We start from the raw sequence: 144,179 nt of genomic DNA, 5'->3' as shown, positions 1-144,179 counted from the left end.
ATTAATAAGTAAATTAATAAGTAAATGAATTGGTTTATAGAATACTGTTGCACTTATAGATTTAAATGTAGAAGAGACCAATCAGGTAATAGCCAGGGGTGGTCACAGAGTTCAGAGGTCAGTGTCTGCCATTTTATTTTGATATACAAGTTTGTTGTGTCAGCAGGGTAATTGGAGCTGTTAAAAAATATTCTGATGCTTTTTCATTTAAGGAAGAATTTAAGCACACAATGGTATGATTTTGAAAATGTTTATCTGAAATTGTGTACTTTAATGTGTGTTTTCCAGCTTTGCTATTGAGCAAGCAAAAGTTTAATGTGATAGATAGAAATTTGGTTCTGATGACATTAGCTTTCATATTTTCATCTAAAATCATTATAAAAATCCACGTTTCAATCCTTGCAATTCTTGATTGGAACATTCTTTTCCTTTTAAAGTGTGAAGATGCCCCTCTCCATGATGTCCTGCATCCACTGCAAGCATCCAGGGTTTCAAAAGGCTCCCATCACTAGGCTTCAGCTATGGCATTTGCTACTGGCTTTGTCATTTCTGCCTTTCATCGCAAACCCATCTCAAGGCCTGCAGATCATCTCACGACCAGTTTCACCAACATATGCAGCGGTGGGAGACAAGGTCACCTTTCACTGTCACTTCACCATTACTCCTGAAGACTTGGGAACAATTGACATTGAATGGAGCATCAAGCCTGCAGACATCAGCGCGGAGGAGACCGTGTTTATTTGGTATGCCGATCGCATCTATAACCATTTTGAAAGATTTAAAGGAAGAGTTAACTTTGTTTCTCCAGATCCTGCAAGTGGCAATGCATCAATAACCATCTATGACTTGAAGCTTACTGACTCTGACACGTACCAGTGCAAGGTTAGAAAACTTCCCTTATTTGATAGCATCATCACTCGCCTGCATGTATTGGAGAGGCCAAACAAACCTATGTGCTTCCCTGAAGGTGTGGTTGAAGTGGGTCGGAACGTGGTGCTTAAATGTCGGTCTACACAAGGTAGTCCTCCAATGTGGTACACATGGGACATAGAAAGCAAAGGGAAGATGATCCCCTACAGTGGCATGGTAGATCCTGAGAGTGGTGACCTGGCTTTGAAACTAATCAGAGAAGAAATATCATCTGTCTTTGTCTGTACCGCTCGTAACTTTGTGGGTTCGGAAACATGCACCTTTACACTGGAAGTCGATACAACAGATGTTACTGTTGCAGTTTCGGCAGCCGTCACAGTCACTGTGAGCAGTATCATCATCATCGCGGCCATTGTTTTCCTCTTTTGCAGGAGAAAGGATGTTCAGTATCCTGGAAATGACATTTTAATGGATACACCGCCTCCTACGAGACAGCAGCCTGAAACCAAATTGACTGTATAGAACATGCCATGCAGTCCAAAGACAAGCAGCCTCATTATTTTGTTTTGATTTCTAAAGACATTTTTTAAGACCATTTCAGGTGACCAGGACATGTTAAATGTGAAGGAACTGTGGAATCTGATTTTTTTGTTCAGCAAATTTAAGTTTTTTCTAAAGATATTTAGATGGATTTCTTTGTCATTGCTTGTTGACAAGACTTTAGTTTGTTTTTCTTTGAATTTATTTTGAGGTTAGGCTGTGTCACAGATACTAAGGTCACACTATTGTTATGGTAAATGGTAAATGGACTTGTTCTTGTATTGCGCTTTTTGACTTAGCCACCAGTTCTAACACGTTCACTCAGATTTACACACCTGTGGAAGTGCCCCAGGATTAGGTGTCTTACCCAAGAACACCATGACATGTGAAATATGTAAAGGTATGAACAAAAGAGTTATTTTTCTGTTAGAGAATAAAGTACCAGCATAAAGCACAAAATGAGTCTTTTCATTGAATATTCAATTATCAGTGGGAACATAAAAGCTTGTTTTCCTTAAAAGCTACAGCACCACTAATGTGAGACAATCAATAACTAGAAAAGCACTCGAGAGTGCAGATCTCCATCAAGGTAGCTTAGTCCCCTGTGGTCTCATTTCAAACAATTAGCCTCATCTCCCAATGGCAGAAAATCTTTCAAAAATTCCCTGGTGGAGAGAGAGGGAGAGGGAGGGAGGGGGAGAGAGAGAGAGAGAGAGAGAGGGAGGGAGGGAGGGAGGGAGAGAGAGAGGGAGGGAGGGAGAGGGAGAGGGAGAGGGGGGAGAGAGAGAGAGAGAGAGGGAGGGGGGGAGGGAGAGAGAGAGAGAGAGAGAGGGGGGGGGAGGGAGGGGGGGAGGGAGGGAGAGAGAGGGAGGGAGGAAGAGAGAGAGAGGGAGGGTTAGGGTCACATGCACATAGATTAAAAGTTGGACTTCCTGTGTCTAAAGGAAGTGGTTAGGTCAACAGCAGCAGAAGCCTCGGCTGCATGATGAGGAAGGGTTAGCTCTGCTGTTAAACGATCTTTCTTTGGTAAAAAGTGAGTAATATTGTTAGTGTCTGCCTTTTTTCTCTTTCTAACATCACAATGTCATGTTGATCAGTGTTTTTATGCGCTTTTAAGCTTTTCAAAATCACTTTTTAGTTCATGTTTTGTGTAAAAGACAAAACAATGTGATGTAGATGTAAATGTGGAATATGTTTGGATTTCATGACACCTTCATTCGTGTGTGTGTACCAGGTAAAGATTACCATAAAATATATATTATTTGGATTCCTCTGCAACCATTCTGACAAAGCTCTGTAGAGAGAAGGTGTATCTTTGTATTTACGTGGAGGAATGAGATATTCACTTAAAAAGAATGAAGAGAGGTGCTGAAGGGTGGCCAATCTTTCTCTTTGCAGCCACCATGGAGGGGCTGAAAATGAATTCTGATGGTGATGTTGTTCTGATTGGGGTGAGACTGGGACTGTTTTGTCTTTCAGGTGTCTTTTCTTCACTCCAAGACCCCCAGCATGCTAAAGCCATGGACCTCAAGAAGCATGAATGCGAGGGAGCTTTGTGACAGTGATGATCTGGCCACAGCTTTGGTGCTGGACCCTCTGCTGGATTTCAGCACCAATAAAATGAACGCCATCGCATCACCAGAAATCCAGGGTTGGGATTCTCTCAAAGAGACTCTCCTGAAGTTTCAGTCTACACACAATCACAATGGCACATTTGATACACTGATGGCAGTTGACAAACCAGCTGGTGACTATTTTAGGTCCTTGGGAAGCCATCAGCAGGAACTGCTGAGGCAACATGTCTGGTACTACCTCAGTGCCATTCTGTTGGACAGCGGTGTAAAGATAGAGCCCTGCAACAGATACTCTTCTGAAACCAACAGTGCAAAGGTAATCTCAACAAGGCACTGGTTTCCAGGACAGTGTGTCGACGTCCTGATAGGCCGTGTAGCAACGTTAAGTCCTGCTGACAGTGGCGTGCTAAAGGTTGGGGTCAACGACTTCAGCGTCATGTACTCCTCACACAAACAGTGCGATCAGCTCATGCTCGGACCTGCACGATTTGTCAACCACGACTGCGATCCAAACGCCAAGTACATCGCTGGCAAATCCTTTGCTCGTGTTGAAGTGATAAGGCCTATCTCACCTGGCGAGGAGATCACATGTTACTATGGTCCCACCTTTTTCGGGGAGGGGAATAAAATGTGTGAATGCTACACCTGTGAGAGGAATGGAGGGGGTCACTTTAAGCACAGAGAAAGGCAGCTTCCCTCTGAAACAACAAAGGAGACTGTGAGCCAAAAGTATCACATGAGAACTCGGCAAAATAGGTCGTCAGTGCAAAAGGATGAAGATCCAGTCAAGGAGGCCAAGAGAGCCAAGAGGACAGCAATAGACAAAGAGCTGCAGGAAATGCCGACGTCCAACCCCGATGCACCCATGTTGTCAGAGCTGAGTATGAGTGATATCGCTGAATATGGTAATACCCTAAAAAAGGGCACTAACGTAAGGCTCACATAATCAGAGGCCTGTACTATGAAGTGGGATTAACATACCCGGGATATCTCTCCATTCTCAAGGTTGATTTACCACGCTCACATAAAAGGGGTGGAGTTTGGATCTTTGATGGGCAGGCCATTATCAGAGAGCTGATTGGAGGTGGTGCTTTTATACTCGCCAATCTCTTATCCAGAAAGTAGCCTGTTTATCTGTTCAGTGTAAGTTGCTATGGTGATTTAAAGCTTAGAGGAAGTGTCGTAGGACGGAAACCCCAGGGTTAAGCCTGAATTTACCTCGATGAGAGAAAATGCAGCTTTGTAGTACAGGCCTCTGATCCACCTGTGTTTGGAAATACTGTGTTTCCTTTTAGTAATGTGGAACTTTGGCATTTCCTTTTTTGAGCAGTATATGTCTCGGAAGATAGGAGAAGAAACAAGGCGGTGAATAGAAGGAGCAAGCCCAGATCTGGACCAGGTCAGACAGCGGAAGGGGGAAGAACAGTAGCCAGAACCCAGGATAGGCGGGAAGAAGGATAGATATCCTTAAATCTAAAGGTAAATAAAAAGGGTTAGGGAGAGGATTTTACAAGGAAAAGCAAGTGTTTAATTGATCAACTATTGGAATTACAAATGAAAACAGCAGGAAAGCTTGAGGAAATTTTATCTGAAATTGAATAGAATGTTTTCCAGCTTGCTAATGTTTGTTTGTTTGTTCATTTAAAATTCACAATGGACATGATTTTAATGTAAAAGTAATTAAACCTCATTTAATTTTCAAATTCAGTCAAAGATGTCACCTTCCAAAATTTCATCTATAGAATAGAACAGCCATTTTGTCTATTTAAAAAAACTCACAATGGTATGATTTTGAAAATGTTTATCTGAAATTGTGCACTTTAATGTGTGTTTTCCAGCTTTGCTAATGTTTGTTTGTTTGTTCATTTAGATCATATTTGCTTATTTAGAATGAACAAGCAAAAGTTTAATGTAATAAGTAATTAAAACCTCATTTAATTCAAATTCAGTCAAAGATGTACTCACCTTCCAAAATTTCATCTATAGAAAAGAACAGCCATTTTGTCTAGATAACTTCCTTTGTAAACAGGAAGTGTTGGGAAGAAGGTAGTTGAGCAGCACATGGTGAGTACAGTCCAGCTCTCCAAATTTATCATGTTTTCTTGACCAAAACTAGTTGAAACTTGATCGTTTTTGCTGTAAAGTAGCCTGTAACATCCTAATGTCATACATAAATCGCCCATGAACTTATTTTGATGGCACTTCCGTCAGAACCGGAAATAGAATGGGATAGATGTAAATGTGGAAGCTAAAAGTTGTCATTCCAATTTTTCACGTATTATTATGTTTTTTTTTTGTCCAAAACGTGTTGAAACTTGATTGTGTTTGCTGTAAAGTAGCCTGTAACATCCTAATGTCATACATAAATCGCCCATGAACTTATTTTGATGGCACTTCCGTCAGAACCGGAAATAGAATGGGATAGATGTAAATGTGGAAGCTAAAAGTTTTCATTCTGATGTTGGTTTCACTTATGAATGAAATAAATGAATCCCATAGCTTTGCTATGAGGAGGAGAGTGGCTTGTGTCGTTGCCCCGAGCCCCTAACAAGTAGCTAAAAACAAACCAAATTTTGTCATAAAGCAGTGATGCTGGTCTGTGCTCCTCCTAATGCTCCCAATCAAATCCATAATGTTGACATTTTACCTTTCCTCTCTAAAAAGCAAGTAAAAAACATTCCTAATTAAAGTTTAATCGATGATGCACTTACCTTCTGGAACTCAATTTTCTAAAGTGATGCTGGGTCGCACCTGCGCATCCTGAACCCTAAAATACATAAAAGAATGTCAATTACACTTGCTTTTCTTCAGTTTGCAAGTTGTTAAATCTTGCATTCAGACAATTTTTATTGTTTCATTTTTCCCTCATTTTCCCTCTATTCAAACATTGACAACACTTGTCTCTCTTAAACTTCTATGACAGGTATTATGTTTTCCCAGTCGCCCCAAATGGTAAGTCAATTTTAAAAAAGGCAGTTTGCATTATGTGACATCAATGATGCAGAACCTCAGTTTGATTTGTTACTTTTCAATTGTCCACAGGGGGATAAATTGTGTGGAATTTGCTTTAGGAACTATGTCAACCTAAAGCAACACCTCCTCGTGTCCCACAACATTCCAAACATGACTGAGTTTCGACTTCTCTTAAAATATGGAAATGGACGGTGAGACTGAGAATTTTTCTGTCATAGATATGCTGATGTGTTTTTGATTGTTTTTTAAATTTCCTGCAACAGAATCACTTCAAAACTGGATTGTCCTATTTGCGACAAAAGAAGCTTCATCCGCCTGGACAAACACCTTATCACCAATCACTCAGTGTCTTCTTTTGAGGTTAGTTTATTCAGTTGCTTTTAATTTTGCAAGATCTGCTGTAATTTTTTTTACCTGACCATTAATTAAATGGAGTGAAGCCTGCAAGCTAGTTCAGGCAGACGACACAAGCTGCACAGAGACACATAGGCCACATGTCCCACTCTTCATAGCTTCATAACTCTTCATTGATGCATGTTTTTTTGCCCCCACCGCCCCGTAGCATACACCTGCAGGCTCCAGGGATTGGTTCAGTATGTTTAGCTCATCACTCCTCAATGTCTCCATGTAGGGGAGAGTGGGGTGACGTGCCAGTTTTTACTCAAAGTGATTTTAAAGTGAGGCCATGACACTAATGCCTCCAACTTAAGTCTGTACACATATTTCAGGATGTGATGCATCCCTGGGAACAACAACTTTGGATCTGAAATAAACTGTTTAAGAAATATAGCTTTCAGAAAAAAAAGAAAGTTGTCTCATGGCACAACTTGCCTCAAAAGTGGTAAGTTGTGCCTTTGGGGAGAATACGCTGGGGTAAATTGTGCCAGTGATTATTGAAGATAATTAAAGTAAAACAGAACATTTTAATCTCATAAACTGTAATGCTATATAAAAGCAAGACAAATTCAATACAAAATTACTCATTTAAGTTTTATTTAGATTTCATCACCCTGTTAAACTGATGGAATAAGTCATATTTTCTAGTTTTTGGGGAAACACAAAAATCTTAAATACACAATATGTTATATTTGTGAATCATTTAATAAAGTGATATTGGCCACTTCTGAACATCTCATTGTGGCTTAGGCCAGTTAAAAACTGAATAAACTGCTCTTTAATAACATAGTGCAAACTCAAAACTGAAATCAGTGTTAGCTAAATTAAACAAACAGCAGGTTAATCAAACACTGATGAGGCCCATCTCCTCACTCCTCCAGCTGGTCTTGGCCTTTCTTTACTGGGTTCTAGGTGTGTAGGTCTCAGTGTGTGGATTTGTTAGGGTGGGTGTGTCAGTGTGTGAGGGTCTGGGTGAGAAGGTGTGTGGGTTAGGGTCTAGGCCTGTTGGTCTGGGATTTGTGTTTCTGGGTGTGTGGGTCTGGAGTTGTGGGTATTTGGGTCTGGTTGTGTGGGGGTCAGGGTTTGGATGTATTTTTGGGTCAGGGTTTATGAGTGTGCCACTGGCACAACTTAACCCAGGCCCTTTGGCACAAATCACCCCAGCCCCATTATTTTTGAAAAACTAGCATGATCCTGCAGTTTAGAGCTAATACCATGCTAACTTTATAGACTCATTGTGTAGCCTAATAAAGCACTAGAACATGTGTGAAATGTTTTCAAACTTATCTTTAATTGTTCAGACACAACAATCAAAAAACCTTAATCATATAAATTTTAGTCTGAAAGGCAAAAATCAGTTTTTTGAGCTAAAATGTGCTTACCTCTCATGCCATGTGTCTCCCTTTTATACAGGATGAGTAAAATGGATGGCTCTTCAAAAATATGTGGTCACATGACCAAATTCTTCTATGGTTTTCTAGAAACAAGGGGTGGCACTACTTCCCCTTTGGCACAAATCCCCCCACTCTCCCCTAAAGTTATCTGCTGGGAGGGATGAGACTGGAGCCTGGGTGCCAAACAGGAAATATGCATTTGCTGCTACAATAAACATTTCAAACACAGTTGTCTGACAGAACTTCATCTTTTTTTGTTATCAGGAGCGAGAGGAGGTGATGAAACAGGCCAAAAGAGCTGCTGTGGTCAAACAGCTGAGTGAACTGAGGTCCCTAAACCCCCCTGTGCCAATGGCATCAACACTGGACATTGACAATGTATATTCACTTGCTTTTAATTCTACAAGATCTGTTGTAAAAAAAATCCCCTTATAATAATAATATTAATAATAATAATAATATTAATAATAATAATAATAATAATAATAATAATAATATCTTGAATTTATTTAGCACCTTTCAAGAAACCCAAGGACGCTTTACAGGAACTCATAGACATGGACAAACTATGTGAGGGTAGGATGAGTGTAAGGGCTGGTTTAGTGAAGACTGTAGGCTGTGGTGAACAGGTGGTGCTTGAGACGTTTTTTGAAAATGTCCAGAGATGGAGCGCTATGAATGTCTGCAGGAAGAGTGTTCCAGAGGGTGGGGGCTGCAGCACTGAAGGCTCTGTCTCCATAGGTTCGGAGTTTGGTTTTGGGCATGGAAAGTAGGCCGGTGTCTGAAGATGGAAGGTTGCGGGATGGTGTGTATGGATGGAGGAGATCAGAAAGGTACTGGGGAGCCAGAGCATGGAGAGATTTGTATGTTAGGAGGAGGACTTTGTAGTTGATATGGGACTTGATAGGGAGCCAGTGGAGGTGGATGAGGGTTGGAGTGATGTGTTGCCAGGGTCTAGTGCGGGTGAGAACTCTAGCTGCAGAGTTTTGGACGTACTGAAGCCTGTCCAGGGTTTTGCTGGGAACTCCAGACAGGACTCCATTACAGTAGTCTAGGTAGGAGGTTATGAAAGCATGAATGAGTGTTTCAGCCACAGAATCAGGGAGTGATGGTCGGAGTCTGGAGATGTTCTTGAGATGATAGAAAGCAGATTTGGTGACAGACTTTATGTGGGACTGGAAGGAGAGGGTGGAGTCCAGGATGACGCCCAGGTTTCAGACCTCGGAGGACGGACAGATGGAGGTCCCGTCCACATCGAGCATGAGATCTCCAACCTTCTGCAGCAGCGCTTTGGGGGCCACCACCATGAGCTCTGTTTTATTGCTGTTGAGTTTGAGTTGGTTAGAGGTCATCCAGGCTTTGATGTCGTGGAGGCAGTTTACCAGGGAGTGGGGAGGGAGCTGAGTGGATGGTTTGGTGCTGAGATAGAGTTGGGTGTCATCTGCATAAGAGTGGAAGCTGAGACCATGTTTGTGAATAATCTGTCCAAGGGGAAGCATGTAGATGGTGAAAAGGAGAGGTCCAAGAACAGAGCCTTGAGGCACGCCCTGGTTAACTGGGGCGGGGGATGAGTGAGAGGTGCAGGGAAGGTTGGAGATCGGTCGATAGTTGGAGAGGTCCTCCGGGTCTGACCCGGGCTTCTTGATGATGGGGGTTACTGAGGCAGTTTTGAAGGATGATGGGACAATTCCAGATGATAATGAGGTATTGATGATGTCTACCATGATGGGACACAGAACAGACAGAGATGCTTTCACCAGTGGTGTGGGCATGGGGTCGAGGGAGCAGGTGGATGCCTTGGCCTTCTTGACCCATTCGGTCACTTGGAGAGTGTCCACGGGTGTGAAGCAGGAAAGACGGCAGTGAGGCGGAGGAGCGGTGTCCTGGTGTTAAGTGAAATCCTGAGGTGGAGGTCCAGATGAAAGTTGCTGCTGGATGGAGGCAAATTTATCCTGGAAAAACTGCAGGTGCCTAGTGCAGCGGTTGAAATCAGCTGGGGGATGAAGGTTGTCAATGGGGCGGAGAAGGCGATTTATTGTGGAGAAGAGCATCCGGGGATGGTTTTGCTGGTCACTGATGAGGGATGAGTAGTAGCTGGACTTTGCTCTGGAGAGAGCTTCTTTGTAGGAGCTCACATGCTCTTTATAGGCCTCCAGATGGACGGTGAGGCCAGATTTTTTAGAAAGTCTCTCCAGCTGTTGGCCAGAAGCTTTCATGGAGCGGAGTTCAGCAGTGTACCAGGGGGCTGGGTGGGTAAAGGAGACTGAGTGAGTCTTCAGAGGGGCGAGAGAATCCAGGCTGAGGGATAGTGCTTTATTGTAGTGACTCACCAGGGTATCAACTGTGGTTATAGGGTGTGTAGTGGTCAGGTTGGTAGCTAACATGTTCGTGAGGGCTGGGATGCTTATTGACTTTAGACTTATGAAGTTACCTGACCATTGATTGACTACATTTTTATGTGACCAGGAGAGAGAGAGGGTGAGGAAGGAGGCCAGACCAGCAGCTGCAGTGAAACTGCAGCAGAAAAAGAGGTCCTCAACCCCCCCTGTGCCCATGACAGGTGATGATGACCCTCCTGCTGAGAGAGATGGTACTTTATAGTGATTATAGTGAAAGTTGGAACTTTTTTGTAGCAACATGCCAGAGACTTGGGACCAAAGCCACTTGACTGAGCATGAGTCAAATAGTATACACAGCAAATTTGGGGGTCCAAGACACTTGTGATCATGATCAATTCCATATTCCAATTTCAGTGTCAAAAGTTGGAACTTTTTGTAGCAACATGCTAGACACTTGGGACAAAGCCCATTTGACTCAGAATGACTCAAACAGTATACACAGCAAATTTGGGGGCCCTAGGCACTTGGGGAAATGGTCAGCTCCATATTCCAATCTCAGAGTCAAAAGTTGGAACTTTCTGTAGCAACATGCTAGAGACATAGGACCAAAATCAATGAACTTAGCATGACTCAGATAGAATTCACAGCAAATTTGGGGGCCGTAGGCACATGGAAAGATGGTTAATTCCAACTTTCAAATTGTGAGTCAAAAGGTTTTTTTTGTTTGTTTTTGTTTTTTTGATAAAAACTTGAGTGGTTCTTTGAGCTAGAGATCTCAAATTTTGACATGTGGTACCCACATTTGTCTGTTATAAATGACATGCACTTGGACTTCTACTACACCATCACAGATTATGTAAATCAATGTCAAATACAAGGAGGTATGTTGTTACAGCCCACTCTTGTAGCAGGTTGAGTAATAACACTTTTAGGATGGATGCAACAATTAAATTATTATGGTTAGAGAAGATCCACTCTGATAAATGTATGGAAGCACTTTAATGGATAAGAAAGAAGGAACCATAAGCTTGTAAGTCTACAACAATAATAATAACCGCAGATACACTCAGAGTGGTGTTTCAGCACCATGGGCAGGGACAGCAGCAGATACACTCAGAGTGGTGTTTCAGCACCATGGACAGGGACAGCAGCAGATGCACTCAGAGTGGTGTTTCAGCACCATGGACAGCAGCAGCAGATACACTCAGAGTGGTGTTTCAGCACCATGGACAGCAGCAGCAGATACACTCAGAGTGGTGTTTCAGCACCATGGACAGCAGCAGCAGATACACTCAGATGAATTTTTTTACTTTTTTTACCTGAAAAATCGCTTTTTTGGCTGCAGAATAGACAGTATCAATTCAGAGACATGAGGCTTTACCAGTGAGCTCAATTTGTGAGTGGGCATGGACTGCATTGATGACATTACTACAGCTCATTTCTGATTGGTCAAACTGAGAGTGTTACAACTATCCCTTTGTTACAACCATCCCCGGTGTCCCCTATCTGACCCCTAATTTCTCCCTGGGGTGCTGGACAGCCAGCAGCCATCAAGCTGACCTTGTGACTGAGTTTCACAAGGTCAGAGTGAGGGATAAAGTGTGAACTGAATTTTCCCAAAAGAGATCAAAAATAAATAATGATAAAAGATGCAATGATTTAGACTTAAATATGGAAACACTGGGTTTTACGTTGTAATTTCCATCTTTCCTTACAGACAACGGTCCCTCTTTTGAGCACCCTCACCTGGAGCAACAAGGACTAGAGCCCATCTTCACCTCCACCCCCAACTTTTCTGCTGGAACTTACCAGCAGTCTTCCATCTCTGCAACCTCAACAGATCCAGTTCCAGTGTTCCCAGACAGTCCCTCGCCCGTCCTCCCGGGTCACTTGAGTGCCTCTCCTGAGCACAGTCCTTCTCCCCTTCTTCCCGCAGCCAAAGACCTTTCTGCCCATGTGAGTCAGCTCCATTCATACAGCCTTCAAAGCCAAGTGGAGAGCTCTCCCCCTCTCCTTTTCCCCTGCACATCTTATGTAACAACAGCTGCTGAACCTCATCAAGCCAGCCTTCCAGGGTACTCGTGCCCATGCCAATGCAAGCAATTTGAACAGAGATTGAAGTCCCTGGAAGCAAAAATGGACAAGTTTTTGGAACGGCAGACATCGTCATCGAAGAAAATAACACCATCACCACATCTGTCTGCACAAAAGGGGGAATGGGTTCGGAAGACAGGAAAGTCACCCAAGAACAAACCTTTATTTGGTACGTTTTTCTTTCCCTTTTGACTAAAAGTTGGGGAGAGAGAAGAAAGACAGTTAAGCTAGTTCCCCCTATTTGTTCTGGATAGTAGAACTAATGTTTTACCTCTTTTTTCAGAAAAAGTTCTCCAAGACTTCCACAGCTTTCGCCTGGGTGCAAGAACGGGGCGTAAGGATAGGGAGAATGCAAAGCAGGCCATGAGCCATGGGTTCCGCTTTTGCCTTTACATGGCCTCTGGCCAACCAGCATCCATGACCAGTGACCTCAGGTTCCTTGGGGATGTAAACAGGTTGCGTGTGTAAGTAATCTTTCAGTCATTTTAGAGACTTGACACAGAATAAATATCAGACTTGTCAATAACAAATGACTTCCATATTTTTCTCTATGGCTTTCAATTGTCTGTAAACTGTGATGTTTTGAAATAGATGGAAATTTGGATGTTGCAATATGAAATGTAGTTTATGGTGATGACTAGGAGGTAAGATCAAGTAACGTGTAACTTTCACAGCTGGCCAGCCTACCTGACAAAGAAGGGATATTCCCCCACCACAGTGAAGAACATGCTCCATAATGTAGCGAGCTTTTTCAACCATGTTGAAAATTGCTTCATGTCGCAAAGCCGGCTGAAGCACAAGGACCTGGTGGCTATGAGGTACGAGCTCAAGAGTTTACAGTCTGATGTCCAACGACAGGTTGTCGTCCACCGACAGAAGGTGTTAAAGAAAAAGTCAGGTAGATGTTGTCACTGCCTTTCAGTCTCATATTCTGTTCTCTATTATTTTTACATTTTTGTGAGCTTTATTTATTTTGTGGTTTTTCGAAACTGGGGCTCACAATATTTATCTTGGTGCCTCTCACACTGTTTTAACAGATGATCAGCTCGACGCAGGACAGGCAAAGGAATTTATGAAGGCTGCCAGGAAAAAAATTCCTAAACTGTTAAGTAAGTAGCCTTACTTATTCTGTGTGTGTCAAACACCAAATTTGGGGGTCCTAGACACTTGTGAACATGTTCAATTCCATATTCCAATTTCAGTGTCAAAAGTTGGAACATTTTGTAGCAACATGCTAGACACTTGGGACCAAGCCCATTTGACTCAGAATGACTCAAACAGTATACACAGCAAATTTGGGGGCCCTAGGCACTTGGGGAAATGGCCAGTTCCAACTTCTAAATTCTCAGTAAAAGTTGGAACTTTTTGTAGCAACATGCCAGACACTTGGGACCAAGCCCATCACATTGTATTCCTCCTTGAGTAGCGTTCATTCTTACGGGTAGGGTTTGCTGTGTTTTCAAAAATATGTCTACTATGTTTTCTAGGATCTTTGTCCCAAACCCTCTGCCACTGATCATGCCCTGCTAACTGGCTACATCCTGTGCTACCTGGCGATACTAACAGGGCACAGGTCAGTGGTGTTCATCAACATGACAAAGGAAAACGTCTCCAACTCCGAGAGCTGGGACCATGGAACAAAGTTTCAAGTTCTGGTTAGTATTTTTTTCTTTTTTTCATTACATAGCCTTACCCTATGCTCATATTCTGATTTTTAAAACCCCAAATATTACCCCAGGTTACTCCTTTTCTATTCAGAATATTTGATATCAGGATCAGCTTTATTGGCCAGGTATGTTTACACATACAATACAATACAATAAATACAGATAATACAGAATGGTGTTTGGATATCAACAGTAAAGCGAGGGGTTAAAATTCATGCACAGTTTGTTGGTGCTTGTGGCCATTAAGAGTTCAGCAGAGTAACATCCCAGGGGAAAAAGCTGGATCTGTGTCTGTTGGTTTTGGCATACAGCGCTCTGTAACGCCGGCCTGAGGGGAGGAGCCTGAACAGTTCATATGCTGGGTGTGAGGGGTCTGCAGAGATGTTTCTTTCCCGTTTCCTGGCCCTAGACCTGAATACATCCTGGATGATGGGCAGGTCTGCCCTCATGATTTTCTCTGCAGTCCGTTGCAGTCTGTCTCTGTCCAGTTTAGAGGCAGACCCAAACCAGACAGTGATGGAGGTGCAGAGAACAGACTGAATGATGGCAGTGTAGAAGGTCACCAGCAGCTCCTGGGGGAGGTTGAACTTCCTGAGCTGTCGCAGGAAGAACAACTTCTGCTGGGCCTTTCTCCTGTTGGAGTCTATGTGAGGTGGTCTTTAGGAAGAACAGCCTCAGCTGGACCTTTCTCCTGATGGAGTCTATGTGAGGGGGTCTTCAGGAAGAACAGCCTCAGTTGGGACTTTCTCCTGATGGAGTCTATGTTGGAGGTCCACTTCAGGTCCTGGGAGATGGTGGTTCCTAGGGACCTGAAGTTGTCCACAGTGGACAGAGTGGTGTCGAGGATGGTGAGGGGGGTTGATGTGGGGGGTGGTCTCCGAAAGTCCACAGTCATCTCCACAGTCTTCAGCAGGTTCAGCTCCAGGTGGTTCTGACTGCACCAGAGAACCAGCTGATCCACCTCCTCTCTGTAAGCTGACTCATCACCGTCTCAGATGAGATGGATGACTGTGGTGTCATCAGCAAAGTTCAAGAGTTTCAGAGACGGGTCCCCTGAGATGCAGTCATTGGTATAGATGGAGAAGAGCAATGGAGAGAGGACACACCCCTGGGGGGTGCCAGAGCTGGAGGTCCGAGTGCTGGATGTGACGCGGCCCAGCTTCTGCCGCCTGTCTGTCAGAAAGCTGGTGATCCACTGACAGGTGGAGGCTGGGACAGCTTGTTGTGGAGTAGTTCTGGAGTGATGGTGTAGAAAGCTGAAAGGTCAAGGACATGCAGTTACAAAACTTGGGTCTATGTCATGTCAACTATTCTTTATTAACCAAATAAGGAAAATGTGTCAGAACCATTTTAAAATATTTCCTACAAAATAAATCATAACAAAAAAATATCATAGAAAGAAATATTACTTTTCTTTAAGTCACAAGGCTTCAAGATATTCTGCACAATTGATACCTGACTTATCTGAGGAAAACTGATTATTTGGGGGTTTTTTTTGTTTGTTTTTTGTTTTGTTTTTTTTTTTTACCAAGGTGGATGAACACAAAACAGTGAAAACTTTTGGCCAAGCGGCACTGAGCCTCGATGAGGAGGAGTTTCAGTGGCTCCAGGACCTGGCTAAAAGGAAATGCGGAGAATATCAGCTCAACCCTCTTGTGTTCCATGGAGAACAGGGGAAACCCCTGAGAAATGCATGTTCATTCCTCCAATCAGCTTGGAGTGATGCTGGCATGGCGGGGAACATCACCTTCACTAAGATCAGGAGCAGCGTATCAACTCAGGTAAGAAACAAAGTTAAGTTGGAATCTGCTTGTAGGACAGGATTTTCAGCTTGTAACCTGCTCATTAATTTGAATTCTTAAAATTAGAATAAATAATGTGGATTCTAACATGTCCAATATCAGGCTATAGACTTGGGACAGAGGACTTTTAAATAAGAATGACTCAAACAGTATACACAGCAAATTTGGGGGCCATAGGCACATGGGAACATGCTCAATTCCATATTCCAATTTCAGTGTCAAAAGTTGGAACTTTTTGTAGCAACATGCTAGACACTTGGGACCAAGCCCATTTGACTCAGAATGACTCAAACAGTATACACAGCAAATTTGGGGGCCCTAGGCACTTGGGGAAATGGTCAGCTCCATATTCCAATTTCAGAGTCCAAATTTGGAACTTTTTGTGGCAACGTGCTAGGGGTTTGGGACCACGAACATTTAACATGACTCTAATTCTATACACACCATGTTCTGGGTTGAGAAAATGGTTAATTTCAACTCCTGTAGAAGAAATTAATTATTTTTTTGTTCGACTTTCAGGCCAACCGATACCTTTCAGAGAAAGAAAGGAGGCAGCTGGCCAAATCTATGTGCCACGATCCGAACACAGCAGATAGGTTTTATGTCGCTCTTCCTGACAAGGAGACAGGTCACCAGACCAGGAAGCTGAGACTTAAGGCCTTGGAGAAGGCTTCTTCACACCCCCCTCAGTATGATACTGAGACACCGTCCACCAGCTCTGATGAAGAGGAACCCCCGTATGATGATGAGGTTTCAAGCCCTCCTTGGTGTCCTCTTCAGAGGAGTTGGATGACAAAAATTCAGACTGGGTCAGCCACAGAAGGAAACTGTCCTTCTCACCGAAGAAGGAATGTGAACCATGCGTAGTGACGCTTGACAGATTAAGACCCAAAATTGCAGAGTATTATCTGTACAAGCAAAGATCTGGTACAAAGCAAGCTTTATCCGTCCATCCTGAAGCACCCAGGGCCGAAGAGGGGCAGGAGACCCCTGCAGAGCAGGCTCAAGAAAACATGCCTGAACCCACGCTTGCCACTGTGCTCACACCTGACCTCATTCTCGACACTCCAGACATGAGGCAGGACATAACAGAATTTGTTCCCGACACCCTGCTAGAGGAGATGGCTGACATCCCAGTGGAGGACAAACTGAGCTTAGTCCTGACCCCATAACTGTGTTTGAAGTCAGAATTCTGAGATCAAAGTTTGAATCCTGACTTTTTTCTCAGAATTTTGAAAAATAATTTAGGAAGAGGTTTTTGTTTTTGCTTCCAGAAAAAAGTCAGAAAATCTGATTTTTTTTTTCACGAAAAAAAAGAAAAAAAGAAAAAAAAAATTGGTACCAAAAGTCATGGAAAAATTTTGAAGGATACTTTCCTCCTGATTTTTTTTTTTTTTTTTTGGATCAAAACCCTCAAATTACATCTTGTTTTTTTAGGGTTTTTTTTTATTATTATTATATTGGAAATTTGGGCAGGGAATTTCTTTCTTTTTCCTGATTTGTATTAAATGCAAAAGGCTTATTTAGTTTGATCATGTGTCCTGTGTTTATTTTTACAGAGCAGATGCCAAAACCCTGGCTGAGGAGAGCCAGAGGTGTGTTCAAGGACCACCAATCGACACAGAAAAGTCTGTGTGTGTGAAAATGTGTTTGAGTTGTTAATCAGGTTTTATGTGTTTATTAAGATTTGTTAGCATTTTGTTTGAAAATGATTTCCCCATGTGTTTTTTAGGTGATACATTTGTTTAATTATTGACCAATTTTACTTTAAATTTTATTTGAGTTATGTTTTTTCTATTTTATGTTGGGGTAAATCTCATTTTTGTTCAATACTCACAACTGTGAAATAAGGATTTAAAAAGTGAAAACAAAGGGCCTAAGTTTTTTTGTGCTTTTTCACACAATTCTGATATTTTCTTGGCATGATGACCTTTTCATGATTCTTAAAATCATAATTCTGATTTGACAGTTTTGATATTAAAACACTTTCAACATTCAAAAGAACATGTAATCATTTGTTTTAAAGTAATTTCCTCATTCAATGATCACCTTAACGGCTTAGTCCCGTTCGGAATGACTCGGGGCTGGAGCCAATCCCAGCTGTCATCAGGTTAAGGGCAGGGTACAGCCTGGACTAGCAAGTAATAAGTTGAAGGGCTGACAAATACATACACACAACCATTCACACTCACACACAAACCAGTTGTCAATTTTGAGATAAGTAATTTATTTGGAACTTTTGGAATTGAATTTGAAAATATCTTTTCCACTCACACTGACAATGTGATTCTCACATATGCGATAGAGCTCCTCGAGAGCTTCGCGGAGCAGTTGGTTTCATCTCTCTCGGCCCTTGCGTTCCTGAGTTACGACCCAAAATCCCTAGAGGTGAAGGCCCAAACGGGGCCTTTCCAGCAACAGTCCCTTTTTGGCTCCTATTTCTTTTGTGCAGCACCTACAGACATGCAACCACCTCTAGGTCAAAGCCTATAACCCCAACAATCATGGGTAATTTTGGGGAGAATTTTGAAGCACAGCAAGTGCCTAAAAATGGAGGTCAAAATGTCAATCCCTATGAATAGACAGGAATTTGGAATCCTATGTGCTAAATAGGAATGTGGAATTTTGGAATTGACCTCATAACTCCTCAACCAATCAAGCTAGAAATTTCAGAAGGGTGCCGTTGTGCTCGGCACAACAAGGGCTACCACCTTCTTAGGATGCGTGCAAATTCGACCATCAGGAAGAGGGCTTAAAGGTCAAAGAGCGCCACCTGGTGGAGCTGACCATGTATGCTGGGCGTATGTCATAGCCCTTCAGCACAGCTTTCGAAGGTGGGGGTTCGTGTCCCTGGGTGCTTGCGTTTACCAGTTACGGGCCCTCAAAATCATGACATTTTCACATTGTGGCGCCCCCTGGCTCCTCACAGAAACACTGCAGGGCCTGGGTTCGGGCACGGCTGCGATCTGCTGATCCAGACCTTTCCGCTGACGCCCTGGTGGAAGCTCTGGGGCCTCAAATAGCAAAATATCGAGTTGGGCAGTTTCAACAGCTCAGGCCCTTAGAGTGTATGAGTCCACATGTCCTTTGGGCCTTGAACCTTCCTGCTGGCACATCTGAAAACACAGGCTAGAGAGCTGATTCTCACATATGCGATAGAGCTCCTCGAGAGCTTCGGAGCAGTTGGTTTCATCTCTCTCGGCCCTTGCTCCTGAGTTACGACCCAAAATCCCTAGAGGTGAAGGCCCAAACGGGGCCTTTCCAGCAACAGTCCCTTTTTGGCTCCTATTTCTTTTGTGCAGCACCTACAGACATGCAACCACCTCTAGGTCAAAGCCTATAACCCCAACAATCATGGGTAATTTTGGGGAGAATTTTGAAGCACAGCAAGTGCCTAAAAATGGAGGTCAAAATGTCAATCCCTATGAATAGACAGGAATTTGGAATCCTATGTGCTAAATAGGAATGTGGAATTTTGGAATTGACCTCATAACTCCTCAACCAATCAAGCTAGAAATTTCAGAAGGGTGCCGTTGTGCTCGGCACAACAAGGGCTACCACCTTCTTAGGATGCGTGCAAATTCGACCATCAGGAAGAGGGCTTAAAGGTCAAAGAGCGCCACCTGGTGGAGCTGACCATGTATGCTGGGCGTATGTCATAGCCCTTCAGCACAGCTTTCGAAGGTGGGGGGTTCGTGTCCCTGGGTGCTTGCGTTTACCAGTTACGGGCCCTCAAAATCATGACATTTTCACATTGTGGCGCCCCCTGGCTCCTCACAGAAACACTGCAGGGCCTGGGTTCGGGCACGGCTGCGATCTGCTGATCCAGACCTTTCCGCTGACGCCCTGGTGGAAGCTCTGGGGCCTCAAATAGGCAAAATATCAAGTTGGGCAGTTTCAACAGCTCAGGCCTTTAGAGTGTATGAGTCCACATGTCCTTTGGGCCTTGAACCTTCCCTGCTGGCACATCTGAAAAACACAGGCTAGAGAGCTGATTCTCACATATGCGATAGAGCTCCTCGAGAGCGGAGCAGTTGGTTTCATCTCTCTCGGCCCTTGCGTCCTGAGTACGACCCAAAATCCCTAGAGGTGAAGGCCCAAACGGGCCTTTCCAGCAACAGTCCCTTTTTGGCTCCTATTTCTTTTGTGCAGCACCTACAGACATGCAACCACCTCTAGGTCAAAGCCTATAACCCCAACAATCATGGGTAATTTTGGGGAGAATTTTGAAGCACAGCAAGTGCCTAAAAATGGAGGTCAAAATGTCAATCCCTATGAATAGACAGGAATTTGGAATCCTATGTGCTAAATAGGAATGTGGAATTTTGGAATTGACCTCATAACTCCTCAACCAATCAAGCTAGAAATTTCAGAAGGGTGCCGTTGTGCTCGGCACAACAAGGGCTACCACCTTCTTAGGATGCGTGCAAATTCGACCATCAGGAAGAGGGCTTAAAGGTCAAAGAGCGCCACCTGGTGGAGCTGACCATGTATGCTGGGCGTATGTCATAGCCCTTCAGCACAGCTTTCGAAGGTGGGGTTCGTGTCCCTGGGTGCTTGCGTTTACCAGTTACGGGCCCTCAAAATCATGACATTTTCACATTGTGGCGCCCCTGGCTCCTCACAGAAACACTGCAGGGCCTGGGTTCGGGCACGGCTGCGATCTGCTGATCCAGACCTTTCCGCTGACGCCCTGGTGGAAGCTCTGGGGCCTCAAATAGCAAAATATCGAGTTGGGCAGTTTCAACAGCTCAGGCCCTTGGAGTGTATGAGTCCACATGTCCTTTGGGCCTTGAAACCTTCCCTGCTGGCACATCTGAAAAACACAGGCTAGAGAGCTGATTCTCACATATGCGATAGAGCTCCTCGAGAGCTTCGCGGAGCAGTTGGTTTCATCTCTCTCGGCCCTTGCGTTCCTGAGTTACGACCCAAAATCCGTAGAGGTGAAGGCCCAAACGGGCCTTTCCAGCAACAGTCCCTTTTGGCTCCTATTTCTTTTGTGCAGCACCTACAGACATGCAACCACCTCTAGGTCAAAGCCTATAACCCCAACAATCATGGGTAATTTTGGGGAGAATTTTGAAGCACAGCAAGTGCCTAAAAATGGAGGTCAAAATGTCAATCCCTATGAATAGACAGGAATTTGGAATCCTATGTGCTAAATAGGAATGTGGAATTTTGGAATTGACCTCATAACTCCTCAACCAATCAAGCTAGAAATTTCAGAAGGGTGCCGTTGTGCTCGGCACAACAAGGGCTACCACCTTCTTAGGATGCGTGCAAATTCGACCATCAGGAAGAGGGCTTAAAGGTCAAAGAGCGCCACCTGGTGGAGCTGACCATGTATGCTGGGCGTATGTCATAGCCCTTCAGCACAGCTTTCCGAAGGTGGGGGGTTCGTGTCCCTGGGTGCTTGCGTTTACCAGTTACGGGCCCTCAAAATCATGACATTTTCACATTGTGGCGCCCCCTGGCTCCTCACAGAAACACTGCAGGGCCTGGGTTCGGGCACGGCTGCGATCTGCTGATCCAGACCTTCCGCTGACGCCCTGGTGGAAGCTCTGGGGCCTCAAATAGCAAAATATCGAGTTGGGCAGTTTCAACAGCTCAGGCCCTTAGAGTGTATAAGTCCACATGTCCTTTGGGCCTTGAAACCTTCCCTGCTGGCACATCTGAAAAACACAGGCTAGAGAGCTGATTCTCACATATGCGATAGAGCTCCTCGAGAGCTTCGTGGAGCAGTTGGTTTCATCTCTCTCGGCCCTTGCGTTCCTGAGTTACGACCCAAAATCCCTAGAGGTGAAGGCCCAAACGGGGCCTTTCCAGCAACACTCCCTTTTTGGCTCCGATTTCTTTTGTGCAGCACCGACAGACATGCAACCACCTCTAGGTCAAAGCCTATACCCCCACCAATCCTGGGTAATTTTGGGAGAATTTTGAAGCACAGCAAGTGCCTAAAAATGGAGGTCAAAATGTCAATCCCTATGAATAGACAGGAATTTGGAATCCTATGTGCTAAATAGGAATGTGGAATTTTGGAATTGACCTCATAACTCCTCAACCAATCAAGCTAGAAATTTCAGAAGGGTGCCGTTGTGCTCGGCACAACAAGGGCTACCACCTTCTTAGGATGCGTGCAAATTCGACCATCAGGAAGAGGGCTTAAAGGTCAAAGAGCGCCACCTGGTGGAGCTGACCATGTATGCTGGGCGTATGTCATAGCCCTTCAGCACAGCTTTCGAAGGTGGGGTTCGTGTCCCTGGGTGCTTGCGTTTACCAGTTCACGGGCCCTCAAAATCATGACATTTTCACATTGTGGCGCCCCTGGCTCCTCACAGAAACACTGCAGGGCCTGGGTTCGGGCACGGCTGCGATCTGCTGATCCAGACCTTTCCGCTGACGCCCTGGTGGAAGCTCTGGGGCCTCAAATAGCAAAATATCGAGTTGGGCAGTTTCAACAGCTCAGGCCCTTAGAGTGTATGAGTCCACATGTCCTTTGGGCCTTGAACCTTCCCTGCTGGCACATCTGAAAAGCACAGGCTAGAGAGCTGATTCTCACATATGCGATAGAGCTCCTCGAGAGCTTAGGAGCAGTTGGTTTCATCTCTCTCGGCCCTTGCGTTCCTGAGTTACGACCCAAAATCCCTAGAGGTGAAGGCCCAAACGGGCCTTTCCAGCAACAGTCCCTTTTGGCTCCTATTTCTTTTGTGCAGCACCTACAGACATGCAACCACCTCTAGGTCAAAGCCTATAACCCCAACAATCATGGGTAATTTTGGGGAGAATTTTGAAGCACAGCAAGTGCCTAAAAATGGAGGTCAAAATGTCAATCCCTATGAATAGACAGGAATTTGGAATCCTATGTGCTAAATAGGAATGTGGAATTTTGGAATTGACCTCATAACTCCTCAACCAATCAAGCTAGAAATTTCAGAAGGGTGCCGTTGTGCTCGGCACAACAAGGGCTACCACCTTCTTAGGATGCGTGCAAATTCGACCATCAGGAAGAGGGCTTAAAGGTCAAAGAGCGCCACCTGGTGGAGCTGACCATGTATGCTGGGCGTATGTCATAGCCCTTCAGCACAGCTTTCGAAGGTGGGGGTTCGTGTCCCTGGGTGCTTGCGTTTACCAGTTACGGGCCCTCAAAATCATGACATTTTCACATTGTGGCGCCCCCTGGCTCCTCACAGAAACACTGCAGGGCCTGGGTTCGGGCACGGCTGCGATCTGCTGATCCAGACCTTTCCGCTGACGCCCTGGTGGAAGCTCTGGGGCCTCAAATAGCAAAATATCGAAGTTGGGCAGTTTCAACAGCTCAGGCCTTAGAGTGTATGAGTCCACATGTCCTTTGGGCCTTGAAACCTTCCCTGCTGGCACATCTGAAAAACACAGGCTAGAGAGCTGATTCTCACATATGCGATAGAGCTCCTCGAGAGCTTCATGGAGCAGTTGGTTTCATCTCTCTCGGCCCTCATGCGTTCCTGAGTTACGACCCAAAATCCCTAGAGGTGAAGGCCCAAACGGGGCCTTTCCAGCAACAGTCCCTTTTGGCTCCTAATTCATTTGTGCACCACCTACAGACATGCAACCACCTCTAGGTCAAAGCCTATAACCCCAACAATCATGGGTAATTTTGGGAGAGAATTTTGAAGCACAGCAAGTGCCTAAAAATGGAGGTCAAAATGTCAATCCCTATGAATAGACAGGAATTTGGAATCCTATGTGCTAAATAGGAATGTGGAATTTTGGAATTGACCTCATAACTCCTCAACCAATCAAGCTAGAAATTTCAGAAGGGTGCCGTTGTGCTCGGCACAACAAGGGCTACCACCTTCTTAGGATGCGTGCAAATTCGACCATCAGGAAGAGGGCTTAAAGGTCAAAGAGCGCCACCTGGTGGAGCTGACCATGTATGCTGGGCGTATGTCATAGCCCTTCAGCACAGCTTTCCGAAGGTGGGGGGTTCGTGTCCCTGGGTGCTTGCGTTTACCAGTTACGGGCCCTCAAAATCATGACATTTTCACATTGTGGCGCCCCCTGGCTCCTCACAGAAACACTGCAGGGCCTGGGTTCGGGCACGGCTGCGATCTGCTGATCCAGACCTTTCCGCTGACGCCCTGGTGGAAGCTCTGGGGCCTCAAATAGCAAAATATCGAGTTGGGCAGTTTCAACAGCTCAGGCCCTTAGAGTGTACAAGTCCCCATGTCCTTTGGGCCTTGAAACCTTCCCTGCTGGCACATCTGAAAAACACAGGCTAGAGAGCTGATTCTCACATATGCGATAGAGCTCCTCGAGAGCTTCGCGGAGCAGTTGGTTTCATCTCTCTCGGCCCTTGCGTTCCTGAGTTACGACCCAAAATCCCTAGAGGTGAAGGCCCAAACGGGGCCTTTCCAGCAACAGTCCCTTTTTGGCTCCTATTTCTTTTGTGCAGCACCTACAGACATGCAACCACCTCTAGGTCAAAGCCTATAACCCCAACAATCATGGGTAATTTTGGGGAGAATTTTGAAGCACAGCAAGTGCCTAAAAATGGAGGTCAAAATGTCAATCCCTATGAATAGACAGGAATTTGGAATCCTATGTGCTAAATAGGAATGTGGAATTTTGGAATTGACCTCATAACTCCTCAACCAATCAAGCTAGAAATTTCAGAAGGGTGCCGTTGTGCTCGGCACAACAAGGGCTACCACCTTCTTAGGATGCGTGCAAATTCGACCATCAGGAAGAGGGCTTAAAGGTCAAAGAGCGCCACCTGGTGGAGCTGACCATGTATGCTGGGCGTATGTCATAGCCCTTCAGCACAGCTTTCCGAAGGTGGGGGGTTCGTGTCCCTGGGTGCTTGCGTTTACCAGTTACGGGCCCTCAAAATCATGACATTTTCACATTGTGGCGCCCCCTGGCTCCTCACAGAAACACTGCAGGGCCTGGGTTCGGGCACGGCTGCGATCTGCTGATCCAGACCTTTCCGCTGACGCCTGGTGGAAGCTCTGGGGCCTCAAATAGCAAAATATCGAGTTGGGCAGTTTCAACAGCTCAGGCCCTTAGAGTGTATGAGTCCACATGTCCTTTGGGCCTTGAACCTTCCCTGCTGGCACATCTGAAAAACACAGGCTAGAGAGCTGATTCTCACATATGCGATAGAGCTCCTCGAGAGCTTCGTGGAGCAGTTGGTTTCATCTCTCTCGGCCCTTGCGTTCCTGAGTTACGACCCAAAATCCCTAGAGGTGAAGGCCCAAACGGGGCCTTTCCAGCAACAGTCCCTTTTTGGCTCCTATTTCTTTTGTGCAGCACCTACAGACATGCAACCACCTCTAGGTCAAAGCCTATAACCCCAACAATCATGGGTAATTTTGGGGAGAATTTTGAAGCACAGCAAGTGCCTAAAAATGGAGGTCAAAATGTCAATCCCTATGAATAGACAGGAATTTGGAATCCTATGTGCTAAATAGGAATGTGGAATTTTGGAATTGACCTCATAACTCCTCAACCAATCAAGCTAGAAATTTCAGAAGGGTGCCGTTGTGCTCGGCACAACAAGGGCTACCACCTTCTTAGGATGCGTGCAAATTCGACCATCAGGAAGAGGGCTTAAAGGTCAAAGAGCGCCACCTGGTGGAGCTGACCATGTATGCTGGGCGTATGTCATAGCCCTTCAGCACAGCTTTCGAAGGTGGGGGGTTCGTGTCCCTGGGTGCTTGCGTTTACCAGTTACGGGCCCTCAAAATCATGACATTTTCACATTGTGGCGCCCCCTGGCTCCTCACAGAAACACTGCAGGGCCTGGGTTCGGGCACGGCTGCGATCTGCTGATCCAGACCTTTCCGCTGACGCCCTGGTGGAAGCTCTGGGGCCTCAAATAGGCAAAATATCAAGTTGGGCAGTTTCAACAGCTCAGGCCTTTAGAGTGTATGAGTCCACATGTCCTTTGGGCCTTGAACCTTCCCTGCTGGCACATCTGAAAAACACAGGCTAGAGAGCTGATTCTCACATATGCGATAGAGCTCCTCGAGAGCTTGGAGCAGTTGGTTTCATCTCTCTCGGCCCTGCGTTCCTGAGTTACGACCCAAAATCCCTAGAGGTGAAGGCCCAAACGGGGCCTTTCCAGCAACAGTCCCTTTTTGGCTCCTATTTCTTTTGTGCAGCACCTACAGACATGCAACCACCTCTAGGTCAAAGCCTATAACCCCAACAATCATGGGTAATTTTGGGGAGAATTTTGAAGCACAGCAAGTGCCTAAAAATGGAGGTCAAAATGTCAATCCCTATGAATAGACAGGAATTTGGAATCCTATGTGCTAAATAGGAATGTGGAATTTTGGAATTGACCTCATAACTCCTCAACCAATCAAGCTAGAAATTTCAGAAGGGTGCCGTTGTGCTCGGCACAACAAGGGCTACCACCTTCTTAGGATGCGTGCAAATTCGACCATCAGGAAAGAGGGCTTAAAGGTCAAAGAGCGCCACCTGGTGGAGCTGACCATGTATGCTGGGCGTATGTCATAGCCCTTCAGCACACCTTTCCGAAGGTGTGGGGATCGTGTCCCTGGGTGCTTTCGTTTACCAGATACGGGCCCTCAAAATCATCACATTTTCACCTTCTGGCGCCCCCTGGCTCCTCACAGAAACACAGCAGGGCCTGGGTTCGGTCACGGCTGCGATCTGCTGATCCACACCTTTACGCTGACGCCCTGTAGGAAGCTCTGGGGCCTCAAATATCAAAATATCTAGTTTGGCAGTTTCAACAGCTCAGGCCCTTGGAGTGTATGAGTCCACATGTCCTTTGGGCCTTGAAACCTTCCCTGCTGGCACATCTGAAAAACACAGGCTAGAGAGCTGATTCTCACATATGCGATAGAGCTCCTCGAGAGCTTCGCGGAGCAGTTGGTTTCATCTCTCTCGGCCCTTGCGTTCCTGAGTTACGACCCAAAATCCCTAGAGGTGAAGGCCCAAACGGGGCCTTTCCAGCAACAGTCCCTTTTTGGCTCCTATTTCTTTTGTGCAGCACCTACAGACATGCAACCACCTCTAGGTCAAAGCCTATAACCCCAACAATCATGGGTAATTTTGGGGAGAATTTTGAAGCACAGCAAGTGCCTAAAAATGGAGGTCAAAATGTCAATCCCTATGAATAGACAGGAATTTGGAATCCTATGTGCTAAATAGGAATGTGGAATTTTGGAATTGACCTCATAACTCCTCAACCAATCAAGCTAGAAATTTCAGAAGGGTGCCGTTGTGCTCGGCACAACAAGGGCTACCACCTTCTTAGGATGCGTGCAAATTCGACCATCAGGAAGAGGGCTTAAAGGTCAAAGAGCGCCACCTGGTGGAGCTGACCATGTATGCTGGGCGTATGTCATAGCCCTTCAGCACAGCTTTCGAAGGTGGGGTTCGTGTCCCTGGGTGCTTGCGTTTACCAGTTACGGGCCCTCAAAATCATGACATTTTCACATTGTGGCGCCCCCTGGCTCCTCACAGAAACACTGCAGGGCCTGGGTTCGGGCACGGCTGCGATCTGCTGATCCAGACCTTTCCGCTGACGCCCTGGTGGAAGCTCTGGGGCCTCAAATAGCAAAATATCGAGTTGGGCAGTTTCAACAGCTCAGGCCCTTAGAGTGTATAAGTCCACATGTCCTTTGGGCCTTGAAACCTTCCCTGCTGGCACATCTGAAAAACACAGGCTAGAGAGCTGATTCTCACATATGCGATAGAGCTCCTCGAGAGCTTCGCGGAGCAGTTGGTTTCATCTCTCTCGGCCCTTGCGTTCCTGAGTTACGACCCAAAATCCCTAGAGGTGAAGGCCCAAACGGGGCCTTTCCAGCAACAGTCCCTTTTTGGCTCCTATTTCTTTTGTGCAGCACCTACAGACATGCAACCACCTCTAGGTCAAAGCCTATAACCCCAACAATCATGGGTAATTTTGGGGAGAATTTTGAAGCACAGCAAGTGCCTAAAAATGGAGGTCAAAATGTCAATCCCTATGAATAGACAGGAATTTGGAATCCTATGTGCTAAATAGGAATGTGGAATTTTGGAATTGACCTCATAACTCCTCAACCAATCAAGCTAGAAATTTCAGAAGGGTGCCGTTGTGCTCGGCACAACAAGGGCTACCACCTTCTTAGGATGCGTGCAAATTCGACCATCAGGAAGAGGGCTTAAAGGTCAAAGAGCGCCACCTGGTGGAGCTGACCATGTATGCTGGGCGTATGTCATAGCCCTTCAGCACAGCTTTCCGAAGGTGGGGGGTTCGTGTCCCTGGGTGCTTGCGTTTACCAGTTACGGGCCCTCAAAATCATGACATTTTCACATTGTGGCGCCCCCTGGCTCCTCACAGAAACACTGCAGGGCCTGGGTTCGGGCACGGCTGCGATCTGCTGATCCAGACCTTTCCGCTGACGCCTGGTGGAAGCTCTGGGGCCTCAAATAGCAAAATATCGAGTTGGGCAGTTTCAACAGCTCAGGCCCTTAGAGTGTATGAGTCCACATGTCCTTTGGGCCTTGAACCTTCCCTGCTGGCACATCTGAAAAGCACAGGCTAGAGAGCTGATTCTCACATATGCGATAGAGCTCCTCGAGAGCTTCGCGGAGCAGTTGGTTTCATCTCTCTCGGCCCTTGCGTTCCTGAGTTACGACCCAAAATCCCTAGAGGTGAAGGCCCAAACGGGGCCTTTCCAGCAACAGTCCCTTTTTGGCTCCTATTTCTTTTGTGCAGCACCTACAGACATGCAACCACCTCTAGGTCAAAGCCTATAACCCCAACAATCATGGGTAATTTTGGGGAGAATTTTGAAGCACAGCAAGTGCCTAAAAATGGAGGTCAAAATGTCAATCCCTATGAATAGACAGGAATTTGGAATCCTATGTGCTAAATAGGAATGTGGAATTTTGGAATTGACCTCATAACTCCTCAACCAATCAAGCTAGAAATTTCAGAAGGGTGCCGTTGTGCTCGGCACAACAAGGGCTACCACCTTCTTAGGATGCGTGCAAATTCGACCATCAGGAAGAGGGCTTAAAGGTCAAAGAGCGCCACCTGGTGGAGCTGACCATGTATGCTGGGCGTATGTCATAGCCCTTCAGCACAGCTTTCCGAAGGTGGGGGGTTCGTGTCCCTGGGTGCTTGCGTTTACCAGTTACGGGCCCTCAAAATCATGACATTTTCACATTGTGGCGCCCCCTGGCTCCTCACAGAAACACTGCAGGGCCTGGGTTCGGGCACGGCTGCGATCTGCTGATCCAGACCTTTCAGCTGAAGACCTGGTGGAAGCTCTGGGGCCTCAAATAGGCAAAATATCAAGTTGGGCAGTTTCAACAGCTCAGGCCTTTAGAGTGTATGAGTCCACATGTCCTTTGGGCCTTGAAACCTTCCCTGCTGGCACATCTGAAAAACACAGGCTAGAGAGCTGATTCTCACATATGCGATAGAGCTCCTCGAGAGCTTCAGGAGCAGTTGGTTTCATCTCTCTCGGCCCTTGCGTTCCTGAGTTACGACCCAAAATCCCTAGAGGTGAAGGCCCAAACGGGGCCTTTCCAGCAACAGTCCCTTTTTGGCTCCTATTTCTTTTGTGCAGCACCTACAGACATGCAACCACCTCTAGGTCAAAGCCTATAACCCCAACAATCATGGGTAATTTTGGGGAGAATTTTGAAGCACAGCAAGTGCCTAAAAATGGAGGTCAAAATGTCAATCCCTATGAATAGACAGGAATTTGGAATCCTATGTGCTAAATAGGAATGTGGAATTTTGGAATTGACCTCATAACTCCTCAACCAATCAAGCTAGAAATTTCAGAAGGGTGCCGTTGTGCTCGGCACAACAAGGGCTACCACCTTCTTAGGATGCGTGCAAATTCGACCATCAGGAAGAGGGCTTAAAGGTCAAAGAGCGCCACCTGGTGGAGCTGACCATGTATGCTGGGCGTATGTCATAGCCCTTCAGCACAGCTTTCGAAGGTGGGGGTTCGTGTCCCTGGGTGCTTGCGTTTACCAGTTACGGGCCCTCAAAATCATGACATTTTCACATTGTGGCGCCCCTGGCTCCTCACAGAAACACTGCAGGGCCTGGGTTCGCACGGCTGCGATCTGCTGATCCAGACCTTCCGCTGACGCCCTGGTGGAAGCTCTGGGGCCTCAAATAGCAAAATATCGAGTTGGGCAGTTTCAACAGCTCAGGCCCTTAGAGTGTACAAGTCCACATGTCCTTTGGGCCTTGAAACCTTCCTGCTGGCACATCTGAAAAACACAGGCTAGAGAGCTGGTTCTCACATAGTCGATAGAGCTCCTCGAGAGCTTCGAGGAGCAGTTGGTTTCATCTCTCTCGGCCCTTGCGTTCCTGAGTTACGACCCAAAATCCCTAGAGGTGAAGGCCCAAACGGGGCCTTTCCAGCAACAGTCCCTTTTTGGCTCCTATTTCTTTTGTGCAGCACCTACAGACATGCAACCACCTCTAGGTCAAAGCCTATAACCCCAACAATCATGGGTAATTTTGGGGAGAATTTTGAAGCACAGCAAGTGCCTAAAAATGGAGGTCAAAATGTCAATCCCTATGAATAGACAGGAATTTGGAATCCTATGTGCTAAATAGGAATGTGGAATTTTGGAATTGACCTCATAACTCCTCAACCAATCAAGCTAGAAATTTCAGAAGGGTGCCGTTGTGCTCGGCACAACAAGGGCTACCACCTTCTTAGGATGCGTGCAAATTCGACCATCAGGAAGAGGGCTTAAAGGTCAAAGAGCGCCACCTGGTGGAGCTGACCATGTATGCTGGGCGTATGTCATAGCCCTTCAGCACAGCTTTCCGAAGGTGGGGGGTTCGTGTCCCTGGGTGCTTGCGTTTACCAGTTACGGGCCCTCAAAATCATGACATTTTCACATTGTGGCGCCCCCTGGCTCCTCACAGAAACACTGCAGGGCCTGGGTTCGGGCACGGCTGCGATCTGCTGATCCAGACCTTTCCGATGATGTGTCTAATTTGGCCGTAGGACAAGAAATTCAAATCTTGACTCTTCTCCATCTCAAATGCCAACATTGTCCTTAACCCTTTGAGACAGTGAGGGCTTTGCCATGCACTTGCTTTCATTAGACATGGGGTTTTTTATTTGCATTCTTGTAGTACTCTTCCAGCCCGATCCAGAGCAGTTGTCCCCATCGTCCCAGGTGCTTCTGTTGCCTAGTTACGGGTCATTTTTCGTTGAAAAAGTTGATCATTTGAGGGGTCAGAACTCAGTCCCGAAGCAACGTAGGGGATCTGTTCAGAAATGTCTGTGCACAGTTTCAGACAGGCTTTCACGTGGCCTGGACCATCTGGGTATAACAGAACATCGTGTCAAAAATGTGGGCGCAGCAGGCTGAAACCCTACTGGTCTGATAGAGGGGGCCAAGACGAGCGTGAAAAGGTCTCCGGTAGCTCCCTGTGTGCCTCGGTGACCGAGCTACAGAGGTTCAAAAGTCAGAAAAATGACATCTTTGATTGGTCAGAACTCGGTCCCGGAGCGACCTAGGGGACCTGTTCAGACATATCTGTGCACAGTTCCAGACAGGCTTTTACGTGGCCTGGGCCATCTGGGTATAACAGAACATTGTGTCAAAAATGTGGCCACAGCCAGCTGAAACCCTACTGGTCTGATAGAGGGAGCCAAGACGAGCGTGAAAAGGTCTCCGGTAGCTCGCTGTGTACCTTGGTGGCCGAGTTACAGAGGTTCAAAAGTGACCAAAATGACACTTTTGACGGGTCCTGACTTGGTAGCTGAGCAACTCCGGAAATCCATTGAGATATATATGTGCACTGTTTTACACAGGCTATTGCCTGACGTGGGTGCCTTTGCTCTGCCAGCACATTTCGGCACAAAAGTTACAGCAGGTGGCTAGAACCTTGACCAGCCCTTAGAGGGGGCCGAGCCGAGCGCGACGATCTGCTTGCTGGCTCTCTGCATTGCCCGGTTCCCAAGTTATGCCTGGGCAAAGGTTCAGCTTAGTAATGCCAACGTGGCTCACGCCCCACTACAGGGGGCTAAAGACTTACTATGACAGGGGTGCCCACACAATTCCACAGTCAAAATGGCTCAGGGGCCACTCACTGACATATGACGGGCAATAACCCATCAAAGGAATCATTTTGGGGTCATAAAACCACTCAGCAGTAGCTAAGGGCAAAGATAGGGCAGCACCCTAACCCATATTAAAGTTGGAATTTGGAAGTGGAAATTTGTGTTTTTCGACAGGCGGCAGCGCCCCCGGTGGTCATTGTTTGAATTTCATCTTAAAGTTGGAATTATGGAAGAGGAAGTTGCCGTTTTGGAAGAGGAAGTTGGAAATTTCCAAATTCCAACATTTCAAATTTGTATCTATCCCATTCATTTTGGCGACTGAAATCTGGAACCTGGAATCTCAATTCATTTTCAATGGGCTGTCCCTAACCCTAACCCTAACCCTAACCCTAACCCTAACCCTAACCCTAACCCTAACCCTAACCCTAACCCTAACCCTAACCCTAACTTACTTCAAAGTAGGGTCCAATCCACTCCAAATGCTCTGAAACGTGCTCCTAAACATCTTCTGCAGGTACCTTTTTGCCTCAAACACTTTGGCATTTTTTCACAATCCCACACATTCGGTCCTTATGGGACGCCTCTTCAGGCCCGCAACTCTGCTTCCCTGTGTCCTACCCTCACAATACGCATATCTACGGAAAGCTCGCAGCCTGCTCCATTCGGGGCAAAAACCCCCAAGTGGCTGGGACCTGTCGTTGCACAGATAAAGCCTTTGCAACATGCTAATAACACCTACCTTTCAACTTCTCCTAGTCTGGCTCTCATTGGACTTTGCACACCATCCTTGACTATGACGCGTGTCGGAGGCTGCTCTATGTCAATCCCTTGGTCCCGTCTCCATACGCCCTTCCGATGTCTAAGTAGCTTTCCACAGGGTCTACAGATACCAGACTTTACACACATCATCTCCACCCAAAACTCAACAGAAATGGCAACTTTCCACTCATTTGCTCTAGATTTGGACAAACTGCAGCCAAATCAAAATTCGGAAAAGCCCTTTTTAAAGGCCCGCCCCTCGGAGACTACTGGTCCCATCCGTACCGGACTGATGCCTATCTGCTCGTCTCCTGGTCCCCTACCGCATATCCCGAGCTCACGTTCCTAGCTCTTGTACAAACAGTTTTGCTCCGCACCCACCAGCCAAAACAAATCCTCTTAGCTTCTATGACCCTACCCCCATTTGTCAGCTGCATTTTGGATAAACCTAACTTTGCTTCTAAAAGAGATAGACACTTACTTTTTTCACATCCTTCATCAGAGGCCCCAGGCCATCTACTGTCTGAATTCTGGGGCCTCTACACTCAAAGGGGGACAAATGGGGACAAAAAAGACACTCGCTTTCAAACTCCATCCCTTTTTTTGGAATCATTTCAAAGTGCTTGGGCCTACAGTGCTCAAATTCCGATATGTTCGTCCTGGAATCATGTACAATCGTGCTACATTTTTTCACACTCCTACCACCTTGCTGACTCGAAAAGGTCACGCAGAAGAGGCCTAAAATGCATGCCTAAATGCACAACTTTTCATAGGAAGGTCCCACAAACTCAATCTTGGTACCATTGGAAATCTCCTGGCCACAAATGGGGGGGTAGACACCAATGCCCTCTTCATGCCCCGCTCCCATCCAAAGTTAGCCCAATTTCAAGTCCCCATTCATTTCAGATGGGGAATTTAAAAAGTCCACAACTTTTCACAGGAACATCCTACAGACTCAATCTTGGTACCATTGGAAAGCCAGTGCCCATATTTGGGGGGGTAGACACCAATGCCCTCTTCATGCCCCGCTCCTATCAAAAGTTACGGCCAATTTCAATTCCCCATTCATTTCAGATGGGGAATTTAAAAAGTCCATAACTTTTCATAGGAACGCTTTACAGACTTGAGCTTGGTACCAGTGGAAAGCCAGTGCCCATATTTGGGGGGGTAGACACCAATGCCCTCTTCATGCCCCGCTCCTATCAAAAGTTATTCAACAAAAACTTTGGCAGAAATTCTCTTTCCAGCACTTCCGGAGGTCACAGGTCATTGAGAGTGCTACTGTTGGAAAGGTCGTACCCCTTAATGTGTGGGTACAGCCTAATGCCCTGTTGATGCCCCGCTCTGTTGGAGGGTTATTGACCAAAATAAACTTGCCCCAGGTGGTTTTCATCCTGTATCCCTAACCCTAACCCTAACCCCTGACATTTTTAACTTATTCCACCAGATTCAACCATTTACTCATTGTAGGACCATGCACAAATTTCTTGTATTTTTGCCCGTTATATTATGGAGAGTTTTGTGTAAGCTTAAAAGTGGTACCAATTCTGAGAATCATTGAATGTTTGGTAGTTTTGAGCAAGTCTGAAGTTGACAAAGTGGTTTATGAAATAAAAAGTAGAAAAAAAATATTAATATATGCTGATTAAATGGCAGTTTTCTTTAACATGTACATTTTTGCCTGAAAGGTGACCAGAGGGTGCCCCATTTGTTAAAGCTGGCACTACAAGAAAAATACAAGCGTAATGAAATTAATAATCTTGCTAATCTTTGACCCATCCAAGACTCTCATCAGCACCAAAGCCCCATCTTTCCACTATTAATTTTATGGAAAATTATTAACTTTTTGTGTTTTTTTTTTTTTTTTTTGTGGTGAAAAATAAAATATTTAAATTTATCTCACTGGCATTTAAAGGGTTAAAATCTTGAAAATGATTGAATGTTTGGTAGTTTTGAACAGGTCTAAAGTTGTTTAAGAGATTTATGAAAAAAAAGTAGAAAAAAATATTGATGTGTGTTGATTTAATGGCATTTTTTTTGTACGTGTACATTTTTGACTTGAAGGTGTCCAGAGGGTAGAAAATTCACTGAGAGAGTATGAATGATATTAAACAGTAAAACATGTTGGATTTCTAAATTTTAACTTGAAAGACAATTTCCTGTAAAAATTCATGCCACAAGCTGTAAAGCTGACAAAATGATCACAAACTTTTAAAAAAAAGTTGAAAAAAATGGCCAAAAACGCCCAAGGAGGACACAAGGGTTAAATAGGTGAGAAGGTGCAAAAATTGGGGAAAAAGTGGAAAAAAATGCAAATAGCAAAAAGGAGGACAAAAAGGCAAAAACTGGTGAAAAGGAGCAAAGAAGGCTCAAACTTGCCCTGGGAAAGTTGTAAAAATAGATTAAAAGTGGCGAAAAAAGGGGAAAATAATTTAAATAAGAACAATGGAAATAAACAAAAAAGTAAAGGTTGACAATTCAAGCCAGTTGTACAAGAGTGGGAAAGAAATTGATTAATGTGACTTGCAATGGATCATTTTTAAGGGTCAAATTTTCCTTTATAAGGTTTTCTGGGGGAAAAATATTTAAAATAAGATATAAAACAGCCACAAATCATCACAAGAGAGCCATTGCTAAGGACCACTGCCCTTTCACTGTCTGACACCTTGTGGAGGCAGAAAACTAGTTAAAAATGTTTTATATTCCTCAACACTGCTCAGGTCAAGATGCCTTCTAAGGGGCTGTGTTCCTCTGAAATATCACTATTATGTTGTTTTCTTCTGCTCCACTGAGGAGGTCTTGTTTTCTGTGAACAGTTCATGTCACCCTGCCCTCCTCATCAGTGAGCAGATAACCACTCTGCACGATTACAAAGGTGCTCTCTGAATGTAACTTTCAGCCCATGAAGACAGCCTCCAGGGGAAACCATCACAGAGTGAGTGATGCTGATCGATAACTCTATCACCCTGAAATGAGCTCCTGTCGTCACTCAGCACAGGAAAACACTGAAAGCCATTCTTAATGTGCCTTAATGCATCATGGTGCATTCATTGATCAGTACAGAGAGAGAGATGAGCCACAGAGAGCAGCTCTGGAGTCAGCTATCCATCGATTTGAGGATTTGTGTCAGAGCATCAGTGCAGGACAACAAGATTTCATTTATAGAGTATTGATTCAAATATTGAGACCTATGCCCATTTGAAACATGGATGATGTCACTGAAAGTACTTTTACTGACAAGGAGAAAGCATGTGGGCAATCAGAGCTTTTATTGTCAACAGCAGTACCAAAATGGACATGACAGAACCTTCAAACCTGCAGCTGTTTCCCAGCAACCTCATAACTGTATAACCAGTAAAGGAATTCTTCCAACAAGAGTAACAGAATATGTAAAAAGACATTTTTTTTTTGTTTGTTTTTTTGTTTTGTTTTTTTTCAATTATAGTAGGTCTAACAGGTGGTGGTCAGTGGAGCTTAAATGAAGGCCAGTGGTGTGGTCTTGTGTTATACTCATATTAACAGAAATCATGATTAAACACTAATAAATAATTCATGAAGGGTATTTTGAAGAACATCTGTTTTGTAGAGCTATTTTATTTGGATTATAACAATGGAGACTTTTAAACTATGTATTGCTTTCTGTCTTTCAGGGCCTTTGCTTGTCTTAGATACAACAACAGAGGTCTCTCAATAAAAAAGGTAGGAAAACTGTGCTAGAGCTTTTCTATTACAGTTCCAAGAAAAAGTATGCAAACCCTTTGGGATTTCTTGGATTTCTGCATCAATTGGTCATCAGATGTGTTCTGATCTTCATCTAAGTCACAACAATAGACAAACACAGTCTGCTTAAACTAATACTGCACAAAAAAATGATATGTTTCTATGGAACAAAACATCTAAACATTCACAGTGCAGGGTGGAAAAAGTATGTGAACCCCTAGGCTAATGACTTCTCCAAGAGCTAATTGGAGCCAGGAGTCAGCCAACCTGGAGTCCAATCAATGTGATGAGATTGGATGTGTTGGTTAAAGCTGCCCTGCCCTATAAAAAACACACACCAGTTTTGAATTTGCTGTTCTGCCTGATGTGAACCGTGCCTGGCACTAAAGAGCTCTCAGAAGACCTACGATCAAGAATTTTTGACTTGCATGAAGCTGGAAAGGGTTACAAAAGTATCTCTAAAGCCTTGATGTTCATGTGTCCACGGTAAGACAGACTGTCTACAAATGGAGAAGGTTCAGCACTGTTGCTACTCTCCCTAGGCGTGGTCGTCCTGTAAAGATGGCTGCAAGAGCACAGCGCAGAATGCTCAATGAGGTGAAGGAGACTCCTAGATTGTCAGCTAAAGACTTACAGAAGTCTCTGGCACATGCCAACATTTGTGTTGACAAATCTACAATAAGTAAAACATTAAACAAGAATGGAGTTCATGGGAGGACACCACGGAGGAAGCCACTGCTGTCCAAAAAACACATTGCTGCACATTTGAAGTTTACAAAAGAGCACCTGGATGTTCCACAGCACTACTGGCAACATATTCTGTCCATAGATGAAACCAAAACTGAGTTGTCTGGAAGGAACACACAACGCTATGTGTGGAGAAAAAAAGGCACAGCACACCAACATCAAAACCTCATCCCAACTTTGAAATATGGTGGAGGGGCCATCATGGTTTGGGGCTGCTTTGCTGCCTCAGGGCCTGGACGGATTGCTGCCATTGACAGAAAAATGAATTGTAACTACAGGAAACGTTTGGTTGAGGTTATTGCTGCCACAGGAGGGTCAACCAGTCATTAGCCTAGGGGTTCACATACTTTTCCACCCTGCACTGTGAATGTTTACATGTTTTGTTCAATAAAAACATGGAAACATCTCATTTTTTGTGCAGTATTAGTTTAAGCAGACTGTGTTTGTCTATTGTTGCGACTTAGATGAAGATCGGAACACATTTGATGACCAATTGATGCAGAAATCCAAGAAATCCCAAAGGGTTCACATACATTTTCTTGCAACTGTAGAAACACAGCAAAGTGGGTATCATTGATACAGTTTACTGGTACAAGCCCCTGAGATTTATCTTAAACCTGTGGTCCCCAAACAGTGGCCCATGTGCCCGGTCCAGCCCGCCTCAACAGAATATCTGGACCACATGACCCTTGTCAGAATTAAACACAAAATAAAACTGGTCAGATTTATACGAATAGTGGAATGTTGCGATTATGATGAAGTTTAGCTGATGGCACCTTCTGCACCTTGGCCTTTAGTATGATTTTACTATTTTTTTTTTTTTTTTTTGCTCGACATTAATGCATGGTTTGAGAATTCTGAATTACTCTGCTAACTCTACCTATTATAATTACTGTTAAAAATCATGGGAATCAAAGCTACAAAACACTATTTTTGTTAGTGGGGCACACGGAATATTTGCAGATATTGATAGTCCAAACTCAATTTGACCCTTTCAGAATACAAATTCTTGGGGAATAGTTGACATTTGAGCCTCTAAATCCAGGCTGTTCAATTGGAGGCCCTGGGGCCAGACCAGACCCTTGAGGTCATTTTAGTGGCCCTTCAAGTAGACCACTAACACTTAAAAAATGGCCCACACATTTTTTTAAACAAAGTGCATTTGGTATTTTTGTGTAATGAGTTGATACATTACTTCCCTGATTTATTTGTCCCAGGATTCCCACCTCATGCTGTTGAAGGGTATCCCTAGTCATAGAAATCTTCTCAATCCTGCCTAGAACATGTGCTGCTCTCCTCCACTGTGTCTCACACATTTCAACACCTGTGTCCATGTTCTTGCTTGGCATGTAAGCCATACAACATTTCTCTTTCTACTCAAAACAAAAAGACAAGAAGCAGAAGCAGAGAGCACACTACAAGAGATGGAAGTATGCTTTTACATGTGTTTGTGCAGAAGCTGTGCTCACTCTGGAATAAGTCCACATTGGTGTGCAAAAAATATGATTTCAGAAGTTATATCAAAACAAATGGTGCTAACTTAATGCATTTTTCACCTAGTGTTAGTGATTGCTGTGAGAAGATTTTGGGGCCCTTCTGTTATGAACAAAGATACCGCATCATTTTACATGCTTGTACAGAATGAAAAAGTACTAAATTTGCATCATTAGCAGTGGCATTGATTTTAGACAAAAGAACAAGCCATTTATACATGCAGAGGACACAAAAAACCTAAAACACTTTGACTTCTTAAAAATGACCATGCATATGTTATGCAATATTTCTCTGACCCTTCTTTGGGGTCTTTCTTAAGAACTGGCCTTCATTTAAAACTAATTGAACAGCCCTGATTGAGTGAGTTATATAAAACGAGAACCTAAATAGGAGCTCTGTCATCTATGCTAAAGTTCAAGGCACTTGAAAAGAATGGACTTTATGTTTTATTCCACAAGCAACAACCTCCAGTGTTGAAAAATGGGCCATATGCCTAAGTCTGAAAAAAATGCAGTTCTTTGAGTGTCTACTTGAAGCTGTCCGTCATGGATGTGTTGAAAAAAGTCAAAACCAGGACCCAAATGCACATAAAACTTGCAGAATTTAATTAACAAAAACCTGTTCTTTAACAGAACTTACTTTTACAAAAAATAAAACAAGTAGCTAAGGTCTCAGAAAACACTAGGACTAGGACTAGGTAGCAACGCAGACATCAAACAATGAACTGCACCACAGACAGGGAGAAACACAGAACCTAAATACACAGGGAGTGATTAGACACCGGGAAACAGGTGAGGACAATGAGACTCAGGTGAAACTAGTGAGGGTAATCAAGGTGGAGGGAAACTCAGGCAGGAAGAAAACTGGAATTACACACAAGGGAAAGCAACTACAAAATAAAACAGAAAACTTGACAGAACACAAGAACATTAGACAAGGGGGAAGATATCTAAACATTAGTGACACCTGAGGCCTGTACTACAAAGCTGGCTTAACAAGTCCGGGATATCTCTCCGTTAGCTGGATTGACTTATCAAGACATTCGCAATCTGGATCAGCTGTACAACGAAGCTGGTTATCAACTCCATAATTGCAGCCAGGGTTTTCCAATCTGGATCAGTGCGTGCTCACATAAAAGGGGTGGGGTTTGGAGCGTCTGACCAATCACAAACATAGAGAAAGCCTGCAGAGCAGCGTACTTCTCAATGGAGGAACAGACAATCATTCTTCAAAAATACAAGGAATTTAAATCAATAATCCAGACCAGAAGCAACACTGTCGTCGCAGCAAAAGCCAGGAAGGAATGCTGGCAGAAAACTGCCGGCTCTGTTAATACGTAAGTCCGTCAGATTATACAATATAAATTCATCGGACAATATAAATGGACAACACTCTGATCACTCAGTTTCACTTTATTACGGCACAGATTTTTCGGGCAGAGCTTCCTCAGCCAATTCCTCAGCTTGATTAGTACCACAAAATACAGTTTATGAACATGATTAAAATACTAAATGTTCTGTTGTCATACCCTGCTCATGTTTCTGTGACAGTGCAGACTACATGAAGATCCGGGAGTCATGAACGGACCCTGGCCACTGAGCCACAAGGCTGGTGACCATCATTAGATGGTCACATGTCATATGCAGAAGCATGTGGGGTTCACAATAGTCAATGTGCACTTGAAAAGACTTCAATAAAGTTCAACTGTGACAACAGTGTTGTGTGGGCCTCTTTGTATGTGTGGACTGTTTATGATTTAAAATGATTATGATATAAATTATGGAAATTGAGACCAGACATACTGATAATGAACTAACTGAATGTGAAATGTTAGTGCACTGCAAATGTTTCTGTATTATGTGAACTATCTGAATGTTGAGGCTGTGAAAGTTTTTATTAAAAAAATTACTACGAGCAATATGTTTGCAAGAGCCACAATCTAAGTGGTGAAAAGTGGCAATTAGAATAACTTAAAGGTGGCAAAAATCAGTAAAAGGGTGGGAAAAATGGGCAAAAAGTGGCAACAATGTGTGAAAAGTGACTAAAGTGGGAAAAAGGCAGTAAAAAGATGGGATAATGAGTAAAAAGTGCCAAATATGTGACAAAAATGGGTGAAAAGGGCCAAAAAATGAGACAAAGGTGACAAAAATGATCAAAAACTAGCAAAAACATATAAAATATTTAACAAAGGAAAACACCAGAGAAACTCAAGAACAAGACAAATCAAAACTCTGCAGCTAGAGTTCTCACCTGCACTAGACCCTGGCAACACATCACCCCGACCCTCATCCACCTCCACTGGCTCCCTATCAAGTCCAGTATCAACTACAAAGTCCTCCTCCTCACATACAAATCTCTCCATGCTCTGGCTCCCCAGTACCTTTCTGATCTCCTCCATCCATACACACCATCCCGCAACCTTCCATCTTCAGACACCGGCCTACTTTCCATGCCCAAAACCAAACTCCGAACCTATGGAGACAGAGCCTTCAGTGCTGCAGCCCCCACCCTCTGGAACACTCTTCCTGCAGACATTCGTAGCGCTCCATCTCTGGACATTTTCAAAAAACATCTCCAGCACCACCTGTTCACCACAGCCTACAGTCTTCACTAAACCATCCCTTACACTCATCCTACCCTCACATAGTTTGTCCATGTCTATGTGTTCCTGTAAAGCGTCCTTGGGTTTCTTGAAAGGCGCTATATAAATTCAAGATATTATTATTATTATTAAAACCTGAAACATGACACTGTCTTGAAATCACGCAACCCATGTTCAAATGTCCATGTTTACACTTTAAATACAGAGTTTACAGGCTATTTAAAAAGTGTTTGACCACAATAGCTCATGGTTTTATGTGCACACACTGTACAGGGAATGAATATTCCCTGACTATTGTAATTCACTTTATTTTTGCATTAATCAGTCACTTATACACCGCTTACAACTTGTCCAAAATGCCGCTGCAGAACTCTTCTGTAGATGTAAAAACATAGACCACATCACACCCTAGCACCCCTACACTAGTTATGAGTCCAGTCTACAATCCCATACAAAATCCTTCTGGTTGTGTTCAAAGCCCTTCATGGCCTCGCTCGGAGCTACCTCACTGAACTGTTAACACCTTACAGTACAGCTAGGCCCCTCAGCTCATCAGATCAAGGACTATCAACCATCACACTGAAAACTTTCTCAGTAGCCACTCCAACACTGTGGAACAACCTACCATCACAGATACCATCAGCTGATTCTGTGGACTCCTCTAGTAATTTAGTACAAACTCTGTGTAGAAAGCGCTCTATAAATAAAGTTGACCTGGACCTCAACCTTTTAACTCATAATCAGGCTGGTAGTTTGGCTGATACGACTACATGCCTGTATGTTGTAGCTGTTTGTCAGGAGGCTTAAGGCCTGCCATCATTTCTACCTCTTTGTTCTCTGGTGATGGAAAGTATGTCCATGATGACATTTTTAATGTTGAGACTAGGGCTGCAGTAATAGATTCTTTTTGTAGTCCAGTACTCTATCGGTTCTTCTGACTATTAATCGAGTACTCTAATAAGAAATATTGCATTTTCACTTTGGCTTTTTCAAGAGAAGTAGCACTAGACAAATAAGAAAGAAGCTGGGTCCCTTAAATGAACTACTTCCATCTAAAAAATTGGTATTAACTCATTAGGTGCCACTGACGTATATATACGTCAAAGAGTTTTTTTGGCGGCTTGCACAAGGGGGCTTCTGGGATACGTAGTCAGAACACTACAGTCGGAAGTGACGGTAGATCAAACATCAGAGGTGGAGACCCTGGGGTCAAAGACCAGAGCGATCGTTCTGGAGGTAATCTGAGCTCAAAGTTCTAACTTAGACGCTGGAAGAAACTTTAAACTTTTGCCCGAGATATCACTTACTCACTGAAACCGACACTGAACTTAACAACAGCGAATCCAGGATCGGCTCTTTTATTGATCTGCCTCGGCAAGCCAAGAGGCTAAAGAATGCTGCGAGGTCTCCCCTGTGCGTCGGAGAAATAAGGCAGCCTCTCGCCAGCTGGCTTTTTCAAGGCTTTACATCATCTTTCTGATGCCCACGGAGTAGCTTCACATGGTGCACAGCTCAGAAAACTCCTCATGTTTCTCACACTGGCGTCCTGAAAAACCCTTCCTTTAACCTCCATCTGAAACGCTTTGTTTTTGCTGCTGTCTCTTTAACACCCCCTGCTCCATGGACCTGCTTTCCTCCGATTGGCTGGTTTTCCAGAGGCTGGCCGGCAGCAGGACTCAATGTTTCATGCCCGCCCCCTCTAATGTGGCTAATGTTGTTATGCTAGTAGTTGAAAACTTTGAATGAACCGGTCCGACTGAGTGAAATATGGCGAATTTTGATATACGTCCGTACGTGTTAGACCCGGAGTCTGATCCTGATAGTTTGGAGAGAGAGGGGGGAGAAAACCAGCAGCAGCGACGGATAGAGCAGGACGGATCTGTTTGGTAAGTGTTTAATTACTGTGTTACTAAATGGCTAAATGGCTAAAAGGCCTTGTGGGGGCGGTCTGTTCCGCTTTGCCGGCAGCACGGACGAACCACGAACCAGTCAGTAGATAATATTGCTATGATCTCATAGGTTTACTCCCTGTTTGCTGCATTGAAATCTCATCTTGGGAGAATCTCGGAGAGATTTTCAACGAACTGTTTTCATCAGTTTACATGCTAATTCCAAGATTTCTGCAACATAGGTTTATCTTGTGTTTTGAAAATTTGCATATGTTGAGTATGGACACCCAACATTGTGACTTTATATTTATGTTTTAAAAATCGGAAAAGTATAAAACCCCCTCTTTAACTGGTATTGATTCATTATCAATACAAGTCTTACCAAATTATTCAGGATGCTGAAACTTTTTGACAAATACGCTGGAATCAAAACGTCAGTGTGCTGAATTTCAGATAATTTACAATTCAATGTATAATGTGCGCACAAACACAGAGAGAGAGAGAGAGAGAGAGAGAGAGAGACAGGGAAGCACCAAAGCAGGACTTGAATCGTGAAGCCTGATGGTGTTCTGTAAAACTGTCAGGTCAGAGGAGTTTATGAAATTCCCTGAAGTCTGCAGGCACAAACTGAGCGCTGCGAGACGTGCAGGCAGCAGGTAAACTCAGAGAACTGTGTAGGTTTACAGGTGTAGGCATAGTGCCGTATCTGCCATGAAGCTGCAGCCGGTGGATGCATAAAAACACAGGACAAGTAGCCTACCTGTAAACATCACTGCATCAGCTTCTCTTCCCTCGTGATTTTCACGCCTTGTATCATGTATGGTACGTTATAGTAACAGTGAAAACAAGGGCATAGTGCCACATAAATAGCTGTCCATATGAAACACAGCACACCATGCAACACACAGCACAATACAGCATGGGCGTATATGGATATATGACTGATTTAAGCTAAGTCTCGAGGCAGATAATTTGCCTCAAGGAATTTTTTAAATCGATTACCTGGATAATCCGAGGAATTGTTTCAGCCCTAGTTGAGAAAAAGCAGCAACCTCCGGTCCTGAAAAATGAAGCCAATGCGGAAGTGCAAAAAACTGCTATACCGTGAGTGTCCACTTGAGGCTGGCTGCAGGAAAACCGGAAGTTTTTTGTGTGTCGAAACAGCCGGTTTTGACACACATAAACTGGTTTACAGCCTGGTTCAAAACACCAAACATGTCTCATTAGCTAGTGTCTTTTTGTGCTCCCACTGTACGGGGGGTGAATTTTTTTGTACCACGATTGTTTGGATTATATTTAGGATAAACCTCACTTTACGCTGACTGGCGCGTCTCATTTGATTGACATATAGCTCGGCAGGCAGAGGCTCCGTTCCTGTCAACCAGAATGCTAGCTAGCAGGCTGACAGGAAGTCGCGCTTAGTGGGCGGGCCGTTAGGTTGATGTAAAGTTCAGTTGAGACCGCGATTTCAATATGGATGCCTCCAGGAATGGGCTTCAAAAGCCGTTTGAGTCTGCCCATTGTAAGCAGACGACTGACGTCACACGGGGTTTGTCCAATTCTTTCTTCAGTCTATGGTTGAGACCAACAGGGATGGGCTTTAAATGACGACTGCAGTAACCAAAGGAAGGGCTAAAATGCAAGGCATTACATTCACTCACATCACTCTAATCAAGCAGTGTTAATTTCATCAACTAAAACTAGACTAAAACTAAAAAGAATAGAAATGACTAAAACATGACTTAAACTAAAATGCATTCAATTTAAAGACTCAAACTAAGACTAAAATTAAAAATAGCTGCCAAAATTAACACTATAATCAAGAAGCTTTTTGAGGACTTTTTGAGTGGTTTTTAAAATCAGTAATTTCACTTTTATTTAAATATATTTTGGGGGAGGTATTGTACTTTTCCATAACTGGATTACAAGAATCAAAGTCAAAACAAGGACATCCACCAGTAATAATGGACAGCAGCACACAGAGAACGAATGTTATATTCAAAAACAGCGGTTATATTTCACCTGATGTTACAGGTGTGACTACCTAAACAACCTGGTTGGAGATTAATTTTCTCTCAAAGTTATGCACAAAAAGGAATGACCATATTTTACTAAACAAGCCCCTCAGGCTTCAAAAGTAGCTACTTAATACCCTGTACACTGAGTAAATTGTAAAAGATTCACTTTTTTCTTTCACTTTAGTCGCGTGACTACTCTTCTGCTTTAATTTGAACTGAATTAACTGTACTTTTACTGAAGTACAACGTCTTGCGCACTTTCCTTCTCTGCCAAATGGGTGACCTCATTTGGACTCCATCACATACTTTTGCAGTGTTTGTGTAAAATGATCACCATCCACATCTAGCCTTAAGCCCAAAACACATCAGCACTGGGCCGGCACATCGTGCCATTTGATGCAGCTTAATTGCCATCCCAAACACACAACAACAGCAGCAACAAGTCAAAGGTCAAACTCCCTACCAGCCACTGCATGGCCAGGTGCTTGATACCAGAGCCAAAACCCCCATTTGGGGATCGCCTCTCCACCTCACCAAGAAGGTGACAAAAGGATAGGAGCAGTGGTACGGCCTCCTGCTTATTCTACACCTTGAACAAAAGATGGTGCAAAATTTCTTTTTCAGTGCTCTCAAACAGAGCTGCTACTATGGCAGCTGAGATGGACAAAACAGTTGTTTCCTCTTGGAACCACTCCACCAACTGCAACTGGCAGTGTCAGGAATGGTGCGATGGTCTAAAATGCCGTGGTGCATCCAGGTGTCTGGCATCTCTGGTGTGGGTTTGTTCATAGAAAAATGCTGAGTGTGACTGTGTTCGTTGCACGTTGGATGGTGCAGGTATCATTTGGCTTTAGTCTCTTGTGTGCACGAATCTTAACCATGCTGACTAAACTTAAAAAGAATTTAAAGTAGAACTACTTCTAGTGGTTGTATCCCTCTGAGAGTAATCCGTCTGTGTAGTAACATTTTGTTAATAGTAATGGCTGACCATCAGGCCTGATGACTTTGACCTGTGGCCTTCAAAATCCAATCAGTTCATTCCTTAGTCAAGCAGATGTTTAGGCAAAATTTGCTTGGAATCCCACAGTGTGTCTTTGAAATATCATGCTCACAAGGCTCACTTGAGCTCCATGGCATCAACATTTAACCTCAGAGATGTTACAGTTCCTCCTTGAGTCATGGAAGCATTGTGCAAAGTTTGAAGACAATCTCTCAAAGCGTTCTTGAGATATTGTGTTCAAAAGAATGGCCAGGAAAGCCAGGGATGCAAGAGGCCAAATGACCTTGACCTTTGACCCTCGATATTCAAATCAGTTCTTCCATGTGTAATTGTTGATGCTTAAAAACCAGCAAAGTGTTCTTGAAATAACATATTCATAAGAATGATGCTTGCCTTGGCTAAGACTGCATAAAAAGTGGTGATTTATTGTGATTTAGCTTAGAGCTAACATAAGCTAAAAACAAAAAGCTAACATGAGATTGGGCTAGCTTGAAAAGAGGAAGTACACACGGAAGTCTGAGCGGAGTGAGACGTCTGAAACCCATCCATGCTTTATGTTTAAGTAAGACTTAATTTCCTGACAGAGTGAGAGGTCTGTGTTCTTCCCTCCTCTTTGACAGCAGCTTTGGGGCGGAGTGACGGAGGGAGGAGGAGGAGAAAAAGAAGAGGAGGGGTGCGGACTGTTACCGGACAAGCAGAAGACGGAGGCTTGAATTTTTCCTCCTCGGCTGGGCGGTGGGAGGAGGTGGTGGACGGTGTTTAAGGAGGATAAACTGTGATTGAAGCCGCAGGGGGTGGGGGGGAACTCGGTCTGCCGCTGCTGCTCCAACCCCAGACAGTATCAACATGGAGCTGGAGAACATCGTAGCCAACACGGTGCTGCTGAAAGCTCGGGAAGGTAAGGATGGAGATGGCGGTTTGACAGCTCCTCTCTCCGGTTTACAGCACTGGGATGCCCCGTACAGGGCTGATATAAAGTGGCACTAGACTTCCCATCACATCTTTCCATGATGCTTGTCAATACGTACATTAGAAACGCGCCATTCTCGCTGTTTGATAGAACGACCTGCCGAACTCCATCAACAACTTTGACAATTTAAACTTTTCTGGTGATCTGTTGATTTGTACGCGTGCGTTAGCCTGTTTAAAGACTTTTAGAAATACTTTGGAAAACTGTGGCTTCTTCGGCTTGGAAAAGTTTACTGTAAATCCCTGTATGTCAGTGGTATTCCTCCTTCCTTGTTGACGTTGGCCACGATAAACTGTCAACAACGGCAGTAACGGCTAGCGAACTTATCACGTAGGCTAGCTGAAACAGGACGGAGATGCAGAGCTAGCCAGCTTTAATGTAATATTTAAAGAAGTGAATCACTCCTGATGGATGCCGAATTATTGAGAGAATGCCAGCAAATTCTAAACAAGTGACAGTATTGTTGTGCAGAGTGTTTTTAGAAGGCAGATTACAAAAATCGGCCAAATACACAGATTTTCAAAGGAGGTTTCGCATGGCTTCATGGGACGTGAAGTAGAGGGGTCCGGAAGGGGTTGAAACTGTGAAATAGGTCTGCAGCGACACATCGGGTTTCCCTTGCTGATGTTGCAGCATCGTCCTTTGCGAAACAGGATGTTGAGGCACAGCTGCTGTGCTGTACTGGGGCTTGTACATTGTGCACTGTATTGCAGTTGTTGTTTTGTTAAGAGGGCTTCCTGCTGAGATGGGACGGCTTTTATTTGCCATGAAGTGTGGACTCTGGGAGTTTTGTTTTGATACCTGTGGGCCCTTCAGATCTTGTTAAGTCACTCCAGGTTTATAGGTCAGCTAAATGTCAAAACTGCAAATGCTGCAGAGCAAATGTTACAGCTTTCAAACACAGGCACAGGATGCCCTGTGTGGAACATATCACTCTTTCAATATAGATAATGAACAATCAGACATCTGGAGGTCAATAATGGACTTAAATGACACCAGAAGTGCCATTGACTCTGAATATTCCCACTATGGTTTCTTTTAGATTTATCCAAGGCCTTAGACAATGAGTGTGTTTACATGAACAGGGTTCTTTTAAGTATCTTGTGTATTTTGGCATGTAAACGTCATACACCGATTTCAGACACTACGGAAAGCCTTCATTCAGATTTCTAGAAACCTACAGGTGCATTTAAAAAGAGAATATCATGACAAAGTTAAATCTTTCCTGTGATTTAAATCAAGTCATTAAATTTACATTTATTCTAGATCTATCTAATACAAAGTGAAATATTTCGAGAATTGTTCGTTGAAATGTTGACAGTGATGGCTGACAGTTCACACTCATCAAAAATTCACTATCTCAAGAATATCTCAAAGCTTCTGCCCCAAAATTGATTTATAATACAGAAATGCTGAGTTTCTGGGAAATTATGCTCATTTATCTCCCAGTGCTTGGTCTGACCTCCATTCTCATAAGTTCCTTCAACATGGACCCTAAACCATCCCTGTCTGTGGAGACTGGAAACACTGGACTTCAAGACCTGAAGAATTCTGGACCTCTTTGACCTTCATCCAGACTCTGGGACCTGGATTTCCAAATAAAATGAAAAATATAGTTTCATCCGAGAGCAGGACTTTGGACCACTGAGCAACAATCCAGTTCTTGTTTTCCTTAGTCTACATGAGGCTCTGATGCTGCCTGTAGTTCAGGATTGACTCCACACTAGGAACATGACATCTGTAGTCCATCTCCTGGACCCGTCTGTGTGGTGGATCTTGATCCACTGACTCCAGTCTCAGTCCAGTTCTGGTGAAGCTCTCCTAAGTTCTTGACTCTGCTTTGTTTGATGATCCTCTGAAGGCTGAGCTCATCCCTGTTGGTTGGTCTCCTTTTCTTAATTTTCCCATCAATCACCTTTCATGAATTTGCTCTGATACAGCCTCAGAGAACAGTCTGACCTTTCACCTTTGACCTTCTGTGGCTTACCCTCCTTAGTTGAGTGTCTGACGAAAACTACATTACGTATAGTCTAGTTTTAGTCATCTCACATCTCTTTTTGTTAGTCTCAGTCTAGTTTTGGTCAAGGAAAAAAAGGCTGTCGACAACATGAACACTTAACCAGTGAGAGGATGAAGGCTCAGGATAACTATGCAGATTGGACTTTTTCCACAGTATCTAATATTAAGAGTTAGTGGATTTTTTATTTTTTATGAGCTGTAATCACCAAGATTAAGACAAGTTGTGAATTGTTTGTATGACATGAATAGAAAGTTTAACTCTCTGCAAGTGCAACCACAACAACTGAGGTTTTTTTCTTTCAGTAATAAAAGAATTAAATTTAATTGAAAGTATTATTGGCATGGTATTGATATCGGCAGATATTAGCTGACAAGGTTAATTACTGGATGATATTGATATTGATAATATAAGAAATCAAAATTTAGAGTAACAGTTTTACTCAAGAGTACCTGGTAACGAGGACCTGAAGGCCCTACAGCTCATAATGGTCACTGCCTTCATTTTTGGCTGAATCTCCCTGAGGGAACATGAGTCTCTTTGCCTCAATCCAGAGATCTTAGAGCAGACCTTAATAAAGTCATTCAGTCCGTCTTTATCTTTAATGAACACACCATTAAAACAGGAAATAAAAGAAAATGGTACAAGGCTTGCGATAAATGAACAATAAAAGTTACATCAAACCATCTGGCTGAAAGAGTTCAGCTTCCTCAGACTGTCAGTATGAGACTTTAAGTTTTAAACACAGTTCCCAGGTAATTACAAAACTCAACAGGACATGAATGACAGCAGCTTTATGTTCAGTGTTGTGTCTGAATTCAGTGATGATGTCTTTAGTTTTAGTCAACCCTGACGTGAGTCTGTATTTGACTGTTTTTTACACGAGTCCATTTACAGAAACCTGCTGGACCCTTCCTGTAAAGAAGTTTAAATCAGTCAGGGACTTCAGAATGAGAATCAAGTCTTTCAGGCTGTTTTTAGTTAAAGCTGATGAAAAATCTACAGAAGTCTGGCTTTTTCTAACCTGACATTCTAGATCAGCTGTTTCATTGCATGAATATATTTCACATTCGTCTGGAAAAGCTCCCATACAATGAATTTAAAACATTCTTGGAAGGTGATTGGACGAATGCTCTGTCTGCCACTTTCATGGTGGGCCAGTCAAAGCAACAAGACAAAATGAGGTTGTATGCATGTGCTTCTCTTGAGCAGACAGGGTTAGCTGCCGTAGTTTTGGAATGGGGGAGCTTCTCGGCTAATAAAACTGATGGCAAGGCTGGTCCAAAAGCGTGTTCTCCACTAACACAAGCTTTCGTTGTGGCTCTTTGCTCTTGTTTGAAAAAAAAAAAAAAAGTCATTTCCCAATAAGCTGCTGCTTTCCTACAGCTACATTGGAGCTAATAGCTAACATCTTTTCTATCATGATAACCTTTTCATCTTTATTCATACAGAAACCTCGTCCACTTCTGCTAAGACTGCTGCTGTACTTTAGCCTAATCTGAGTTAATCAAGGCACAATTGGTAGCCATTGCAAACGACTTTCAGAACATCTATCCCCGCCCTTAGCTACTGCCTCGTTCTCCTCAAATCATGCTGATTGGATGAGGCTGTGTTCGATTTGGCACAGAGGTTGTGGATTGGAGCTTTTCAAGATGGATTTGCCTGATGACAGAGATGGAGTATGGCAGAGTAAAGCCCTTTTCACACCGCTGCGCAGAAACTCACCGCCTCCAGTCATTTTAATAAGGGACAGGTGGCAGACGGCAAGCGGTTTTAACCATGGTGGAAGGATCCAGAAGTGGTTGCCGCCCACGTCAATGTGCACAGATTTTGCCCTGCCGCTCAGAGTTCAGCATGTTGAACTTCAGGTGGCAGCCGCCTGGCAGCAGCCAATCACATAGAAGGAGGGAGAGAACCCGGAAATAGCAGGCTTCGTGGGTCTAAGCAAACAATGGAGGAGCTCCTAGGGTTGGTTCATCCTGAATATCCTGAGCTCTACAACACGGCTCTACCATCGTACAAAGACAACCAGGAGAAGAACTGTGGAACCAACCATTGAAATGTATTTTCTAGGGGGAATTATTCTGATGACGGAACCGTATTTTTCCCTCCGTTTTATAGTACATTATATATGTTAATATACATAGATTGTGAGGTACTCTCCGTGTTTTTTGGGAGGGGGGGTTGTGATGGACTTGTGGGCGGGCTCTGCTGTGACGTTCACTGAAGCCCCTCTAAGTCATTGTCGCCTCGTACCGCGGCGGCAGCAGCTGCTTTAAAAAACGCTCGGCAGGGAGGCGGTTTTCAGGGTGGTTACTGCGCGGCAGTGTATAACCAGCTTAGGGGTTTTTCCAGGACCTGACGGTATAAAAAGGTTAGTATCCTCTTCACCATTCCTTGGCTGGTTAGCAAACTGCTAGGGTTTGAGTTTCCATCAATGAAAGGTACAATGACTGTTTTTTGGATGGATTTTTTTTCATCATGCATGCTTTTCTTACAAAATGATGGTTAAATAAGCTTGCAGGAATAAAAGCTCTTGGATTCAGATGTGTAAAAAGTCAAACTTTGTCATGTCTGTCCTGGAGAGAAGGTAACCACTGTGAAATATCATGTTTGTTGAATGGCGTTTGGTTTGATGTGTTTCAGGTAGTGATGGAATCTAACCGCTGATTTGCTTTTAGAAAATATCAAACAGATCTGTGGCTCATGTTCAAATGTTTGCTCCATAGTGGATTGTTAGCCGTACTGTGATGCAGGTATTTGTCTATGAGACAGTAAAGCATGAGAATATGATGACTGGGGTTAGAGCAGACAGAGTTTCTCCTGTTTGTTGATATCAACATGGCATGTTTCATCTGCATACACCAGGAGTCCAGAACTCCCAGTGTTCTTGATGCCCTGCTGTCAGACGGCTTTACTGGTTTGGGTCTTTACTAGAATCACATCAACATTTATAATCATAGTCCTGGGGTTTTTCCAGAGAAAATTGAAATATTTATTAGTGCTGCACAGTTTGGTAATAAAATACAACTACGATTATACTGGACAGGACTGCGATTGAGATGAATACATAAACGGCATCAGGGGCATACTTTCCTGGTTATCAAGGATAAAGCAGAGGATAACGGTCATTTTGAAGAGTTTATTTCTCATCTCAAAAATACAAACATTAAGTAAGTAGCATAAAAAATACAAACCCCTAGTTTTTGAAGGACTGTTTTCAAATCCAAACGCTCCTTCTTTTTTATAATAAAGGCATTTCTAGAAAGTGCAGTAGTGGCACTGTGGTAAACTGAAAGGCCTTTCTGGAGACATTTTTTAAAACCTTGCAGCTACTAAATACAAAAATGATAAAGTCTTTAATGGACATATGTAATTGGACATACTGACATTGTCATTGTAATTCCCATGCATCACGTTGACTGTGGCTCAGCTGATCCCCAGCTCCTGCAATCACATGTTGATGTGGTCTTGGGCTAGACACCTCACCCTGATTTGTCCAGGCCTGTGAATGGATATTAATGCATTTGAATGGGATCAGTTAATACCGATGGCAAATTCTCCATAGCGTGTATGAATGCTTAGTGAATGGGTGTTAATAGGAAGGTATGACCTGTGGTGTAAACACACTTTGACTAGAAATGTCGCTCAAGTCCTAATGTACCATTCGCCTTTATCATATGGAGTATGACTGTTGATAGAGTAGGACAGGTTTGAGAGAGTGGGGAATGACATGTGGGAAAGGAGCCACAGGCCAGACTTGAACCTGAGACTTGATCCAACCACAAGGCCATCATGGTCATTGCCCGCCCCTAGTTCTTTGTGCGTTGTATGAGAAAGTTGTCTGTTTATCCTTAATGAACAGAAGGATGACACAGTGGTACATCTGTCTTTGTTCAAGTATTCTACATCAACGGCTTTCCTGTTTGAGTTCAGCTGAAACTGTTGGTAGTTGTAACCTTCGCTCTCATGGATTCATCATGAAATTCCTCAAACTCACCCTGTCTTTGCTAAAAAGCTTTTAGTTCTGCTCCTTCTTCTTGTTCTAGCTACAGGGCCACCTTCTACATGAGCGTCGTTTAAGTTTGAAGGTTTTAAAGGCAGGATTATGGATCATTTGACCAGTATGCTCATGTTTCTCATGCAGAACTCTGCTGATTGGTTGACTGACGTCATCTTTGTTTGTCTAGTCTGCCATAGGGATGTAACGATAACCGGTATCACTATAAACCGTGGTAAAATTCGAGACGGTTAGTTTTACCGTTTCAAATTTTAATTACCGTTAAAACCGTGTTTGATTACCGCACTTTGAAAACTCACGGTGATACTGCTCAATTCCTGGAGAAGCTGCAGCACTCTGTGGCAGTAATGCAACTTCATGGATGCCAGCTGCCATTAAACATTATACATTATACACCATAGAAGAAGAAGGAGCAGTGCTCTCTGAGACTCTGGTGTGCGTGCGCAGTTTGAAAACATGGCGAGAGAGAGCGTGCGAGAGAGAGAGAGCGAAAGAGCAAAAGAGAGCGAGAGAGAATGAGAGAGAGAGAGAGAGAGAGAGATTGTACACAAAGGTACATGAAACAGTGAAAGTGTGCTTTCTGTACCAGTTTTTCTTAGATCTGTAAGACTAGATCTAGTCTTGAGCACTGAATGTAAAGAAAAGTATTCTTGGATCTTATCTACAATTTGCACAAAGTGCAGCTACCTCGTATGACCATAAGGGGCCATCTTTAATGCACATTTGTATGTTTGATGTTAATATTTTAATGTTCTGCCAACAAAGTACATTGTGTGTGTTATTTTATTTTATTTAAAAAAAAACTTGGTTAAATGATTTCAGTGTGTGTATAAGTATGTTTTGCACCTTTCAACAATACCGTGATAATAATGATAACCGTGATAATTTTGGTCACAATAACCATTATATGAAATTTTCATATCGTTACATCCCTAGTTTGCTGGTTGTTTTTGTGTAGAACTTCTTGTGCCACTGTCTTGACCAGGAAAGAGATTTTAGTGTCTGAGTGGGAAAATCCTGGTTGAGTAATGGTTAAATACCAGATCCTGTGTTACTGTTGTTCTAACAGGACAAAAGGTTGCCGCCATAATCCTAATGCCATCTGCAGAGGGACATAGGATGAGTGTCATGATCCCTCACTCAGAGCTTATCTACTCATTCAGCTTATGTTGGGCCTATAGACAGGACTCAGCTCTGTGTTTGCATCCATCTGCCCAGCTGACGAGCCCCCGAGCAAGGCACGGTATGTCCCAGCACCAGTCAGGCGTTGACCTCTGACCCCCCTGCTGCCTTGACAAGATGTTCTTTTAGCATCATTGTAGCCTTATCAACTGGCCAGACTGGCTCTGACTGTATGATTATGCTATAAAAAGACACATTTGCTCATATGCAAACTCTACCAACTGAACTTTATTTATAAAGTAATTTTCATACAAACATGAGGCCCAAAGTGCTTTACATATCAAAATATGCAAAGATGAATGAGATGAAGATAAACTGAGTAGAGGAGTAAACACAGAGGGAATGATCATTCATAAGTCTGTTTAAGGGCCACTTCTTCCTTTTTTAGTGTACACTTTGGAGAGTTGAATCATTGTTGTGAACCTTTAGGGATGTACAGATCACATGCTTTCAGTCTCAGAATGGATACCATATTGAATATTGGGAATTTAAGGAAACCCTTAACTCAGTATCACAACACTGTGTAATTTTATGGCAGTGTTTTTTGAGTGAAGTCCCTTTATGAAAAATGCTAGTATCACCGGCTGTTTGGAAGTTTGAAGAATTCCAAAGCACAGTAGGGATGAAACTGTTACTAGATTTGGTAGTAATCGAGGTAAATAAAAAGTACCCAGCAGATTTTACTCAGCATTGAAACCATTTTTTTTAACACTGAGTGAACATCATATATTTTTAAAATCATATTCTAACAGGCTTTTCTTCACTTATCATTTATTTAAATATGATGTTTGAATAAAAGTCCAGACTTAAATCTACCACTGTGTGAAGTCTTAACCAATCAGATCAGGCCGTTTTCCCCTCCAGACTCTGGTGTAGGTGTCAGACAGTCTGCTGCTGTCAAAGACTAAAACCAAAGATGTTCTGTCTCTATGTTGATTTTGTTTTAGTTTTATAAGGGCACTCTACAGTTGTAGTTATTTATTTATTTTTTTTTTGGTATGGTTTAGTTTTTATATAGTGTCAGTTAAAATATGTATGATTATTTGGAATAAAAGTCACCAAACTTTGTATTTATGTTTTTGTAAAAATATGTTTATTTCAGTATCAGCTTCAGTAAAATTCTACCAGTGTAGTTAAAGAGGGGGTATTATACTTTAATGATTTTTAAAACATAAATATAAAGTCACAATGTTGGGTGTCTATACTCCATGTATGCAAATTTTCAAACCACAAGATAAACGTATGTGGCAGTAATCTTGGAATTAGCATATAAACTGATGAAAATGGTTTGTTGAAAATCTCTCTGAGATTCTCCCAAGATGAGATTTCAATGGAGCGAACTGATGAGGTCATCGCAATAGGATCTCCTGACTGGTTCGTGGTTCGTCCGTGCTGCCGGCAAAGCGGAACAGACCGCCCCCACAAGGCCTTTTAGCCATTTAGCCATTTAGTAACACAGTAATTAAACACTTACCAAACAGATCCGTCCTGCTCCATCCGTCGCTGCTGCTGGTTTTCTTCCCCTCTCTCTTCAAACTATCAGGGTCAGACTCCGGGTCTAACACGTACGGACGTATATCAAAATTCACCATATTTTACTCAGTCGGACCGGTTCATTCAAAGTTTTCAACTACTAGCACAACAACATTAGCCACATTAGAGGGGGCATGCACAAAACATTGAGTCCTGCTGCAGGCCAGCCTCCGGAAAATCGGCCAATCGGAGGAAAGCAGGTCCGTGGAGCAGGGGGTGTTAAAGAGACAGCAGCAAAAACAAAGCGTTTCAGACGGAGGTTAAAATAAGGTTTTTTCAGGACGCCAGTGTGAGAAACATGAGTTTTTTGAGCTGTAAAAAAAAAAAAAACTACCCCCACTTTAAATGACTGTGTCCCCTATGAAGCCCATAATAGACAGCTAACTATAGACAGATGAGGGTGGACACAGCAAATGTTTTTATGATTTCTGTGGGCCATATCAGTCACTTTTTAAAAAACTCAGTGACTGTGTTTACATGGACAGAGTATCCTGGTGTCTGTCAGGTTTTACGAGTATCCCGGTTTCTGTCAGGTTTTATGAATGTCCCGGTTTCTGTCAGGTTTTATGAGTATCCCGGTTTCTGTCAGGTTTTATGAGTATCCCGGTTTCTGTCAGGTTTTATGAGTATCCCGGTTTCTGTCAGGTTTTATGAGTATCCCGGTTTCTGTCAGGTTTTACGAGTATCCCGGTTTCTGTCAGGTTTTATGAGTATCCCGGTTTCTGTCAGGTTTTATGAGTGTCCTGGTTTCCGTCTGGTTTCGTGTCTAAATGCTCCCAAATTTAGATGAAATGTGAACGTAACAGTTTAACTTTTCAGCCGTGAATGAAAGGTGAGCGTAGTTTACTGTAGAGACAGCGAATGACTGCTAACACCATGAATCAGCAGGAATTAGAGCTCTGTGCGCTGACGATGGAAAGACGGCAGCTGGTCATCATCCTGCTCAGTCTGTCAACTCCTCCCAGGTCTGATGTTTAGAAACGATGACTCTTCCGGTGTACCTCTCAAAATAAAAGCGTAATCTTTTTTAAGGCCCACTTAGAGCAGCCCCTGTTTCACATGCTTTTATTTTGAAGTTTCCAGGACAGTTTAGTGAACTAAGTCAACTGCAGAATTGCTTCGCTCTTTTTTGGTGTCTCTGCCAAACTTTCGTAGTGTTAATGGTAATAATTCTAATAGCCTAATAGTCAGAATAATTTCAAGTGTCAAGTTATGTTATTCTTATTCATCTAAAATCTTTGTTTCACTGCCTGCAGTCCTCTCAGTCTCTTTTCTGCATTAGCTGTAAGCACACGTTCTTCATATGAACCAGATTAATTTTGTTTTTTCCTGTTGTTGGAATGAGCTGGGCACCATTTCTGCAACCTGATGCTGGCATTTTACTGTGTTAAACCCAAAATAACCATCACTGATCTAATTTTTCTCAAATTTAAAACTTTAGGGCACGACTCATATGGATTTTGGGGACAGATGAAGATACTGATATTAGGGAATAAAACATTCCTATAACTGATTAATCAGCAGAATACATTTTAATATACAATTTTTACAGAACGTGCTACATTTATTCACGTAGAGTTCAGACGTGTCTAATGAAGGGGTGAGTTAGTGTATTTATTATTATCTGAAGGTGATAGGTCAGTGGAGAAACACTGTCATAAAAGTCACTGGTAAAACTCTCTGATATCCTCTAAACCAGTAGTTCTCAACTGGTCTAGCCAGGACCAGGACCCACCACCTACCGTAATGTGAAGTAGGGACCCAGATTTCTAATTTGAACCTTGGAAGGAATACAACAAAAGGCTGAACAGAGAGACTGGCTAACACATGCATTTATTTCACTAAGTCTTACCATTATCACACATTTTGGTTGCTTTTTTTAAAGGTGACAAGACATTTACCAATAATCATATGAAAATGAACTTTCTTGAAAATATTTCCATCCAGCCCCGCGACCCACTTTTGGGTCCCAACCCACCAATAGAGAACTAGTGCTTTAAATGTGCACTCATATTATCTCTCCTCTATCTTTCTGAACCACGCAGCCATCATAAATCAAACTCCAACGCCCCCCCACCCCCCCCACCGACCCCACTGGTTGTAGAGAGAGTGTGATGCACCAGTGGAGCTTTTCCATTACATGGTGCGTCTCGACTTGGTTTGACTTGGCACGGCGGCCCAGGGCAGCAGGGACCTGCTTTTCCACCACAACCAAGCTACCTATTAGAGGGCGTCTAGAGCTGATGACGCCGTGTTTTGAGCCCTCCTCAATCTCTCTGCACCGTCTGATCTGAATGACTACATCGTTTAAAGCAAAAATCAAACTGTTGACTGACAGCGCTGCAAGCCACTCTTTTCACATTCTCTCTCTCTCACTTTCTCTCTTTGGCGGCAAATAAAAAAAATAATTCACATTTATCATCAAAAGGAGAGAATTTTCCAGCATTTAAGTCAAAGAACGGTCTCATTATTGATTAGTGGGTCTTTAGAGAGCAGAAGATGAACACAATCATGTTTTTGGATTTGGCAGTGGGAACGGCGTGATTTGCCAGCGCCAGGTAATGACCTAAAGACAGACTCTGTCATGGGCGAAATCTTTCCAACATCTCCAGTATTTAATTGTTTTTAACGTTTAGAATTTACTCGTCTACCAGAAGAGGAAAGGGTCAAACTTACTTTATTAGTAGGTGCAGAAAAATTGTAGCAGCTATCGGACCATAGCATGCACAGAAATCTGGAGTTCTGGTCGTGGCTTGTAAATGTTTCAGTTGAACAGTGAATGCTGACATTAGACCACGGCTGTACCAGAGTTACAGACAGCTGGGATAATCATGTCTCCCCGTCTCCCTGTGGGGTGAAAAATTATCATGGAGAGGGGTTATCAGTGGCAGAAAGGGGTAAATCTCCCTGAAACTGCATTGATGTCAGCGTGGCGCGCTTGGAGGTGGGGCTGGCTAGCTTTGGCCCTGCTCATGAGGCGGGGCAGGGCTTGGTTGGGTTCGGCCCAGACAAAAGCTGTTGTGGAAAAGCCCCACATTACATTAATCGTGTATTTAATGACTTGGCTTAAGTTCATAGCTAGCTAATGTTAAGCTAGCTTATCCTAGCTTTAGCATGCTAACATAAACAGATAAGTGTGAGCAACAACATGAGGCACATAATGACTCATGGACAAGCAGGTTGAGCTGAAACAGGAATTTATGGAGGTATTATTTCTTTCACAAACTTATTCTAAAGTTAACATTTGTTCAACAAATTTAAAGCTGAGCCAAGCTGCTCTGGGCTCTGGTTCACTCAGCTGTAAGGACATAAATATGGAGCGTGGGACAGAGAAAACAAGTCATATTCCATGCACTTTATTAGAGAAAATACAAGTGTTAATATCAGCATTAACAATGATTTTTAACAGGCTATAATCAGTCAGGCCCTAATAAGCATGACCTGAAATTTCCATTCCTTACATTTTTATCAGGGCTGTTTCAGACTGGGGCTGGATCCCAAGTGCCTTATAGATCGGTCCTCGATCCTACAGATTCGCTCAAACCGGAAGTAGTTTCTGATCCACCATCTTGGCGGCCGTGCCAAAGCCCTTAGACAGATCTAAGACCAAAGCCATAAGACCGAGGACTGAGATTTGAAGACCGATGAGCAAAGACGCATGAGAGCAGGCTTCCCGAAACTCTTTTACTCAGAGGCACGCCCCCTTATTGGATATCTCTCTCTGATTGGACGCTGCTACACAGTGGATGTCAGTGAAACTTTACAGCAGCAGCAGCGAAAAATAATGGAGGAGAAACTGAGTTTATTACAGACGATAAACAGACTCAACGGACTCTAAACAGAATATAAACATCAGAAGTTTAAAAAAGCTCATTAACTGATGGGCTGGGATTTATAAGAAGTGTTTGAAATAAGAATTTACACTGAAATATTGAAAATACATTTAATAAAATAAATAAAGAGTGAATCAGTATGGAGTTTAATATTTGATTTGTTTTCTGATTCATCTTCATACATAAAACATGTTAAAAGCTCATAAAATCTAAAGATTCAGATATAAATCTTCCCTTTCCCCCAAACACCGACATCATTTAGATGTTTATTTCTGTCATAACCTTTAGTGAAAAGAGAATTGTAGGAAATTGAGCCATGTTTTGTCCGTCTGTTTTAGTCCAAATTTAGCCCAAAATTAGTTGTTTAAAATATGACCATATTACGACCTTAAAATTACATCATTTTACCTTTCACTTTTCAGTTAAATCTAGACATTGTTTAGAGTGGAGCCATTTTTTTAATGTCTTTATAACTAATATTTGCTGGTTGGTATAGTAGTCTATTTAGTAGTTATTTCTGTTTAGATTATGAAGAGAATTAAAATCAAACAGCAGCAGGCTGTCAGAAACGTTTTAAATCATAGCTGGGTCAATACATTTTCTATGTCTGATGTTAGTGAGCGTCAGGTTTGATCATCAGCCTTCATAATGAATAATTACGATAAATAATTTTGTAATGTAGCATTTGCTGGTAGAAAGAGTCTGCATGTTTTTTGATATCAAAAATAGTTGAAAAGACATTAAAAAACATCTCCACTCTGTCTAAACAACGCTTAGATTTAATAGAAAAGTGAAAGGTGAAAAGACGTCTCTATAAAGACGTTGCTGTATGGTCATGTTTTTAATGACTATTATTGGGCTAAATTTGGACTAAATCAGATGGACAGAATAATTTAATAATTTTCTACGACTATCTTTTATCTAAATTCAGGGTTGTGATGGACCGAATGTAGAAAAAAAATGTCTGAACGATGTTGGTGTTTGGTGGGAAAGGGAAGATTTATATCTGATTCTGTTGATTTTATGAGCTTAACATGTTTGATGTTTGAAGTTGAATCAAATCAAATATTAAACTCCACTGATTCACTCTTTAATATTGATTTTATTAAATATATTCTCAACATTTCACTGTAAATGCTTATTTCAAACACTTTTTAAAATCCCAGCCCATCAGTTATTGAGCCTGATGTTTACTGCAGGTTTCTCTTCATGCAGGGGTTTTCTGATCACACTGAGACCAAACACTGTAAATGTGGAGATTTGTTTGAAATAAATACAGTACAAATTATGCACACACGGCTGTTTCTGCCTCCTGACAGCTGGTTGATGATCAGCTGATTGATGATCAGCCGGCACCGTCATCATAAACTGACGTCGCTTCACGTGACGCTGCAGAGGTAAGGACGTCCCAGGGACTGTTAACATCGGTCTTATGGCTTCAGTCTTCCGTGTCGATTCCTCGGTCTCTCCATGAGTCTTTGGTGGGCGGGACTTAGACTCAAAGAAAAGACTCACGCCAAAGACCTAAGCCTTTTAATAAGGGAAGTGAGAAGCACCCTGGGTGCGTGTCTGCTGCGTAACAGCTGTGTGACGGCTTGTTTTGATTTTGGTGTGCATGTCAACCAGCGATAGCCTTAAGCTAACCAATGTAAGCCCACGCCTCGCGCCTGGCACACGCCAAGAATCTTTAGAATATATACTACAAACTGCACTCATGTCTCAGCCAAAGGAATAGGAATATTATAAATGAAAGTCATATCTGTCTTGTTCTAGCAGATATATTTGCCCACATCAATAGAATATCAATGTACAGCTACATTTCCACTTTGTGCTTTTCAGAGTAAAATCCTGGTTTGTACAGAGTGCTTTCCCAACCATCAATCAGGTCAGCTGTTAGGAGAATGATTGAGGTAAAACTTTGAGAGAAAGACAGCTGTGAGACTCAGCCAGCATGCTGCATATTCACAGCTGGTGTGAAAGACGTGAGCTGGAGTTGAAGCCAACAAGCATCACACAGTTCATATTCACAACATTCATTTATCTAGACAAGCTGCTGGAAATACTGTGAGCAGTTCATGTTCCTCTGAACTTTTACATGACTGTTACATGTTTGATGCTATCATTCCCTTTCATACCAACATGTGCAGGAATGAAAATGAAATCTCCTGAAATCCTACAAGTTTTAGTGTCATGTGACGCCGTGCTTCATCGATCTTTAGTTTGGCTCTTCTCCTGCAAAGAAATATTTAGTGTCAGTTTTCTTAAACCAGAATTGACCATGACTGAAAAAGAAGGATAACTGAATACTGATGGACTTCAGCAGCCTTTAAGAATGGGTGACACAAAAGGAACACAAAAGTTACTGTGATTTACACAGTGATTTATGATTTAAAACAAGAAATTCACCAATATTAAATTGCAGAGACTTCTGTTTCTGTTGCTGTGGTTTTAAGACTGATGTGGACACAATTTCATTTTCAGTAGAATCATATCAAAGTGTGAATTAACAACCCTACATGAGATTGTTCCTGCACGATTTACCCTTTAGGCTTTATTTAAGGTGAAGTTCTCTTCATTTTTGCACATGACGCTGGCGTTTGATTCCTCTCTTACCTCCTGATGCTTCATTTTGCCAGTCCTCTTGTTTCTTGTTCTTTAAATCTGTCTCTGATGAGTCTCTCATATGACTTTTTTAAAGTTCAACATTAAATCCCTCTGTTGAACTACAGCTTGTTCCCTGTAAAAGCCTCTAAAGCTCCAGTGCTACCTGTCTGCAGCATGCATGGATGTCTAATCGTAGATGTTGTAAAGAAATATGTCTGACAGGATGGAATCATGATCTCCAGCACCATTAACTCCAGTATACTTCATACTGACTCTATCACAGAATAAATCTCTGTGATTGATATCTTTCTCTGGATTTTCTATAGCAAAGTTATAGTTGTTTTAGAAATAAGCCCTCAAAGATACAGTAGAAAAAAAAACAGTGTCTTTTTACAGAAATGTAAAAACTGGGCCCAGAATGGGGACAAAGATTTGTTTCATGGTGTGACAGATTTGGGAGTTTTTCTTTGAACCATGAGGAAACTTCCTGTTTTTGTTTGATGGGAGGCAGAGAGGAAAATATTACTAAATGCTTATTTAAGATAATTTTTTATTGATCCTGGAGGCGAAACTCCAGAACAGACATCATCTTACATTAACAATAAGAAAGACAACAGGATGAATAATGGCACCAGGCAGAACTCCATCATAACATCGTAAAAACAGATTTTTTCCAAATGTATATATAAAAAAATAAAACAGTATTATCACATTTAAATAAGTATTCAGAGCCTTTGCAAAAACACTTGAAATGTAGCTCAGGTTCCTGAGATGTTTCTACATCTTGATTGGAGTCCACCTGTGATCAATTAGACTGATTGTACATGATCCGGAGGGGCACACACCTCTCTATAGATCAGAGCAGTGCAATGCCACTTCCTGCTGTCCAGTGTGGCCACGCCCCTATTTGGGGGAAACCAAACCCTCAGGTTGAATGGCAGTAGGTTAGAAAATGTCAGTAACATCACGGTTTAAAGCCATTTTGTTGTGTTATGTGCCCAAACAATCTAAAACAAGAGTTCTGTGTCTTTAGGCTGAAACCAGAGAGGGCTAACGTTGGACCGCTGCTGTTCTTAATGACTTTAAGCTAGCTATGGCTCTGTGCTCAAGAATGGGGCGGGGCTTGCATCCTTTGGGCAAATTACCCAGGTGGGTTGCTCTGGTCTATAGAAGGCCTCGCAGCCATGCCGTCAGAGGAACACATAGGATACACGTGTGATTGTATTTGATATTTAATCATTTTTAATGGCCTATCCAATGCAAAAGTCGCAGCTGAAAGCCTTTTTGTTGTGCACACATGGAGGCGTTTGAGAGATTTTAAATAGAGAAATTAAAGACATTTGACGGTCCTGTCAGAACAGCATGACTACATGTTCTACAAATCATCTGAAATTTTAACATCCTTACATTTCTATACTTTAAAATCTCTAAATAAGCTCAGTCTTCATCATCTGCAACTTTTATTTTATGAACACATGACTGAATCAGCAGGAATTATCCAGCTGATTTAAGAAATTCTTAAAAAAGACCCTGACCCAACTGTGAGTAAAAACCCAAACCAGGATCTGAATTAACTCCAGCCCAGCACCAAGTGTGTGTAAGCTCTTTCATGCAGGTAGATATTTGTGCCAAATAGTCCTGCATAAGAAAGCTGCTGCATTTTAGTCCAGGTGCTTTGTGCTGTCAGGTCCTTGCAGTGTGGCGCTGATGGACACACCAACGTGATGCATGACCCCCCCCAACCACACACACACACACCCACACACACAAAGGTGGTTTACTGCAGATTTGTAGTCTCTCCTCCTCTTCAGGAGAAGAGAGAGGTGACCGTACCACATTCAGAATGCTTGTAACTGCTGGATCGAAGAAAATCTATCATTAGTTAGTCAACAGATATTCGTCAAGCTTCCCAGAGAACCAAAGCATCAGGGCTTCTCCTAATCAATATTTTTGATTCACAGTTTTAACATGTTAAAGGTTGAAATTATGGCATCATCATATTTTCGATATGAAACACAAACGTTAGCCCACTGTTGAGCTTCTCCTGCCTCCATGTATTTAGTCTTCTTTCATGCTGAGAAGCTTAATGAAATTGCTATTTTTTCCTTTTATTAGCCCATAAAGGTGTCTGTTAACAGGCCTTCTAAATGTTCTGTTAGCATTGAACTTCACAGGAAGCAATAAAGTCAGTGAGGCAGAGCTAATGCCCAACTCTAATAAAACAGAAGTACCTGGAAATGCAAATAAACCATCATTAAAGGTAATGAAATGCAAATAAAATGGCAATAAAGCTAAATAGTAAAGGTACAGCAGCATTAACCCTTACATGGCAAACTAGTCAAACTCCAATGCCCCCACTAAACAGGGTTTAGGGGTACTACAGGCTAACAGGGTTTAGAGGTACTACAGGCTAACAGGGTTTAGTGGTACTACAAGCTAACAGGGTTTAGTGGTACTACAAGCTAACAGGGTTTAGTGGTACTACAAGCTAACAGGGTTTAGTGGTACTACAAGCTAACAGGGTTTAGTGGTACTACAAGCTAACAGGGTTTAGGGGTACTACAGGCTAACAGGGTTTAGTGGTACTACAAGCTAACAGGGTTTAGTGGTACTACAAGCTAACAGGGTTTAGGGGTACTACAGGCTAACAGGGTTTAGGGGTATTGCAGGCTAACAGGGTTTAGGGGTACTACAGGCTAACAGGGTTTAGGGGTATTGCAGGCTAACAGGGTTTAGGGGTATTGCAGGCTAACAGGGTTTAGGGGTACTACAGGCTAACAGGGTTTAGGGGTACTACAGGCTAACAGGGTTTAGGGGTATTGCAGGCTAACAGGGTTTAGGGGTATTGCAGGCTAACAGGGTTTAGGGGTATTGCAGGCTAACAGGGTTTAGGGATATTGCAGGCTAACAGGGTTTAGGGGTAGTACAGGCTAACAGGGTTTAGGGGTATTGCAGGCTAACAGGGTTTAGGGGTATTGCAGGCTAACAGGGTTTAGGGTTATTGCAGGCTAACAGGGTTTAGGGGTATTGCAGGCTAACAGGGTTTAGGGGTATTCCAGGCTAACAGGGTTTAGGGGTATTGCAGGCTAACAGGGTTTAGGGGTATTGCAGGCTAACAGGGTTTAGGGGTATTCCAGGCTAACAGGGTTTAGGGGTATTGCAGGCTAACAGGGTTTAGGGGTATTGCAGGCTTACAGGATTTAGGGGTACTACAGGCTAACAGGGTTTAGGGGTACTACAGGCTAACAGGGTTTAGGGGTATTGCAGGCTAACAGGGTTTAGGGGTATTGCAGGCTAACAGGGTTTAGGGGTATTGCAGGCTAACAGGGTTTAGGGATATTGCAGGCTAACAGGGTTTAGGGGTATTGCAGGCTAACAGGGTTTAGGGGTATTGCAGGCTAACAGGGTTTAGGGTTATTGCAGGCTAACAGGGTTTAGGGGTATTGCAGGCTAACAGGGTTTAGGGGTATTGCAGGCTAATAAATGCTGCAGCTTGTGAAGCCACCAGGTCGGAGGCAGCTATAGCAGCAGGTTTTATCAGAAGAGCAATGAACCACACTGAAAGTTTTCTCAGCTCAAATGTTTTTATTCTTCACCAGACTGGCCTAGGCCCCAGATTTATTCCTCTGCTGGCTCCACTGTTAGTAAAAGCCACTGATACCCACGCCCAGGATGTCACCAAGGCTTTCTCTGATTGGCCGGTAATAAATGTGACATAAGAATATGAATGCAATCACAATCCAAGAATGTTTTCTTCAGTTCACAAACACTTTATGTGCTGCTGCCCAAGTACTTGAGATTGAAGTTTGAACTACATGTGTTTTATCAGTGTCAGTGTTAGAATCAGCCAAAATAAACATGTAAATAATGACACGTGTTTTATCAGTGTCAGTGTTAGAATCAGCCAAAATAAACATGTAAATAATGACACGTGTTTTATCAGTGTCAGTGTTAGAATCAGCCAAAATAAACATGTAAATAATGACACACGTGTTTTATCTGTCAGTGTTAGAATCAGCCAAAATAAACATGTAAATAATGACACACGTGTTTTATCTGTCAGTGTTAGAATCAGCCAAAATAAACATGTAAATAATGACACATGTGTTTTATCTGTCAGTGTTAGAATCAGCCAAAATAAACATGTAAATAATGACACACGTGTTTTATCAGTGTCAGTGTTAGAATCAGCCAAAATAAACATGTAAATAACGACACGTGTTTTATCAGTGTCAGTGTTAGAATCAGCCAAAATAAACATGTAAATAATGACACACGTGTTTTATCTGTCAGTGTTAGAATCAGCCAAAATAAACATGTAAATAATGACACACGTGTTTTATCTGTCAGTGTTAGAATCAGCCAAAATAAACATGTAAATAATGACACGTGTTTTATCTGTCAGTGTTAGAATCAGCCAAAATAAACATGTAAATAATGACACACGTGTTTTATCAGTGTCAGTGTTAGAATCAGCCAAAATAAACATGTAAATAATGACACACGTGTTTTATCTGTCAGTGTTAGAATCAGCCAAAATAAACATGTAAATAATGACACACGTGTTTTATCAGTGTCAGTGTTAGAATCAGCCAAAATAAACATGTAAATAATGACACACGTGTTTTATCTGTCAGTGTTAGAATCAGCCAAAATAAACATGTAAATAATGACACACGTGTTTTATCAGTGTCAGTGTTAGAATCAGCCAAAATAAACATGTAAATAATGACACACGTGTTTTATCTGTCAGTGTTAGAATCAGCCAAAATAAACATGTAAATAATGACACACGTGTTTTATCAGTGTCAGTGTTAGAATCAGCCAAAATAAACATGTAAATAATGGCACGTGTTTTATCAGTGTCAGTGTTAGAATCAGCCAAAATAAACATTTAAATAATGACACACGTGTTTTATCTGTCAGTGTTAGAATCAGCCAAAATAAACATGTAAATAATGACACACGTGTTTTATCAGTGTCAGTGTTAGAATCAGCCAAAATAAACATGTAAATAATGACACACGTGTTTTATCTGTCAGTGTTAGAATCAGCCAAAATAAACATGTAAATAATGACACACGTGTTTTATCTGTCAGTGTTAGAATCAGCCAAAATAAACATGTAAATAATGACACACGTGTTTTATCTGTCAGTGTTAGAATCAGCCAAAATAAACATGTAAATAATGACACGTGTTTTATCTGTCAGTGTTAGAATCAGCCAAAATAAACATGTAAATAATGACACACGTGTTTTATCAGTGTCAGTGTTAGAATCAGCCAAAATAAACATGTAAATAATGACACACGTGTTTTATCTTTCAGTGTTAGAATCAGCCAAAATAAACATGTAAATAATGACACACGTGTTTTATCTGTCACTGTTAGAATCAGCCAAAATAAACATGTAAATAATGACACACGTGTTTTATCTGTCAGTGTTAGAATCAGCCAAAATAAACATGTAAATAATGACACGTGTTTTATCTGTCAGTGTTAGAATCAGCCAAAATAAACATGTAAATAATGACACACGTGTTTTATCTGTCAGTGTTAGAATCAGCCAAAATAAACATGTAAATTATGACACACGTGTTTTATCTTTCAGTGTTAGAATCAGCCAAAATAAACATGTAAATAATGACACGTGTTTTATCTGTCAGTGTTAGAATCAGCCAAAATAAACATGTAAATAATGACACGTGTTTTATCAGTGTCAGTGTTAGAATCAGCCAAAATAAACATGTAAATAATGACACGTGTTTTATCAGTGTCAGTGTTAGAATCAGCCAAAATAAACATGTAAATAATGACACACGTGTTTTATCAGTGTCAGTGTTAGAATCAGCCAAAATAAACTGTAAAATAATGACACACGTGTTTTATCTGTCAGTGTTAGAATCAGCCAAAATAAACGTGTAAATAATGACACACGTGTTTTATCAGTGTCAGTGTTGGAATCAGCCAAAATAAACATGTAAATAATGACACACGTGTTTTATCTGTCAGTGTTAGAATCAGCCAAAATAAACATGTAAATAATGACACACGTGTTTTATCTGTCAGTGTTAGAATCAGCCAAAATAAACGTGTAAATAATGACAGACATCGGCCAAAGCCCAGTATCATGCAACACTGGGCCATTGGCACCACAGGGATCAGGGTGAAACTGAGAGTCAGTATCTGGATTTTCATTCTTCTCCAGAGTAGAGCAGTGACATTTTAAGCAATTATTTTGATTATTTACTAATTAATAAGACCTGAAATGATGCACAGTTAAGTGTCCCACCCTTGGCTTGGTGTCAGAGGAAACTGGCTGCCATGTGAGCATCTGCTCCGGTTTGTCCGCTGCTACAGCTGTTCTCATTAGCCCATACCATGTTTACGGCTGTATTATCATGGTGCTTGCTCTGCTTTGTCTTTTTTTTGATGCTGCTGCAGAAAAAGTTCTGTATGGTCACAAATCTTGAGCCTTCAGCTTCTTTCTTCTTGACAGACTGTTGGTTAAAACTTTTTTCTACATCAAATTGAACCAGAGACGTTGAAGTCAAACTTTGATGTTTTCTTCCAGCATGACTAAAAGCTACCAGACTTCTTTCAATGTAATTATATCTTGATTATTCAGAGCCGCTCTGTCACTGATCTCCTCTAACGCACAGGCGGACATCACAGATCTCATTTTCTCTCTTATCAATCAGCTTCTCAGTAATTCTGTGCCAGATATTATCATCCGTTTCCTGGACACAAACAAAACATCTTGTTTGCATTGTATCTGTGACAATCCTCCATTTTTACTGTCTAGTCTGCGGAGCAGCTGCCTGCTCCTGTTTGAATACTAAATCCTGAAAGGTGCTGTTGACTTTGTCCTCGACAGAGACGCTGCGGTGTTGTCGGTCATACATCAGCAGCTTCTGCAGTAGGAATTTGAAGGTTTGTTTGATCCTGGAGAACCATTAACACCTCAGAAACCTCAGGGAGAGAGAGGAAGAGATTGTGAAATGGCTGTTGATGATGACCTTGGAGCTGTTAAGAGCTGATGAAGATGCTTGGATTTCCTTCTTGTTTGTCTAAGATTAAGACTGTGTGCTCAAAAATATCAGCTAGGCCAGGGACAGCATGTGCTCTTTGGATGCCCTGAGGTTTGTCCAACGACAGGAGCACAGGAACACACATCAAAACATTTTTAGACTTTTTTTGATTGTTTTTAACTAAAGTATTTAACCTGCTGAGACCCTGCGTGCACGTATGAGGACATTTGACTGCCCTACAACACATCGATGACTTCTGCTAGTAGAATTTTAGAGATAATTGTTCAGATTTTTTGAAAAAAGTAATTGGCTTAGAATATCTGGAGAATTTACTTTGAAATTTTCAGAACATTTCTTGAATATCTTTTGGAACATTTTGAGTATTTGTAGATTATTATTAATATTTTTAAGCAATGGGTGTTATGCCATGTTGGCACTTTCATGGGAATATCAAGAATTAAATTGAAAATGTTTGGGAATTTGATTGGAATTTTGAGTGAGAACTTCGGATTTTGGGGGGAAATATTTTTGGACATTTACATTATTTTCCATGGAATTTAATGGTACATTTTTGTGAATTTGATTAGAAATTTGGGGGAAATTGCTTTAAATTTTTTAGGAATTTTTATGGATTTTTTTGGGTGAACATTTAATGTAAATCTTTTGACTTGTTCAGAAAACCTCACAATTGTTTTGGAGAATATTTGAGGATATTCTGCGGTATTTTTAAGAGAGTTTTTTAATTTTCACATTTTTTTTTAAATGTTTTGGGAATCTCATTATCTTCAAGGGAATTTTCCAGAATCTCCATAACTTTTAGGAGAAATTGAGTTCAGGTTCTGGTGGTCTATCAGATAACGGACCAAATTCTATGTCTCTGACACCATGCATTACTGATTGACTGATTCAGAACTAAAGGTTAATCTGTAGAACATGTTAAGGATTTAAAATGTCCCTCCTAGGATGATTTAAAGACATGAGACCATCATCTTTATGTAAAATTAGTGGTGATAATACTGTAGCGTGTATTTGAGTCTTATTAGCTGTTACTAATGCGTTATTAATATGTAGCAGTTGCTATGCTGACAAGTGGCTATGGTATGGGCTAGGGTCAGAAGATTAGGTACGGCTGCTGGAGCTGGTGTAAGTAATTAAGAGGCAGAGACAGTATCGGGTTTAAATGGTGACGGTACCATGTATTGTAATGAATAAAGAATAACAGAAGCATTTACAGAACCAAAATGAAGAAATAATGATAATAATCCTCAAACATATTTACAACTACTGCAGTATTTTTGAAAAGTGCACTATGAGCTTTGATTGAGTTCAAGTGAGTAGTTGCAACACAACAATAAATAGAGTCCAAAAGAAAACCAGAAATCCAGGGAAATGTTGGTACAGGCGGTTCCACACAACTGACGCGACAACCCACAAGGGTTAGAGTTCATTGATTTGCTTAATAGTCCGTAGATTTGTTGTCCTTGAGTAAACTTGAGGTGTGATCATGGGTTAGCAGTCAGTGTGAGAGTGGTGGGGGGACAGGCTGTGTAGGCCTCCTACCAGACCCTAGGATGATGGTTGATGGTTCTATACTCCCAGCAGTAGTTGTCTGAGCTCGCCATCAATCCCTTTAAGGTTTCACCTGGCCTGTATTAAATAAACAGGACCAATGAATAACCAGAATTAGGCTGCTAAAGCCTGTAACATTAGCTGGTTATCATACACAATTCAAAAAGCAAATACAAATCATGAATTAAACGCACCAGCTACCAATAATTCACTTCCAGTATTGTTAGTTAGTGTTTTGGCTATTGAGCTGTAGCCTAATAGCATTAGTGCAATAAAATATCCAAAGTCCATTCAGAATAAATGATTGTCAATAAATAACATCCAATGACAGGCATGCATACATTCCAGACAGGCAGAATAAAGTGAATAACCCAGTAAATAAACTGTACAATGAGTACAAATGCAAATAAACTGTTAGCCCATCTATGCTAATGCTAGCCCGCTAGCTTGGCATGTTAGCATCACACTTGATCATTCAACACTCACCAGTTCCTCAGTTTAATCTGTGCACGATGGGGGCAACAGACTCCCGGCGGACCAGTAGTCAGCTCTAAAGGTTAACAACATAATACTTAGTTTGCAAAACATGACGAGAAGTAAAAGAGCGAATATTTATAATTGTTGGAGACGAACCTGTCGGACAGCTTCCCCCACACACGTCTGACTAGGGAGCTGCCCACACAGGTTCAAAAGCCGCTCTGCATGCTACCGTTGATCGAGCGCAGTCACATGACCTATAGCCCCTCCAGTGTAGCTATGTAGCCACAGCCTAAAGGCATCATGGGAGTTCCAGTGTTGCTGTGTGGTGAATAAACGTGCTGCCACAGCTCCTCAAGCAGACGGGAACTTCCTCTGGTTTCTTTGTTCTGATTGTTTGGATGATGCTCGCTGTTTGAGTCGACTCTGCTGAAACTCACACAGACACGCAAACATGCTACACTACACGCTAACCCTAACATGCTACACTACACACTAACCCTAACATGCTACACTACACGCTAACCCTAACATGCTACACTACACACTAACCCTAACATGCTACACTACACGCTAACCCTAACATGCTACACTACACGCTAACCCTAACATGCTACACTACACGCTAACCCTAACATGCTACACTACACGCTAACCCTAACATGCTACACTACACGCTAACCCTAACATGCTACACTACACGCTAACCCTAACATGCTACACTACACACTAACCCTAACATGCTACACTACACGCTAACCCTAACATGCTACACTACACGCTAACCCTAACATGCTACACTACACACTAACCCTAACATGCTACACTACACGCCCCTAACATGCTACACTACACACTAACCTAATATGCTAAACTACACACTAACCCTAACATGCTACACTACACGCTAACCCTAACATGCTACACTACACACTAACCCTAACATGCTACACTACACGCTAACCCTAACATGCTACACTACACACTAACCCTAACATGCTACACTACACGCTAACCCTAACATGCTACACTACACACTAACCCTAACATGCTACACTACACACTAACCCTAACATGCTAAACTACACGCTAACCCTAACATGCTAAACTACACGCTAACCCTAACATGCTAAACTACACACTAACCCTAACATGCTACACTACACACTAACCCTAACATGCTACACTACACGCTAACCCTAACATGCTACACTACACACTAACCCTAACATGCTACACTACACACTAACCCTAACATGCTACACTACACGCTAACCCTAACATGCTACACTACACACTAACCCTAACATGCTACACTACACACTAACCCTAACATGCTAAACTACACACTAACCCTAACATGCTACACTACACGCTAACCCTAACATGCTACACTACACACTATCCCTAACATGCTAAACTAGACACTAACCCTAACATGCTACACTACACACTAACCCTAACATGCTACACTACACGCTAACCCTAACATGCTACACTACACGCTAACCCTAACATGCTTAACTACACACTAACCCTAACATGCTACACTACAAACTAACCCTAACATGCTACACTACACACTAACCCTAACATGCTAAACTACACACTAACCCTAACATGCTAAACTACACGCTAACCCTAACATGCTACACTACACGCTAACCCCTACATGCTAAACTACACACTAACCCTAACATGCTACACTACAAACTAACCCTAACATGCTAAACTACACACTAACCCTAACATGCTACACTACAAACTAACCCTAACATGCTAAACTACACGCTAACCCTAACATGCTAAACTACACACTAACCCTAACATGCTACACTACACACTAACCCTAACATGCTACACTACACGCTAACCCTAACATGCTACACTACACACTAACCCTAACATGCTACACTACACACTAACCCTAACATGCTAAACTACACACTAACCCTAACATGCTACACTACACGCTAACCCTAACATGCTACACTACACACTAACCCTAACATGCTACACTACACACTAACCCTAACATGCTAAACTACACACTAACCCTAACATGCTAAACTACACACTAACCCTAACATGCTACACTACACACTAACCCTAACATGCTACACTACACACTAACCCTAACATGCTACACTACACGCTAACCCTAACATGCTACACTACACGCTAACCCCTACATGCTAAACTACACACTAACCCTAACATGCTAAACTACACACTAACCCTAACATGCTAAACTACACACTAACCCTAACATGCTAAACTACACACTAACCCTAACATGCTAAACTACACACTAACCCTAACATGCTACACTACAAACTAACCCTAACATGCTACACTACACACTAACCCTAACATGCTACACTACACGCTAACCCTAACATGCTAAACTACACGCTAACCCTAACATGCTAAACTACACACTAACCCTAACATGCTACACTACACACTAACCCTAACATGCTACACTACACGCTAACCCTAACATGCTAAACTACACGCTAACCCTAACATGCTAAACTACACACTAACCCTAACATGCTACACTACACGCTAACCCTAACATGCTAAACTACACACTAACCCTAACATGCTAAACTACATGCTAACCCTAACATGCTACACTACACGCTAACCCTAACATGCTAAACTACACGCTAACCCTAACATGCTAAACTACACACTAACCCTAACATGCTAAACTACACGCTAACCCTAACATGCTACACTACACACTAACCCTAACATGCTAAACTACACGCTAACCCTAACATGCTAAACTACACGCTAACCCTAACATGCTACACTACACGCTAACCCTAACATGCTAAACTACACGCTAACCCTAACATGCTAAACTACACACTAACCCTAACATGCTAAACTACACACTAACCCTAACATGCTAAACTACATGCTAACCCTAACATGCTAAACTACACACTAACCCTAACATGCTAAACTACACACTAACCCTAACATGCTACACTACACACTAACCCTAACATGCTAAACTACACACTAACCCTAACATGCTAAACTACATGCTAACCCTAACATGCTACACTACACACTAACCCTAACATGCTACACTACACGCTAACCCTAACATGCTAAACTACACACTAACCCTAACATGCTAAACTACACGCTAACCCTAACATGCTACACTACACGCTAACCCTAACATGCTAAACTACACGCTAACCCTAACATGCTAAACTACATGCTAACCCTAACATGCTACACTACACGCTAACCCTAACATGCTAAACTACACGCTAACCCTAACATGCTAAACTACATGCTAACCCTAACATGCTAAACTACACACTAACCCTAACATGCTAAACTACACGCTAACCCTAACATGCTAAACTACACACTAACCCTAACATGCTAAACTACACACTAACCCTAACATGCTACACTACACACTAACCCTAACATGCTAAACTACACGCTAACCCTAACATGCTAAACTACACGCTAACCCTAACATGCTACACTACACACTAACCCTAACATGCTACACTACACGCTAACCCTAACATGCTAAACTACATGCTAACCCTAACATGCTAAACTACACACTAACCCTAACATGCTACACTACACGCTAACCCTAACATGCTACACTACACACTAACCCTAACATGCTACACTACACGCTAACCCTAACATGCTACACTACACGCTAACCCTAACATGCTACACTACACGCTAACCCTAACATGCTACACTACACGCTAACCCTAACATGCTAAACTACATGCTAACCCTAACATGCTACACTACACGCTAACCCTAACATGCTAAACTACACGCTAACCCTAACATGCTACACTACACGCTAACCCTAACATGCTACACTACATCTGCATTAATACCCTCCAGACACACAGGTCGAGATACGACCCTAATGTGGATTTAATCAAAGTCAGTCTTGACGTACTTTTATCTAACTTCAGTAATCACATTTATCTGACCTTGGACATGAAGTTTAAACTTTCTCTGCATTCTATTTTCTTTTCTTTTTTTTTCACATTTTGATTAATTCTAAGATGAAAAGCACACTAAAAAGCTTAAAACATGCATTTTTTAAAATGAGGGCAATGCTTCCAAACTTTTAGGAATTTCTGTTTCCAAATGCAGAACTATATAATCCCCTTGTTAAAATGCAGAGGTTGCAGAGTTGTTAATCCCACCAAAGACGTCTTTTTCTTTAAATAAGGTAAACTAACTACTGTCACTATTGTCATATTTATACTAAACAGCTGCTTAACTTCTATCAGCTGGTCTGTCCTCTGAATTTTGGAATGTTTTTTTATATTTTTCTTTTGCATTTAACACCAAAAGAAGTCAAGCATTGGACTTCGTATTTAAACCAAACCTTTTATTTTGTGTTTTGCAGGAGGTGGTGGGAACAGGAAAGGAAAAAGTAAGAAATGGAAGCAGCTGCTGCAGTTCCCCCACATCAGTTTGTGTGAAGAGCTGCGACAAACCACAGGTAAGACACCGCCGTCTCCGCTCAGTCTGTCAGGCTGGAGGTTTTTCTATAGCTCACATGGCGGTTTTGCTCACTGATCACTTCAGGAGATATACCTGTAACTGCTCATTATTGCAAACATCTAATTAGCCAGTCACAGAGCAGTAACCATGGCCTTCAGGCATACACAGTGTTCCAAATTATGCAATATTATTTTTGTTCTTTTTTTCTTAAATTGTCTGTATAATTGGCAGTCAATAGGATTTTCATTTCTCAACAATTTAATTGCAATGTGGATTTAATATGACGAAATTATCAGTGATGACAGTTTCTCACAAATTTTTCACAAAATAACTTCAAATGCAGAGTTCTAAATTATTATGCAAAACAGAGTTTCAAAACATTCGATAGTTTATAAATGATTAAAAACAGAAATGTGTTTTATTTTTTTTCACTGGGAGGTGATTTTCCTCGAATCAAAGCTATTTCAATCAAAAATATCTTTACAGATCCAGTTCCATCTGAACACAGAGGCCCTTCTCTGGTCTCACCTTCACTCTTCTGTTGAACTTGTACGCCCATCTCTAGTTTCTGCCTGTATTTCCTCTGAGGATGCCAGGGCTGCTGTTTGGAAGTGAACTGCCTTCAGCCCCCATAGAGCTTCCTTTAAGGATGCTCCACAGTTTCTCAATAGGGTCAAAGGTCAGGGGATGATGGTGGCAACACCAGGATTTCTCCTTATATGCCCTTAGCAGCCAAGGCCTCAGTGGGATTTTTGTCTTGCATGAAATTGATTTTACTCCAGAAAGCACCGTTCTTCTTTTTATACCATGGCAGGAAATGGACGGTTAAGAACTCCACATATTTTGCTTTACATTAAAGGAGCCTACTGACTCACATCCTATGAATCCAGCCCAAAACATGACTCCACCTCCTCCTTGCTGCCGTTTCAGCCTTTTTGGGACATGGAGGCCATCCACAAATAATCCAGAGCTCCATCCCTCTGAACATCCAGAACTCCATCCCTCTGAACATCCAGTGTAGGACAGAATTCATCAGTGAATAAAACTGTTTGAAAATGAGTCTTCGTGTATTCCTGAGCCAACCATTTCTCCTTGTGGGTGTTGGTTAAGGTGGATGAAATACAGCTTTGTCAGCAGGTCTCTGGAGGATCCTGATCCAGAGGTTCTTGGGATCACCAGCAGCTTCAAACACCTGTTTGCCACTCATCAGTGGATTTTTTTAGTACAACAATCTCTCTTCATTTTCCCCTGAAATTTCCGGTGTTTTCATGCCTTTTTATGTGCAGGAAGGTCTTTCTTTTTCCCCATATTGAGTGAAACCTGTGATGATGTTAATAATGTGGACCAGCCTCCTTCGGTAGTTTCTCTTTAATCAGGCTCACCTGGCTAACCAGTGACCACACCTGTCTGAGACTGATGTCAGTGATGGAGACTGACAGAAGCAGCACAATTGAAAAACAATCAAATCAAATGCTTGTTTGATTGGAATCATGTTTTCATAACAACTGGGATTCAGTGTAGACATAGTCAAGATGGTGTGCTGAAGCCCAAACAGAGCATGTCTACTTGCTTTAATGCATTGGTTTCTGCATGCCATTGGCTGATGAGATATTTTTGTTTGACACGCTGATGAAGTGGTCAGAGAGTGCAAATGTGATCATGAGAAATGTGCAGAACAGTTTACAGACAAAAAATCAGTCACAACAACTCAAAAACCATTTAGGAAACTCTTAAATGTCCAAACCCATGTTCCCATGAGCAGCAGAGGTGTTAGGTTGTTAAATATGGCTGAGACTACTGATGTTTGGGTAACAGATCAAATCCATGCTGCCAGTGGTTCTCAAATGGTGTGGCAGCACACAATGGTGTGACCGCTTTGTCAAGAAACACATAATCTGTGGTCATACATAGTTTTTCTTTATTAGCAGTTGTAAATTTGCACCTCAGGCTGTTTTTCACATGTGGCTGTTCTGGGAGAAGAAGCTGGGGTGGAGGAGGGTTGTAAAAAAGTGGCTTGGAGAGGGAGCAGCAAAGCATAGCCAGGTTAGAGGCGTTTAAATATGGCAGCATGAGCGTGATTAGCCAATAGCATGCTTAAAGCTAATTAGCTGGCCGTCAGCTGACGAGGGCTTGTGTGAGATCAGCTGATCTCAGTTATAAGGCAGTGCTGACTCTGTGGCCTGCCTGAGCTGATGCTTTATGCTTGGTTTACTCTAACATGTTTTAAATAGGCAATTTTGTATAGATGTGGATTTGGTGTGCCTTCAAGTTTTGGCTTGATATAGGGTGTCCTTGGGCAAGAAAAAGTTGAAAACCACTGCACGAGGCCATCTGCACCCTCCAGCAGTCAGGCTTTAGGGAGAAACAGAATAACCAGTGGCTGAAAGAAGTGATTTTACTGAGTCCTTGGACAAAAAGGGGAAACCGTCTGTCCATCAGTTTGTCACTTTTCTATCAGATCTCAGTGTGTGCAGGCTGAAGGCTTTACCTCTAAACATCTAGAGGTTAAAAGGTCTTCCACAGGAATCAGTACTGGGAAAACTGTTGTGTACAATTTCTATCAACAGTTTCGGTCAAAAAAAAATCCAATGCAAATTTTCATTTATTATGTGGATGACTCCGTCATTGATTTGTCTGGATCAGACTCCCTGGCTTTGCTGCTGTACAGCAGTGGTCATCAACTGATGACCTGGGAGCTGTATCAGCCCCCCCCCGCCAGGGTTAGGGTTAGGGTTAGGTTAGGGTTAGGGTTACCTACTTTTTCCACCCTGCACTGTGAATGTTTACATGTTTTGTTCAATAAAAACATGAAAACGTATCATTTTTTTGTGCGGTATTAGTTTCAGCAGACTGTGTTTGTCTATCCAAGAAATCCCAAAGGGTTCACATACTTTTTCTTGCATCTGTAGATCTGTGAAGGTTTGGAGGGAATTGGTTTCTCTAAATGCCTCGTGGAAAACTGCAACTTCAATCAAGATACTAATAATAGGTATTTGTTTACCATGCTGAATTACACTAATACTAGTACTAATAATAATAATAAGTAATACTAGTGTGGTCTGGTCCCATAAGCCGCCAGATTGAAAGCTTTATTTAAACTTCAAGAAAAAATCTAAACAATTGCATACTATATTTTTGCCTGCTCCAGTTTTTCTGATTTGAAAAATCATCTGGGGGCCGTACGGGGAGTCTGCGGGGGAACTGAGGTGACCCCCGGGCCTCCAGTTGAGGATGTCTGCTGTAGAGCAATATGTAAAGGAGCTGAAGTTGCAGTTGGGTTTTCATTTCAGAAAAATATCTGGCTTTCCTTTTCCTGCTAAGAAAGGACTTGTTGCTGCCACTTTTATACCTCCAAGTTATTATTATGGTGATGTTTTATAAATACATGCATCATATTCATGCCTTAAATCTCTGGATTCTTTCCATGGGATGCAACGGTACCACATTTTTAAGACCAAGTATGAGAACAGTTACTTGTACTCACTGATCCTGAGTACAGATATGAGTACTTTATAATACCAGACTGTTCTTGAAATTATTTTACGTTTGGTTTATTTTCATCAGTTGCTCTTCATCCCTCCTCTTGGAAAATGATCAGTGCACGTTCATTCTCCTCTACTTTGACTCTTTATCTTCATGCATCACTAGACTGCAGACATGGCTCTAAATCCAACTTCTGACTTACCTACTGAGAGGCTAGAATCCTGCCCTAAAACTAGACCAAGTATCTGAAATGCTTTATGAATGCGAGTACTGGGACATGGCATCAGTAGGGTAGCCCACACTGGGTGAGGGTTTGCTCCCTTTTCCCAGGAGTACTTGAACTTGACTTTTCAACATCTGGTTAATGATTATTGCACATTATATGGAATTGTCAGCAGTTTAAAAGACGTAAAACACAAAAACAGTTTTGTTTTTCATGGCTTTTATTAGAAGAAATGTTGTTATTGCTCATGAAGTTTTGATTGGACATTTGAAATGTGAACCTATACATGTTTAAAACAATCACCAGTTATTTTTGGAGTCTAGGACTCTGGGTGTGCAAAAGAGAACTATACTCAGTTCAGAAGATGCATCCTTCAAATTGCTGTCCTCCTCTATGAACCGTAGCGGCTGTTTTACCGTTCTTGATGGTCTCCCCGACGTTATAAATGTGTGTAATAAAACACAGACACGCACTAATGCCACTATCTAACGCTATTTTTAGAAAACTAAACACCACTCTCGCTCGCTCTCCTTTTACTCTCTTCCTTCACTCTCCTTTCTCACTGGTCTTCTGCAAAGCTGACCTTTTCGTGGTACTGTTGGACATTACTGTAATATATATACCACACATCATATATTGCCGGAAAGCACAGATTCTCAGCTCTCTGTCAGGGTTGGAATTTTTTGAATTGAGCAAACTTTTGAGGAGTTATGGTGCTGAGAATCTGTGTAGTTGTCTCTCCAAACTTCTGGTGAATTGTTATAAATGCCCACATTATATGGTTGCGAGTACTGTAATGAACCATTTATGTGCGCATGCCCACAATTCTCAGATTTCCAACACCATTGGAATTTTTCAAATCGGACAAACTTTGACAGAGTTCTGGTAATAAAACTCCAGACATATAGAACAGATCACCGTCGCTACCTCAGTAGGTAAAGGGTTAAATACATTTGAATAAATCACAGTTAAAATCAGAAAGTGTTTAAGGTCGTAGTCTAACAGGGAGACATGTGAATTATATTTTAAGAAAATATTTTCTTTGTAAGTGGCATCAGCTGACTCCTCTTCCTCTCTGTGGAGGGAAAGTCCCGACACGGCCTCTGGATGAAGATATGAATGTATAATTTACTCCACAGGACATGTATGATCTATGTATAGGACATCAAACGCTCTTATTCAATCAGATTTGTATTTTTAACCCTGCTGCTCTGTGTTTATGATGTCTCTGCACACAGCAGCCTCTGTTACTCCAAGCATAAATCAGCGCCATAATGGTCATGAGTTGTTATGGTGGCCTCTGAGGGTCAAAACAGATCAGGTACAAAACAAACTGTATGTTACAGTCACAATATTAAACATGTAGACACACTGAAGCATGATGGGAAGAATACAGTAATCTTTATCTTTTTATAATGAGTCTGATTTTTCCTCTGCAGTCGTCACAGTTTAAAACTGCTCAAATATACATTTAATTATTGATTATTACTGATTCTCTCTGTCGTTCTTATTGAAAACAAACAGAAAAAAGACAGAACGTGATGTATTTTCCATCATGTTCCCTAAATCAGGACATCCTGAAGCTTTGGTTTTCACTCATCAGTGTTTTGAATGGAAGAATGGTCTCTTCCATGAAAAGCAGAAAATCTGTGGTGACAGTAAAGTACATGCTGTTACAGATCTGCAGCCCTGAAGGACTTAAGAGTGAACTTTTCAATGAGGACATCAAAATCCAGAGAGGTCAGGATTCGTGCTGTTAAAACAAAGCTGGATGACTTTCCTAGTTGGACTGAAGACTGACTTTTAAAATAGGTGAACATGCTAGTCCCACTGAACCCAGCCTAACACACCATGTTTAGATTTACTGTGGTGTGAATGCAGCTTCATCAGGTTGCACGTGCTCCTCAGCCTCCATGCTGGGCTGTTAGGGTGTAACCAATCCTTTGATATGAATTTATGCTTCTATTGGTTGATCAAACATCCAGTTAAACTGCTAGAAAATGTAGATACTGATCAACACTTCATCTTTAAGTTGTGCCTTTATTTTGAAATTCTCATTGCATGCCTGTCTGACAGTTTTCTGTTGGCTCCTGAACTTTCAAACAAGCTAATTGCAAACAAGCTAATGCTAACAGCTGGCAGCTGCACTGTAAACCAAGATTTTGTTTCTAATTAAACTTTTTAGCAATCATTACTTATGCTTTCATGTTTTGTCAAAAAACGTTGACGTTACTAAATCAAATTAGTCGTCTGTATTATTCAGCTGAAAGATGCAACGCCATGATCATGTGATCATGTTAAGCTGAGATCAATTAGTATGTGTAGTTCTGGGGGGGGATTTCAAAATTTCAAAAAACCATGAGTGAGACTGTCAGTGCATCTGTTGGCACTGGCAGGCAATGCTTCCGCCATGACGGTCCACACTAGGCGAAGCCAGTGCTTTGCCTCACTGTGTCTCCAGCCCACCAGGGAGGGAGTAATCATCGAATTAGATTTTGGGAGTGATCCGGATCACCGTCTGGATCCAGGAATGTTTTTAAAGGATTCTTCACTATGGGGAGATAGGGCTGATGGTGGAGGTCTGTACTCTCTGAGTGCTTTTCTAGTTAGTAGTATTGTTATGTAAGTTAAACTTAGCATTGTTATTTCATACAACTTAGACTTCATTTATGTGGACTAATGATTTTTAGTAAAGACTACTAGTATACACTTAATATGCCTACTGCATAAAATGAAGGTTCTATGTTAATACAACTTGACCTCTTTTGTATCAGCTTGTGTAAAAACTAAAGTGGTAAAAGGCAATCGGTTTACTCATGCTCGTGTAATGTTAACTAATTCGGATTTAGAGTATAAGACTAAGAGAAAGAAGGAGGATGTTTTACCCTTTTATTGATTTTATAAATCAGTCATCGTCATTATTACAATACCAAAAAATAAGAAAAAAAAATCCTCTTTATTGTCAAATTGAAAACAGATTTCTACAAAGTATTGTCAGTTAAACAAAAATATTTGATGTAAAATAAGTGATTGCATAAATACCCTGTTTAATAAATAGACATTATGAGGTGAGGTCTGTAAACGAGGTGTCTGGTACAGGCTCTGCAGCTAAACAGAGAGGGAAAGTTGGCTGTTTTATGACTCCTATGCACTGATGGTTGTGTAAATGTATCATCAATATCATAAAAGCAGCTATCCCTCGACACAATCCCATCTTTCTCTCTCTGTTTAAGGCCACTCTGTGGCCTTCAAAATAAAACTAAGTCCTCCTGACCCCCTCCTGTAATCAAAATCAAGATTACAGAAAAACAAAAATGTGATTTCTTTACTGTATCACCATGTTTCATAGATTTAATCTCCTTAAAATCTCATGTCACAGAGCCACACATGAACGATTTGCCCCTTTCAAATAGAAAGTACATATTTAACAGGCAGCCATCAGCACACATCTGATCTTTGTGACATTATTTTGCAAAGTGTGAGGGTATTTTTTCCACTCATGCACATCATGATCCCATATAAACTTAGTAAAGTAGTTTAGAATTTTAAGAGATTGATTTTATTTAACGTTGAGCTGTGAACATCGGTGTTTGCAGGTCACTTTAGGACTTTAGTCATCTCCTGATTAAACGGATCTCGTGTGTTGTAACCATGAGGATTGCACCGCTTCCTGTCCAACGCGTGGACGGAATGGAGAGAGAGCTGTTGGTACTTCACTTTTCTCTACTTCAGACTAAAGCGGGTTGTTCTCTCTGCTTTTTCTTTCTTCATCTGAGCAGAACCAAACTCTAGAGACGAGGCTGAAGCGTTCCCTAACTTTCCTCTTCTCATCCTCAAACTGAGCAATGATCCCGCGGAGACAAATTCTGACTGGTGAACTCTGAATGCATGAGGTCTGATATAAAAACAACCAAACACAAAAATCTTGCTCAAGTAGCAGAGAGGAAACTGTGGCTGGAGCAGAAAGAGGAAGTAGGTTGATGTTTTCGCTGTTTGAAACAGCAGTGTGATGATCTTTATTTTATTGCAGGAGACAGAGAGGGGACCGTTTATTCTAAAAATCATGGATGGACCGAGGGGGGTGAAAATGAAAATACGATGAAGAAAAACTGAGCTGCAGTGTTTTTTGTGTGTTTAAACCTATGTTGAATGAAAGATGACTGTGGTTCTCTACAGAGAGAGCGTAGCATTGGTATTAGAAAGGCCATGATGGGTAGTGTAGGGTAGTGTAAAGGCTATTTTTAATCATAGTCACTGGAGAAAGAACAAATCTGATTAGTGTTTTTTTTTCTCTGTGAATCCATGAGATCATAATTAGGGATGGGCAAATGCATTGGTTTGATATCAGCTGATATCATCCTGGCCCTTCTGCAAATAATGTAGCATAGAGTGATGTCAGTTTACTACTGGCCTTTATCATACCTAACAAAGTAGGGCTGGGAAATGTAGCCCAACATTATTATTTCAGGTATTTCAAAATGAAATCAGATAACACATTTAAAAATATACAGGTGCTAGTGCTGGGCGATTAATTGATCAATGTTTATTGATTGTGAATCAATAAACATCAAACTTCCTCGCGCTGATCAGCTGTTTTAAATCGACAGGTGAAAACAATTATGACGTACGTTTGAAGGTCACTTAATATGAAAAGGCCACTGATGATAGAGACACAGCAGAAACACAGTTAGGGAGAGAAAGAAAGCAGAACAGGTGAGAAACAGGTGAGCTGTTATGTGTGTAACCTAACGGGGGGGTGGGGTCCAGGGGGGAGGCAGGACGAGTTAACGTTAGTTTAATTTTGTGGAAATCACCAATAAAACAGACAGCATTAATTAAGCTTTAATTACAATAATCAACCTCAATGATAAAGGTGTTTTTTAAAATAACAGACGCAGAAAAAACTTAAAATATTATCGTTATTATTGCAAAAGGAATGATCGTTTTTGTGATTTTTTTCATATAAAGGTTAGTTTTCTAAAACTCAACAGTCTGTGGTAGTTTTTGGTGTATTATTCTTGTTGATACTTAGTTGTAACTCAGGTCAATGACAGTTTTAAGGAAGGAACGTCTGTTTCATCTTAAATCTTTATCAGGAGTTCTGACCAGAAAAATTCTTTTAAAAATGTCCAGTCAAACTGGAATCAGCACCACTCTGGTTTAATTAATACAAGGGCACAAAACTTTTTAAAGAGATTGGACTTTTGTATATTATACCACATTATTTAGTACGCAAGACTGATGATGCATTGACCTTTAAAACATACAAAATTTCAGTTATTTCTTTCAAAATTATACAAAAATTTACAGCACAAACCAAGGCGAGGAGTGGAATAACCATTCATTAACCGTAATCAACGAAAAGAGTTCAATTAATCCTGATTATGAATTTTGCCATAATTGCCCAGCCCTAACAGGTGTGACCCCCCCCCCCCCCAATCAAGCATGTGGTGGCAAACTCACCTGATATCTGAACGTAAATGATTTTATAGGTCTCCTTTCCTTCTCTGATGAGGTTTATGGGACGTTCTTGATTTCTTAAACACGTCTGAACAGGGTAAAGAGCCAATGTAAGAGCAGACCATGCAGAGGTGAGATGGTAATCTATGAAATAATAACCAGGAAAGCAATGCATTCCTTCTGATTAGAAACCTTTAAATACATTTATAACCCTATGTAGAAGAGCGTTAGTGAGGATTGTCCCCTCAGCGAGCTCCTCTTCATCAGCGATAACTCTCTGATGTGTCGCCCCAGCTCTATTAACCTAACCCGAAAGACCCGGTTCATCCTAATACTGTTATTAAGACCCGGTTCATCCTAATACTGTTATTAAGACCCGGTTCATCCTAGTACTGTTATTAAGACCCGGTTCATCCTAGTACTGTTATTAAGACCCGGTTCATCCTAGTACTGTTATTAAGACCCGGTTCATCTTAGTACTGTTATTAAGACCCGGTTCATCCTAGTACTGTTATTAAGACCCGGTTCATCCTAGTACTGTTATTAAGACCCGGTTCATCCTAGTACTGTTATTAAGACCCGGTTCATCCTAGTACTGTTATTAAGACCCGGTTCATCCTAGTACTGTTATTAAGACCCGGTTCACCCTAATACTGTTATTAAGACCCGGTTCATCTTAGTACTGTTATTAAGACCCGGTTCATCCTAGTACTGTTATTAAGACCCGGTTCATCCTAGTACTGTTATTAAGACCTGGTTCATCTTAGTACTGTTATTAGAGACCCGGTTCATCCTAGTACTGTTATCAGAGACCTGGTTCATCCCTGTGATCATGTAGCTACACTGAGGCCACCTTTGATTCTTTTCTCACCTCAGACGGAGGAAATGAGGCGCTCACAGCACGAGCCCCAGCATCAACAACGACTGAAGCTGCAGTCATTAAAGGATCCTGCTCAGCTTTTCATGTGGAAGTAAATCAATGGTAGAATAATCATTGTACATCCAGACCTTGTTGGGACTTTTCTCAGATGCTGTTGTAGTTTCAAGCGTAGTTTTAGGACAACGAGTTGATTCTGTTTTTCCGCTGCAGGCCTAAAGTCTTTTATTTCACACTCATTAAGATCCTACCACTCCAGCAGAGGAGCGTTTTTGTCGACTTCTGAACAGAAAAGAACAACTCTCCTGTTGTTCTGTGCTCTTTTTTAATGTCAGCTGTTTCGTCTCTCATGGCTTGGTCAGCTCGTGACAGAATACAAGCATGTTTGATCAAACAGCCTTCTTCACTCATGGACTGCTGATATTTAAGGCTTTCATATTTTCTACATTGATCCCTCACACATACCTCTTAGTCGATGACTATCCATGTTGGAAAACTCAAACTATTTAGTTTGATTTCACTGGAATGGCACGACTACATTGCACATTAAAGAGGACAAGTGCTCTGAGGTAATATCTTCACCGTGTGTCTAAAATCAGGATGGACTGCACCCAAATATTGAAATTATATATATATATATACATATATATATATATATATATATATGTATATATGTATATATATAATGTATTGATGTCAAATGGCCTGAAATGTAAACAGAATGCTGCCACTGTTAGCTGCTGTTTGCAGATATTTTGGAGCTAAGGCGCCAATTTTTGACGCTGCAGTTTTTTGGGGGAGATTTGACAGATCTGCCTCATTGAACAGGCATCTACATCACAATCACTGGAGCTAAGAGATGAGCATGGCCAGAGTCAAGCAGGATGTGATGCTGACAAATTCAACCAGCCAAAGTGGCTCGCTGGAGCCACCCTGGTACCCGCCACGGCTGAAATCCACCCGCACTGGGCTCGTATGCAGGAGTAAGTTTCAGGCCCTGGTAATGGACTTGTGACACCTTAGACTGTATTTTAAAGCCATATCATCCAGGCCTTATTTGAAGTTGAGGGGTCACTAAAGGTCACATAAGCAGTGGACCCAGAGCAGAAAAAGGAAATGCTAAAATAGAGTGAACTCAGTTGTTACTAGGGGTGACTGATTATACTATGAACCTCATAGTCGAATCAGACTCCACCCACTGTCCTGCAGTGTTGGGGTTGTTTATCACCTCCAGATGGCAAGCACATGGCTAATTATGTATGCACGATGACGACAAAGCAAATCTATCTCTCTGCGCAAGCTCAGTATCGCTGGGGACTCTGCAGGGAAAGTGGTAAAGTTTGACCAGAGCTTTCTCCTAAAGCAGAATTTTAATCTAAGTGAGGTTGTCCTGATTAACCAAAGGCTTAATATCATCAGCAGTATGGAGGGATTTTTGTGCCATCGCTGCGAGTAATGAAGAGGCTAAAAAGAAGGGAACTATAGCAGAGCCCCATAAACACCAATGCAGCAGCAGAGAGAGAGAGGCCTACGCTGGCTAATTAGCAGAAGTAGTCTTGGATAAGCCGTTAATGAGAGTAGGACTGGACCTGACTATCTGCTGTGACTATCCTGACTGTCTTTTCGGGACTAGTCCAAATAAACCAGGATGGTTGGATTTCCAGCTTTAGCAGAGGTTTCAGTTGTTATCATGAGGACTGATGTTAGCAGCTGACAGTAAGACTCATTTTTCATTTGAAATGTAGAGCTGTACTGCAGTGTCCAGCTAAGAGAGCACTTTTGTTATGTGTTTGGATGCTTCATTGTTGTCGCTGGAGGATGGTATTTGGCTGTAGTAAGCTGCTAAGTTATAGTAGCGGCCAATGTGCTAAGAGGCTAATGGTGCTAATTTGAAGCTAACTGTTGTTTATGTGTTTAACGTGGGCGTATACTGTGTAACTGTGTGTTTAAGGAAAAGTGTGCAGCTTTCATTTTGATACTTTAAACCACTTACACAAAAAAATAAGAGAAAGATGCGTTTGGCTGCTGTTAATGCAGCAAAATAATGTTAAAGTAAATGTCCGGTAGTTGTTCTAAATTGCCGGACTGCCGGTCCGGGGACAAAAAAGTAAAGTGGAAACCTTAGTCGTTGACACCCCTAGTTGTTACAGCAGGCGTCCATAGAGGCCTCAGTCCTTGCCGCACTGGTTGCAGGTTCAAATTCTGATCCTGGTGCTGTTTGGAGCATTTCCTCCTCCCCTTTCTATCCCTTATTTCCTGTTTTTCCTTAGCTGCCCTGTAGGTAATAAATATAATAATAGATGTAAAATAAATTATTTAAAACTATTCTAAACAGTAAGTCAGTAATCAGGATTTTAATGAGAATCTTTCATATGAAGGCAAAATCCATTTCCATCTATGCGTTTAGTACAGGAATGTGGATGTGAACCTGCAGAGAGGTTGAACAAAGCTGACATTAGCAGCATTCTCATTGTTATCAAGGCTACCACCCTGTCTTAAACATGACTTTCTAGGTTTATACTCTCATTGTCATGTGAGAATGAATACCTTCTTGTGGCACAAACACATCCTTCATAAATATTTGAGGTCTAAAAGTAGTCCTGGTTTAAATGTACGTATTGATGAGAGAAAACCCTGCTGGCTGTTTGTTCCCATCTTAAATTCAGCATGTGTTATTGTTGCCTGAAGTGTTTTGACCTTTCCTGCAGGTTAACCATAGCGCCATGTGATGTCAGTGTGATGTGAAATATCTGCTCTCATGGTGTGTTTGTGTTTGGAGGCTCTGCTCATAGTACACATCCATAGAAGGCATGGGCGGGCGCTCAGAGTAAACACGCAGCCTTCATTGTTAGCAGGAGGACGTCCATTAGACGAGAGGCTCTGATGTCAACCTCTGATAACTCTTTAAATGGCTTCAGGTGCAGAGAGGAGACAGGCAGGCGGGATGAGAGCTTAAACAGGACGAAGATGGGAGCTCCAGACATGGATTTATGAAGACAATGGCTTCAACAAGGCTTTTAGTTAGACACAAGAACCTGGAATAAATCTGCACATTTATTTACCAGGAAATCATCAGGGAACAAAACGTATCTTCAGGAACTCTCCTTTCATTATGAAAGGGTTAAAAGTGCTCCAAAAGCATTACAGTGCTGGAATTTATTACAGCAGTAACCTGTAACTTACAGAGGTGTAACTTTATTTTATTCCTGTGTTTGGAATTCTCCGCTAAAACTGCCAAAGATGGGGAAAAGAACCAAGAGTTTCCTACATTTCCGAGCTTTTTTCTGCTGCAGCAGGGTTTGTAGGAGGAAGACCATGCGGATGAAGGCTCTGTGTGTATGTAAGCACGCTGCTCCTATATATATTCATGCATTTCCCTCACATGTGGGCTGGTTGGCATGCTGTGTTTATCAAATTAATATTGCTGTAGTATCCTTTTCTTACCTGAAACCTCGGTGTGTGAGTGTAATTACATAGATTTACCCTCAATCAGGCAGATTTAAATCATCATCAAAACTAGAGAGAGAGAGAGAGAGAGAGAGAGAGAGAGAGGCGGTCAGGTAAATGATGTGAAGCTTCAGCATGATCAGAATGGTACCCCCTCTGCTTCAGTTTGAGCTTTAAATATGAGACATTGCTCCAGGAGGCACATATTTATGTATGTATCTTCTGTCTAATATTACATGTTACATTTGGATTGCTCCCTCCAGGTGGGAAGTGAGTGTTTGACCCAAGTGAAGGACTTCAAGTATCTCGGTGTTCTGTTCATGAGTGAGGGTAGAATGGACCGTGAGATGGACAGGCGGATTGGAGCAGCGTCCGCAGTTTTGCAGGCACTGTACCGTATCGTTGTGGTGAAGAGGGAGGTAGAGTTCCATTTAATCCATGACCCAACCCTCCCCTATGCTAATGAACTCTGGGTAATGACCGAAAGAATGAGATTATGGGCAGTCAAAATGAGATTCCTTCGAAGGGTGTCTGGGCCTTAGAGATAGGCTGAGGAGCTCATGTCTAAAGGAGCCAGTAGAGGTGGTTCTGATCCAGATGCCTCCTGGGCATCTCCCTGTAGGTTTTCCAGGCATGTCCTGATGGGAGGAGACCCCAGGGCAGACCCAGAACTCGCTGGAGGGACTATATAGCTCATCTGGTCTTGGAGCGGCTAGGAATCCTGGGGGGGCATCTAGGTTGACTAGCTTTGTCTGCTGCCACCGCGACCCGACCCCGGATAAGTGGAAGAAGATGGATGGGAGTTTTTTCATCTCTGTGTTGCTTTGATTTGCATAATTTTGTTTAAATGTTTTTCTTTTCTTTTTTTTTTAAGAGAGAACCCAGAAATTAGCATCCAGGATTTCTTGCGGCCTTTCTCTTCTAAAACCAAGCACATACAGAACCATGACCCTTAAACTGAGGTAGCCACCCCACTGAAGTTCTACTATCTGACTAGTCTGATCTTCCCTCTCTGCACCTCAGCTTCAGCTTCTTTTTCTTTGACTAGAGCTGGGTGTTTACTTCTGTTCTAAGTCTATGCTAAGGTTACCTATGCTGTCATGTATTAAATCTTTGCTAGTCGTTCAGCCCTAATCATTAAAAATCAGCTGCTCTGAGAAAATAAAAATTCTACTGTCACTGTTTGCCTTTTCCTACTTTTGAAGTCTAAATTTCCATCCAGACATTGTTCACATTTCCTCTCTAATATCAAGTTTGTGTGAAAAGTATTTACAGTCCTGCTGCTGCTTTTCTTGAATGAAAATATTCAGAGATTAAACTGAGTCCAGCCAAACACGGCGTCTCACACACAGAGGCCGGAAGTTCAACATAAAGCAGCAATGACAAAAAACAACAACAACAAAAAATACATGTTTATAGAAGTAAAACTGGTGAATTTGAGGTCAGAGAATGAAAAAAATAATGCCCAGTAAGAAAGTTTAAGTCCGAACGGTACATCAGCACGGTGATGATCACCTAAATGTCTGTGACTGTTGACAGTTTATCTGAAAGCAGAAGAAGAAAGCGCTCAGTGGGCGGGGACTCTTGAGAAAGACGTTCAGGAAACCGTCAACTTCCTCGTTTGTGAGACAGAGTTGTTTCTTTCTTCTCCCTCCTCTGACATTCACATGTTTCCACACATGAAGACAACATGCAGCATTTCTCTATGGTCTAATCAGTGATCTTCCAGCTTTTTGCCTTTTTAATGCTGATGTTGTTCTTAGATTGACAAAACAGAGAAAAAGAGGCCTTAATTGAAAGCTTTGTCATGATTGATAAAGTTTCTCTGCACAGTCTTGTTCACTTTTCACTGAAATATAGAATAAATGTATGTAATAATAGAAAAAAGATAGGGTTTACAACAGGGATCACTGGTAAAGACAGTATTGATCTCAGACTGGTTTGAATTGAAGACAAACATTTGCAGAAGTGTAACATTTGTGATCCTCTTAATCAGGATGAATTCACACAGAAATGAGGAGTCTGATTTTCTGCAGAATGAAGGAGCCAGCTTTAGAAGCTGCAGAGACTCATCACTGATCTGGGATGAGACGCTCCAGCCCATGGAAGAATCCGAGCTAGTGTCACAAGTTTTCCCAGCCTGATGCTTGTGTTTGTGCTGGGATAGACGCACCGTGCTTCCAAACAACTGGGCCTAATGTGAAAGCACCCTTAAAAAAGGATAAAGTCTACAGCTGCTGCAGATGCTAGGAGGATTCTTTCACATCGTTTTCATGGGGAAACTAAAAACATGAACACATGCAGGGAGCTATTTAAAATCAGGTTCAGATACTACTGAGGAAAGCAAAGGTCAGCTTTCATGATAATTCTGAGCTGCTAGTACTAAACGCCCTGGCTGTGAACATGAACACCATCATGTGTCCATGCATTCTGTGGATTTAACCATGAAACATGCAGCCGTGTTACATGACAGACTGAAATGGCCATGAGCCACAGCGCTGTGACCCATGAGCAACAGAACATCTTATTCAGCGCTTTTCGTCTCTGCAGCACCAGACCATTTTAATGATGACTAGAAACATAAAGGCACGGCAGGGTTTCCGCTACATGTAATTGATCGTGGCACACGCCACGCCAAAATAAAAGCCGCCATGCCTTCGGAATTATAATCTTTTTTTATCAGATGTTAAAAATGTAAATTAAACTGTATGAATGGTCTTTCATTCATACATAGTCTTTATCTGCGCACATTTACCTACCACAGGAGTTTGAAATCGTAATCAACAAGTGTGACGCTGTTCTCCAAGAAACTTTCGTTGGAAAACTGAACACCGGAGTCTCAACACATGGACGGCCAATAAACTCTACTTTCGCTTAGTTTAGTACTTCCCTCATTATAATCTGGTGATTAGCGGTAAACTTGAGTAGTTATATTCACCATCATCCGTGTCTCATGATGGAGATGAGGCGCAAGCAATCTAAAAATAGCTCATTGTTGTAAAAACTCCAGCAGAAGTTTCGTTCCGTTTCTGTTAAAATACAAGACTGGATGAAAACAACAGCGATGGACTGTCAGGTGTTCATATCATCCGTGATATTTGCCTCACTTTGTGTTTTAAATGTTCGCTAAAACAGGAGAGAAGAAGGAGAATCACGGGCTTCACAGTCACAGGGCGACAGAAGCAGTTGTGTGTGTGTGTGTGTGTGTGTGAGAGAGTGGAGAGATAGTTTGTGTGTCCATTCGTGAGTGTGGGTCGGTAAACAAGCATGAATGAACTAACGTTAGCTTGTTGAATAAGTGAGTGATAAACGTTTATAAGTTCTAATATCAGTAACTTTTACAGGCTGAGGCTGACCTGAGGCTCCTCTGGGATAAAACAATTACAAGAGGCTGTAATAAAAGCAGAATCCTGCTGTAAGAGTCTTTCATTCAAACCTATCCCCAGGCTGCTGTCATTAGTATGATCTTAGAGTGTTCATGTATGTTGGGGGGGGGGGGGTTAAAGCACAAAAAATATAATTTTTGTTTTTTGGAAAAAAAAATTTGTGTGTGTTTATCCTGTGGCCCGTTCAAGTTATAGAATTTAAGAGAACTAAAACAATGTTTTCTTTTAGTTTTAAGAATAAAGACATTTAAACTCTAACATTATTGTGACAGCGTGGGAATATCCATGGGACCCCAAAGTTGTTGTTTTTTTGTTGTTGTTTTTAAAAACATTCAGTTTTAAGTTGTGATAATTTTACTTCAAAAAAATTTGGGGGGGTGGGGGCAAAGCCCTCCCCCACAGTTTCCAAAAGTCCTGGAGAAGACGCTGCACGGGATGGTGTGTCTTTATTTCACTGAACTCTCATTTCTGCAAGTGGAAACATGAATAAAGGTCATCAGGGTTCATCCTCTGTAAACCATGAATGAGTGTAAAATTCTCCATCGATCAGTGTGATAGTTTAGGATCTGTGAGATGAATGTTTGACCATCAGACACACATTAGTCATCCCTCCTAGAGTCAAACAAAGACAGCCTTCATGTAAATATATTCCAGCAGAGCTGTTAGCACATAAGGCCTTTCTTCTGATTCTTACATGAAAGCAGAGAGCAGTAGTACTGAGGCCTTGGTCTGCTATCAGTGATGATTGTACTGACAGGAACCGTGAAGGCTGTGGAGGACACAGACGTCTTTTGTTGATGATGTACAGCATGTTCTGTACAGTCCTGCAGCTCCTTTCATATTATCACACCTCTGTCATCTCCATGATCCACCGCTACATCAGCAAAAACTCCCAGAAGTCTTCAGTGATCCATTTCACGCATGAGTGAGGTCAAACATGGAAATCATACATGCTAATGAAGCTAATTTTGGCTGTAAGTGAGGATAATGGGTTGGATCTTGATGTAAACAGACGTTCAAGTCTGTCAATTATCAAGGTCAACTGATTCACATTTCTCTAGAGTTATGAAACAACTTCCTGTTATCCCAAACTTTTCACTCCCTCACGTTTAGCTGCTGTCATTCTTTTGCGTTTGAATTTCCGTCAGGCCTTCCTGCGCTGCTCGCTCTGCAGTAGGATGTTTTTAAGTCTGTTAGAGAGTGGAGAGGAGGTCTTTAGACGAGGACAGAAGAGGACGTAGCAGCGAGCAGAGCCACACTAAGGAGGGAGAAGTCAAGCAGAAACAAGTCAAAGTGGAATAAAATGGAGCCAGCCCTGACAGAACATCAGTGCATCCTCAAACAGTTAGAGGACCCCTCCGGCCGAGCCGCTCTTCTATGAACCCAGCAAGGCTGCTGTGTGAATAGAAACAGGATGACTCCCAAATCTCATAAAACTCATATTCCATTCACAGTAGGACATTGTTGACATTTGTATATTTGATGGCGGAGCATTTTGCAGTTAATGAGGTTAACTGGCACCAGGTCAGTTGAATGACTGGGTATGAAAGAAGCATTTTAGAGAGTCAGAGGCTTTCAGAAGTCAAGATGGGCAGAGGTCATCAGTGTGCAAAGGACAAGGCTGTAGGTCAGTATCTGATGATCAGGATCCCTCACTGCATTAAAAACAGACATGATTCTGTAGTGAAATCACTGCATGGGCTCAGGAACATTCCAGAAATCATCGTCTGTCAACACAGTTGGCCGTGCCATCCACCAATGACAGTTAAAGCTGATCATGGAGAGAAGAAGCCATATGTGAACAGGATCCAGAAACACCGTGGTCTGTCTTCTCTGGACCAAAGCTCATTTAACATGGACTGAGGAAACATGGAAAACTGTTCTGTGGTCAGAGGAAACCTTGGACGCTGTGTCCTGTGGACTAAAGAGGAGAGGGAGCATCCAGCTGGTTCTCCTGGCTCAGGTCTAAAGCCTGCATCTCTGATGGTATGGGGTTGCATTAGTGCCTATGGTGTGGGCAGCTCTAACATCTGGAAAGGAACTATCAATGCTGAAAGTAGAGAGAGCTTTTAGAGACACATCTGCTCTCATCCAGACAACGTCTCTGTCAGGGAAGGCTGCCACTATTTCAGCAAGACCATGCTAAACCACAGACCACATCCATCACAACAGCATGGCTTCACAGGAAGAGAGTCCGGGTCCTGAACTGGTCTGCCTGCAGTCCAGACCTTTCACCATAGAAAACATTTGGAGCATCAGAAAAGGAAGAAGACCCAGGACTGTTGAACAGCTAGAATCTTACATCAGACAAGAATGGGACAACATTCCTCTCCATCAGCTGGTCTCCTCACTTCGACTTTAACAGACTGTTGCTGAAGGAGGGGGGATGCTACACGATGGTAAACATGGCCCTGTGCCTAACTTTTTTGAGATGTGTTGCTGCCATCAAATTCAACATGCACTCATATTTTTCATGGAACTGTCAAAAGTTTCAGCGTCTGATATGTTGTTTGGGTTCTATTGTATATCAAATATGGGTTAGAGATTTACAAATCATTGCATTCTGTTTAAATGTTACACAGTTCAGCAACTTCTTTGGAATAGGGGTTGTTAATCTTGATATGGTTTCAATAAGATAGACCAAATAAATTCAGATAATAATCTTTGATATGATTCTAGTAAAATTAAATTCATACTAGAACACATCTGATAGTGAAACTGTCAAACCAGAGCTAAACAGTAGAATTTATGTATGGTTCATGTGCTCTCATTTTATTCACAATGTGATCCTCTTTATTTAATGTGATCCTCTTTATTTAATGTGATCCTCTTTATTTAATGTGATCCTCTTTATTTAATGTGATCCTCTTTATTTAATGTGATCCTCTTTATTTAATGTGATCCTCTTTGTTTAATGTGATCCTCTTTATTTAATGTGATCCTCTTGGTTAAATGTGATCACCTATTTGCTGTCAGAATGATCTTTGAATGAGTGCTGATGAATGAGTGCTGATGAATGAGTGCTGATGAATGAGTGCTGATGAATGAGTGCTGATGAATGAGTGCTGATGAATGGCTGCTGTGAAACCCTCATCTTTGTTGAGTTTGATATTTAGTCATGGAGATTTGAACGTACTCTTTTCACTCTTGGCTTTGCAGATCGTTTTCTACTCCTTCCATCACGCCAACCTCCTTGCCCTCCCTGAATCACATTTGTTTGTTTTTCTTGTCTCACTTTGCATCCACATGAGTCAGAGATGCAAATCAACTTCTCCTTGGAGTTTAGTTTTCTGTCCTCAAGCAAACGTGGACACATGAACTAACTCCTCCATCTGCAGTGAAATTCAACACACAACACATAAAAATGACTTCTTTGTGCATTTATTCAATATTTGTGTATGTTTAAACACAGACCATAATTCCAGAAAGTTGGGACAGTGGGCAAAATAAAAAAAATAAAAAAATGGAATGCAGTGATTTGTAAAACCTGTTTTAATTGAAAACAGCACAAAACAACATTTTTGTTTCATATTTGATTTGAAAATAAACTTAGCACAAAAAGTAAGGACATTTGTGCTTGGTAGATTATTTCTTTGTTGTAACAATGCTTCTTAGCAATAAATCTTATACTGTTGGAAATCCTGTTTATTTCCCTTTCCCACTTGGTGATGTATGGCTTGGATGCAGCTGTTACCATGGAAACCCATTCCATGAAGCTCTCTACCACTGTTCTTGAGCTAATCTGAAGGCCACATGAAGTTTGGAGGTCTGTAGCCATTGACTCTGCAGAAAGTTGGCGACCTCTGTGCACTATGACCTCAGCATCCTCTGACCCCGCTCCGTCATTTTACGTGGCCTACCACTTTGTTCTAATACCACTGACAGTTGACTGTGGAATATTTAGGAGCCAGGAAATTTCACCACTGGACTTGTTGCACAGGTGTCATCCTATCACTACGGTGGCCCTGAAGGCCAATAGGAAATAAATATTCCAAAATTGAAAATATATTTCAGAAAACACAAAAACATTTCACAAAACACAAAAACATTTCACAAAACACAAAAACATTTCACCGATCGCAAAATACATTTCACGAAACCGGAAAGGGTAGGACCATGGTACTTGTTTGTGATTGGCTAAACCCAAGTCTGTCCAGGGTTACCGCAATAGCCGAGCCAGCACGAAATTTCAAGTGTCTACCGGCATGGAAGAGGAACTTGAGTTGATAGCGGAATACTTCAACAAGGGAAATACATATAGTGTGATTCTTGATATGCTCTCCTCGTATCATGACATACACATTTCAACTGGAACCCTAAAATCGCGCTGAAAGTGTCGTGCCAAAAGAAGTACCCCCGGTAGGATTTGTATCCCCCTGCCGCCTTTGCCGAAGGAGCTGACTATCGACTATCAGGCGTAGATTTCGCCTCAGTGAATAAAAATGACAATAAAAGAATGTATAAAGCAGAAGATTAGTTTTGATCATCTGTTTTATTCATCATTATCGTGTTTTTGTCGGTAATATCTTTTAAAATAAGATCTTTTAAGTGAATGTTTTCAACTACATCCCACTCTAAACAAGTGTTTCACAGTGTAAAGAACTGTAAAAAACAAAGGAACATTTCATTGCAATCGTAATGAGCAGCGTAATGAGTGTGCACCAAGCTGCAGTATCAAAACGTTTACTTAAAAGATCTTATTTTAAAAGATATTACCGACAAAAACACGATAATGATGAATAAAACAGATGATCGAAACTAATCTTCTGCTTTATACATTCTTTTATTGTCATTTTTATTCACTGAGGCGAAATCTACGCCTGATAGTCGATAGTCAGCTCCTTCGGCAAAGGCGGCAGGGGGATACAAATCCTACTGGGGGTACTTCTTTTGGCACGACACTTTCAGCGCGATTTTAGGGTTCCAGTTGAAATGTGTATGTCATGATACGAGGAGAGCATATCAAGAATCACACTATATGTATTTCCCTTGTTGAAGTATTCCGCTATCAACTCAAGTTCCTCTTCCATGCCGGTAGACACTTGAAATTTCGTGCTGGCTCGGCTATTGCGGTAAGAAGTGTAACAGGAAATGATAAATGACTGATGCTGGACAGACTTGGGTTTAGCCAATCACAAACAAGTACCATGGTCCTACCCTTTCCGGTTTCGTGAAATGTATTTTGCGATCGGTGAAATGTTTTTGTGTTTTGTGAAATGTTTTTGTGTTTTGTGAAATATATTTTGCACTTTTGAAATATTTATTTCCTATTTGCCTTCAGGGCCACTGTATATCACAGTACCACACTGGAATTCACTGAGCTCCTGAGAGCGAGCCATTCTTTCACTAATGTTTGTAGAAACAGTCTGCATGCCTAGGTGATGATTTTATACACCTGTGGACATGGAAGTGACTGGAACACCTGATTTACAGTATTTGGATGGTTGAGTGAATACTTTTGGCGATATAGTGTCTAAAAATAAACACTTACTGATGCACTGTCAATAATTTAATCACTTTGAAATATACTGAAAAAGACCTGGTCATACCATCTTTATGGTGTTTTTATCCATTTTCGGCACAGCAGGGAAATATCATGGACAAATTCTTGGTCTAATCTCCTTCATTGAAAAAACATAATCAATTAACATTTTTAGTCTTAGGTTTAGGTGGGCCAACCACACTACAGGATTTTGAGGCCAGATTTGTCTCCCTGAGTGATCGTGGCGGCGTATCCTGAGTGGAGGCTTGTAGCAGAAGAATATTTTTCTAAGTAATCTCGTGTGGGCTGTCAACACGATTGGTTTACTGTTTTAAATCATGTAGTAGCTTTCAAGACCCCAAATCGTACATATCAAACAGGTTTGATGATATTTATGATTATGGGTGGTAGTGCCTTTAACGTAGCACCCACAACAACCAATGAGAGCAGCCGGATCGTACGTACTCTCACCGCTCACAAGCATAAACACACCTGTACCTTTGTCCCAGCCAGGATTTCATCCTGATTCCTTCCGATGTTATATGATTTTTTATAACACACATCAGGTTGAAAACCGTCAAGTTTGTGGCCAGCCTTCGTCAGCAAAATTAACTGTTTTTTTTAGCATTTCACAACCAAGTCTTTTCTTGTCCATGTCCCAACTTTTTTGGAATATGTTGCATGCATTAAACTCAGAACATGTGTTTTCCCAAAAAGACACCATTTGAATCTCTAAATGTCTCAGTAAGTCTGATGAGGATGCAGGAAAAATTCACTCTTCATGTTTTATTTTGAACACAGATGTCTTCATTAACGCCTGACTCTAGATGTAACGGCCTCGTTTCTGTTTGTGTGTGCAGAGAAAGACTACAGCAGCCTGTGTGAGCGGCAGCCAATCGGACGATTACTCTTCAGAGAATTCTGTGAGACGCGACCTGAACTGAGACGCTGCGTCAAGTTCCTGGACGCTGTGGTAAGAAGTGTGTGGCGTGTTTCAGTGTTTGTCCTGTTCTTAGAAAGAGTTAGAGACTTTTGTCTCTCTTTCTTTTAATACTTACAGTGTTTAAACAAACGTCTTTTTCATTTAACTTTATGCCTCACATTTACTTCCATTGTCATCGCTGTGTTTGCTATAGATATAGATATTACTAAGCCCCAGACTCAGTAATATTTATATAAATGTGTATATATACGTCTAAATATCACTAAGTCTCAGACTCAGTAATATTTATATAAATGTTAATATATGCGTCTAAATATTACTAAGTCCCAGACTCAGTAATATTTATATAAATGTTTATATATACGTCTAAATATTACTAAGTCCCAGACTCAGTAATATTTATATAAATGTTTATATATACGTCTAAATATTACTAAGTCTCGGACTCAGTAATATTTATATAAATGTTTATATATACGTCTAAATATCACTAAGTCTCAGACTCAGTAATATTTATATAAATGTTTATATATACGTCTAAATATCACTAAGTCCCAGACTCAGTAATATTTATATAAATGTTTATTTAATAATTAGAGCAGTGTTTGAGCAATGAACTGCTTGTGACGTAGAGAGGACTACTGCTGCTTATTCAAACAGTAATGGAAACGTAGATTGTTGTAAAACATCATAAATTATTGATAATTTGTCGTCCAAACATGAACATGAGCAGACAGAGAGGTCAGCGAAGGCGTTGTCCATCTGTCTGTGAAGGCAGCACCGCTCCACTCTGACTGACCAGCTCTCACACCAGCCAATTATGTTCTCTCTCCCCCTCACCACCGCTTCCTGTCTCGCCTTCTTTTTGAGAATGCAGCGATATGGACAGGGAAAATGAGATTTACTCTGTCTCCGCTGTCACTTAGCGTTAGTTTATGCTGTGAGAGGGAGAGACGAAGCTCTCTTGAGTTTTCCAGTCAGCTCAGTTAACTGTGAAGTCTCTCAGACCAGGTTTGATGTGATGGCCAGTAGAAACAAACAGCTGCAGGGCGTGGAACAGGCCTGAAAACCAGACAAAGTCAAGAGATTATTGAGCAAATTGTTAAGAATATTTCAGGTTTTACCATCAGTGCACAGCATGTTTGATAGACTTGAATGGAATAGAGGTCCTGGAGGTTTTGGACCGAGGTGTTAGTCCTCAAAACTGGCAGCCGGTGTTCCACTCCAACCTGCAGCTCTGTTGCCATGTCATTCCCCAAACTCCCTCTCTGATTTCTTCTCTGTCCTCTCTCTTTAGTAAACACACAGATTTGATTTAAGCAGAAGTCCACCAGTTCACTTACCAGATTCAACAATTTTCGGCCTGTCCGCTAGCAGAGCCAGCTGCTACCCTCAAAGAAATCTGATTCCGCCAGACGATCTGAGGTTCAAACACACAGTGGAGACGTTTATGCCATGTGTACAGCAACAGAAAAACCCTAACACAGCAGGGCTGGGCAATAGATCCAGTTCTAAAATGATTCAGAGTGATTTAATATCTCTTTTAAAAAAGTAGAAAATCGGGTAATTTTTTTCCCTCTGTGATTTACTTCAAAACGTTAAACTTCCATATATTCTAGATTCATTTCATACAAACTGAAACATTTTCAATTTTTTTTTTATTTGTAATAATCTAAATGATCACAGCTAACAGCTCAACAAAATGAAAAGTATTAGAGTGTTGTGGAAAATTCCAGTTAGTTAAAGTTTCCTGATCCTTCACTCTCTCACGCTGGTTACGTTCACACAACCACAATCATGAGGAAGACTGCTGACTGGCCTACGGTCTAGAGGACCATGACTGACATCCTCCATGAGGAGGGTAAGCCACAGAAGGTCACTGCTGAAGGTCAGGCTGTTCTCAGAGGCACAAGGACTGGACTGAGACTGGAGTCAGAGGATCAGGAACCAGCACACAGATGGGTCCAGGAGATGGACTACAGATGTCATGTTCCTAGTGTGGTGCCAATCCTGAACCACAGACAGCATCAGTGTCTCATGTAGACTAAGGAGAAAAAGATCTGGACTGTTGCTCAGTGGTCCAAAGTCCTCTTTTAGACCTAGGTAGTATCATTCAATTTGGAAATCCATGTCCCTGAGACTGGAGGAGGATCAGAGAGGCCCAGAATCCTTCAGGTCTTGAAGTCCAGTGTTTCCAGTCTCCACAGTCAGGGATGGCTTGGGGTCCATGTTGGTCCTCTGGTCTTTATCAAGTCCAGAGTCCATGCTGTCAGCCGTCTACAAGGAGGTTTTAGAGTCCTTCACGAAGCTTTATGGAGATCCTGATCTCCCCTCCACCGTCCCACAGTGAAACCAGAGCTACCAGAAACTGGTTTACTGGCCATGGTGTTGCTGGGTTTGATTGGCCAGTCAACTTGTCTGACCTGAACCCCATAGAGGATCTCTGAAAGATGAGAGACCCCAGACTCAACAATCCAGACCAGCTGAAGGCTGCTATCAGAGAACCTGGTCTTCATAACCCCCCCGCAGGACCACGGACTGATCGGCTCCATGACACGAGCAGAGATGCAGGAACTTATGAGAATGGAGGTCAGACCAAGCACTGGGAGTGTACGTAAGTATGTTTTTCCAGAAAGTCAACATTTATCTGCTACAAGTTATTTTTTCAGACGGATGTTTTGTGAAATTCTAATATTCTAAGATCATGGATTTTTGATTTTTGTCAGCTGTGATCATCAAGCTTAAAACAAAAAGCTCTCGAAGTATTTCACTTTGAATGAGAGGAATCTAGAATTTTTGGAAGTTTTCTTCATGATATACTATTTTTTGTGATGCTCCTGTAGTTGATGGTGATGTTGATTTATAAAAAAGACAGCAGATGGTTTCTTCTGTTTCCTCTCACTCGTGGCGTGTTTCTGCAGGCGGAGTACGAGGTGACTCCAGACGAGAAGAGGAGGGAGTGCGGTCAGGAACTCATCGACAAGTACCTAAACCCAAAGGTATCTGCTGCCTTCTGACCCTGTTTAATACATCAGATCCATCTTGACCATTAGAGATCCATCAGATCCATCATGACCTGTAGAGATCCATCAGATCCATCATGACCTTTAGAGATCCATCATGACCTTTAGAGATCCATCATGACCATTAGAGATCCATCATTACCTTTAGAGATCCATCAGATCCATCATGACCTTTAGAGATCCATCAGATCCATCATTACCTTTGGAGATCCATCAGATAGATCATGACCTTTAGAGATCCATCATTACCATTAGAGATCCATCGTGACCTTTAGAGATCCATCAGATCCATCATGACCTTTAGAGATCCATCATGACCATTAGAGATCCATCATGACCATTAGAGATCCATTGTGACCTTTAGAGATCCATCAGATCCATCACGACCTTTAGAGATCCATCGTGACCTTTAGAGATCCATCAGATCCATCATTACCTTTAGAGATCCATCAGATCCATCATGACCTTTAGAGATCCATCAGATCCATTATGACCTTTAGAGATCCATCAGATCCATCATGACCTTTAGAGATCCATCAGATCCATCATTACCTTTAGAGATCCATCGTGACCTTTAGAGATCCATCAGATCCATCATTACCTTTAGAGATCCATCAGATCCATCATGACCTTTAGAGATCCATCAGATCCATCATTACCTTTGGAGATCCATCAGATAGATCATGACCTTTAGAGATCCATCATTACCTTTAGAGATCCATCGTGACCTTTAGAGATCCATCAGATCCATCATGACCTTTAGAGATCCATCATGACCATTAGAGATCCATCATGACCTTTAGAGATCCATCATTACCTTTAGAGATCCATCAGATCCATCATGACCTTTAGAGATCCATCGTGACCTTTTGAGATCCATCAGATCCATCATTACCTTTAGAGATCCATCAGATCCATCATGACCTTTAGAGATCCATCATTACCTTTAGAGATCCATCAGATCCATCATGACCTTTAGAGATCCATCAGATCCATCATGACCTTTAGAAATCCATCAGATCCATCATTACCTTTAGAGATCCATCAGATCCATCATGACCTTTAGAGATCCATCATGACCATTAGAGATCCATCGTGACCTTTAGAGATCCATCAGATCCATCATGACCTTTAGAGATCCATCATGACCATTAGAGATCCATCGTGACCTTAAGAGATCCATCAGATCCATCATTACCTTTAGAGATCCATCAGATCCATCATGACCTTTAGAAATCCATCAGATCCATCATTACCTTTAGAGATCCATCAGATCCATCATGACCTTTAGAGATCCATCAGATCCATCATTACCTTTAGAGATCCATCATGACCTTTAGAGATCCATCAGATCCATCATGACCTTTAGAGATCCATCATGACCATTAGAGATGCATCATGACCTTTAGAAATCCATCAGATCCATCATTACCTTTAGAGATCCATCAGATCCATCATGACCTTTAGAGATCCATCAGATCCATCATTACCTTTAGAGATCCATCATGACCTTTAGAGATCCATCAGATCCATCATGACCTTTAGAGATCCATCATGACCATTAGAGATCCATCGTGACCTTTAGAGGTCCATCAGATCCATCAACACCTTCAGAGATCCATCAGATCCATCATGACCTTTAGAGATCCATCAGATCCATCATGACCTTTAGAGATCCATCATGACCATTAGAGATGCATCGTGACCTTTAGAGATCCATCAGATCCATCATTACCTTTAGAGATCCATCAGATCCACCATGACCTTTAGAAATCCATCAGATCCATCATTACCTTTAGAGATCCATCAGATCCATCATGACCTTTAGAGATCCATCAGATCCATCATTATCTTTAGAGATCCATCATGACCTTTAGAGATCCATCAGATCCATCGTGACCTTTAGAGATCCATCATGACCATTAGAGATCCATCGTGACCTTTAGAGGTCCATCAGATCCATCAACACCTTCAGAGATCCATCAGATCCATCATGACCTTTAGAGATCCATCAGATCCATCGTGACCTTTAGAGATCCATCAGATCCATCATTACCTTTAGAGATCCATCAGATCCATCATGACCTTTAGAGATCCATCATGAGAGATCCATCGTGACCATTAGACATCCATCATTACCTTTAGAGATCCATCAGATCCATCATGACCTTTAGAGATCCATCAGATCCATCATGACCTTTAGAGATCCATCGTGACCTTTAGAGATCCATCAGATCCATCATGACCTTTAGAGATCCATCAGATCCATCATGACCTTTAGAGATCCATCGTGACCTTTAGAGATCCATCAGATCCATCATGACCTTTAGAAATCCATCATGACCTTTAGAGATCCATCATGACCTTTAGAGATCCATCAGATCCATCATAACCTTTAGAGATCCATCATGACCTTCAGAGCTGTTTCTCCACAATCATACTGAATTCACTGCATGTTTTTGTTTTTCACTACCATCTTAGTAAACCTGTGATTTTAACTGATTTTACCAAAACACTAAAAACAGTTTTCAGACGAATTCTCATCCCATTTAACCAACACAGTATCTGAACTTTGACCTTTAAATGAGATAGTACAACGCACCAGGGCGAAGAAGTGAATTTAGTCAATGGGGAGCGTCCGTTAGAGGCTCACATCCATGGAAAAGATTCTGAGCACATCTAGAATATTTGTGACTACTATTAAAATGTTCAAAGAAAGCCGCTGATGTCAAACATGCCAGTAATGCACTCATTTATAATGTCTGATGTCTGCTCCCAAGGGCTTCACTGTGGCCTGCATAGTTACTCATTTGTAATGTACAATGCCTTCAAAAAGTATTCACCCCCTCGGATGTATAGCCTTGTATTTATTTCATAAATCAGTCAATAAAATGTGGCCTTTTTGACCAAAAAATGAAAAAAATGTGCACTTTTTGTCAAAGTGCAAATGGGTTTCTACAAAGTCATGTCAAATAAATGAAAATCTATAATCTAAAATCAATGAGTGCATAAACATTCACCTACTTTAAAGAGACTGAGCTGATTCTACAGAGGTCCAGACAGTTGGTGCTAGTAGTCTCACAGTTAGAGAAATGAGGATCAGCGGAGGTCAGTGAATGTGTCTCAGTGATTGTAGGATAAAGACACCTGAGTCTGGAAGGTCCAGTCACTTGTTCATCAGTATTTATGGCTACCATTACACCATGAAGGCAAAATAACACTCAGAGAAAAAGTGACTGAAAAGTCTAAGTCAGAGGATGGAGTCAGAAACATCTCCAAGTCTCTGAACATCCCCCAGAGTTCAGTTAAATCCATCATGAAGAAATGAAGGAATATGTCACATGTGTAAATCTGCCTAGATCAGACCGTCCTCACAAACTGAGTGGGCGTGCAAGAAGGAGACTAGTGAGAGAGGACACCAAGACACCTATGACTACTCTGAAGGAGCTCCAAGCTTCAGCAGCTGAGATGGAGAGACTCTGCAGACAACAACTGTTGGCCGGGTTCTTCACCAGTCAGAGCTTTATGGGAGAGTGGCAAAGAGAAAGACACTGTTGAAGAAAACTCAGATTCAATCTGGACTAGAGTTCACCAGAAGGACTGTGGGAGACTCCATGGTCAAGAGGAAGAAAGTTCTTTGGTCTGATGAGACCAGAATGGAGCTTTGAGACCATCAGACAAGACGCCAAACACTGACATCACCACAAACACACCATCCCCACTGTGGAGCACGCTGGTGGCAGCATCATGCTGTGGGGATGCTTCTCAGCAGCATTGTGCTGTGGGGATGCTTCTTAGCAGGCTTGTAAAGGTAGAGGGTCAAATGAATCCTGGAGGACAACCTTCTTCAGTCTGACAGAGAACTAGGGCTCAGAGAAGATTTATTTTCCAGTCAGACAATGAGCCGAAGCATCCAGAGAAAGCTCCACAGAAATGGTTTAAAGACAACAAGGAGAATGTTCTGGAGTGGCCGAGTCAAAGCCCAGACCTCAGTCCAGGATAGGATTAGTGTCTGGACTTTAAAGGTCTGTTCAGTCCTGATCCCTGATCAACCTGGCAGAGCTGGAGCAGTTTATCAAAGAAGAATGGAGTAAAATTCCAGAGTCCAGATGTTTGATCCTGACTGAGACCTATCCACACAGACTCAGAGCTGAGACTGCAGACAGAGGAGACTCTACTAAAGACTGACTAGAAGGAATATTTACACAGACACTGATTTCACTTTATAGACAGACCAATGGCCTTAACCTTTGACCTCTAAAATCTAACCAGTGAGTCAAAGTGGACATTATTGTCAGATGGGATAAAAATCTCTAGAAAAGAATTTCTGATATACAATGAGAATGGATTATGGCATGACCTTCAAAGCTTTACAGAACTAAAAATGGCATCACATCTGCTCAGGATCTGTTAGAACTTCTTCTTCTTAGTCATCTTTAGTTGTAAATCATGTGAGCCATCCAGGCTGTCTTCTCCCTCTGCTTGTTTTGTCTGCCTGTGTGTTTCTGTCTTCATGTCTGAACACGTCAGCAGTGCTGAGAACAATCGTCACAGCTTTAGACCCAGTTCATCCGGCTTTCCTCAGAGAGTTTACCGTCACAGCTGAGTCACTTCGTTCTCCTGATGCCTGTGTTTCTGTGTGTTGCAGTCTGAGGACCATGTGCCTGAGGTGGAGGAGGCCATGTTGGCTCAGTGCAGCGAGAGGCTGCAGCACGAGGCCTGCAAGGAGCTCTTCAGTGACTGTACCAAGTAAGACTACAGCAGGACAGCACGAGACTGGTTAGCTGGTTAATTTCAGCAAACATGGTAGCATTGATAGCAAACCTTCAGTGTGATTCCTTCTTAACATTAGAGATGTGATGTGTCCAACCAGAATCACCCCCCTGTTGTGATGAGACATGCCTTTGATGGCATTCTCAGTTTATGTCTACGCATAGGAGTTTTTCAAGTCTCCCTAGGTTTACTTCTAACTGCTCCAAGTTTCACATTTCATCTCTATCCTGATGAGGTGTGTTTAGCTGACAATGACTTGAACGCGTTTCCTGGTGAAGGCGTTCACAATAAAAGCGTTTCAGAAAGATAACAGCTGTGGACTTTTATTGTGAAGAGCTTGACAGAGTAGTGTGTTTAGCATTGAGTTAGCTTAGCTTTGGCTGCCATACCAGAGAGTTTATGCAGCATGTTTACAGCAGCTTCTCTGACTTCATTTAACATCGCAGCCTAGATCTTTGACTCACTGGGGACTTAGAAGAGAAAGTCATAGTTTAAAACACACCTTTAAACATTTAAGCCGTTGTAGGAAGAAGAGCTGCAGCGCTGGGCTCTAGACAAACCGAGACCAACCAAAGCGGCTGTTAGCTCGAGTTAAAGCCCCAGGCTGACGGAGACGGCGCTCTGACTCTGTCAGCCTGGGGCTTTATTTATGTTGTTATTCTGTGAATGAAAGACAGAACCAATGAGGAAACGGAGTCGGCTTATACTTCTACAGAGCGCCATCAGAGAAAGAAAACCCAGAAAAGAGTCAACAGTGGATTATTGCTGTTAGACACTCAGCCGCCTGTAGTTTAACCATGGAGGGTTAGGCTGAACACACTTCTTTAAAGATCACATATCTTACCCTTAAAGACAAGTTTATATCGTCTCAGAGGTCCTAAAACACGCCTGTGAAGTGTGTTTCTGTAAAAACACTCCAGTACTGATTTCTGCATGTCTAAAAACCCCTCTGTTTCAGCCCTGCTCAGAACCAGCTGTTTCTGTGTCTGTGGCTTTAAATGTTACTGGGCTGACTCCGCCCCTGACCACGCCCCTCTCAGGAAATGGATATGGCTCTCCTTAACCTCAGCTGGCAGCTGAGAGGGGGCAGAACTGAACCTGGGGGCGGGGCTAACTCCCCACATGACATCATGAGGGTAAAATCTGAGAACAGGTTGTTTCAGCACACATTTTCTAAAAAGGGGGGGGGGGGGGCACATATTTTTGCTAGAAAAGCCTGAAAATTGTATTTTGTATATTATTTGACCTTTAAGTCTTAACCAGGGGAGACAAAAGTACCAGCTATTGTACTCAACTGAAAGTTTAGTTACTCTGCTACGAATTCAGTAAAAGTACTGGTTTATAAATCTACTCAAGCAAAAGTAAGAAGTGTTTAAAGATCTCCAAGAGGAATGATTTCTGGGTTGGTAAACTCTCAGTGGTCTCCGCCCAGGAAAAGTTGACATTTGAGGGTTGAAGCCCGGGAGAGCATCAGGGTGGCCTCATTGTGAATATTTATGCTGAAACTGTGTTTTTGTGCTTCCTAGGAGGTTCATCAAATATAGCTCTAATTTTAGCTTACAGAGGAATTGACAATTAAATATTCTATTTGTATACGTGGCTGTTTCAGACCACGACCCAGACTGGATGACAAAGGTCCTGACCTCACTACAGTCATAGGACAGTCGGCCACATAGCCTGTGTATTTCTCCTGTTATTCATATCTTTTTTATACTCCTTTATTTCATGAAAAAGAAAAAGATGTAGATGTTACATCTTATTTTCAGGGCCGTGGACTGAAACAGTCTACTTCCTCTCTGCACCTTCTCTGGGCTTGGTCATTAATAGCTGCTCATTGCTATCTCTTTTTTTCCCAGATTGATCCACGACTTCCTGAGCGTGGCGCCGTTTGCAGACTACCTCGACAGCATGTACTACAACAGGTTCCTCCAGTGGAAGTGGCTAGAGAGGTAAAGTGAAACGAAGCGCTCTCCTCTGCTGCTGTTTCTCTCCGTTCTCACACCAGCATGATCTCTCTCTACATCCACACGCAGCACTAAAGGCCGTTATCAGAATACTGGAGCTTTAAGCTCCACCACAGACCAGTACCAACACGTTCAGAGTTTCCTCATCCCCCCTTCTTCTAAATATCCTCAGGTTAAACACAAACGCACTGAACTCAACACTGCTGTCCCCGTCACACACGTCACCACCAGGAATCTGAGATTTCACAACAGCAACATGTTTCACACCTGAACTCCTGTTAGATCAGGATCAGGGTTTAGTTAGTCAGCACGCAGGTCACCTGCTGGAACCTGCACCCCTGTAAGGTGAGGGCCAGGGTCTCATGTGGACCAGGATCTCATGTGGACCAGGGTCTCATGAGGTCTACTCATCTGTATATGAAGGGAAAAAGGAAAAACATTGGTGCAGTGAGTCTTGGAAAATGTTGGTCCATGGAGGATTCAGCAGAAGGATCCTCCACTGGGGTAAAAGACCTCAATAGGGGGGTTAGGGTAAAAGACCCCATTAGGGGGGTAAGACTGTGCTCTCTGCTGGCCTCAGTAGCCCGAATCACACCGTCAGCAGAAACCATAAAGATAAATGTAAAATGAATGTTTGTGTTCATTCCAGTGACTATGGTGCAAGATCTCCCTGGAGAAGCTAGCATTAGCTTAGCATTAGGGGAATTGTAATGGACTGTGGATGTGTCACCCTTTTTGCTTCTTCTAGACTCCACGGCTTAATGGTCAGGGTTAATCTAACTATCAGGTCTATGTTACAAACTCTAATGACCATTTTTAGATCAGTTAGAGAAAACCTGACTCCACAGGATAAAAGATGACTCCAGAGTTTTCAGTCAGACAAGCCCTCAGGTAGTTTTCCTTGGAAAATGGAGCACATTCCCATAAAGAGCCAGTTATTACCCATGATCCTCCTGCTGTTTGACCTGACTCCGTGAGGACGAGGAATAAATCTGTTGTCACTAAAATGGCTGTGAGGAGGTTTATCAGCTTTGTTTACAGACGGAGAAACTTCTCATGGGTCTGCATCTCATCACGGATCAGCTCCCAGATGGAGCTTTAAAAACCTCCGAGCTGATGTTGACATGCCATCTATCCCACGCCGTTACAACGGCATTCAGCTGAAGAACCATCATGTGTGACATTAAGGCAGCAAGAGCAGGGAGGAAAATTCAGAAATAAAGCATAAAAACTAAAGAATATATGAACTGTACGAGACAGAAACTAAAGAGAGAAAGGTTCTGAGTCTCCCAGTGTTGGCTTCTTTCCCTGATCTAATGAGGCCGCTGTCTGCCAGCTCCAGGAGCTTCTTATCTCATAAAAACCCAAAATATTTGGCTGTTTGGTGAGACCACTGTCCAAGAACTGTGTAAGGTTGTTGACCTTGATTTCTGCAATCATCCAGTCGGCCTTTGGAGACGTTTTCACAAACCACAGCGTCTCCACGGAGGACATTTCTCCATCCGACAAAACAATATTAAAAAAACACCATAATTGGACATTTTAAATGTTTTGTGGTCGCTAAAATCTTAAGAAATGTTGTAAAACGTGCCAGGAAGCAAAAGAAAAGACTTTCCTGGGGTTTTAAAAACTTCAGTTAATAAACAGAGTTTTTCCAAGATGTCTTTAAATAAACTAAATCTCTGTAAAAGCAGGATTACTGCATTTTATTGGTTTAAAGATCATTTTTAAAAACAACAGTGAAGAAACCTCTTTTTACCACTGAAAACATTCTCATCTAGCTTCTTCAGACCGAGAATGAGTTTGACCTTTTTGTTTTTCTGTGATTTAAAGAGTAGAATGAGAATAATTATTTATGTGTCACTAATATCTCTGTTGTTATCCTGAAAAGGTGTCGCTGCATCCTTCCACACCTGTATCTTCAGCCTGGTCCTGATGCTGATTCTCTGACCACCTTTGAAGCTTTGTCACATGATCTGTCAGACAGACATGGAATCAGTCCAGTGCATCAGCTCTGACATCTTAAACCACAAAAAGAACTAGAAAAAACATCTGTATCTTCAGATTAGATGTTGCTTCAAACACAAGTATCAGCTTCATCCAGGCCTGGTTCTCCATGGCTACCATCATTAATAGCTTCATTCAGGCCTGGTTCTCCATGGCTACCATCATTAATAGCTTCATTCAGGCCTGGTTCTCCATGGCTATCATCATTAATAGCTTCATTCAGGCCTGGTTCTCCATGGCTACCATCATTAATAGCTTCATTCAGGCCTGGTTCTCCATGGCTATCATCATTAATAGCTTCATTCAGGCCTGGTTCTCCATGGCTATCATCATTAATAGCTTCATTCAGGCCTGGTTCTCCATGGCTACCATCATTAATAGCTTCATTCAGGCCTGGTTCTCCATGGCTATCATCATTAATAGCTTCATTCAGGCCTGGTTCTCCATGGCTACCATCATTAATAGCTTCATTCAGGCCTGGTTCTCCATGGCTATCATCATTAATAGCTTCATTCAGGCCTGGTTCTCCATGGCTACCATCATTAATAGCTTCATTCAGGCCTGGTTCTCCATGGCTACCATCATTAATAGCTTCATTCAGGCCTGGTTCTCCATGGCTAACATCATTAATAGCTTCATTCAGGCCTGGTTCTCCATGGCTATCATCATTAATAGCTTCATTCAGAGCTGGTTCTCCATCGCTACCATCATTAATAGAAGCAGAGGGAGGGAGTCATCATGGGGGGGGGGGGGGTTTCGTCTCTGACAAGATACAAACGTGGATGTGACAGTAACCTTCCTACTGATGAACTAAAGCGGTGGTCCCAGAAATAATGATCAACCCATGACTAAAGACAGATGTTTAAGAGCCCACTGCATTGATGCAGAGCTCCAGGTTTTATAGCAGCACCAGCTCTCATCAGCCAGTTGCAGGGTTTATTATTCACTGCTATCATTTGGTTTAACAGCACTGAAAGTTTGACAGCTTCTTTTATGGGTTCTCTTATTTGGTACGGCACCAGGCGTTTATTTGCATTTCCATTATCTAAAGTTGTAAAGGGTCCCAAATAACTCACTGATACAACTCTTCCCTATCCATCCCAAAAGGGTGGAGCTATACACACAATGGAGGTGATGCCACTTCCTGTCTGCTCTGTGAGGAGTGGAAGAGAAAAACTTAAACTAGGGATCTGGACGGAGATCCACTCTGTTTCCTGGACCGCTGACACTGAGACGTGGACACACATCCAGCTTAGTCACATGGACCTGAATGAGCCTGAAGGCACACATGGAGCATGGAGGGGAGGGGAAGCTCTTTCTGGTTTATTACACAGAATGTTCTAGTTTAAAATTCATCTAAGCTCAGGAGAAATATCAAAAAATCAAAAAGCTGTTAACTTTCCACATTTCAGTCTTAGCAGTTACAGCTGATACGACTCTAAACCCTTTCCCCACATTCGTTTTAAATATTCATATATATTATTTATATTTATATTTGTATGTATATGTAAATGTATATTTATTATTTATATTTGTATTTATGTGTAAATGTATATTTATTATTTATATTTATTATTTAGTATTTATAAGTAATATTTACATAGATTTTATATATATATATATATATATATATATTTTATTATTATTATTATTTATATACAGTGCTTAACAAATTTATTAGACCAGCATCCAAAGTAAGGTTTATGCCACATTTGCATCATGAAGTGCTTTAATGCGGACACTTTCATTTTCACTAAGCTTTCCACGTTTACCATTTTGAACAGGAATGAGGAATTTCAAACTGAATTCTCATTTTTATACCCAAATTTGAGCCGGCTCACTGGGCTTCTCTGAGATGTCAGAAATTAATCAAGCATAACATTCAACCACTAAAACTCATTTTTCTGTTCAGGAGTAAATAACTATAATTTGACATCTTAATCAAGAAATATTAATGTGCTTTACTATTTTTTCAGTTTTTTTTGTAAATCAGTAAATGTGAAAATTGATGAATAACAATAATAATTCTATTTTAGCATTAAAAACATCATTTGGGTTAAAGAGCTTCTACATGTTGGTGTATTAACCATTGCAGAAACATCAAAAATGATTTTGGTAATTACCAATGCTGTTAGTTTAGGGCAGCTGTGGCAGAAACCTGACTGTGGTTAGGGTTATTTATTTATTCATTTGTTTATTTTTATTTATATTATTTTTTTAAGTCTCAGTGTGGCAGAGGTTTATCAGTGACTCGCGTTAGCAGCATCTTTACTCCTCTAACCTCTGAGCATGTTTTTGTGTCTTACAGGCAGCCAGTGACTAAAAACACATTCCGACAGTACCGAGTTTTAGGGAAGGGAGGCTTCGGAGAGGTGAGTGTTGGTTACTAAAAACAGGACAGAATAAACCATTAGAATATTGACCCTAAATAAGTCCATCTGTTCTAGAAGTAGCTCTGGCTCTCATGTAGCATTTCCCTGCTGTTGCCCCCTTGTGGTGGGACGGTGTATCACAGCTGGTTTTCAGTTCCTGGTTAGAGTCTGTACTTTCATCTAGATTAGCACTGATGTTTCCAGCAGCTTGAAAGAAGAAAAGGTCTTTTTATCAGCGACTACTTCCTGTTTTTCCCCGACAGGTGTGTGCGTGTCAGGTACGGGCCACAGGAAAGATGTACGCCTGTAAGAAACTGGAGAAGAAGAGGATAAAGAAGAGGAAAGGAGAGTCCATGGCTCTCAATGAGAAGCAGATCCTGGAGAAAGTCAACAGCAGATTTGTTGTAAGCATCCAGAGCAGTCCTTTTTCACTTGTTTTATGGAGATTTATAAAAACTAAAACACGCCTCCCTCATTTCTGCAGGTGAGTTTAGCATACGCCTACGAGACGAAGGACGCTCTGTGTCTGGTGCTGACGTTAATGAACGGAGGAGACCTGAAGTTTCACATCTATCACATGGGCGAGGCGGGCTTCGACGAGAAGAGAGCCGTGTTCTACTCTGCAGAGATCTGCTGTGGGCTGGAGGACCTGCACAGAGAACGCATCGTCTACAGGTTTTTCCCTGTCCTTTCACTAGTCCATCACTATTTCCCTCACATTCTGTTCCTAAATCAGAGGTTCAAACTAGGAAGAACCATTCTGCTGCTTCACTCTGTTTCCATGTTTGTCTTTTAGCCGTATGAAAGTATTCTCATGATCACCCCTCCCTCTATGTTTGTCTTTTAGCCGTATGAAAGTATTCTCATGATCACCCCTCCCTCTATGTTTGTCTTTTAGCCGTATGAAAGTATTCTCATGATCACCCCTCCCTCTATGTTTGTCTGAAAGAAGAGCATAAAAGTATATAGGAGAATGACATGATCCTAACATTCTCTTCTGCCTCACAGGGACCTGAAACCAGAAAACATCCTGCTGGACGACCATGGTGAGTAGCAGACACTAAAATCAAGTCTGAATGTTGTGTGAGAGCTTTTTCATTTCTGCTCTGAACCACCAGAGGGCGCTCTGACTCCAGCAGGAACGTTTGGTTGGAACTTAACACTGAAGGAAATGCCTCATAAACGCTGACCGCAATGACTGTTTGAGAAGCATATCTTCTAAAAACACATAAAAATACTCAGGAGCTACAAAGGAGGCAAACTAAAGATAATTACATTTCCTGGTTGAACACCAGTTAGAACATTCAAACTGAAGAGATCAAACAGAGGGCAGCCATGATTATGAAGCAGCTAATACAGCTGCATAAAACCAGGCTGCGTGGAGGATTTTAGATTTCTGTTTATTCTCCAGAGAGTATTTTTAATAAAGAGCATCAGAAAAATGTTTCATGTTTGAGTGTGATAAGAGAGCATGGATGTGATGGTGCACAGCTAGGTTGGTCTACTCCACAAATCTGTTTGTTTTTGTCATTTTCATGTTTTTTGATGTTGTTTTGGTGGAATGCTGTCGTCAATGCCGACACAGATAAACTAAAACAAAACTCATTTCAACATTTGTGCTGGTGAATGCAGCTTTGATCAAAGTTGATGGAAATTTAAATGTGCCGTGTCTATGCCGGCTCAGACTACAGAAACAACGCCGCAGCTCATCCGTAAATGTCAAGCACGACTATGCGCTCTGTGAATGGCAGCGTTGTCATGTGACATAATCAACCACATCTCCATGAAGCTCTACAACCATGATTCAACCAGAGCAGCCTGTCAGAATACTTTAACATCGTCGTTTAGTTTGATGCCCTGACCCAGCGTTACTAAATGTGTACTCTGAGCTGGTCTTTAGACTGGGTCTACGTAGCGGTTTCATTTTGGCGTGCATTTGAACAGTCAGGGCTTCCATAATTATCTTCTTATTGCACAGATGTGTGTCCAGAATAGAAAGATCAACAGTATGGCCCAGAGATGTTCGCCATTATGAAAAAAAAAAATGGAAAAGGGCTTTCTACCAATGTAGCCTACAATTTCAGTTATTTTACTCTTTAAATCCAGAGGCCTGGGAATCATTTATGTTCAGCCATTGTATATTTATAAATGTATATACATAGACATATAGTTTTATGTATAAAAATAGAAAGATAAAGATATACATATATAAAAAATATGTTTTTAGATCGAAAGATTTAATTGTAAAGGTAATCAAATAATCATCAATATTTATTCGTCTCTCTCTCCCTCCTTATCTCTCTCTCTCTCTCTCTCTCTCTCTCTATATATATATATATATTTTTTTTTTTTATAGAAACAAACACACTGTGGAGATAGAATAGAATAGAGTTTATTGCCATTTGTACAAGTTAGAAACAGGTACATTGAAATTGTTGTGCGTGTCACTGAGTAAATAGTAACACTTCACTTCACCTTGGACTTAAATAACGTATATAACTATACATATAACTATAACGTATATAACTTATAACTACTACTACTAGTGGTGGTAGTACATTAACTACTACTGCTGATACTGGCACTGCTACTAACACTGGTAATACTATTACAAATGGTGATACTACTTCTACGACTCTAACGGCTATTTATACTACTACTGCTGCTTGCACAACTATACTACAGCTACTATTACTCGTCTGGTATTTGGCTGTCAAGCCGCTAGCTCGTGTTAGTGTTTTGCTAGTAGCCAGGTAGTTACTGAAGCTCTCAACAAGATTTAATCATGAAAAAAGAGCCACAAACTATTTTTACCTATGAAATGTTATTTCTAGTTTCCTTGTTTCAACCATACAGTGTAGTGTGCAACTGTATGCAGCACAATGTGCAGGCATCCTTGTTGTTTTAGTTTTTTGTGCCATCTACAACCATGGAATGCCCCCGCTAGCTCAGCCTCGCCGTAAGCACGCAGCTCAAAGGGGCGTGTCGTATCTACTCTTCCATATATATCTATGAGGATCAGGACATCCATTTCCTGAGAGAGGCAGAGTCAGGGGCAGAGTCAGACAGCTCGTTAACATTTAAAGCAACAGACACAGAAACAGCTGGTTCTGAGCAGGGCTGAAACAGAGGACTTTTAGACATGCAGAGGACTTTTAGACATGCAGAGGACTTTTAGACATGCAGAGGACTTTTAGACATGCAGAGGACTTTTAGACATGGAGAGGACTTTTAGACATGCAGAGAAGTTTTAGACATGCAGAGGACTTTTAGACATGCAGAGAAGTTTTAGACATGCAGAGGACTTTTAGACATGCAGAGGGGTTTTAGACATGCAGAGGAGTTTTAGACATGCAGAGGAGTTTTAGACATGCAGAGGACTTTTAGACATGCAGAGGAGTTTTAGACATGCAGAGGGGTTTTAGACATGCAGAGGGGTTTTAGACATGCAGAGGACTTTTAGACATGCAGGGGAGTTTTAGACATGCAGAGGGGTTTTAGACATGCAGAGGACTTTTAGACATGCAGGGGAGTTTTAGACATGCAGAGGGGTTTTAGACATGCAGAGGACTTTTAGACATGCAGAGGAGTTTTAGACATGCAGAGGGCTTTAAGACATGCAGAGGAGTTTTAGACATGCAGAGGGGTTTTAGACATGCAGAGAAATTTTAGACATGCAGAGGAGTTTTAGACATGCAGAGGACTTTTAGACATGCAGGGGAGTTTTAGACATGCAGAGGGGTTTTAGACATGCAGAGGACTTTTAGACATGCAGGGGAGTTTTAGACATGCAGAGGGGTTTTAGACATGCAGAGGAGTTTTAGACATGCAGAGGACTTTTAGACATGCAGAGGAGTTTTAGACATGTAGAGGAGTTTTAGACATGCAGAGGAATTTTAGACATGCAGAGGAGTTTTAGACATGCAGAGGAGTTTTAGACATGCAGAGGGGTTTTAGACATGCAGAGGACTTTTAGACATGCAGAGGAATTTTAGACATGCAGAGGAGTTTTAGACATGCAGAGGGGTTTTAGACATGCAGAGAAATTTTAGACATGCAGAGGAATTTTAGACATGCAGAGGAGTTTTAGACATGCAGAGGGGTTTTAGACATGCAGAGAAATTTTAGACATGCAGAGGAGTTTTAGACATGCAGAGGAGTTTTAGACATGCAGAGGGGTTTTAGACATGCAGAGGACTTTTAGACATGCAGAGGGGTTTTAGACATGCAGAGGAGTTTTAGACATGCAGAGGACTTTTAGACATGCAGAGGGGTTTTAGACATGCAGAGGACTTTTAGACATGCAGAGGGGTTTTAGACATGCAGAGGACTTTTAGACATGCAGAGGGGTTTTAGACATGCAGAGGACTTTTAGACATGCAGAGGACTTTTAGACATGCAGAGGGGTTTTAGACATGCAGAGGGGTTTTAGACATGCAGGGGACTTTTAGACATGCAGAGGGGTTTTAGACATGCAGAGGGGTTTTAGACATGCAGAGGACTTTTAGACATGCAGAGGAGTTTTAGACATGCAGAGGACTTTTAGACATGCAGAGGGGTTTTAGACATGCAGAGGAGTTTTAGAAATGCAGAGGGGTTTTAGACATGCAGAGGGGTTTCAGACATGCAGAAGACTTTTAGACATGCAGAGGAGTTTTAGACATGCAGAGGAGTTTTAGACATGCAGAGGAATTTTAGACATGCAGAGGACTTTTAGACATGCAGAGGGGTTTTAGACATGCAGAGGACTTTTAGACATGCAGAGGGGTTTTAGACATGCAGAAGACTTTTAGACATGCAGAGGAGTTTTAGACATGCAGAGGAGTTTTAGACATGCAGAGGGGTTTTAGACATGCAGAGGAATTTTAGACATGCAGAGGACTTTTAGACATGCAGAGGACTTTTAGAAATGCAGAAGACTTTTAGAAATGCAGAGGAGTTTTAGACATGCAGAGGAATTTTAGACATGCAGAGGAGTTTTAGACATGCAGAGGAGTTTTAGACATGCAGAGGAATTTTAGACATGCAGAGGAGTTTTAGACATGCAGAGGAGTTTTAGACATGCAGAGGAATTTTAGACATGCAGAGGAGTTTTAGACATGCAGAGGAGTTTTAGACATGCAGAGGAATTTTAGACATGCAGAGGAGTTTTAGACATGGAGAGGAATTTTAGACATGCAGAGGAGTTTTAGACATGCAGAGGAGTTTTAGACATGCAGAGGAATTTTAGACATGCAGAGGAGTTTTAGACATGCAGAGGAGTTTTAGACATGCAGAGGAATTTTAGACATGCAGAGGAGTTTTAGACATGCAGAGAAATTTTAGACATGCAGAGGAGTTTTAGACATGCAGAGGAATTTTAGACATGCAGAGGAGTTTTAGACATGCAGAGGAGTTTTAGACATGGAGAGGAATTTTAGACATGCAGAGGAGTTTTAGACATGGAGAGGAATTTTAGACATGCAGAGGAGTTTTAGACATGCAGAGGAGTTTTAGACATGGAGAGGAATTTTAGACATGCAGAGGAGTTTTAGACATGGAGAGGAATTTTAGACATGCAGAGGAGTTTTAGACATGCAGAGGAGTTTTAGACATGGAGAGGAATTTTAGACATGCAGAGGGGTTTTAGACATGCAGAGGGGTTTTAGACATGCAGAGGAGTTTTAGACATGCAGAGGAATTTTAGACATGCAGAGGAGTTTTAGACATGCAGAGGAGTTTTAGACATGCAGAGGAATTTTAGACATGCAGAGGAGTTTTAGACATGCAGAGGAATTTTAGACATGCAGAGGAATTTTAGACATGCAGAGGGGTTTTAGACATGCAGAGGAGTTTTAGACATGCAGAGGGGTTTTAGACATGCAGAGGAGTTTTAGACATGCAGAGGGGTTTTAGACATGCAGAGGAATTTTAGACATGCAGAGGGGTTTTAGACATGCAGAGGGGTTTTAGACATGCAGAGGGGTTTTAGACATGCAGAGGAGTTTTAGACATGCAGACATTAATACTGGAGTGTTTTTACCGAAACACACTTCACAGGCATGTTTTTGGGACCTCTGATACTGATATAAACTTGTCTTCAAGGGTAAAATTTATGATCTTCAACAACTACTGCATTGCTGCCACAATGCTCTTTAATCTGATATAAACACTACTAGCTTTAGCATCGCTAGCATCTCATAGGAACAGTGTAGTTTTGCACTATTTGGATATAAAACAGGATAGAGTTGCATATGGGCTGTGTCAGGTTTGACTCTCATATAACTAAAGTATTGTGTGATGACATTCAGCTCGGTGGGCTTTTACCTGCGACGAGAACCAAAGGTCGGGGATGCTAGCGCTGCTAATGTTAGCCACATCCTGCATGGCTAAGTTTTACAGTGAATCAGGTGTTTGTAGAGGGTTTAGCAGCGACACAGCCAGTCTTAAATGGGTGTTATATGTTTGTGTGCTTTTGTCTTCAGGCCACATCAGGATATCCGACCTGGGTTTAGCCGTTCATGTTCCAGAGGGACAGACCATCAAAGGACGGGTGGGGACGGTGGGATACATGGGTAAGGGTCGTTCAAACCATCCCTGCTTTAGATCACTGTGACTTTATGATGGAAAGAGTTGATTTTCTCTGCTCTGGTGCAGCTCCAGAGGTGGTGAAGAACGAGCGGTACATGTTCAGCCCGGACTGGTGGGCTCTGGGCTGCCTGATGTACGAGATGATCGAGGGTCAGTCCCCCTTTCAGCAGAGGAAGAAGAAGATCAAGAGAGAGGAAGTGGAGCGGCTTGTGAAGGAGGTGGAGGAGGAATATTCCAGTAAATTCTCAGAGGACGCCAAGTCCATCTGTAAAATGGTGGGTGGATGTTGGAGCCGCTAAATCCCAAAACCGGTCTCATTTTCTCCAGCTCCATGTTTGATCCTATTTTACTGGTATAACCCAGAGTTCCATCAGTTCTCTCTGCCTGGTTGGCACCGTTTACCCTCTTTACTTCTCCTCAGCTCCTGGCCAAAGACCCGTCAGAGCGGCTCGGCTGTCAGGGAGACGGAGCCTCGGAGGTCAAAGCCCATCCCATCTTCAGATCCATCAACTTCAAACGGCTGGAAGCCGGCATGCTGCAGGCGCCGTTCATCCCTGATGTGAGTCCACAACATCCAATCTGCTCTCATAAAGATGTGCTGCATAAAGGGGAATGTTGGTAACACTTCTCAACTATTTCTATCCATAAGGCTGGGCAGAAATATTTATAAATCAGGTTATGAAGCAGGCTTTTCTGTCTAGATCAGGGGTGTTGAACTCAAGGCCCGGGGGCCAAATCTGGCCCGTGGTGCAGTTTTACCCGGCCCACAGGATCATATCATATTTTAGTTAGAACTGGCCCGTAGGTCTGAGGTCTGCAGATTTCCTCCAATATAGGAATAAAAATGTAACCTTGAAGATTTAAAATATCCTTTAAGTCATAAAAATTTGAGGGACGTGAATTTGTGTTTTCATTTCATATTTTCAATTTGCATCTTAAAATTATGTCTTAAACTTAGCGTTTTGACTTTTTATCTCATATTGTGAACTTTTAGATTTCAATTTTGAATTTCAAGTTATATTTTATAATTTCAAGATCATAATTTCAAATTTAATCTCATATTTTGCCCTTTGAAACTCCTAATTTTGACTTCAAATCCCATATTTTGACTTTTTAAACTCATGATTCAGAATTTTATGTCATATTTTGACCTTTTAGAGTCACAATATCAGTCATACGTCAACCTTTTAAACTCTAGATTTTGTTTTTATCTCATATTTTGACCTTTAAAAGTCAATATTTTGAATTTTATCTTATAAAATTAATTTAAATGCACAATTTTTACTTTCTATCTCATAGGCCTGTCACGATACAAATTTTGCTGGACGATAATTGTCCTACAAATTATTGCTGATAAACGATATTATCGTCAACATTATTTTGCATTTTTAAAGCAGACTTAAGGTTTTCTCCCAGGGTGTCAGCAGTGTGGTTCTCTGGTACGTACCTGGTCTCTAAACACTTGGAGTGCAGGGTCCAGTCAGCAGTTATGTAGTGTATTGTTAAACTAATGTAGGGGGTCATATTTGAGCCGGACCACATATCTGTGGTGGCGGAGTGAAATGCAATGTTTTTGATGACGTCAACACGTCTTCTTTCACTGGGTTGTACAGTTCAGGAATTGCTGTTTGTGACATGTACGTTCTCCCAGGCAATTTGTACTATCTGTCAAACGTTTGTAACATTTCCCGAAATGCTGGCTTTCCAACCGTATTGAAGGGTTGCATTCCTTCTGCAATGTAGCGAACGACACTGTCTGTGAGTGCGCACCATTTTGCACTGTTTTGTTTATATTTACTTTGCCGATCAAACGCCTCAGTAAGCGTTGACTGTCGGGACGAGGGCTCCGCTGCACCTCGAGTGGCAGTTTTTTCCCAGTTGGGAAAAGTGGACAGGATGGTTGTGTTTGTGAAGTTGGTCGTATTCCCCTTCTTCGTCGCCACAACTTTTGAACAAATGCAACGTATCTGCTCGTCGGTGTTCATGGGCTCACCTTGTTGATTCTGTTTAAAACCGAAATATTCCCACACTGGGGCTGTGGCATTCGGCTTAGAAACCATCTCTTTCATGCCTTCATTCGTATTTGGTTTGCTTGCTTGTTACTCCTCACGACGCTCACTTGCAGCACTCTGTTTGTGTGTGCAGGCGCTAGCGGCCCCGCCTCTCCCCACTGGGACAAAGATTGAATGACTGACAGGAGGGTTCACTCACTCCGTTCATTCCGCTATAGAACCAACGCGCCCAGGTTTTGAGACAGATGCACAGAGTAAACCCTCTTGTCATCCAGCCTGTTTGGTAGAGAGAGAGAGGGGAAAACAAACACGCATGCACATGACAATATATCGAGGCCGGCAAAATTATTGAGTTCGTTTTTATTTATTGTGCAGTTAATTGATTTATTGATTATCGTGACGGGCCTACTATCTCATATATTTTCCTTTACAAATATTATTTTGACTTTTCTTTTTGTGCTCTGACCTTTTGACCTAATATTTTACGTTTTTTCTCAGATTTTGAGCCTTTAATCTTATCATTTTGACTCTAAAAAAAATCTCAAATTCATTTGTCAGCAGTTTTCCCCCGTAGTTAATTACCTGTGACAATAATGTTTACAGCTTATGGTTAAAACTGAAATATGAAAAATGTTGACCCTGTTAGGCCCTCAGGTTAGACCTAATTCAGATTTCGGCCCCCGCTCTGAGTTTGACACCCCTGGTCTAGATGTAGACTTGTGCGTGGATGTTCTGGAGCTGCATCGGTTTAACTGATTAAACCATTCACAATAATTGCTGCCGTACGTTAGCATTGCTAACCTTAGCTCTCCTGATGGGTCATCTCCACATTCAGACTCAAACCTTGCACCGAGCTGCTAAACTTAGAGTGTTGCTGTTTGAAGATGAAACATCATCTATGTTCATATTTTAGCCACAAGCCATCTACTGTAAAGACGTGCTGGATATTGAGCAGTTCTCCACGGTGAAAGGAGTCGAGCTGGAGCCGAAAGACGAGTCCTTCTACAGCAAAGTGTCCACAGGCAGCGTCTCCATCCCCTGGCAGAACGAGGTGATGGAATAATCACCTGGGCCCTTTACAGTGGCCTGTGTTACTGTATTTCTTAGATTGAAGGATCTAAACTTTTGTCGTTCCTCCTATAGATGATCGAGACAGAGTGTTTTGAGGAGTTGAATGTTTTCCACCAGGACGGGACGGTTCCTCCTGACCTAGACTGGAGAGGACAGCCGTCTCCTCCACCCAAACAAGGACTCCTGCAGCGGCTGTTTGGCAGACAGGTCAGTAAGCCCACCCTGAAGTTTAAGGATAATAAATATGTACAGGTATTCAGTTTCTGACTCTGAAATGCACGCTGTCGTCTGACTGTGTGCTCTCTGCCTCCCCCTGCAGGACTGCTGTGGTAACTGCAGCGACAGTGATGATGAGCCCACCAGGCTGTGACACGCAGGATCTGATTTGTTTACAACTTTTGCACATTTGTATTTTAAAGATAGTCTTATCTCTAAATGTCAGAATGTATATTTTCAGCATAGCCATAAAAATGTTTCATGTTATTTAAAAACTGTGTGAAATATAAAAGCAGGAGACCGGAGCTCACAAGACCAACAGTTAGTTTTAGATTTTTATTTGGACTCGTCCAGGGAAATAGTTGTTTTTGCTTTGACATTCATGCTCTCACACTCGTCCGTGTCGGTGATGTGGAACAATCGCCTGCTGAAGTGCCTTGCTGGAGGGCACTATGGCAGTGGTTACTAAAGGGAGAACCAAGCATTCCTCTTTAGCTCTTTACTTTGTCCAGGGAATCAAACCATGAACTGTGACCACTTCTCTTCCTCCGCCCTCCATCCTGCTGTGACAAACCTCAGCCCCTCTTTCTTCTATTTAAGTCTTTTAATAAAAGTGTGATTTTTATTTTTGCTTGGCTTTTGTTGGTTTGGAATGAAGTTGATAGTTTTATATTTAACGTCTTCATGCAGAGGTCAGGCTTCTCTATGTCTGTTCTGATGGTCGCTGTGTCAGATCACGGCGGTACCCGACCGATCATCACGACTAAAAAACATTCTTTATTTCATCTGCTATAAAAAATGTTAGAAAACCATGAAAACGTTTATTTTTTTCTTGTGATTTAATTCAAGAAGTGAAACATGGTCTGACCTCCTTCTTCATGAGTTCCTGCATCTCTGCTCGTGTCATGGAGCCGATCAGTCCGTGGTCCTGCTGGGGGGTTATGGAGCCCAGGTTCTCTGATAGCATCCTTCAGCTGGTCTCGATTGTTGAGTCTGGGGTCTCTCATCTTCCAGAGATCCTCTACGGGGTTTTGGTCAGACCAGCTGGCTGGCCAGTCAACCCAGTAACACTGGGGTCAGAGACCAGTGGACCTCAAACCATCAGTGGCTGTGGAGACTCGAAACCATGGACTTAAAGCCCCTGGATTCTGTGCCTCTCTGATCCTCCTTTAGACTCTTGGACCCGGATTTTGAAATAGAATTAAACTTTTTTTTAATGGTCCAGTTCTTTTCCCCATAGCCCAGGAGAGATGCGGGTGACGTTGTCTGTGGATCAGGAGTGGCTAAACGCTAGGAACACCCCACTTGTAGTCCATGTCCTGGACCTGTGTGTGTGGTGGATCTTGATCCTCTGACTCCAGTCTCAGTCCAGTCCTTGTGAAGCTCCTCTAAGTTCTTGAATCTGCTTTGTCTATGCAGACATGGTGTAGCTTATTTTTAGCCTTTAGCAGTTAGCCCAGTCCCTGTTCACACAGTTTAGTCCATGTATTAAAGCCAGCCACGAGGGGGCGATAGACATATTTAAGCCACATGTCTCTGGGGCTGCCATGTAGGTTGATGTGAAAATGCTGAGTCCTCATTGGTGGAAAAGATATTTTGTTGAAATTCTCAGGCAGTGAACAGTAGACTCTCAACCCCTCCCAACTGTTAAACTCCTGCGGAAATCTGCTGCTTTAATCCAGAATGGACTTACGAGTCCGTTTTCATGCATCCTCTTTGCTAATAAAGGTTAATAATAGTTGGATTTTTGTAAAACTGATCAAACATGAAGTCGTTCTTTAAAAAATGTTAGTTAAGTATCTGTAGGGATCATAAAAGGAAATGAAGAAAAGACACCCTAAATAAAGCGATGCAGTTTTTTCCTCTGCACTTTTTCTGAATTTAATCAGTTGAAGCTTCTGGGGGCCGGATGTGGTCCCCGGGCCTCCTGTCCGCCGGCATCTCACATGTCACAGCTCACCTTACCAGCTGGCCGTGAAAGGTGCCTCCATCTGGAGAAAAGGATTTCAGATCTGGAGGTCAGAATCTCCACTCTTCATCAGATTAACTCTGGTGAGAAGTTGATTGACTCCATGGTCACTCTGGGTCGAGCTGTAACTGCAGCAACCTCCACCAGGGGTGAGCTCAACTCGACCCTACCATGTTTCACTTCCACGGTGGCTCCTGCTGCTCCTGCTGTCGGGGATAGGCGTCCTATCCTAATAGGTTATGGTTTGACCCCAAAAAATTATATAGAAAGGCCAATCATAGTAAAATTACATACATTTGTATGTGAGCTCAGGACCCTTACCTTGGGTCCATCATCACCAACAACGGCAACATAACACCAGAAATAAACCGGAGACGTGCCCTGGCAACCAGTGCCATGAAAACACTTTGGAAGCCGCTGTGGAGACACCACTCCATATCAAGATCGACCAAACTAAGGATTTACAACACCTCAGTCCTCTCCACCCTCCCTTACAGAGCTGAAACATGGCCTCTCAACAAGACCCTGGCTGCCAGAATTGATGTTTTTGACACTAGAGCACTGCGCTCAATAGAGTGTATAAAATGTCAGGATAGGGTCTCCAACATCATGCTGCGGGAACGCGCTCAACAGCCCCCTGCGTCCCACCTGGCAGCACAGCGTCGAATGCGTTGGTATGGCCATGTCAAAAGGCTCCCCTCAGAACACCCTACTCACGCTATCCTCCACTTCCAACCAAAAGCTGCTGGCTGGAAACGGCCCCGCGGTGCCCCCCGCACTCGATGGATGGATGCCATCACTGGGGACTTACACCAAATGGGCCTGTCGCTTGCTGAAGCTGAGCCCCTAACACTGGACCGACCCAAATGGAGAAGATTGGTGAACCTGATTGGCTCTACGCATGGCGTCGCCTCCACCGCCAAGCAAGAGACTTGATGATAATGATCAGGGTCCTGCTTGCGTTTGTCTGCCATCTTTCTCTCAAACCACAATGCATGATGGTCAATATTGCTGGTCTAGGGACCACCAACTGCTCCCTACTTTTCACAATGCATTATGGGAGATAGTGGGTGCACTATATAGTGAATAGGATGTGATTTGGGACCCAGCCACTGTCAGCACAGTCTCTGCAGGCTGAGAGCTCCACTACTGTAGCTAGTAGATGTGCGAACTCCAGTCAGAAAACTGGAAGAAATGAGAGACAGCAGCTGCACTTTCAGGACTATCCCGAACCTGGACACGTTCCCTCTGACCATCGGGGGTGTGGCCTGAAGTCGGGCTTCTAATCCAGTGGCCAGCTTTAGGAAAAAGAAAAAACTATCAGAGTCTCATAAAGGCAAAAAAAGCTCTTAAAGTGGAAATATGATGATAACTGATTGAACTGTACGTTGGGGGATTGTAGGCATCCCAGATAAAGATTCTTCAACAGCCTCATGATTCATGTGGATGATTCAGCCTCTGCATGAGAAACTCACTGATCTCTACCAAACAGCGAACTGCTTCAAACGTGAACATCTTGTCCCTTCAGAATAATGGCCGTGGATCATTTAAAGGCTCTGCAGTGGATTCCAGTCAGGTCGAGGAGTCCCACCGCCCCGGCCTCTAATCGAAGGCGCTTTCATAACACGTAAATGAAACGTAATTATGTGACAGGAAGGAGAACATGAAACCCTCTGTAGATGTGCTGAAGTGTGAATTAAAGTTTCTACAGGACAGAAGGACAAAGACGACCTCTCCTGTGCTTTTGTGCCGTTCCTTTCTGCTTTAATGGAGTCTTAGAACTAATCCCTTATTTTGTTCTTCTCCACGTCTTATTAACCTGTTTCTTAATGACTTCTCCTCCTCTACACTCACAGAACAGGCTGTGTTGTTATCGCTCATCTTTATTCTTTCCAAATAACTAGAATGTCACCGCTAATTTCTCCGTGACACTCAGCCAGCGCTGGAAAGTGCTAGCAATGAAATGAGCAATTAAAGGTTTTTAAAGGTGCTTTTTAGAGAAGGTTGCAGGTATGAATGGCTTTGTATTTTTACAGTCTGAGTGGGTTTTAATTTAACTTTAAAAATAAGACCTTTTCTAAAATTGTCTCTCTAGTTCCCAAACAAGAGGAAACCAAGCTAACACTGATTAAAAAGCACCACATTAACCACAAAAACACTTTCAGGGATTTTTGTCTCTCAGGCTTTGAAAAATATTTCCAAAATTACATTTTTATCTGTAATTAATACGAGCCTTTCTACCTAATCTATGAGTATGAAACACTGAGTAGGAAGTGGACTACCCAGCCTGGGGAAAAGTAGCAAGCTAGGGGGTCTAAAAGGGGGTCTGTCCCATCTTTTATGAAACAAAGTGAGGCATAAAGATGAAGAAGGGGGTCCCTGCAGTAAATCTGAAGCATCTAGCACTTGATTCCTTGCAACCTGGTGAATATTTAGGCAGCAACATTATTTCTAAAAAAAGAAAGCTACACGCCTTCAAGATCAGCCATCCTCACTGTCAGTCATGTGCAAACCGAGAAGGCCACTTTTAACGGCTTTTCTCCCTCACTCTGTGAAATTTGTCCATGTGGGTTTACTGTTCAGTAAATTCTCTCTACAAAGGGTCATTTTACATCAGAGTAAATGAGAGGTCAGCCGCTAAAGCAGTGAAGTCATGGATGATGAGCTAACTGCTAGCTAACATCAAAGAAAACCTTAAAACGGTTCAATCAGGAGGACTTCATCGGAGTTTAACCGGCATTTATTTGATCAGTTTTAATGAGGAGAAATGTTCAGTCTTCAGCGATTAGACTCCATCAGGAGGACTTCATGCACTGAAGTAGGAGCAACAGGATACCCCCCTATGGAGCCTAGACTCTGGTGGTGGTGAGGATGTAGGATCAGATGAGGAGTAGACTTCTAAGAAGCTGGACCAGGAACCAATGGAGGGGGAGACTGAGGGATGCAGACCTGTGAGGATCTGGACTAGGTGCTGATGAATAAGGTGGAGGAGGGTTGCAGGGTCCAGAGGAAGGAGAGATGAACGAGTGGTGACTAATGGATGGGTAGAAACGGTCTTCCTGCTGGAACTTTCTCTGAGCTCCATGTCAGAAACGAGCCAGTCATCCTGGACTAGTCTATTAACACTCTAGACCAGGAGTGTCAAACTCAACCACAGCAGGGCCGGATTCTGGATTCAGGTCTAACCTGAGGGCCTAACAGGGTCACCTTTTTAACCAGAAACTGTCAACCTCATTTCACCAGAAATAACATATTAAATAAACCTTCACCTACACATTTAAAAAGAAAAGTTTAAAGACTCACAATCTGAGAAAAGAAAATTTATTAGTTCAAAAAGGTCAAAACAAGAAACTTAAGAATGTTTTTTAAAGGCAAATATAGTAGAAACAAAGTCAAAATCATGAGTTTAAAAGGTCAAAATATGAAATAAAATTTATTACCATGAAATCAAAAGTCACAATATTATTCATAAATTTAAATAGTGAGTCTAAAGGTCAAACTATGGGATTATGAAGTCAAAGTTTGGAGTTGAAAATAGGAGGTAAAATACAAAACAAGTGGTTAAAAAGTCGATATGAATTAAAATTTAGAATTATGAATCTTAAAGTTCTAAATATGATAAGAGAAGTCAAAATTATGAGTGGAAATGCTCAAAGTATGAAATAAAAAGTCAAAATCCTAAGTTTGAGTCTTCATTGTGAGATGCTAAATTGATATATGAAAATAAAACACAAATTATTTCCTTTTCCCACATTCCTGACTTATCATCTAAATATTTTTGCTCCTTACTTTTTCAGATTTTGTGACTATACTAGGATATCTTAAATCATCAGGATAAGTTCACATTTTTATACAGTCATGGACGAAAATGTTGGCACCCCTGGAATTTTTCCAGAAAATACGTCATCTTTCCCAGAAGTTGTTGCAATCAACAAATGTTTTGGTATACATGTGTTTATTGCCTTTATGTTCACTGGAACAACACAAAAAATCCGAAGGAAAAAGACAAAATTGACTTAATTTTACACAAAACTCAAAAAATGGGCCAGACAAAATTGTTGGCGCCCTTAACTTAATATTTGGTAGCACACACTTGGGAAATAATAATGGAACCACTGTCTTCCTATAACCATCAACAAGCTTCTTACTCCTCTCAGCTGGAATTTTGGACCACTCTTCTTCTCCAAACTGCTCCAGGTCTCTCAGATTTGAAGGGTGCTTCTTCAACAGCAGTTCTGAGATCTCTCCATAGGTGTTCAATGGGATTTAGATCTGGACTCATTGCTGGCCACTTCAGAACTCTCCAGCTTTGTCTCCAACCATTTCTTTGTGCTTTCTGAGGTCTGTTTGGGGTCATTGTCCTGCTGGAACACCCATGACCTCTGACCCAGACCCAGCTTTCTGACACTAGGCCCTACATTGCGGCCCAAAATCTTTTGATCGTCTCCAGATTTCATGATTCCTTGCACACAGTCAAGGCACCCAGTGCCAGAGGCAGCAAAACAACCCCAAAACATCCTTGAAGCTCCTCCATGTTTGACTGTAGGTACTGTGTTCTTTTCTTTGTAGGCCTCATTCTGTTTTCTGTAAACAGTAGAATGATGTGCTTTTCCAAAAAGCTCTACCTTAGTCTCATCTGTCCACTAAATGTTCTCCCAGAAGGATTGAGGCTTACTCAGGGACATTGATGCAAACTCCAGTCTGGCTTTTTTCTGTCTCTTTGTCAGCAGTGGGGTTCTCCTGGGTCTCCTGCCATAGCGCTTCATCTCATTCAGATGACCACGTATGGTCCCAGCTGACACTTTTGCACTCTGAGTCTGCAGGACAGCCTGAATCTGTGTGGAAGTTGACTGAGGATGTTTATCCACCATTCCAACTATCCTGCGTTGCATTCTTTTGTCAGTTTTTCTCTTCTGTCCACGTCCAGGGAGATTAGCCACAGCTCCATGGTTATAAACTTCTTGATTATATTACACACAGTGGACAAAGGAATCTCAGGATCTCTGGAGATGGTCTTTAACCTTGAGATTGTTCAGATTTTTACACTATTTTGCTTCTTAAGTCCTCAGACAGTTCTGGGCTCTTCTTCCTCTTCTCCGTGCTTGGTGTGACACACACAGACACACAACACAAAGGTTGAGTCAACTTTTAGACATTCTAACTGGCTTCAGGTGTGATTTCTAGATTGCAGCACCTGTTACTGCCACAGGTGAGTTTAAATGAGCATCACATGATGGAAATAAAATGATTTACCCACAGTTTTAAAAGGGGGACAATCATTTTGTCTGGCCCATTTTTTTGAGTTTTGTGTAATATTATGTCAATTTTGGCTTTTTTCTTCGAATTTTTTCTATTGCTCTAATGCACATAAAGGCAATAAACATGTGTATGCCAAAAACATTTGTAACTGCAACAATTTCTGGGAGAAATGATGAATTTTCTGGAAAAATTCATGGGGTGCCAACAATTTCATCCATGACTGTACCTGAGAAAATCTGCAGACCTCAGACTGATGGGACAGTTAGAACAGAAATATCAGATCATCATGGGGGCCGGATTTAACTGTTCCACGGGCCAGATTTGGCCCCCGGGCCTTGAATTTGACACCCCTGCTCTAGATGTTTTACACAGAGAGAGTTCATTTGGTTTATATGTGAAGTCGACCCTGATCCTTCGTGAAAATGGAAAAGCTTCATGCAGTGTTCTCCTTCATCCTCCATCTTCCTCTGTGTAACCATGGCAACTCTGTGGGTTAGGATGAATGTGAAATGGATATATTGTTAGCAGAGACACACACCCACACTGTATGTCTGTAAAAATCCTCCTGTGAGCAGGATGATCACATCCTCACTGTTCATGAAGAGTTCAGGCACACATGAAGAAGAAGCTGCAGCCTCTCAGTAATCACCCTGACCCCTGACCCCTGACCCAGAATAACTATCCTCCACGTTCAGGTCTAAATGGGCATCGTTCTGATCTGTTCTTATCTTATATATTTCATATAAACCATGAAAACAAGTATTCTTCCTGCAAAAGTAATATTGCATAACTACTGAACCAATTCCAAAAAATTTGGGGTGCAGAGTAAAATCAAAACAGAATGCACTGCTTGTCAAATGTCATAAACCATCTTTGATTCTCAGTAGAACAGAAACATCAGATGGTAAAACTCAGACACTTTACCGTTCTATTAAAAAAGCTGGGACAGGGCCATGTTTACCATTGTGTAGCATCTCCTCTTCTTTTAACAACAGCCTGTAAACATCTGGAGCTGAGGAGACCAGCTGATGGAGAGGAATGTTGTCCCATTCTTGTCTGATGTAAGATTCTAGCTGTTCAACAGTCCCGGGTCTTCTTCCTTTTCTGATGCTCCAAATGTTTTCTATGGTGAAAGGTCTGGACTGCAGGCAGACCAGTTCAGGACCCGGACTCTCTTCCTGTGAAGCCATGCTGTTGTGATGGATGTGGTCTGTGGTTCAGCATGGTCTTGCTGAAATAGTCGAAGCCGTCCCTGACAGAGACGTTGTCTGGATGGGAGCATATGTGTCTCTAAAAGCTCTCTCTACTGTCCAGCATTGATAGTTCCTTTCCAGATGTTAGAGCTGCCCACACCATAGGCACTAATGCAACCCCATACCATCAGAGATGCAGGCTTTAGACCTGAGCCAGGAGAACAAGCTGGATGCTCCCTCTCCTCTTTAGTCCACAGGACATGGCGTCTAAGGTTTCCTCTGACCACAGAACAGTTTTCCATGTTTCCTCAGATTCTCTGAATCTTTAATGATGTTATGGACTGTAGATGGAGGGAGATTTAAAGTCTTTGCAGTTTTTCTGAAATTGTTCCACAATTTTTGACTCAGTTTTTCAGATTGGTGAACCTCTGCCCATCTTTACTCCTGAGAGACTCTGCCTCTCTAAAATGCTCCTTTTATACCCAGTCATGTGACTGACCTGCTGATAATTAACCTCATTAGGTGTAAAATGCTCCTCAGGGTGATTTTTCATTAGTACCACTTACTTTTCCAGCCTTCTGGTGCCTTGTCCTAATGTTTTTTTGAGATGTGTTGGTGCCATCAAATTCAAAATGAGCTAATATTTTTCCCAAAATGTTACAGCGCCTCAGTTTCAACATCTCATATGTCAAATATGGGTTTAGAAGGTTTGAAAATCATTGCATCATTAATTTAAAGCAGGTTGTATGTAAATGTGAATTTCCATGCTTGGTCTTCTCCGTGTCAGATTGGTAAAGCATACACATACACACTGCCATGTTTTCTAACAGACAGAATGGTCAGGGATGAGATGACGCTCCTGATGTGAAAGCAGACCAGCGGGGAGGAGGACAGTCACCAGGCTCAGAGACGGAGGAAGACGTTTGATGTTTGACGATGATGCTGTCCTCTTCTCCCTGAGATGAAGCTCCTGCTGGTTTTGAATGGATGTCTGAAACAAAGGCCTCTACTGTGCTTACGCTGTGAGTGGCGTGGTGCTGTGTCACTTCTTGGTCACACTTTATCACCCACATGTGCACATTTGTCACCATTTCTGTCACCACTGATGTCCAACTCTCTCTGACGTTGACGTTCTCCTGATCCCGCTCAGGCCGCCGTTTTCTCTTCATTTCATTGTCTCTCTGCAGAAACACTTCCTCTGGGTGGGATCCTACGCTCAGCTCTCTCAATGATCGTGTTGTTCACTTCATAGTTCGTCTGACTCACTCACATCTGAAAGCATGACTCTATCAGACTTCACACTGTCAGCTCCGTGTTTGAGAAGCACTGATTCTATTCTCAGTAAAAGCTGGCTGCTCCTTAAGTAGACCCACCTGATTTTTACTACTATAATATTCTTTATTTTTGATTTTGTTCTTTAAAAACAGAGCAGATCTAGAATATATCGTGCTATATCTGGCATTAACAAACAAGCATAAATATCTTATTCAGCTCCTGTATATAACGTAGCTGTAGGTTAGTGCAGAGCTGAGTTTATGACCACTGTCAGTGGAAACGGTGCTACTGTACTCACCGTGTGTCTGCAGGTTTTAATATGGATTATAGGTCTGCTGCTGTGTGCAAAATCCAACGTTGTCATTAGCGGGTAGCTTATGAAGTATTAAGGCCACTAAAGAAATACAAAAGTCATACATTTACAAGTACATTGTAGAAATGTTTGAGTTTAAAAAGTCATAAATTCAGACTTTATTCGCTTGAATAAAATCTGAATTAAAGTCATTATAAAGTCATACATTTATTAGAAACCAAACTAGAATCAGTGGCTGGATCGTTTACAGAAAAATCTCTTCTGATACCAGATAAGATGCTGATGTGATTATTCTGTGCTAGAACCAACAGTATTTCCTCACTGCTCAGTTAAAAGGATCATTGAATCTCAGCTGCAGCATCTGTGAGAGGAAGAACAGCTTCATCTGGTTTTCTCTCATATATTATATTCATTTCAACTTTGCAACCTCAAAACTTTAAGTTTTGGTTCTCATGAATTTTTGACGTTTTACACTTGAAAAGTTCATCTTTTTGGAAAAACTTAACAGATTTTCTTTGGTTTCAAATCATTTTAAAGCGCTCTTAAAACATCATCGTCCACAGGAGTATCTGGGGTTATTTTTCCAGATCAGTAACAAAGAGATGAAATTCTGCTGGAGTGAAACTTCAGCTCCATCACTCCTGCTCGGTCACGGCTGCAGATCGTTAGCGGTCCCAGCTGAAGCTAATCCTGGAAATCATCATCTCCTCACCTGGTGAAGAACTGACACCTGTGGACCACAGCTGCTAGTCAGCCTGTGAATCTGGGGATTTATCACTGAGGGTTTGGCCTTAAGGCTGGCCTTACACCACAGGACTAACATACAGAAACAAAACACCGGCTCCCATTGGTGGAGGATGACGCTTGCGTCACTGACAAACACCATTAGCATCCAACCAGACTAAAGACTGAGGACAATAAGCTCCCTGATATTCTTTTAACTGAATAGTAATTTTCCAGTCTGATGTGGTTTTAAGAGGAAAACCTCAGCAGGTCCAGAACCACAGGTCCAAGATCTAGTCTGGTCTCATTTTCATCTAAGTTATGTACTGAGTTCTACCACGCCCACGGTCGTTCTTTTACTGAATGTGTCCTCTGAGCTGTTCTAAAATCAGAACTTTATGAAGGCAGTGAGTCACGTTTACAGTCCTGTTTAATCCCAGAAACCACGTCAGCTCTGCAGAGGGGTTCCTCTGTGATTTTATTTTTAGCTCCATCTAAAAATAAACTGTTACTACATGGATCTCATCTCATCTGGAGGGGAAACAACCGATCAGTGTTTATTGGGGGATTTCAACTAGAGCCCGAACACTTGTGCTGTCCAGATGCCAAAAATGTAACTCCACTCTGCCAAAGAGGATCGACTGAGCTGCTGGCAGCGCCCAAGACTGACTCATTTAATGAGGCATATTTCAGGACAGATATTTACAGTAGGAAGCTCCATGTGGGAGATCCATACAGCGTCATTTCATCTAAAATAAGCTTGAAGACGTCTAAAGAAGAACGGAGTGGAAAAAAACATTATTTTAAATGGTCTTCTGTTTATGAATTTCTCTTACCACACTTTTCCCTTCAGTCAACTTTCCATGAAGCTGCTCTGATCCAGCCTCTGAGAACAGCCTGACCTTTCACCTTTGACCTTCTGTTGCTTACCCTCCTTTAAGATCTCTGATCCAGCCTCTGAGAACAGCCTGACCTTTCACCTTTGTCCTTCTGTGGCTTACCCTCCTTAAATATCTCTGATCCAGCCTCTGAGAACAGCCTGGCCTTCAGCAGGGACCTTCTGTGGCTTACCCTCCTTTAAGATCTCTGATCCAGCCTCTAAAAACAGCCTGGCCTTCAGTAGGGACCTTCTGTGGCTTACCCTCCTTTAAGATCTCTGATCCAGCCTCTGAGAACAGCCTGGCCTTTCACCTTTGACCTTCTGTGGCTTACCCTCCTTTAAGATCTCTGATCCAGCCTCTGAGAACAGCCTGGCCTTTCACCTTTGACCTTCTGTTGCTTACCCTCCTTTAAGATCTCTGATCCAGCCTCTGAGAACAGCCTGACCTTTCACCTTTGTCCTTCTGTGGCTTACCCTCCTTAAATATCTCTGATCCAGCCTCTGAGAACAGCCTGGCCTTCAGCAGGGACCTTCTGTGGCTCACCCTCCTTTAAGATCTCTGATCCAGCCTCTGAGAACAGCCTGGCCTTCAGTAGGGACCTTCTGTGGCTTACCCTCCTTTAAGATCTCTGATCCAGCCTCTGAGAACAGCCTGGCCTTTCACCTTTGACCTTCTGTGGCTTACCCTCCTTTAAGATCTCTGATCCAGCCTCTGAGAACAGCCTGGCCTTCAGTAGGGACCTTCTGTGGCTTACCCTCCTTTAAGATCTCTGATCCAGCCTCTGAGAACAGCCTGGCCTTTCACCTTTGACCTTCTGTGGCTTACCCTCCTTTAAGATCTCTGATCCAGCCTCTGAGAACAGACTGGCCTTTCACCTTTGACCTTCTGTGGCTTACCCTCCTTAAATATCTCTGATCCAGCCTCTGAGAACAGCCTGGCCTTCAGTAGGGACCTTCTGTGGCTTACCCTCCTTTAAGATCTCTGATCCAGCCTCTGAGAACAGCCTGGCCTTTCACCTTTGACCTTCTGTGGCTTACCCTCCTTAAATATCTCTGATCCAGCCTCTGAGAACAGCCTGGCCTTCAGCAGGGACCTTCTGTGGCTTACCCTCCTTTAAGATCTCTGATCCAGCCTCTGAGAACAGCCTGACCTTTCACCTTTGACCTTCTGTGGCTTACCCTCCTTAAATATCTCTGATCCAGCCTCTGAGAACAGCCTGACCTTTCACCTTTGACCTTCTGTGGCTTACCCTCCTTAAATATCTCTGATCCAGCCTCTGAGAACAGCCTGGCCTTCAGCAGGGACCTTCTGTGGCTTACCCTCCTTTAAGATCTCTGATCCAGCCACTGAGAACAGCCTGACCTTTCACCTTTGACCTTCTGTGGCTTACCCTGCTCATGGAGGATGTCAGTGATGGTTCTCTGGACTGTAGTCCAGTCAGCGGTCTTCCTCGTGATTGTGGTTGTGTGAACTGAACCAGAGAGAATGAAGGGTTGGGAAACTTTTTCAAAATGGACTCTTCCACAATATTCTAACATTTAGAGGTGGTGGATGTTAGATTTTCATGAGCTGTAATCTGTAATTCTTTAATTTGTTTTTTTGGCTGCTCCTGCAGTCGTCCCAGGACGTTTCTTGTCCCAGAAGCTGCCATGAATCCGTTATGACTGACTCTAAATGTTGGTTTCTGGCTGTTAGGACAAAGACTGCTCCACCATTAAACATGAGCTGCTGCTGGACGCTGCTGTTCTGGATTTTATTCAGGTTTTGTGCATCTTACATGTGATGGACTACAGTCTGTCTCTGATATCTCCCATGGTGCTCTCTGCTGACCCCTGAAATGTCATGGCTCTTTGTTGCTCTGCCCACCTCCACGCTGTTCTAAATGTACCGGTCTTCTCAGTCACATCAGATGTATTTACTAAATGAAACCTGTGGTTTTAGTTTCAGGGATCAGTTTCACTATCCCAGGGCTCAGAAACATTTTCAGCAGCGATTCCAGCAGAGAACTAAACAAACACCAGAAATCACAGATTATTAGAAAGATTTTTCTATTTCTGTCAAGTTTGTTGAAATCTAGGACCCAAAAAACAGAACCAGATGAAGATTCAAAGATTTTAACAGCTGATATATGAATGATGGGGGGTTATTGGAGAGGTCAGCTGGAACAGAGAGCTTGGCAGGGTGAGGAGAGCAGAGATTAGTACTTGGGTCCAAGTTTACGCAAAAATCCAAAGTTCAAGGTTTTCAAAAAATATTCAAAGTGTGAGCCTGGGAGCAAAGTTAGCACAACATGAAACTGAACAACCCTAACCCCACCCTATCACCGAAGACTGGAGCCAAGAGCCAGGTATGCTGCAGGAGCTTGATTGGTGGATGGGTCTCAGGTGTGCAGCAGGATTGGTAGCAGGAGAGGCGACAGGTGTGTGTGATTACCACACAAACACACACACACCCACACACACACACACACACCCCGACAGACAACACACCCTAGGGATGGGAAAACAGCTGAAACAAAAGGACTAGGGAGGAGAAACAGCTGAGATCGTGACAATTTGTCTTGTTTTGATGGCCTATTTTGTCATGTTTTCATCACTTTTATTATCTGTTGGTATTTGACATTGACTTGGAGGCCGCACTGAACAAGGTTGAAGGCCGCATGTAGCCCTCGGACCACCAGTTTCCCACCCCTGTACTACAATACGTGTTAAACTTGAACATCATCATTCCTTCAGCTGCATCCATTAGAACCAGATAGTAGATATAAACTGTTTGTTGCCCTCCCCCACAACAGCAGCAAAGCCTCATGGGAGCTGATCAGCCTGCAGAAAGCGTGACTGGTAATTTTCACAGCTGCGTTAATGAAATGATCTCAGGGGGATTCTGATGATGATCTCTCTTTAATACACTTTAGAGAAGCTGTTGCTAAGCAACCACCCAGAGTAAATAATTCATAAAGTTTCATTGGTAATAAAATGTGATTAAACAGTGACTCAGCGCTGATGTGCTTTTTACCTTCATGCTGAAACTTAATTGGCTGCAGCTCTTTTCTCATTTTCACTCAATTATGAAAACACTCGACGGCCGACTGAAAACAATCAGTTTACACTTCTTCTTTAAAGACGTGGATCAATTTAGAGCCAAAAAACGCTTAAAAGATGAGAGAAAAACAAGGAAAATGTATGATTAAACTAAAACATCAATTCCAAAAAAGCTGGGGCACTTTGTAAAATGCAATAACTGTTAAATGTCAACCACCTAAAATGTATTCACAACAGAACAAAAACAACATATGAGAAACTGAGGCAGTGTACCATTTTGGAAAAATACTACAACACATCTCAGAAGAGTAGAACCAGGGCATTAAAGGCTGCAAAAGTCAGCAGTAATGAGAAACAGCTGGAGGAGCATTTTAACGCTAACTAGGTTAAAGGTCAGCAGGTCAGTCACGTGACTGGGTATAAAAGGAGCATTTTAGAGAGGCAGAGTGGGACAAGAATGGGACAACATTCCTCTCCATCAGCTGGTCTCCTCACTTCCTTAACAGACTGTTGTTAAAAGAAGAGGAGATACTACACAGTGGTAAACATCACCCTGTCCCAGCTTTTTTGATAAAATGGTAAAATGTCTGTTTCAACATCTGACATGGTGTTCTCTTGTGAATCAAAGATAGGTTTATGAGATTGTTTTATTTACATGCTAAACAGTGCCCCAACTTTTTTGGAATTGTGGTTTGAAAAGCTGAACAGATTTATTATGAAATAATGTTGGTTTAAGGAAATGAAGAGGAAAAACAACCAAATGATCCTGACTGGTCGAGGATCGCTGAGACTAAAGGAGCAGAGCTCAGCAGGATGAGAACATGGGTCAGCTGCTCCTCTCGTACACCTGGAGACTGGCCCGGTCCGCCCAGGTGGATGTCACCCACTAACAACCTGCAGGATCCATACACACACACACACACCCCCACACACACACACACACACACACGCACAGAAGAGGAGCAGCAGCAGGCCACGTTGGCCCCCAGCCGTCACATACGGTTCTCCTATAGATGCTTCTGGTCCTGTAGATGCTTCTGGTCCTGTAGACGTTCCTGATCCTGTAGACGTTCCTGATCCTGTAGATGTTCCTGATCCTGTAGACGTTCCTGATCCTGTAGACGTTCCTGATCCTGTAGACGTTCCTGATCCTGTAGACGTTCCTGACCCTGTAGACGTTCCTGACCCTGTAGACGTTTCTGATCCTGTAGACGTTTCTGATCCTGTAGACGTTCCTGATCCTGTAGATGTTCCTGATCCTGTAGACGTTCCTGATCCTGCAGACGTTCCTGATCCTGTAGACGTTCCTGGTCCTGTAGATATTTCTGATCCTGTAGACGTTCCTGATCCTGTAGACGTTCCTGATCCTGCGGACGTTCCTGATCCTGCGGACGTTCCTGATCCTGCGGACGTTCCTGATCCTGTAGACGTTCCTGATCCTGTGGACGTTCCTGATCTTGTGGACGTTTCTGATCCTGTGGACGTTCCTGATCCTGTAGACGTTCCTGATCCTGTAGACGTTTCTGATCCTGTAGACGTTCCTGATCCTGTAGACGTTCCTGATCCTGTAGACGTTCCTGATCCTGTAGACGTTCCTGATCCTGTAGACGTTTCTGATCCTGTAGACGTTCCTGATCCTGTAGACGTTCCTGATCCTGTAGACGTTCCTGATCCTGTGGACGTTTCAGATCCTGTAGACATTCCTGATCCTGTAGACGTTCCTGATCCTGTGGACGTTTCTGATCCTGTAGACGTTCCTGATCCTGTAGACGTTCCTGATCCTGTGGACGTTTCTGATCCTGAGGACGTTCCTGATCCTGTAGACGTTTCTGATCCTGTAGACGTTCCTGATCCTGTAGACGTTTCTGATCCTGTAGACGTTCCTGATCCTGTAGACGTTCCTGATCCTGTAGACGTTCCTTATCCTGTAGACGTTCCTGATCCTGTAGACGTTTCTGATCCTGTAGACGTTCCTGATCCTGTAGACGTTTCTGATCCTGTAGACGTTCCTGATCCTGTAGACGTTCCTGATCCTGTGGACGTTCCTGATCCTGTGGACGTTCCTGATCCTGTGGACGTTTCTGATCCTGTGGACGTTCCTGATCCTGTAGACGTTCCTGATCCTGTAGACGTTTCTGATCCTGTAGACGTTCCTGATCCTGTAGACGTTTCTGATCCTGTAGACGTTCCTGATCCTTTAGACCTTTCTGATCCTGTAGACGTTCCTGATCCTGTAGACGTTCCTGATCCTGTAGACGTTCCTGATCCTGTGGACGTTTCTGATCCTGTAGACGTTCCTGATCCTGTAGACGTTCCTGGTCCTTTAGACGTTCCTGATCCTGTAGACGTTCCTGATCCTGTAGACGTTTCTGATCCTGTAGACGTTCCTGATCCTGTAGACGTTTCTGATCCTGTAGACGTTCCTGATCCTGTGGACGTTTCTGATCCTGTAGACGTTCCTGGTCCTGTAGACGTTCCTGATCCTGTAGACGTTCCTGATCCTGTAGACGTTCCTGGTCCTGTAGACGTTCCTGATCCTGTAGACGTTTCTGATCCTGTAGACGTTCCTGATCCTGTAGACGTTCCTGATCCTGTAGACGTTTCTGATCCTGTAGACGTTCCTGATCCTGTAGACGTTCCTGATCCTGTAGACGTTTCAGATCCTGTAGACATTCCTGATCCTGTAGACGTTTCTGATCCTGTAGACGTTTCTGATCCTGTAGACGTTCCTGATCCTTTAGACCTTTCTGATCCTGTAGACGTTCCTGATCCTGTGGACGTTTCTGATCCTGTAGACATTCCTGATCCTTTAGACGTTTCTGATCCTGTAGACGTTCCTGATCCTTTAGACCTTTCTGATCCTGTAGACGTTCCTGATCCTGTGGACGTTTCTGATCCTGTAGACGTTCCTGGTCCTGTAGACGTTCCTGATCCTGTAGACGTTCCTGATCCTGTAGACGTTCCTGATCCTGTAGACGTTCCTGATCCTGTAGACGTTTCTGATCCTGTAGACGTTCCTGATCCTGTAGACGTTCCTGATCCTGTAGACGTTCCTGATCCTGTAGACGTTTCTGATCCTGTAGACGTTTCTGATCCTGTAGACGTTCCTGATCCTGTAGACGTTCCTGATCCTGTAGACGTTTCTGATCCTGTAGACGTTCCTGATCCTGTAGACGTTCCTGATCCTTTAGACCTTTCTGATCCTGTAGACGTTCCTGATCCTGTAGACGTTCCTGATCCTGTAGACGTTCCTGATCCTGTGGACGTTTCTGATCCTGTAGACATTCCTGATCCTGTAGACGTTCCTGGTCCTTTAGACGTTCCTGATCCTGTGGACGTTCCTGATCCTGTAGACGTTCCTGATCCTGTAGACGTTCCTGATCCTGTAGACGTTTCTGATCCTGTAGACGTTCCTGATCCTGTGGACGTTTCTGATCCTGTAGACATTCCTGGTCCTGTAGACGTTCCTGATCCTGTATCTGTTCCTGATCCTGTATCTGTTCCTGGTCCTGTAGACGTTCCTGATCCTGTAGACGTTTCTGATCCTGTAGACGTTCCTGATCCTGTAGACGTTCCTGATCCTGTAGACGTTCCTGATCCTGTAGACGTTCCTGATCCTGTAGACGTTTCTGATCCTGTAGACGTTCCTGATCCTGTAGACGTTCCTGATCCTGTAGACGTTCCTGATCCTGTAGACGTTCCTGATCCTGTAGACGTTCCTGATCCTTTAGACGTTCCTGATCCTGTAGACGTTCCTGATCCTGTAGACGTTTCTGATCCTGTAGACGTTCCTGATCCTGTAGACGTTCCTGATCCTGTAGACGTTTCTGATCCTGTAGACGTTCCTGATCCTGTAGACGTTCCTGATCCTGTAGACGTTCCTGATCCTGTAGACGTTCCTGATCCTGTAGACGTTTCTGATCCTGTAGACGTTCCTGATCCTTTAGACGTTCCTGATCCTGTAGATGCATTCAGGAGTGCTAACCTTCACTTCCATCTGCGGGCCTCTGCTGAAGCGTTGTTGTGCCTACAATGAAGACTCAAGCATCTCTTTGTCACAGTGTCACTCCTCTGCTCACCTGCTGCTTTTTCACTCACACTGCCTCTGCTCCACTCTGCCAGTCAGCCACGCCCACCTCATCAGCCAACTTTGCTCACCTGTGCTCTCAGCTGTCTCTCATGCTCAATCAAGCCAGTTTTAAGCCTCCTCTGCTCAGTCAGACTCTGCCAGATTGTTCTTAGCCCTCATGCAAGACCTTCCAGCACTCTCTTTAGGATTGACTACCTGGTACCGACCCTGCTTGTCTCTGACCTCTGAACCGCGTCTCTGCCCTGGAAATACACCAAAGCCTTCTGTCCCTGACCTCAAGTTTTTGCCTCTGTGGATCGGATTCTGTTTGCTCGGCTTCTGGACTCCTCAGCTGGTGTGTGACAGCTCTGCTCAGATACAGTGAGTGTGCTCCTCCTGGATCTTCTGGTTCTGACCCATCTTCTGTCTCTCCCCCGACTGGGCAGCTCTTCGGAAGTGATTGTTTATTGTTGATTCTAGTGCTGTTCAGCTGTGATCATTAAAGGACATTACGTCTATTCTCCTTCTCTAGTGTGTTGCTATTGGGTACTAAAACCACCCGTTACACTGTTTAAGGCTTAAAAAGGACTGGAATGAGATTCATGAGCAAATAAATTCTTCTTTTCCCAGGAGGGTGCTGCGTATGAGCTTCTTTCAAACCTCTGACTCGGTAGGATTCCCTGCTGAGGATGAGAAACAGGAAGGAGAGTTCAAAAAACAAGCCATAAGCTCTCTGATGTCCAGTTTTTACACCAAGTTCCCACTGGGAAGTCTAAAAACAAGCTAACTGGAACTACTGCCTGGAGGTTCTATCCCAGATCGTTCCTATTCCTGTTAACTATAGAATCAGAGTAAAAACATGTACAAAGTTTGAAGACAATCCTTTTCTGAGGTCGAGACAGCATTTCCAGTGATGCTACCACCAGCGCTGGGCTTCAGAAGTCCATTAGAACTTTACTACAGTAGGACAGATAGGGTTTAGATTTTCTTAAGAAGCTTTACTCCTAAATCTGTGCTCTCTCTAGCTCTCTTCCTTCCAGAAGGTACTAAAAGTTCTCAGATAAAAATACAACTTCCAGAAAAACACCAGCTTATGCTTCTCTGTCTGAAAGGATGATCCAACATCTTCTACTGCCAGTGTAACGTGGCAAACACCTGTCTGTGTACTTCCTGTGAAACCATGAAGTCGTGTTCCCTCTACAAGAAGTTTGAATGAGTTATGGACAAAGAACCAAAGTCCAAATAGAATTTTTGTTTTTTAACAGTTGGAGTCTGTATGAACTGTAGCCAAAACCTGGAGGAAAGCCGAACCGACTTGGAAAGGATGCCGACTGGAGTCATCCAGAGTCAATACCACACATTTCATTGTCCCCTGGAGAAATTAGCCTTGGACTCATGTGTTTGCCATATTTATCTGCTTCCACAGTAGATAATTCTAATACTTGTGTTTTAATATGAAATATAAACTCTGTTATTAGAGTAGCAGCTGCTGTCCAATCATCACAGAGTGTAGCAGGTTTATAACGGTGCAGAACCAGCCTTTAATGTGCAGGTATTTAACTGTTCTCTCCATAAAACAGCAGAGTTCACAGCTCTCTTTATGAGATATCTATTGTGACGCCCTCGTTCCCTCACAGCAGCCAGCCGTTGTCATGGTGATACCGTCGTCTTCGGCTTATTGCTGTATTGTTAATTGCTGTCAGGGTGCTGGAGGACGTCTCTCTCATCCCTGCAGGGTGAAAACATCTGAGCTACAGCTGATGAGTGCAGAGGAGACAGTGACAACACAAAAATTCAGGAGCAAAATCGTCATTAATGTTCAGTTTAATATCTGCATGTGTACAGTGAATAAAAGTGGATGTGGAAGCTCTTATACCTGACTTCATCCTTTCATTCCCCTAGCCCTGAAGCCACAGCATGTTTCATCTGTTCTCACTGTCGGTCAGACAATGGCTGCAGTCCAAGACCAGTTATCATATCGGGAAAAGGTTTGATACGTCCAAATGCAGAAGGCCAAAACTATCAAGATATTTTACAAGACGTGGTTTTTCACAGTTTGAATGCGAGCTGGTTTCATGAGTCTTTCTGACCCACAATCCTCTGTGCAGCAGATGATGCCTCACATCGATTCTGTCTACATTTGTCTACTATCTTTTTACTTTGAGGACGACTAGACTAAGAAAGCTAAAAAAAGATCTCTGATATTTGGAAAGTATTTCATCAAGGAGACTAAAATGAGACTAAAATGCCAGTACCTACTTTTGGACTTTTAAAAACCACGGTAGTTTTCCAGTGTGTGAATAATTGGAAAAATACAGGATTGGGTGGAGAGCGTTCAAGGTTTGTCAATATTTTCTTCAGTCTGTTTTCAAGTAATGCAAGTACTGATAATGCATTAATATAAACGTTTTACATATTAATTTAACATTTTTAATTTGACTAAATCAAAGA

At 42.4% G+C, this 144,179-nt stretch overlaps 3 protein-coding genes across 3 annotated transcripts; all 3 read left to right on the top strand.

Annotated features, from left to right (window-relative positions):
- Positions 1-2,382: 2,382 nt before the first annotated feature.
- LOC121518555 (histone-lysine N-methyltransferase KMT5C-like) lies at positions 2,383-4,403 on the top strand (the record flags this gene model as incomplete). The annotated part of the gene is made up of 3 exons (XM_041800908.1): positions 2,383-2,443; positions 2,890-3,889; positions 4,315-4,403. Coding segments are annotated over exons 2-3 (1,059 nt in total), but the record flags the coding sequence as incomplete, so codon positions are not given.
- Positions 4,404-4,437: 34 nt separating this feature from the next.
- Positions 4,438-13,696, top strand: LOC121518554. The gene is made up of 11 exons (XM_041800907.1): positions 4,438-4,463; positions 5,908-5,936; positions 6,027-6,148; positions 6,221-6,317; positions 8,012-8,125; positions 10,214-10,337; positions 11,804-12,349; positions 12,464-12,644; positions 12,855-13,078; positions 13,218-13,289; positions 13,668-13,696. Exons 2-11 carry the CDS (start codon positions 5,913-5,915, stop codon positions 13,694-13,696), a joined length of 1,533 nt encoding a protein of 510 aa, XP_041656841.1. The 5' UTR covers positions 4,438-4,463; positions 5,908-5,912.
- A 32,958-nt stretch (positions 13,697-46,654) lies between these two features.
- grk6 (G protein-coupled receptor kinase 6) lies at positions 46,655-123,630 on the top strand. Its single transcript, XM_041800750.1, has 16 exons — positions 46,655-46,828; positions 75,599-75,694; positions 98,915-99,027; positions 101,919-101,996; positions 106,669-106,769; positions 108,650-108,742; positions 113,073-113,136; positions 113,400-113,540; positions 113,621-113,811; positions 114,145-114,182; positions 119,601-119,690; positions 119,773-119,981; positions 120,128-120,265; positions 122,632-122,769; positions 122,862-122,996; positions 123,109-123,630. Exons 1-16 carry the CDS (start codon positions 46,777-46,779, stop codon positions 123,157-123,159), a joined length of 1,728 nt encoding a protein of 575 aa, XP_041656684.1. The 5' UTR covers positions 46,655-46,776; the 3' UTR covers positions 123,160-123,630.
- Positions 123,631-144,179: the final 20,549 nt, after the last annotated feature.

Source organism: Cheilinus undulatus, linkage group 12 (assembly GCF_018320785.1).
Source record: "Cheilinus undulatus linkage group 12, ASM1832078v1, whole genome shotgun sequence".
NCBI classification, from domain to species: domain Eukaryota; kingdom Metazoa; phylum Chordata; class Actinopteri; order Labriformes; family Labridae; genus Cheilinus; species Cheilinus undulatus.
Note: the sequence above shows the minus strand (reverse complement) of the source record. Positions and strands in the feature narration are given on the sequence as shown.

Bases quoted from the DNA above. Each gene is read 5' to 3' on its own strand.
- LOC121518554 (XM_041800907.1), top strand. From the start codon at position 5,913: ATGTTTTCCCAGTCGCCCCAAATG. The intron at 13,079-13,217 runs GTAGATGTTGTC...CTGTTTTAACAG, and splicing joins GGTGTTAAAGAAAAAGTCAG to ATGATCAGCTCGACGCAGGA. The intron at 13,290-13,667 runs GTAAGTAGCCTT...TATGTTTTCTAG, and splicing joins AAAAATTCCTAAACTGTTAA to GATCTTTGTCCCAAACCCTC.
- grk6 (XM_041800750.1), top strand. From the start codon at position 46,777: ATGGAGCTGGAGAACATCGTAGCCAACACGGTGCTGCTGAAAGCTCGG. The intron at 99,028-101,918 runs GTAAGAAGTGTG...GTGTTTCTGCAG, and splicing joins TCAAGTTCCTGGACGCTGTG to GCGGAGTACGAGGTGACTCC. The intron at 106,770-108,649 runs GTAAGACTACAG...TTTTTTTCCCAG, and splicing joins CTCTTCAGTGACTGTACCAA to ATTGATCCACGACTTCCTGA.